General features: G+C 42.0%; 4 protein-coding genes and 2 long non-coding RNA genes across 10 annotated transcripts in view; 2 read left to right on the forward strand and 4 right to left on the reverse strand.

The window, feature by feature from the left end:
• Positions 1 to 36,125, reverse strand: part of LOC138963064 (glutamate receptor ionotropic, NMDA 1-like) — a 39,798-nt gene extending 3,673 nt beyond the window's left edge. The window contains exons 1-19 of one of the 3 annotated variants that reach the window (XM_070335068.1): positions 35,983 to 36,125; positions 32,699 to 33,291; positions 20,959 to 21,135; positions 20,053 to 20,153; positions 19,431 to 19,543; positions 18,720 to 18,894; positions 17,310 to 17,469; positions 15,735 to 15,857; positions 14,734 to 14,848; positions 14,224 to 14,342; positions 12,558 to 12,722; positions 11,085 to 11,319; positions 8,402 to 8,550; positions 7,806 to 7,963; positions 7,000 to 7,172; positions 6,267 to 6,374; positions 5,395 to 5,540; positions 3,386 to 3,469; positions 850 to 987 (exon numbers count right to left, since the gene is read on the reverse strand). In XM_070335068.1, coding sequence (XP_070191169.1) covers positions 3,389 to 3,469; positions 5,395 to 5,540; positions 6,267 to 6,374; positions 7,000 to 7,172; positions 7,806 to 7,963; positions 8,402 to 8,550; positions 11,085 to 11,319; positions 12,558 to 12,722; positions 14,224 to 14,342; positions 14,734 to 14,848; positions 15,735 to 15,857; positions 17,310 to 17,469; positions 18,720 to 18,894; positions 19,431 to 19,543; positions 20,053 to 20,153; positions 20,959 to 21,135; positions 32,699 to 33,106 — 2,706 coding nt within the window. In that variant the 5' untranslated portion in view covers positions 33,107 to 33,291; positions 35,983 to 36,125 and the 3' untranslated portion in view covers positions 850 to 987; positions 3,386 to 3,388. Of the gene's footprint in view, positions 988 to 3,385; positions 3,470 to 5,394; positions 5,541 to 6,266; positions 6,375 to 6,999; positions 7,173 to 7,805; positions 7,964 to 8,401; positions 8,551 to 11,084; positions 11,320 to 12,557; positions 12,723 to 14,223; positions 14,343 to 14,733; positions 14,849 to 15,734; positions 15,858 to 17,309; positions 17,470 to 18,719; positions 18,895 to 19,430; positions 19,544 to 20,052; positions 20,154 to 20,958; positions 21,136 to 32,698; positions 33,292 to 35,982 lie in introns of all 3 variants that reach the window. The other 2 variants (XM_070335067.1, XM_070335066.1) reach the window with 2 other exon arrangements.
• LOC138963067 (uncharacterized) lies at positions 23,182 to 25,630 on the reverse strand. Its single transcript, XR_011454701.1, has 2 exons — positions 25,146 to 25,630; positions 23,182 to 24,599 (listed from the first exon to the last, which is right to left on the reverse strand). It is a non-coding gene; the product is annotated as an uncharacterized lncRNA (long non-coding RNA).
• Positions 25,886 to 27,575, forward strand: LOC138963068 (uncharacterized). Its single transcript, XR_011454702.1, has 2 exons — positions 25,886 to 26,240; positions 26,890 to 27,575. It is a non-coding gene; the product is annotated as an uncharacterized lncRNA (long non-coding RNA).
• Positions 36,126 to 41,893: 5,768 nt separating the features above from the next.
• Positions 41,894 to 84,532, reverse strand: LOC138963069 (WD repeat-containing protein 3-like). Its single transcript, XM_070335071.1, has 26 exons — positions 84,389 to 84,532; positions 82,575 to 82,750; positions 81,441 to 81,650; positions 80,578 to 80,696; positions 78,926 to 79,004; positions 77,637 to 77,732; positions 76,458 to 76,544; positions 76,111 to 76,209; positions 75,173 to 75,264; positions 74,478 to 74,619; positions 73,941 to 74,134; positions 73,114 to 73,207; positions 71,483 to 71,587; positions 70,831 to 70,916; positions 70,505 to 70,573; positions 69,262 to 69,334; positions 66,348 to 66,505; positions 66,026 to 66,137; positions 64,882 to 65,016; positions 48,241 to 48,291; positions 47,251 to 47,313; positions 46,056 to 46,148; positions 44,261 to 44,355; positions 43,640 to 43,768; positions 42,800 to 42,893; positions 41,894 to 42,549 (listed from the first exon to the last, which is right to left on the reverse strand). Exons 2-26 carry the CDS (start codon positions 82,740 to 82,742, stop codon positions 42,403 to 42,405), a joined length of 2,790 nt encoding a protein of 929 aa, XP_070191172.1. The 5' UTR covers positions 82,743 to 82,750; positions 84,389 to 84,532; the 3' UTR covers positions 41,894 to 42,402.
• A 37-nt stretch (positions 84,533 to 84,569) lies between these two features.
• Positions 84,570 to 121,682, forward strand: LOC138963070 (protein C-mannosyl-transferase DPY19L3-like). The gene is made up of 18 exons (XM_070335072.1): positions 84,570 to 84,638; positions 86,248 to 86,491; positions 87,359 to 87,449; positions 90,350 to 90,477; positions 91,652 to 91,791; positions 94,110 to 94,233; positions 94,787 to 94,921; positions 95,220 to 95,351; positions 102,483 to 102,587; positions 105,383 to 105,456; positions 107,111 to 107,269; positions 110,189 to 110,334; positions 111,337 to 111,491; positions 112,020 to 112,076; positions 112,867 to 112,949; positions 113,966 to 114,098; positions 115,781 to 115,936; positions 117,075 to 121,682. Exons 2-18 carry the CDS (start codon positions 86,249 to 86,251, stop codon positions 117,222 to 117,224), a joined length of 2,211 nt encoding a protein of 736 aa, XP_070191173.1. The 5' UTR covers positions 84,570 to 84,638; position 86,248; the 3' UTR covers positions 117,225 to 121,682.
• An 18,056-nt stretch (positions 121,683 to 139,738) lies between these two features.
• Positions 139,739 to 143,910, reverse strand: part of LOC138963071 (uncharacterized) — a 29,620-nt gene continuing 25,448 nt past the window's right edge. For all 3 annotated transcript variants that reach the window (XM_070335075.1, XM_070335074.1, XM_070335073.1), the window contains one exon: positions 139,739 to 142,063. In XM_070335075.1, coding sequence (XP_070191176.1) covers positions 141,540 to 142,063 — 524 coding nt within the window. In that variant the 3' untranslated portion in view covers positions 139,739 to 141,539. The remainder of the gene's footprint in view (positions 142,064 to 143,910) is intronic.

The following is a 143,910-nucleotide window of genomic DNA, read 5'->3' on the forward strand; positions in this document are numbered from 1 at the left end:
TTAAAAGTCACACGGAACCGCATTGCAGTGCATACAATAAATGATAAATCTATGATTCTACTCTTCAAGGAGATTGCTTGGATTTTATCTTTTTCCGGAGTTGTAGTTTCCATGACAAAACAACTAAACTGAGCACACTGAACAATCTGTTCATCTTTGAATAGATCCTTTCATTTCAGTTTGAGCTTTCATCACATTTTATAAAACATTTTACACACAATAAACAAAACAAAAACAACAACAATGATAACAGAAACACTGACTGTCTGGTACATTTGTACATGTGCAATCACCATGAATTTTGTTGTTTTCTCCTTGAGCTTCACAATCACATGTACCAAAACAATCACAGTCGCATACGAGCTTCGTGTACTGTCAAACCTTGCTTCCGTTTCTCATTCTCATCAAAATGTCCATAACTTGTACTGACAAACCTTCCTTCGTTTCTCATTCACACCAAAATGTCCATAACTTGTACTGACAAACCTTCCTTCGTTTCTCATTCGCACCAAAATGTCCATAACTTGTACTGACAAACCTTCCTTCGTTTCTCATTCGCACCAAAATGTCCATAACTTGTACTGTCAAACCTTCCTTCCTTTCTCATTCGCACCAAAATGTCCATAACTTGAACGCTCAATATCCGACACATATCAATGCCGTCCATCACTTTTCAGCATCTCAGATGACGCTGAAGTCGGGGTTGTGGGCAGGGTTATGCCAGGTTACGGTGCGGCCAGAACGCACGCCCCCGTGGGTGGGAGTGTACTGGGTAGGGCTTGCTCTTTGCCCGATAGGAGGTGGAAAGTGGGCGGGGCCTAGAGCGTTACTGCCGGTGGCTTCGATAAGGGAGGGGCGTCGGTAGGGGGGAGTGGGCATGTTGTTGCCCTCGGTGACGGCCTCCTGGTGTTTGTTCTGCAAGGCGTTGGACGCGCGCATCTGTTCCTCGCGTTGCTTCTGCAGGGTCTGTCTCAAAGTGCGGCGTTTCTGAAAACCAAAGAAGTGAGTGTGTGTTTTTAACAGTGCAAAAAACTTCACACAGCATATACTCTCCTGTTGAATATTCAACAAAAAGAGGAAGGCAATTAACAAACACAATCACTCAAATATAAATAGTTAATTTCTCAATATTCATGATCTGGATTATAGAACAAATATGTGATCACTTTCAATAGTAGTACATAAGAAGAAAAAACCCAGCAGACAGCCACTCGCACATTAACATTTCAGTTCTGAACAGCCATAATCTGGATTTTAAGAAACAGATGCAAGTGTATAGTAGTGCTACGTACATCACAGCATTCTCCCTTGCTAAAAAATCTACTACAAGTAAAAGGGGGAAAAAGGTGTCAAGTATCACTGTTCATAAGAATGTTCAACATTAAAACAATAAAAGGAATGTAAGAAACAAAGTACATGTACCTCTTCACTGAAAAAATCTGTGTTAAGATCAACACCCTTCAAACCATATTATTTTACCTCGTCTTCTAAGACAATTTAGCTTTTATCTCATAAAAATGAATTTCTGACGCATATGACAGCGCTTTAACCTGAAAGCATGCAGCTGCAATTGTCTTCTCTTTTTTCATAGCACAGTGAACAGGAGTGATTATTTTCAGGTTTTCAAAACTAAGTTTAACAAAAACCAATAAATCATAGGGAAACAAATCAGTAACTTGTGATGAAAAGCAACCAAACTCTTCAACTGCTGATAGTTATGTTTTTCAACATGCGCTTGGAGCATGCATAGATGAACTGGATTCAATAACATATTAATTGTGACCTAAATGAAATATTTGATGAGACATGTCAAAATGTTGAACAAATGGAGTATAACTGTCATCTGCTAAACTTTAACCTTCACAGGATCACATTTTCACATCGATCTACACAGTTCGGATGATGTGGGTTGTGTACGACCCCTACTTTCTAAAGAAAGATTCAACGTCAAAAATATGGGTCGTACACTACCGACTGCCTCTGAATAAGTATAAACGTTTTACCATCTCTTTGCAGAATATGGGTTGTACTTAACCAATGTCCTACTAGTAATAAACACAGTAAAATTCCGAACAATTTCTTTTTAAAATCTCTATGGGTCATCCAAGACCCACATCATCCAGACTGTGTAGTTCAAATTATGTCATCATTTATTTGTTTGTTTGCAGAAATAATCCTTTTTAAAAAAAGGGGGGGGGGGGTTGCTGGGAAGGTCCTATGGCATTTGAGGATTGATTACATGAAATCTCAATCAAAAACTCCAAATAATTTCATAGATACAGGTGCTGGAAGCATGTTGAAAGTTAAAAATAAATGTTACGGTTCCGCAAAAGCTCTTATGATGGCGCGGGACAATTGTTATTTTTGCCTAGAGGGGGGATATGATAATTAAGAACCAATTAGAGACCCAGTTGTCTGATAAGGAAGAGCCAATTAGATTTCCAGTTCAGTCACATACAATTAGCTAAGCGTCTTTCGTAAGTCAACGCTTGACCAGGAAAGCGTTCCAAATTTCCTGCGCAAATGTTGTTGGTTATCTGGCATTAAAAGAGCTCTGTTTGAAATTCAGCCTGATTGTTACATAACCCGCACTCAAACACTAGAGACAGCAGCTGAATGCGTAGCAGTTAAAAGTCACAGGTCTGCATACACTAACAACTTCTGCTGAAAAAGACATTTTTTGTCATCATTTTCATAAACTGTGTACAACAACAACAAATTCCTCTCGCTTCTTTTGGCAGTTTCTATTTCACAACAGGACATACACAGTACAGTAGCAGGCTAATTGCACCCTGGAATTTGCCTCCCTGGAAAATTGCCTCCCAGTCAAACATGGATCATTTTAACGTAATTTTATATATATATATTCATGAGGTAATATCAACCGTTAAAGAGCTGAGACCCGATACTTATTACCTGTGTATATGTGTCTCCATCCATGTGTGTGTGTTGGGGGGGAGGGGGTAAACAGTCATTTACATATTTAATTGACCTATGGGGGCATGTTGTCCGAAGCAATTGTACGGAGGGGGGGGGGGGGTGGTCATTGGGAGCAATTAGCCTAGAACCATATCAAAAATGCTTTCTCATGTCAATCCTGATGCAGTCATCATTAATGTATCATGGTTAGAGTATGATGATGGATATTCCTGTTAGCTAAATGACAGAAAATGCAAGCCATGAGTTACTGCCGCGCAAAGCAAAGCAAAATAAAAGATGGTCAGCTTGGCCTACTTGTTAACAGGAGAGAATGACCGCCAGATAAAAAGCGTCAGGCAGTCAAAGCCTCTCGAGTGAGTTTATGAGCAGCAAGAGCAAGCAACAAGGCAGGCAGACAAGACTGTGCGAGCACACTAAGCACCCAGTTCTAATCTCAAATGATTACCCATCACTGCCTGACAGCAACCTCCTCCTCAGGTGCTCGTAACGTTTGCAGATATTGCCACGTTTCTCGCAGCTTTTTACGCTTCTGAAAACCCAGGGTGCAAAACAACACAGCATGACAAGTAAAGCTCAACAGTGCCTGAAAGAAACGCCATTGTCACAACACTCTTTGCAGGGGGAAAAGTTTGGAAAAATAATAAATCAGGAGAGAAAAACACAGAGGTAAAGGAGGCTGCCAAGTTAAGGGGCAGAGCCCCTGAAAATTAGAGCAGTTTAGTTATTTTTGTCATGAATTGGAACCAGTATAATTATGCAAATGTGACAGGGTGACACAGTATTAGGCTGATGGGGTCTAATGTCGATCAAAAGAGTGGGATTCCCTGTAGGTGGAGTTCCTGGAGGGGGATTCCCTGTATACAGCGAATCCCACAGGGTGGAGTTTTTCAATAAAACTTGCAAACCATACTCGAATTTCTAAGAAATATCAAAAAAGATTGAAAAACATCAAATTCTACCGATGTCGCCAAGCATCACGTGACTTTCAGCGATATCAGCGACACGCCACAGGAACTAAATCCTGTGGTATTCCCTGTATACAGGGAATCCCCCTCCAGGAACTCCACCTACAGGGAATCCCACTCTTTTGGTCGACATAGACCCCATCAGCCAGAGTAAGCCCCCTTTGTCATAGGCAGTTGCTCTGCATTATGGAGTTGTCTCCCTGCCAGAGTGCGAACTATTTATTGTAGCTCAACATTTTTGGTACGTTGGAAGATAGCACACCAGTGAAATATTGAGTAGCTGTTTGTGATAGGGTCTGGCAGCTGTTTGTGATAGGGTCTGGCAGCTGTTTGTGATAGGGTCTGGCAGCTGTTTGTGATAGGGTCTGGCAGCTGTTTGTGATAGGGTCTGGCAGCTGTTTGTGATAGGGTCTGGCAGCTGTTTGTGATAGGGTCTGGCAGCTGTTTGTGATAGGGTCTGGCAGCTGTTTGTGACAGGGTCTGGCAGCTGTTTGTGACAGGGTCTGGCAGCTGTTTGTGATAGGGTCTGGCAGCTGTTTGTGACAGGGTCTGGCAGCTGTTTGTGATAGGGTCTGGCAGCTGTTTGTGATAGGGTCTGGCAGCTGTTTGTGATAGGGTCTGGCAGCTGTTTGTGATAGGGTCTGGCAGCTGTTTGTGATACGGTCTGGCAGCTGTTGTCACCGTGTATGCTCTTGGGAACCTTAGAGTACCCATGCATTGCAGTTTTTACAGCTCTAAAATTCTCAATCCTGTTTGACTGGCCTTTGACTCCAAAGATGATTGATGTGCTTCGTGCACTCGGTTACAAAAGGAATGACAAAATTTGATTTATCTTTAAAAGTTTCAGCACACCTCATGTCAGTCAGGGAATAATCAAATAATAATTGAGTTGCTGACAGTGATATTTTTTGAAAACTTATCAGGAAACTGTTGTCAAAATCCTAAATTTTGGATGTCCAGATGACGACTTTTACCCCTGCACTTGCAAAAAATAAAGGAATGATAGTCCTATACATAAATACTTAACAGAAAAACATAACAGAAAGAGGAAAAACAAACAAAAAAGATAACGAGTACAGCATCTTAAACAAAAGCTTGAACAGGAACACAAAAAAGATAACAACACAAATAGATTACAGCATAAAACAACATCAAATGCAACTGTCCACTTCTAAATGAAAGCACACCTGACAACATCTATACACTTTAAAATCAATTACATTTTGTTTTTATAAATCTCTGTCCATGGCAAACTTTTAAAATTCTGAACAAATCAAAATATCTAATTGATCATCCAAAAAGATTACACACAAAATACAGAGTTACAAAGAAGAATTGTCCAAGAAAGTAACAAAAACATTAGCATTACACAGCAAGAAGCCTCGCTGACACATCACAACAAATACTAAGGGTAAAAAACATTTAGATTACACGTATAATTGAAAATGAAAGATATATAGGGGGGGAAAAAATCAAATGATTCCCAGACCTCAATGTTTCCACGCCAACGGTCGGCAGCATTTCTGGCCAGTTCCAGCTCCTTCTCTTTCAGACCGCGATGCCTCTTGTAGGCGATCTCCACGAAGATCAGCAACACCCCCGCCACAATGCCGCCAGCCACCATCATGAACACACCTGTAGCGCAACAAGCATCACACAGCTATTATCCCCCTTTTAATTGTAATTTTCTACCCCCCCCCCCCCCCCCCCCCATTTTTCACTCTCTAACTCCCCAACATCAACAACTTATGCATCCACTGCCAAAAATCTGAAACGTTTAGGCCTTTACAGAGAGGGATTCTTAAAAAGGAGGTAAATTTGCAGAAGTAAGAAATAGCAAATCTGAAAGAACAGGGTCTTAAAAATGTGGGAAGTCTTAAATCAGGAGGGTTGCAAAGGTGTGTGTGTGTGTGTGTGTGTGTGTGTGTGTGTGTGTGTGTGTGTGTGTGTGTGTGTGTGTGTGTGTGTGTGTGTGTGGTGTGTGTGTGTGTTTGTGTGTTTGTGTGCATGTGTGTTTGTGTGCATGTGTGTTTGTGTGCATGTGTGTTTGTGTGCATGTGTGTTTGTGTGCATGGGTGTCTGTGTGCATGTGTGTTTGTGTGCATGTGTGCATGTGTGTTTGTGTGCATGTGTGTTTGTGTGCATGTGTGTGTGTGTGCGTGTGCGTGTGTGTGTTTCTGTGCATTTGTGTGTGTGTGTGTATTTATGTGTGTGTGTGTGTGTCTGTGTGCTTGTACAGGCGAGTGTGTGTATATCATTCATGCCTGCATTCATGCTTGCGTGTTTGTGTTGTACCGTTTCTCTTTTCATCTTTCCCCTCAGTTGTTATTCCTATTCTACTTTCCCTGTTCCGTATCGTACCTGCCATGTTGGTGAGCCCTAGAGTGGCCGGCGCTGAGTTTCCCTCCGGACACTGAGACTTGCTGTCCACCAGAATCCACCGGTTGTCCAGCTCCTCCATAAAACCACCTGTCAACACGCGATGTCAGACGTCAACATATACAATGGAACTCCCCCCTCCCCCCCCCCCCCCTTCTAAAACCTCCAAAAATCTAAGAAAATCATGTCATACAGAGGAGAGAGTCTTAAAATGGGGGTACATTTACAGCTTATGAACAATAAGTCTCAAAAAGTTAGGTCTTTAAAGGGAGGGAGTCTTCTTCTTCTTCTTCTTCTTCTGCGTTCGTGGGCTGAAACTCCCACGTACACTCGTGTTTTTTGCACGAGTGGAATTTTACGTGTATGACCGTTTTTTACCCCGCCATTTAGGCAGCCATACGCCGTTTTCGGAGGAAGCATGCCGGGTATTTTCGTGTTTCTATAACCCACCGAACTCTGACGTGGATTACAGGTTCTTTTTCGTGCGCACTTGGTCTTGTGCTTGCGTGTACACACAGGGGGTGTTCGGACACCGAGGAGAGTCTGCACACAAAGTTGACTCTGAGAAATAAATCTCTCGCCGAACGTGGGGACGAACTCACACTGACAGCGGCCAACTGGATACAAATCCAGCGCGCTACCGACTGAGCTACATCCCCGCCCCGGAGGGAGTCTTAAATTGAGGGGTCTTAAAAGGGGGTTCCACTGTACTCACTTTCATGCAGCTCGAGGACGGCCAGCGACACAGGGTGGGTCCAGTGACTGTTTTTACGAAGTCCAATTCCCAGTCCCGAGCGTCCAAACAGGTCACCAGCAGTCGTCAGGTCACAGTCGTTGGCTGCTTCATACTCCAGGCGGGGAGAGTCCCAAATGAAGGCTTGTAGGTCTCTGTGTACATTACAAGCATTTTTAATATTGCCTCAGTGCCTGCATTCATTTGTTTACACCAATTGCAACAATAACAAAGTGGTGTTGCTCATAAAACATTACCGAACACGGTCAGGTTATCACAGAATAATTGTCTTTTTTGTTTCTTTGGGTTTTTTTTTAAACAAGATATTTGGTCCGCTGGTTCAAAAGATATAAGCAACTGAAGATTAAACCTAATATTTTGAGGGACTGGTAGTAGCACAAAAGCCGGCCAGAACTTTTTTTCATTTCATTTTCATTAATTTATTGTCCCATCGCTGGGAAATTTGGGTCGCTTCCTCCCAGTGGAAAGCTAGCAGCAACGGAGTCGCGCTACCCAGGTGTCTGCGTGTTTAGGTGTTTTCAGCCACCTGCACTTATGGCAGAATGACCAAGGTCTTTTACGTGCCCTTGTGGTGACACAGGTATGGGACATGGCTTCCGTCTCTGGGCCTGCACATAAAGTTGACCTGTGTCCGTCCCGGCCCGAATTCAAACCAGCGACCTTCCGATCACAATTCCAGTGCTCTACTAACTGAGCTACCGGGCGCCCCAGCATAGCAGTAGAATGGACGGGGCTAAAAGGGTTATACAAACCATAACAATTCTTACCCTTTTCGCACAGCTTCAATGGCACTGGCTGCGTTCATGTAATTCTTGTCCTCCATGTTGCGGTACATGGTAGACAACTCCACCTGGCGCTTGAAGTACATCTCCACAGCACTGTCCTTCACCGTCGCATAGCGGAAATTCTCATTGGGGTTACGCAGCTGGAAAGACACAGTGTTAACTCACACATAAGTATTAGCTATACATGAACGTGTATTTGATTATGTTAACTCACACATATAAACATTAGCTATACATGAACGTGTATTTGATTATGTTAACTCACACATAAACTTTAGCTATACATGAACGTGTATTTGATTATGTTAACTCACACATAAACATTAGCTATACATGAACGTGTATTTGATTATGTTAACTCACACATAAACATTAGCTATACATGAACGTGTATTTGATTATGTTAATTTTGTTTATTCCTTTTTCTGGTTCTGTGTTTTTAGCTTTTAATTTTGCTTTTTAATTCACTTTTTATTTGTGAAGCCACGCACACTCATAACCAAGTACGCACAAACACAAACACAGACATAAGCTACCATCAAGCCAGTGACAAACAACATAGATCCAAAGCGACTCACTCTAGGATCATCGATGCCAGATATGCGGGCCTCGGGTCGATCCAACACCAGGAAAGCGGCCAAGTTAGCAGTGTAGGAAGCGACGATGATCATGGCAAAGCCAGCCCACACCATCCCCAACACACGCGCACTGAAACTACGCGGGGTGCCTGAAGCAAGGAAAATAAACGCGTAAGAAAACATTTGTTGTGCATCATTCTTCACTTGCCAGATGCAAAAGTTTATCCATCGAAAAATAAACGCATACAAAAATATTCTGTTGTGCACCATTCTTCACTTGCAAAAGTTTATCAAACCCCTTATCCCCCTTGAGTACAGCAGTCCCTGCAATGTACGGCCCCCGGCATGAGCGACAAACCGACATTTTTAATGAGGTAATCAGTTTAGTACCGGAAATGTTTTGAAGTCAATCTGGTTTATAAAACAGAAAACATGAACAACAATACATTTTTTCTTTATAAATTGAATAAACTGAACAAAAACATTATTGCAACAAATTTTGCACTCAACCACCTGATATGTATGGACAGATTTATTCAGCATGAAGTGTTATTCAACAATAATTGCACCCTCTTCAGCGGCCAACTGCAAAACGAGGATGTGAACACTCATTTTCTTAACAAAGTGTAAATCAACAATGGGCGGACAGACGTCCGTAAAATTTCACTGCAAACAAGTTAATTACAGAGCTTGTGTCCATGTTAAGTTGGGTGCATGTGTACCCTTCGGGGGGAGGGGGGGTGTGTGTTCAGAAGTGAGGTACAGCACTCTGATTTACAGTCTTTTACTGATGTTTTATATTGAGTTAACACCAAATGACTTCCCAAAAATAAATTTGGTTCAAGTAAAACCAGCAACTTTGGGCCGTTCTATCAGAGAAATACTGCAGTGACACAAATTCTAGACAATCAAGGTCTCCAAGACGAAACCTTTGACAGGAAATGGTAACCAACTGAAGTAAAAAAATTAAATGACATAATCCCTCCTTTATTGAATTTGCCAAGTGGTTTATTCGAACTGGGTGTAGTGACTTGCGTAGATTCACTTAGTGTGTGTGTTTGTAGTGTGTGTGTGTGTGTGTGTACGTGACAGGGGGGGGGGGGGGGGGGGAGATGGTGCTCATCCTGTGTCTGGCCACCTGCAATGTACACTACATTGGGGTGTGCACGTTAAAGATCCCACGATTGACAAAAGGGTCTTTCCTGGTAAAATTGTATAGGCATTGATAAAAAATGTCCACCAAAATACCTGTGTGACTTGGAATAATAGGCCGTGATAGGGACTGCTGTACCCCATTACATCCATACTACCTGACTGACATGCAATCATTTATGATAGGGACTGCTGTACCCCATTACATCCATACTACCTGACTGAAATGCAATCATTTCGACCTGTTGTAATGACCAACATGACAGAATATAAAAACCACAAGAAATGTTAGTCAACAAAACGTTTAATTTTGACAAAACAAGACATTCACAAGAACATCGACCCATTGGTCTTTATAGTGAACAGCCAGACAAATAATCATGAGACAAATGAATGAAATGAACAAAATACAAGACTTAGCTGAGTGTACTCACGACGTCTTGCACATTTATTCAAAAAGTCCAGTTTTGCGACTGACCATCTTTGCCAGACGTCGAACGCACACCCAGCTCAGTGTTCTACTTTGATCATTTCTTTCATTTGCCGGTCTGTCTGTGTCTAGACCAACATGACAGCACAAGCTCTCAAGGTCATTGCTCTTCTGGCGAGTGTCGCTGAACAGTGGCATTGGAGGAACTGAGGGAAGGTTGCGTGGTTTTCGTTCCGGATGAGGGCCGGGTGCTGAGAGTACCCCATAAGTCATGTACCCCTCTTCATTCACACTACTGCCGACATTCAGGCACACCCACCTCCATGACCTCATCTTTGTGACCATCAAAAGGACAGCCAAATTAAAGCTCCTCCTAGCTCCTCCCACTCCAACCCACACTCTCACAGTTTCTCTCCACCCATCCATTCACGCTCTCCCCTTGTTCCAGGTAAAACAAATGTAATTACCTTCTGCAGTAATCCATCCCTTACTTCCTACAGGATCACATTCTCCCCCAAAACGTCCATCTGCCCCCCCCCCCCCCCCCCCCCCACACACACACACACACACATCCCTCATAACTCCCCATCCTTCTTTCCCGTGAAAATGACTAACTTTGCACAATGCCACAGTAAAAAGACCCAAACTACTCATCACTTGATACCCTATCCCTAACCCCCCCCCCTCCCCCCCCCCCCTCTCCCCTGAACTCCACCACCACTGCAACCAGAAGAAAAACCACACAACCTTCCCTCCTGTTCTCTAATGCCACATGCAACATGCACTCACCAGGAGAAAAAAAAAGAGCTAGAGCTAGAGTACACCCCCCCCCCCCCCCCCCCATCCCCACCCACTCCGAAAGCAACACAACCTTCCCTCCTGTTATCTAACACCACATGCAACATGCACTCACCAGGGGGAAAAAAATGCAACATGCACTCACCAGGGGGGAAAAAAAATGCAACATGCACTCACCAGCAGAAAAAAAAGAGACCTATAGTACACCCCCTCCATCCCCCCCATCCCCCCACCCCCCCCCCCCCCCCCCCTCCACACCCACTGGGATCCTCCGAAAGCCGAAAGCGGACAACCTTGCCTCACCTTCTCCAATCCCACTGTTGAGCAACACGCCCCAGGAGAACCACATGGCCGACGACAGGTTCAGAGCGTCCTCCTCCGTGTCCTCGGACTTGGCCAGCTTGAAGCGGCCAAAGGGAGAGAAGCGGTCCAGCAGGTACAGCACCAGGGCCACCACGTGGACCGACAGACCCACCAAGATCCACAGCGTGTCCTGGAAGGGTTGGAGGAAGGACGCCAGGCTTGAGTCTTTCTGGGTCTGTCAGATGAGTCACAAGTTTAAATGGTGTTTTTAAGAATATTAAACACATGAGGCAGAGCGCTCTTTAGAGATCGGATAAAAAAAAAGGGAAGTAAGCGCTCTAAATGCAAACGACGTGTGTAATAGAGAGAGTGAGAGTTCTTCAGTACCATTCTCCTGACATACAGTGGAACCTCCTTTTTCAGACCTAACAAAAAAAACATGAGAAAATCAGGTCTTAAAATCTGGTAAATTTACTGGGGTTATGAACAGAAGATCTGGTAAATTTACTGGGGTTATGAACAGAAAATCTGGTAAATTTACTGGGGTTATGAACAAAAAATCTGGTAAATTTACTGGGGTTATGAACAGAAAATCTGACAAATTTACTGGGGTTATGAACAGAAGATCTGGTAAATTTACTGGGGTTATGAACAGAAAATCTGGTAAATTTACTGGGGTTATGAACAAAAAATCTGGTAAATTTACTGGGGTTATGAACAGAAAATCTGACAAATTTACTGGGGTTATGAACAGAAAATCTGACAAAAACAGGACAGCAGCAGTAGTAAATTTACTGGGGTTATGAACAGAAAATCTGACAAAAACAGGACAGTAGCAGTAGTAAATTTACTGGGGTTATGAACAGAAAATCTGACAAAAACAGGACAGTAGCAGTAGTAAATTTACTGGGGTTATGAACAGAAAATCTGACAAAAACAGGACAGTAGCAGTAGTAAATTTACCTCTTCAGTTACACCCACTCCATTACAGGAACTTTTTTGTTGTTGTTTTGTTCATTTGTTTTAGGTCTTATTAGGAAAAGAGGAACTTGTAATGGTTAGCACAGTTGTTGCAGTTGTTTCCCTTTACCCACAGACTGTACCTATGTGCTCTTGAGGTTCCATGTATTTATTAGGCATGCGCAGTAGGATACTTCCTGGCAGAATAACTTCCCTGTGGTTCACGAATGAAACGGTTTTGCACTAGCCTTTTGTCTCAGTCAGTTCGTCTTCAAATAAAACAAAGAAATTACAGCTCTGTACAGTCAAACCTCCATCTTAGGACCCCCAAATTTAGATTCCCTGCCTTTTAAAACCGTTTTCTCCGATTTTCTGTTCATAACCTCTGTAAATGTACCCCCATTTAAGACTCCCTCCTTTCTGAAGTCTGATTTTGAGATTTGTTTAGGTCTAAAAAAGGGATTCCACTGTATTCAAAAGGCCAATTTCTCAAGCTGCTGCAAATTGTGTTACCTTTTTGACGAGAATGTTGAGCCCCTGATACTTGAAAGGCTTGGTGAAGTCGATGAAGGCGGCGCGCTCTGGGTTGATGGTGAGCGGGGCCACGATAAGGTCCGCCTTCCTCTCTATCAGCTCTCCGATCATGCCGTTCCATTGTTTTAGGTCCGAGTTGTTTCGCTGAAAGAATGTTTGAGGAAGTATAATATATTTTTGTAATTTAACACTTTGTACACTATGTTGACCAAGTCTTTTTTTTAGCCGAGACCAGCTGTGCTGCAGCAGGTCACTCAGAATTGTAGTAACTGTGTATCAACGCGCTGGAATGCAGGCGTTAGATGGACGTTACAGGAAGCGACTGAAGCTAACAGTCTGAACGGATATATCCGTACCTGGTCAGACAATGAGTTAATGTGTCAGATCTACATCCGATTCAAGAGATTGTGCGTGCATGCGTGTGTTCGTGTGTATGTGTGTGTGTGTGTGTGTGTGTGTGTGTGTGTGTGTGTGTGTGTGTGTGTGTGTGTGAATGTTTTTATATCAAATCTGAATATAAAAAACACAAATCATTATAGCATGTGGATCTTTGCAACTGAGAGATAGTTAATTGTATTCTTCGTACACATGTGAGTACAGTATTTTTGGTCTTTTTATTATATTTAGTCAAGTTTTGACTAAATATTTTAACATCGAGGGGGAATCAAAACGAGGGTCGTGGTGTATGTGCGTGTGTCTGTCTGTCTGTCTGTCTGTCTGTGTGTGTGTGTAGAGCGATTCAGACTAAACTACTGGACCGATCTTTATGAAATTTGACATGAGAGTTCCTGGGCATGAAATCCCCGAACGTTTTTTTCATTTTTTTGATAAATGTCTTTGATGACGTCATATCCGGCTTTTCGTGAAAGTTGAGGCGGCACTGTCACGCCCTCATTTTTCAACCAAATTGGTTGAAATTTTGGTCAAGTAATCTTCGACGAAGCCCGGACTTCGGTATTGCATTTCAGCTTGGTGGCTTAAAAATTAATTAATGACTTTGGTCATTAAAAATCGGAAAATTGTAAAAAAAAATAAAAATGTATAAAACGATCCAAATTTACGTTTATCTTATTCTCCATCATTTGCTGATTCCAAAAACATATAAATATGTTATATTCGGATTAAAAACAAGCTCTGAAAATTAAATATATAATAATTATTATCAAAATTAAATTGTCGAAATCAATTTAAAAACACTTTCATCTTATTCCTTGTCGGTTCCTGATTCCAAAAACATATAGATATGATATGTTTGGATTAAAAACACGCTCAGAAAGTTAAAACAAAGAGATGGTACAGAAACGCGTGTAATCCTTCTTAGCGCAACTACTACCCCGCTCTTCTTGTCAATTTCACTGCCTTTGCCATGAGCGGTGGACTGACGATGCTACGAGTATACGGTCTTGCTGAAAAATGGCATTGCGTTCAGTTTCATTCTGTAAGTTCGACAGCTACTTGACTAAATATTGTATTTTCGCCTTACGCGACTTGTTTATCGCTCTCATGCGCAGTCACCAGTGTTCATCTGCTTGAGACAGTTAGATCAAACAACAAGCTGGAAGTTGACAGATACACTATCATTCTTCATTTGTACAAAACAACACACACAAAACAACAAAACTTGAAATGCAACAAATGAAGCCACCTTTTCAAAAGATCCAAAGAGCCCATCACGGCTGAGGTGAATGGTAAAGTTGAAGTCGCGGATCTCTGCAATCTTCTGCAGCATGTCCATGCAGTATCCAGAGCAGCACTTCACTTCATCTGGCACAGTAAGTATGCATGCATCAAGTCAACACTCCATTTCCCTTCTTAGACGCTGACTAAAACTCATCTTAAGGCCGCTGGTCGAGACTACAAAAGAGTGGTCGCAATTTCAAATGCAAGCAATAACTGAAGCAGAATTAACTGTACAAAGTGAAGATTCAGAGAATGTTCATGAATTCTCAGACGCCGACTAAAACTCATATTGAGGCCGCTGGTCGAGACTACAAAAGAGTGGTCGCAATTTCAAAGACAAGCAATAACTGAAGCAGAATTACCTGTACAAAGTGAAGCTTCAGAAAATGTCCATGTAATCTTAATTACAGTACAAAATTCTTTAGCAGATAAACAATTAACTCATTAGGTAATTCCTCAGAGAAATGAAACCTACCACTGGAGTAGTTTGTGCAGGGAAAAGAGTGACTGTCTTTTTTCAAAGGCTTACAGACACCATCTGGCGGCATGTCGTTCACCTCCACAAAGGGAATTTCATGCAGCGTCACAACCTGCAACATAACAAAACAAGGCAAGGTACAAATCCGATAACAAAGGGAAGTAAGAGCTGAAGCAGTAGTCTCCCTTTCACAGCAGCTGCTCTGCACTGGAGCTGTTGGCTGGCCTTGAGGATGAGCTATTTATAGTAGCCCTATGTTTCTTATATGTTGGTAGACACCACACCCGTCACATTTATAGAGCTGTTTGTGTTAGGTCTGGCTTCCCCCAGTCCTTTATTCAATGACCATATGATGGGAAGAAGGAAAGGAAAAACTATGTACAAAACTATATCAGAAATTTGGCGGGGCAAAAACAGTCATACACGTAAAAGCCCACTAGTGCAAAAAAAAGACTGGACATGGAAGTTTCAGCCCATGAACTAGGAACAAGAAGAATATCAGAACATAGACAACACTAATCAATACCAAACTCAAGACAAGCCATGACAAACTTTGTGGGTGCTTTGTAAAGTCTTGGACTCAAGACAAGCCATGACAAACTTTGTGGGTGCTTTGTAAAGTCATGGACTCAAGACAAGCCATGACAAACTTTGTGGGTGCTTTGTAAAGTCTTGGACTCAAGACAAGCCATGACAAACTTTGTGGGTGCTTTGTAAAGTCTTGGACTCAAGACAAGCCATGACAAACTTTGTGGGTGCTTTGTAAAGTCTTGGACTCAAGACAAGCCATGACAAACTTTGTGGGTGCTTTGTAAAGTCATGGACTCAAGACAAGCCATGACAAACTTTGTGGGTGCTTTGTAAAGTCTTGGACTCAAGACAAGCCATGACAAACTTTGTGGGTGCTTTGTAAAGTCATGGACTCAAGACAAGCCATGACAAACTTTGTGGGTGCTTTGTCAAGTCTTGGACTCAAGATATGTTTTGACAAAACTTACAGTGATGTTGCGCTTGATACGAAGACCCTTCGGTTTGACGGTCACGCCTCCTGGCCACGTAATGTTCTGTGACATACGCAGTGGTTGTGGTTTTTCATCCATCTTAATTACCGTTGGTGGGGGCTGTGGAGATATAAATAACAATTATGATCAAACTGTGCACAGCATTTATTTCAGCTATCATTGTGGCCACAGCCTTGCTGTGAGAAACAATCACTCAAGTCTACACTAATAACAACCAATCCTGAAGTCAAAGTTCATTTTAAATGACAGGCAAGAAATTGCATTCTACCGCTACAAATATCACTACCATGATAAGATGACATTTTCTGTAAGAGAGCTATAAACAAGCCATGCCTATCAAACCATAGATTAATTAGACTCAGATCACGCCAAATATCCCTTTGCCATTTATTGCAATAACACTGGGAAAACGGTTGGAGTATTATTTTAGAGATCACACTGAACTTTAACCAGTCTTTTTAGCATGCACCCGCTGAAGTTTCAAGAAAAATCAACTACTAGTCTTCTCTACATGCATGCCTTCCTAGTAAGACAATCACTACTGAATGTTGGCTACGGTCCCACTATGTGCACACGTTCCACTATGTGCATACGTTCCACTATGTGCACACGTTCCACTATGTAAACACTACTTTTCTACCATGCACCTGGTCATACGATTTACCATGTCTCACCTAGCTATTAAAGTCAATGGACTTCTCCATACAGTAGAACCCCCCTTTTAAGATCTACAAAAATCTGAGAAAATCAGGTCTTAAAAAGGAGGGTGTCTTAAAATGGGGGTAAATTTACAGATTATGAAAGTCAGAAAACATGGTCTTAAAAGGGGGTTCCACTGTACTGTAACATGAATCGTTGTATCGGGACTGTTCTGCATATGAATATGAATTATATCCACAACGGCAGTTGTGCATGGATTGCTGTCTTTTAAGATACACAGGCCGCTGGTTTCCAGGTGGGATCCTTCTCGAGTTTCTGCCCGGACTTGGGTTTCAGTGAGGTTACTCCAGTCTATCACTGCCTATATCAGCCGTAATACCCAAGTGGCCTTGAAAATGCAGTAGAACTTGTTGACAGAGCAAACATCCACAGAGATTTACTTCACCTTCTGTCAGAATTCACCTATAAATATATCTATGCAACCGCAATGCCAAAAGACTGCTTTTCCAGCCTTCAAAAGATCAAAGTATCTCAATCCGACCTAGTATCTAGGGGTATCGTTTGGCGTCAGGTGAAAAGCTGAAATTGATTCCAAATTGCCTAAAAATCTGTCATCGTTTTAGTGGAATTGCCAAACCTTTTCACAGTGGGAAAAAGGTTAAGTATGTCAAAGATTGACAAAACCTTTCAAAAATTGTTGATTTTTTTCTTCAAATTTGCCAAAAGTAATATGAATCCTACCAACGCTCCTGTTAACACAAAGCTGACAGTCATAAACTACGCTGCACCTGACAAAGCAAACCTCTGTGACAAAAAATCCTGACGCAGGGTAGTGAAACGCATGCACAGGTTCTACTCCGCTAGCATGCTAAACAGCTCAAAGCATCTGACCTGGGTGGGGCTAACCTGCAAACCTCCATAGAATCCCACGGCCACGTGACGCCTGCTGGTGTTGATGTTGATGATCTCGTACATGGCATCCAGGCGGTCTCCCTGCTCCGTGAAGCGCAGCTGCCCCGTGCGTCCTTGCAGCTTGGTCTGCTTCAGCTCACTGGGTGGACACAGACACTCATTAACCCAAAAGTCAACCTCCGCAAATAACTCTTGTTGGCTTTGTATGGGTTATGAAAGAGTGAAGACACTTGCTTTTATTGGGGCAAACTTTCCCCACCTGCTCTTTGTCAAGTGTGGAACATTTTTTTTTTTTTTTTTGTTTTTCATTTTCATTACTTTATTGTCCCATCGCTGGGAAATTCGGGAAACTTCCTCCCAGTGGAAAGCTAGCAGCAACTGAGTCACGCTACCCAGGTGTCTGCGTGTTTAGGTGTATTCAGCCACCTGCACTTATGGCAGACGGACCAAGGTCTTTTACGTGCCATTGTGATGACACGGGGGTGGGACATGGCTTCCGTCTCTGGGTCTGCACATAAAGTTGACCCGTGTCCGTCCCGGCCCGAATTCGAACCTGCGACCTTCCGATCACAAGTCCAGTGCTCTACCAACTGAGCTACCGGGCCCCTTGTCAAGTGTGGAACATGCTCCTTGTCAAGTGTGGAACATGCTCCTTGTCAAGTGTGGAACATGCTCCTTGTCAAGTGTGGAACATGCTCCTTGTCAAGTGTGGAACATGCTCCTTGTCAAGTGTGGAACATGCTCCGCATGTTGTGTATAACAGAAGAACTCTGGAAATAACTCTGCCAGGTTTGTATGTGCTGTGAAAAAATGAATAATCTTGACAAATATTACTACGAGGCATGCTTTCCCGCTGTGACATTATAGGCCAATCACTAGCAAGTGGCCTAGCTGTCTCCACCCTTGGACAAGGAACTTGTGTGGAGACACTCCCCTCTCGAATGATTGTCCTCTGGCACGCATGCCTCATATTTTCCAAAAGTATTCACTCTTTCACAACCCATACAAAGCCAACAGAGTTATTTTCGGAATTTGTCAATTGACTGGATGGTTGTCCAGGCACATGCATGTGTCTGAAATGTGTGTGTTTGCATGTATGTTTCAGGTTCTCTTCACCCAATATAAGGCCAAAAAAAAATAGGTCTGTTTACGGTAACATAGGCCAAAAAAATAGGGTCGGTAGGTCGGGATTTTTTTTTCTTTTTTTTGTTTTCCCAAAAACCATATTTTTACGTTATTTTGCAAAAAAAACCAAAAGAATTTTTTTTTTTTTTTCCCCCCAAATGCCAAACAAAAGTCTAGGGTCGCGCGAAAAAAATAGGGTCGGTCGGGTTACCGTAAACAGACCTATTTTTGTTTTGGGCCTAAACACCCTTCTTCCTATCTTACCCGAGGATTTTGTTTCCACCCATCCAAGTCTTGCGGTCACTGCAAGAGGAAGGTGGTTCTTCTAAGGTCTGGACAGACGACGCCAGTCGAGAGAAGGCATCGTAGATCACATCCACAGCATCACTAATGTGTTTCACCTCATCCGATCCATTCACCAGTTGTAAGCCAAGCACGCCTGTTGTCATAAAGCAGAGAGAGAATGCACAGTCACTTCGTTGTTTAGATTTAGAGAGAGAATGCACAACATAACCTTAATCAAATAAGCCAGAGCGCTATTTCATTTACGCTATTTTATTTTATGCTATTCTTTTTATTTCACCCCTGTTGTTTGCCTGTTAGGCTGTTTCCCCTTCTTTTCAAAACGGACATATTTTCATCAAGTTTTTTTTAATGTACCCTCCAAGGTAACGTTATGACGTCATAGAAAAATGTATAAATCGCCTATGCATGCAAGATCAATGACGTATTACAAGGATTCTAGGTAAGAATCGTGGTGGAATAAAACCATGCCATCTCTCCATGCAGCCTGTTTCTGTTTTGTTTCTGCAAGTGTGTTTTCACCTGTGACCCTCCGATATGACAAGAACATGACATCCATCGCCTCACCTATACCATGCTCAGACTCCCCCTCCCTCAAGAGCTATCGAGCCAAACTCCTTTCCTCAACCCCCTGGCAATTTCAATAAATGTTATTAGCGAAATCTGGCTCACCAACAGGAGTGTTGACAGCAGCAAAGGCACGTTCAGAGACGATCCAGGCAAAATCCTGTGCCACCAGCCCCAGAGTCTCTGCGTCGCTGAATATCACCTCCGCATCATCAGTCCTACACACACACACACACACAAATACATTCAGGCTATGCACTATCAATGCAGCACCAACAAAAAATGCTCAATACACAGAAAATTGAACCATAAATGAGAAAACAAAGATGATTTTAAAAACAAACCTGCCTTCTTTAAATCGACTTACAGAGAGAAAAGAAAATGTTTGAAAATACTACCAGTAAAGGACACAATAGAGTGGTGTGATCAATGGCCTAAACTGTCACTGGAATTGGAAACCCTGTATAGAAATGCTATCAGCAAACCACATCTTCATTGGCCACAGGCCTTAACTGTCACTGGAATTGGAAACCCTGTATAGAAATGCTAGCAGCAAACCACCTCTTCATTGGCCACATTTAGTAAAAACCTACACACACACACACACAAACAGATACATACATCACACACACACACACACACACACACACACACACACACACACACACACACACACACACACACACACACACACACACACACAGATGAATATATCATTATCACTCACGCAGCAGACAGCAGGATAACTCTAGACTCCAAGCCGTGGATCTGCTGCAGGTCGTCAGTGTAATTGGCCTCCCCTGGCAGGTACTTGATGGTGCGATCGATCTATGAATACAAAACATCAGCAAGAATTCCGCTTTCAGAACATCTGTCAAATGTTATCATTTTATCTCTTTGGTGTCTTCCCCTCCCACCTCATCTCATATACTTTTTTTCCGTTATACATCAAGTACAGGGTCAACGTTTGCAAGGCCGTTAACACTGATGATTGGTACCTGAGCTCATATCAAACAATGTCATACAGTGTGTGTGTGTGTGTGCACGTGCAACACAATTGTGTGCAATTGTGTGTGTGTGTGTGTGTGTGTGTGTGTGTATGTGTGTGTGTGTGTGTGTGTGTGTGTGTGTGTGTGTGTGTGTGCGCATGTGTGTGTGTGTTTGTGTGTGTGCATATGCACACACAAAATGTCTGCGCGCTCAAAATAAAATAAACAGTTGAATAAGGCCAACAAAAAAAAAATTGTCTGTTTAGGGTAACATGACCAAAAAAAGTAGGGTCGGTAGGTAGGTAGGGGTTTGTTTTTTGTGTGTGTGTGTGTGTGTGTGTGTGTGTAAATGCTATGTTGGCTGCACATTCACTTCTTATATTTGATGAATACATGTTTCAAAACTAACGTATAAATAAAACAGAGAGAAAGGGAGAGAAAGAAACGCCAAATGTCTCTTTTTAGCATTTTTACCTCTTTTTTTTTCTTTTTTTTTTTTGAAATCCAAAAAAAGTTTTTGGGTAGGCGCCAAATCGATAGGGTCGGTCGGGTTACCCTAAACAGACAATTTTTTTTTTTGGCCTAAAGTATAATCTCAAAACAACTATAAATAACCAGAACATTGTAATCCCCAAATTTTGTACCTTGATTTCTTTGGGCTCAGCCAGGGTTTGGAAACGACTGAGGACAGTCCTGCCCTCCTCGTCAGCACTGTAGATGAAGACCACATGTTTCCACCCCAGATGCTCCAACATGGCCACCCACACATCCGCCTGGTGAGAGTAGGGTGGCACTGTCCGCAGGAACATCTTGTGCACATTCTGCGAGACAAAACAACACGTTATTGGAACTATTGACCAAACATGAAAATACAATACAGTTGAACCCCATTTTAAGACCCCCCATTTTAAGACTCCCTCACTTTCAAGACTTTATTTGCTCAGCTTTTTTGTTCATAACCTCTGTAAATGTACCCCCATTTTAGGTCTCCACCCTTTTTAAGACCTGATTTTCTCAGATTTTTGGAGGTCTTAAAATGTATGCGATTTGTATTTTTGACCAAAATAAAAAAATAAAATGTTTTCTTACATAGATCAAGATAGCTGGTGTTCCACGGAGACCGCCAGATCGGTCAAGATCTGTGTAAAATGTCATATTCCCCCCTCTGCTTCTTTACCTCTGTAAACTTGTAGAGCTAGTTATTTTTCGATAATGACCCAGCAACCAAACAAATAACGAGCCAGCAACAGCCTGAATCCTCGATAGTGCAATGGGTTGAGAAGCTGTTCTGTTTCGGTACTACTTTTGCGACTGAAAAGTTCCAAACGCTCTAATGTACGAAGTATACATTTCTGGAGCAAACAATACAAACATACCGCATTTAAATTAACAACTACAGGCCTGAACACATGAATCTCCATATAAAATCCATGAGTTCGGTTGTTTTCTGAATCTAGATCTGCCGTGCACAATCCGTTCATCACAAGCAAATTCCCAAGGCAAGTAACTCATACTCTAGCCGACAAGAGTAGTTCCCCTTCTTTTAACGCAGTTTCTTCGACAACACTGACTGCAATCCGACGGTCAGTTTTCAACAATATTTCATTTTATAAACAGATCACACGCAACCAAATGCACACATCTCATCAATTTAAACAACATAAAGCGGTTTCATACACTATTTTCCCCAGAAAACTGAACTTCATACAGTAATTAACGTTGGAACACGGGTGCAAAAGTTCGTCTGCTAGTCCCATTTGACGAAAGAACATTATCTTAAGCGATACTAAAACATAAACAGAACACACAATATCCCCAGCCAGCACCCCGATATCGGTCCGATATCGGACCGATATCGGATACGATATCGGGTCGATATCGGATTCCGATATCGGTCCGATATCGGATTGCAAATCGGGTCGATATCGGACCGATATCGGATTACGACATCGGACCGATATCGACCCGATATCGACCCGATATCGACCCGATATAGAGAATTGGTATCGGCCTCATATCAGATCCCGATATCGGCGCGATATCAAATCCCGATGTCAGATTGCAAATTGGGTTGATACCGGGTCAATATCGGATTACGACATTGGTCCGATATCGGTCCGATATTGGTCCGATATAGAGAATCGATATCAGATCCCGATAGCGGACCGATATCGGATTGCAAATCCGGTCGATATCGGACCGATATCGGATTACGACATCGGACCGATATCGGTCCGATATAGAGAATCGGTATCGGCCTCATATCAGATCCCGATATCGGCGCGATATTAAATCCCGATGTCAGATTGCAAATTGGGTGGATACCGGGTCGATATCGGATTACGACATTGGTCCGATATCGGTCCGATATCAGTACGATATAGAGAATCGATATCGGATCCCGATATCAGATCCCGATATCAGATTGCAAATCAGGTCGATATCAGTTTGATATCGGATCCCGATATCGGACCGATATCGGATCCCGATATCGGACCGATATCGGATTGCAAATCGGGACGATATCGGGTCGATATCGGATTCCGACATTGGACTAATATTGGTCCGATATCGGTACGATATAGAGAATTGATATCGGCCTAACATCGGGAACCAATAATGGACCGATATCGGGAACCGATAAGGGTGGTGCCCTTCTATGGTGCCCTGGTGGTGCCCTTCCGTCAATTCCTTTAAGTTTCAGCTTTGCAACCATACTTCCCCCGGAACCTGAAAACTTTGGTTTCCTGGAAGCTGCCCGCAGAGTCGATGAAGCAAAACCAGCGAATAGTTGGCATTAATTATCTGATCATCTTTGAACCTCTGACTTTACTTCTTGACTAATGAAAACATGCTTCATGCTTGGCAATTGCTTTCGCACTTGTTCGTCTTTGACCTGCACTAAAACTTGCTGTAATCCGTAAATATTAGATTTCTGGCCCAAGAACAGAAGAAAATTTAAAAGGAGACAGAAATGATAAGATGAAGTAGTTGATAAACATTGTCACACAAGTACAAATGAAAGTGAGTCAATAAACATTGTCACACAAGTACAAATGAAAGTGAGTCAAAGGCAGAATGAGAATAATTTAATAACCAACTGTATCATTGAAAACACATAAGTTACCAATGCAACATAAACAAATTACAACTATCAATTAAAATTCAACAGTTAATACAATTAATAACTGACCTTGTGACAAGATAACTCATCCACTGAAATGTCATCCACTCTGCTGCCAAAGGACGGGCTTGAACCCATGACTCACAGCATTGCAGAGCAGACCACTAACCAATGGGTCCCCACCGAATAATTATGGAGTGTCACGATTCATGTGACCCATCAAAGTCAAAGTATTTAATTCCATAAGGCGATAGCCCCCTTGGAATAAGGAAATAACAATAACTTCACAAAACGCATGAATCAAATTAACACAAAGGATACGGGAAAATCGTCGCAAATGGATAACCAGTTATGAAATCAATTATAACTAAATAAGTCTTTCGATTTGCAACAAACAACGGACTGGTCACGCAACGGTTCTGTCCAGTCATGATAATTAAAACAAATGATTGTTACGCTCCAATTCTTCACAAGGGTGGGGAACGGGAAATGTTCAGACCATCTCTTTTATCCTCACGGTGCTTTCCTCGCTCATCCTCTGAAACATATCAGCTAGGTTAGACCATTGATGTTCTTTGTCTCCGTCATATCTGGCATCGTCTGTCACCTTCCGCCTATCAGCGTCACTCGCAACAACATCACTCCGCACCATACAGCCTGAATCTGACACTGTCAGCTGCGATTGAAAGTTGGAGACACACAACGTAGCACCACCGACGCACTTTTTCATGGCCGCCTTTGTCGAACATCAAAAACGCAGTATCGCCATTGTTCAGTCGCCACAACAGTCGGTATTGAACGATGTCAGCCCATTCTCCGACATAATTGCACATAGCATTTGTTCCAAAACAGTAGGCCTAGGGAATCCTTGCAGAGGCATTATATCATATATATATCTATATGTAGAGGCATTATATCATGTAGAGGCAAAATAACACAAAATGAAGAGAGTGAATCCGAGAGGCGTGTTCCTTGCTGACTGTCAGCACATTAGCACTAATTTTATTTACCATCTTCATCTTAGTCCTCGTCCTCGTTTTCTGTGTTGATCTTCGACATCCTCCCACCATGTAGACGATCCGACAATCCTGTCAACCACTTCGCAAGCACCTGTTCGAATTGCTTGTTGTCGGTTTGAATATGGCGCTTCCTCACGGCCAGCTGCAGTAAAAAGATTAACCGTTATGAGTATGACGCAACAAGATGATCATATAAAATGTTGACATTGTATGAACATGTTTGTGCTTTCATAAGGAGACATGCTGTCTGCAAAACCTCCCTCACCTTTCATTTGTTCTTCACCATTTCTTCCATCACTGGCAGATTTATTTGTCTACATTCAATGTGTGTGTGTGTGTGTGTGTGTGTGTGTGTGTGTGTGTGTGTGTGTGTGTGTGTGTGTGTGTGTGTGTGTGTGTGTAGAGAGGTATTTTTATAAATCTGAAAGAATAAAAACTGTTTATTATGCACAACAGAACCATAAAAGGATTCTTAGTTAAAATCACCATTTTATTTTTACAACAACAATAAAGAAAATCAGCAACCACCTAAACACACACAGTGACACAAACACACACAGTGACACACACACACACCTAAGAAACAAACACACTTTTTAGTCTCATATATTCCAAGAGAAAAAAATACATCAAGTCTCAATAATTAGCAAAACTATCTTCCAAGTTCATAGGCATAGGCGATACTCACTCAACGTTTTACGTGATGCATGATGATCGACTGTTTGGAACACTCTTGAAACCAGTCCAGTTCTGTCTTCCTCCTTCTGTCTTAGTATTGGACTGTCCAGTCAGGATCGTTTTTGATGTTGTATAACATAGTGCTCTAGCAACTGCCTGTTTTCAATCTTCCCAACGCATTTCGCCATTTGTTTACTCAGTAACTGCCGGACAAGTAATTCTGAGTGACCTCCCGTGATCGCCAAGGGACATTACTCTCGGACTTTTCTCTGTCGAATCGAACTCAAGAAAGTTTGTACTGTATTTTTACCGTTTTTAACACTCCTGCAACTTCAAAGCCAGTGTGTCTGCTGATATAAGATAACATGCTGCACTTCAGCATATATCAGGACTACACAATACAGATCTTATGACGCTGAGCGAATGGCAAATGGAACTTTCAGGTAATGTTACTTCACTGTGTGACTTGTGTTGTAAATTCATAATCATTCATAAGTTCAGAATCCGTTGGCATTGTGATTGTTGACTTATTTTTGATACGAGTCACCAATATCAAAGCAATATCATGCATAACGATTGGAAAGGTGAATTTATCTCTCTTTCTCTTTCTTTCCTGCCTTCTGTCTTTCTAGTTTCTTGCTCTGTCTGTCTTTCTCAGTTTCAGTCTCTCTGTCTGTTTCTCTCTCCCTGTCTGTCTGTCTGTCTGTCTGTCTCTCTCTCTCTCTGTCTCTCTCTGTCTCTCTCTCTCTCTCTCTCTCTCTCTCTCTCTCTCTCTCTCTCTCTCTGATATTTTATTTCTCTCTGTCAATCTGATAATTGCCACACATTTTCACACATTTGTTCAATCTCACAGCTTCTGGTCTAATCCATTACTGTACAGTAACATTTATAAGAGATCTCAGAGAGTTATTTTCGAAAATCGTCTTTTCAAAGACACTTAAAACAAGTTTTGATTGACCACTGTTCTCTACTGTAATGCAACTCACACATCAATGCTTTCATTGCAGGGTGAGAGGAATTACCATGAGGATACCAGAAAGCATTCACAGGGATGTAAACTACAAGTTACAACCCTGACAAGTGACATTCTGGCTTTTGAGGCCAAGTAAGTGTGTGTGTGTGTGTGTGTGTGTGTGTGTTTGCAGGTAAAATCCACGTTAACGCTTGATGAATGTTCCAGCAGTCATATTATATTTATAACTGAAAATCATTTATGAGAGAAGGCAGTGTTGTTGTCAGGCTTCGGTCTGGGGTCATTAATACATGCTTATGACGCATTGTTCTAAATCTTGGCTGGTCAACCATCACATCAATTTCAACATAAAGAACTATAAGAGGTCTTCTGACAGAACAATTTGTTGTAGCAGGGACATCTGGACCTATACATATTTTTAGTCCAGGTCCAACTGACATATTATTGTCTTACTCTTACTCAGTCTTAGTCTTGGAAAAAAACTTCGGGAAGGTGTTCTGTGTGTGTTGGGGGGAGGGGGGTTGTTATCCATGCCAGGCAGCATTGACTAAGAGCATTTCATTCAAACACAGAAGAATGCTATCAAAGTTAGCATATATACACAAGTAAATTCAACAAATATTGGCATAATGCAAAGACAATGTAAACCTTATTTACCTTCAGTTCTATATTTAGCAAAGAGCATTAACAAAGAAGACATAATTATAGTGTTTACACTGAAGTTCTCAAATCACACTGAATTCTTTATGTTTTAAGATTGTTGCATTCTCTGTCTTTGCAGATGTCATAGCATTTGGAGCAGATCTTCAAAGTCTCCTATTGCAGACATGCCATCGTCTGCACTGGTTGTATCAACAACTTTTTCCAAGGCTGGTGCTGCAGATTTAACAAGTATATATCGTCTGCTGCAAACTCAACATTAACAACTTCTCTGTCTGCTCCTGCTTCGAATTCAACAATTCTTGTTGTCTGGTGCTGCTGCAAAGTGAATGACTTCTTCGTTTGCTGCTGCAGGTTTAACAAGTATATCGTCTGCTGCAAATTCAACAACTTCTTTGTCTGCAGATGACGCTACAAATTCAACAACTTCTGTGTCTGCTCCTGCTTCAAATTCAACAATTCTTTTTATCTGCTGCTGCAAAGTGAATGACTTCTTCCTCTGCTGGTGGTGTTGCAAATAACCTCATCTTTCCTTGTGCCTCTGGCATCATTCGGATACATGTACAAGATACCTAGCTGTGCGAAGACTATTTTTTCAAAACCCAAAAGATGGAATAGAATTGGTAAATTTCTAGGTACAAAACCTAAAAGTGGGATACATGTATCCAAACTCACTTCCAGAAACTTTAGAACTGATTCAACTTCCGACATTTTTATCATGGTTTTATGGTGTGTGTTTTTTTAAATGTACAGTATATATATCATGGAAATGATGAATAAATGTTTAGAACATATTCTCACAACATATTTCTAATGGTTTTATTTATTTGTCTTTTGTTTTGTTTCATGTTAGCATGCACACTTCCTTCTTCTTCTTCTTCTGGATTCGTGGGATGAAACTCCCACGTACACTCGTGTTTTTGCACGAGTGGAATTTTACGTGTATGACCGTTTTTATGTGTGGTTCTTTTTATGTTTGCACTCAACATAAAAAACACACGTTTGAATAACTTGAATCTAACCATTATATTGTGCTTTTTATTTGGTAAAATTGACATTAGCCGTAAACGAAAATTAACTTTAATTTAACTTTATATTATGGTTTTGTTTTAATGAACGTTAATTTAATGTTAATTTAACGTTAAATTAACGTAAAAACTAAACGTTTATCTCATGAGCAAACTTGGAATCCAATATCGGACCGATATCGGGCAGATATGGGATATCTTGGTGTGAGGGAGAAAAAAAATTCTAATAAAAAGTTTAATTATAGTTTTATTTTGGTTCTTTGTATCGGACCTATATCCAATATTGGCCCAATGTCGTAATCCTATATCGACCCGATTTGAAATCCGATATCGGGATCCGATATCGACCCGATATCGTATCCCGATATCGGTCCGATATCGGTCCGATATCGGGGTGCTGGCTGGATATCTCGGACCAAGATATCCGATATCTGCCTGATATCGGTCGGATATTGGATTCCAAGTTTGCTCATCAGATTAACGTTAAATTAACGTCAACTTTATTGGCCCAATGTCGGAATCCAATATCGGTCCGATATCGACCCGATATCGTATCCGATATTGGTCTGATATCGTGCCAATATTGGTGTGATGGATGGGATTGTATTGGCGATGATGTGAAAACTTGGAATCCAATATCGGACCGATATCAGAATATCTTGGTCCGAGGAAAAAAAATAAAAATCTCAATAAAAAATTTAATTATAGTTTTATTTTGGTTCTTTTTATTTTTGCACTCAACGTAAAAAAACACATGTTTAAATAACGTTAATCTAACCATTATATTATGCTTTTTATTTGGTAAAACTGACATTAGCCGTAAACAAAATTAACTTTAATTTAACGTTATATCCGATATCGGTCCGATATCGGTCCGATATCGGATTCCAAGTTTGCTCATCAGATTAACATTAAATTAATGTTAACTTAATTAAAGTAAAAAGTTAACATTAATTTAATGTTAATCTGATGAGCAAACTTGGAATCCGATATCGGTCCGATATCGGTCCGATATCGGATTCCAAGTTTGCTCATCAGATTAACATTGAATTAATGTTAACTTAATTAACGTAAAAAGTTAACATTAATTTAATGTTAATCTGATGAGCAAACTTGGAATCCGATATCGGTCCGATATTCCAAGTTTGCTCATCAGATTAACATTAAATTAATGTTAACTTAATTAACGTAAAAAGTTAACATTAATTTAACGTTAATCTGATGAGCAAACTTGGAATCCAATATCGGACCGATATCGGACCGATATCGGATATCTTGGTCCGAGATATCCGGTCAAATCCGATATCGGACCGATATCGACCCGATATCGTGTGCTGACTGGGTCTGCCTTTACCGCCACAGCAGAATAACAGCTTATCTGTGTACTTGATTTTAGTCTAAAACAGGGAAACTGACAAGAAGTGTTAACAGAATAGAATGATTTGCACGGAACTATACAACCGCGCATTAATCGATCGCCTGCGCAGGTTGACTGGTTGAGTGATTCAGATTCGATCAAACTTTCGCACAAAAACTCCTGTTTTCTTTGAATAACTGAAGAAAGGGGGAATAAAGAGGTTACACACCTCGTCTCAGTGATTATTAAAAATAATGGTCTCAGTTCGCGGTCATGAAAAAGCTCGCTGAAGCTCGCATTTTTCATGATCCGCTAACTTCGACCATTATTTTTAATAATCACTGAGACTCGGCATGTAACCTCTACATATTTTGGTCAACAATATTTAATAAAATGTATGTATCTGTCGAGTTTAGTTGGAAATCCTTTAATTTTTTATGATTGAACGCACACAACCATGCACTCTTTTGTAGTCTCGGCTAGCCGCCTAAATATGAATGTTGGTCATACTCTGACATCACATGGCTCAAAGAGGGAATATCCAATGTTCAATCGATTTGGTGGTTAACGAATGCCATCCTGAACTCAGGTCAAAATGAGTTCGGCTCATTCTCTCCCTGACAGGATGCCTTGAGTTTCCTTGTCTGGCAAGGAAACCGATATTTTTTACATATTTAGAGCTTTTTGTAATGTGTTATTGATATAAGCAGATTCGCGATCGTCGATAATGATTTTTCATGGTGTTTTGTAATTTTTAAATTACAGAGGAATTTTTATTTTAGACAGTTTCAAGCGAGCTATTTTTCGCGGATGTATTTACTGTGCAAACAACTCTAAATATGGCAACAGTGTCACGTGATAATCCACCGTTTGGTTTCGGCGGTCGCTGGAGCAGACGATTTTTTGACAGTGATGCAACCATACATTACGGTCTCCTTCCGGCAGCAGTCCCACAATTTCAACTTGTTTTGACCTTAGAACGATGTCTTTATCATAACTGTGAAGAACAGAACGGAGACAACTGTCGAAGTCGACCAATCTGCAATCATTTTCGTCTCGCGAACACTGCTAGCGAACAACATATGGGAGATAACTCTGTATTCTTCTTTTGATAGATTCGCGTAGGACTGTAGCGTCCGGTCAGAGGGACTTAAAGCGATAGCGTGGAGTGATGATGAATCAGAATGAACGAATGCATGAAGGTTAAAATGATAACCGTGAACTAATCTACATGTACAAGCAAAAGTGGACAAATGCAATCGGAGTAATCTTTCATGGAGGGTATTTCATTGAGTATATTTTCTCTTTTTCCTCATTTTCAGCAGAAGCCCGGTCCGGGTTGTACACAAACAAGGAGAGAAAACAACAAGTCGCGTAAGGCGAAAATACAACATTTAGTCAAGCTGTCGAACTCACAGAATGAAACTGAACGCAATGCAATTTTTCAGCAAGACCGTATACTCGTAGCATCGTCAGTCCACCGCTCATGACAAAGGCAGTGAAATTGACAAGAAGAGCGGGGTAGTAGTTGCGCTGAGAAGGATAGCACGCTTTTCTGTACCTCTCTTCGTTTTAACTTTCTGAGCGTGTTTTTAATCCAAACATATCATATCTATATGTTTTTGGAATCAGGAACCGACAAGGAATAAGATGAAAGTGTTTTTAAATCGATTTCGGAAATTTGATTTTGATAATAATTTTTATATTTTTAATTTTCAGACCTTGTTTTTAATCCGAATATAACATATTTATATGTTTTTGGAATCAGAAAATGATGAAGAATAAGATGAACGTAAATTTGGATCGTTTTATAAAAAAATAATTTTAATTACAATTTTCAGATTTTTAATGACCAAAGTCATTAATTAATTTTTAAGCCACCAAGCTGAAATGCAATACCGAAGTCCGGCCTTCGTCGAAGATTGCTTGGCCAAAATTTCAATCAATTTGATTGAAAAATGAGGGTGTGACAGTGCCGCCTCAACTTTTACAAAAAGCCGGATATGACGTCATCAAAGACATTTATCGTAAAAATGAAAAAAGTCCGGGGTTTTCATACCCAGGAACTCTCATGTCAAATTTCATAAAGATCGGTCCAGTAGTTTACTCTGAATCGGTCTACACACACACACGCACACACACACACATACACACATACACCACGACCCTCGTCTCGATTCCCCCTCTATGTTAAAACATTTAGTCAAAACTTGACTAAATATAAAAATACAGAAGTCTATTACAATGCCACTCTCACTTGGAGGAAGAAAAACAGGTCACAGCAGTCGGCTGACAGGCATTTAACATTATCATGATTCGGTTGCCCTTTAGCAGAAGCAACGACAGTGAACTGCTTTTTCCCCCCCCCCCCTTCCTTTTAAGACTTAATTTTCTTTTACATTTTCTGTTTATAACCTCTGTACATTTTACCCACATTTTAAGAGTAAGACTTAGTTGTTTATAAGACCTGCTTTTGTCAGATTTTAGGAGGTCTTAAAAGGGGGGTTCCACTGTACAAACATCAATCTTCTCTTAGTCTTACTGCCCTTAAGCCTCAAAATGATTTGGCAAAGTCTACTGCACAAAGCTTTGGCAATCTTCTTCTTTCTTCTTCTTCAGCATTCCAGAATTTTCTGGTTACATGCGAGCTCGTTTGCTCATTCGGGTTCCCCAAACTATACTCTGAGAACAGTCAGCTTCACTCCGCTTTCGTTGAGTAGGCCCGCATGCTGGCTATTTTCGTGTTTCTATAACCCACCGAACTCCGACATGGATTACAGGATCTTTTCCGTGAGCACTTGCTCTTGTGCTTGCGTGTACACAAGAAGGGGGTTAAGTCACTAGCAGGTCGACACATAAGTTGACCTGGGAGATCGGAAAAATCTCCACTCTTAACCCACCAGGCGGCAGCGACTGGGATTCGAACTCACGACCTCCCGATTAGGAGGCCGACGTCTTACCACCACGCTACTGCGCCCGTTGCTTTGGCAATGAATTTGTGGGCTTCGAGCTTCACTGAATAAGGACAGCCCTTAACTGCTCCAGGTCACAATCAAATAAATACTTCCCCGAAAGTGGCGTACGGCTACCTTAATGGCTGGGTAAAAACGGTCAGACACGTTATGGCCAAAAAGAAAAATATGTCTGTTTCCTGTAACATCGCCGAAAAAAATAGGGTCGGTCGGTCGGGTGTTTTTTTTATTTATTTTTTATTTATTTATTTTTTATACCTTTTTCTTACGTTTTGTTAACGTCTTTTTACGTTGTTTTTTTTCTTTAAACGCTTCCTTAGTTTACTTACAATTATTTAGCACATGTTTTTGACCTAGATATATTGAAACTAAATAAAGTATACTTGACTTCATTTTTGTTGGGTTTTTGTGTGTGTGGATCATGTGTGTGTGTGCGAAAAGCGAAAAAAAACTATAGGGTCGGCGCTTAAAAATAGGGTTGGTCGGGTTACCGGAAACAGACATATTTTTCTTTTTGGCCTAAACAAAAAGTGTGAACTTTCAGCCCATGAATGAAGAAATAAATAGACTCACCACATCAGAAAATGCACTGTCCCGCGCTGACACGCCGATGACAGGGATCTGGTAGTACCCACAGGTGTACGACACAGAGATGGGAGCGTGGTTGCTGGAGTTGGGATGTGAAGCCACGACCGTGTACACACGCTCCGTCAGAAGTCGGTCACACACGTCCAAGGCTGAGCGAATGGGGTTACCGTCCATCAATATGGACGTAGCATTGAACTGCACGTTGTCTTTGAGCACTGAGTTGTCCCTGATTAGCCGTTCGTTCAGTTTATCTACCGCGATTTTGAAGTGGAACTGGTGTCGTTCTGAGCTAAGCGAAGCTCCGAGCATGATTGTTTTAGGTTCGCTGCTCACAGTGATGAGCAGGATTGAGCACAGTGAGCCAACGGTTGTTATGAGCAGGAGAGACCCCATGGTGTTTGTGGCAAAGTTCACAGTACAAATATCACAGTGTTATTTAGTTGCTGTGTTGGTCCTGATGTGTAGCTGGTGTTTTTGTATGTACCTAGAAATCAACATCACATTTTAATTCAAGTTGCCTTTGCGTCTGTGCTCCTCTGTGTTTACATGCTGATATCAGTTCCTCTGAGGTATTCCATCTGAAAGCAAAGACAAAATACGAATAAATAAATGAATAAGTAAATAAATAAATAACACCCAAACAACATGTAAACTAGCAGGACATTTTCTTTTAATATAGACAACAACATTGGCTCCAGGCAGTGATATCTTCACCTGCCAAAACAGTTTTGGTGTACAGCAGTACCTGCGTTGTGTGGACCCTCCCATGAGAGGACACCTCCCTTAAAAGGACACCTGCTCATGTCCCTGTTTATATTATCTCTACCAACGTGTACCTGTCATGAAAGGCCACCTGCAATGTAGGGACACTTTTGGCTGGTCCCAAGGGTGTCCTTTCATCGCAGGTACCACTGTACATGTACATTGTAAAAATGTATGAACAAAATGTACCACCAGTTTCCAAAATGCCACTGTCATTTTCAAGAGCAGCAGCTGCAATCTGGTCTGTCACTATAACATTAACAAGCTGGAATGTATCCCTGATTCTGTAATGGACTAAATTACTCTGGCAATGACATTCAGTCTCAACGCAAGGCAATTAACATTTCTATGGTTCCGTGCAAGGGATGAACAGAGAAAGGAAACAAACTAGCATCCGTCCCGCACAGCCAACTAGGTTTGTTTGTTTGTTTGTTTGTTTGCTTAACGCCCAGCCGACCACGAAGAGCCAAATTATCAGGGTGGTGCTGCTTTGACATATAACGTGCGCCACACACAAGACAGAAGTCGCAGCACAGGCTTCGTGTCTCACCCAGTCACATTATTCTGACACCGGACCAACCAGTCCTAGCACTAACCCCATAATGCCAGATGCCAGGCGGAGCAGCCACTAGATTGCCAATTTTAAAGTCTTAGGTATGACCCGGCCGGGGTTCGAACCCACGACCTCCCGATCACGGGGCGGACGCCTTACCACTAGGCCAACCGTGCCGGTGCCAACTAGGTTGAAGGGGGACCAACAACCAACCGACCAACTGTCCCAGTGAGCTTCATGAGGCTAAATAAGAATATAACCCATTTTCTCCATACTAACAAAAACAGAAAAGATGGAGACAAATGATGCCACTTTGTTCATTTGTCTGAATTGCAGTGACAATATATTGCTTAGGCCAAGCAAAACATTTTCACTTTATTCAGTGTTTGCGATTCCCTCATGACACTAGAACTTTTTTGTTTTAAATGTGAACAAAACTTTAACAGACTTTACGACATTCATGAAACAAACACAGATCGCATGACATGTGGACAATAAAAAGCTACAGGTGCCACTACAAGTACAAATAACAAATCAACTTGAATTAAAAATTAAAAATTAAATAAAAAGGCAACCAACCTACCGACGCTAATTTTTGGAGCCTGATCATCGGAAACATACATATAACATGTTATTAGTTTTTGGCTTACCAGTGGTAAATGTGATAAATACACACTCAAAAGGAGAGGAATCAAAACTCGAAGGAGGAGCTTTGAAAAAGACAATGTTTTTTTGTCTGATTATCTGTCAGTAAGGCCACAAAAAAAAAGGTCTGTTTACGGTAACATAGGCCAAAAAAATAGGGTCGGTAGGTCGGGATTTTTTTTTTCTTTTTTTTCCAAAAAACCATATTTTTACGTTTGTTTCTTTTCTTTTTTTCTTTTTTTTCCCAAATGCCAAAAAGAAGTCTAGGGTCGCGCGAAAAAAATAGGGTCGGTCGGGTTACCGTAAACAGACTATTTTTTGGGGGGGGCCTAACAAAACCACCACAATCATGCAGACACAGTCTATCTTCATTCTGCATGGTCCTAAAATGCTTAGCCACCAAAATGCACACATATATATGTATTGATCGTTCAGGCTTAAAAAAAGATCGTCATTCAATCAATGCACCCACACATGAAGGTAAACAATGGACAATAGCATTAGGCCAACAAAAAAAAAGTCTGTTCACGGTAACATAGGCCAAAAAAATACGGTCGGTAGGTCGGGATTTTTTTTATATTTTTTTCCAAAAAACCATATTTTTAAGTTTTTTTGTTTTTTTTCCCGAAATGCCAAAAAAAAGTCTAGGGTCGCGCGAAAAAATAGGGTCCGGTCGGGATACCGTAAACAGACTTTTTTTTGTTTTGCCTTATCAGGCCTACAACCACAGTTGATCAAGTTTCATCCCAACAGCTGTCTCGGTCACTTGACTCCGGTTTTCAATGCATAGGAAACACAAAGAGAAAGAAGAGAGAGAGAGAGAGAGGAAAGAGAGAGGGAGGAAGAGAGACAGAGAGAGAAACAGAGAGAGAGAGAGAGAGACAGAGACAGAGAGGAAAGAAAAAGAGAGAGAGACAGAAAGAGAGAGAGAATCAACAAGTGGCCATTCACACACCGACCAAAACTGTCTGCATAAACAGTTCAACTGAGACGGAACAGCATTTCGATGTGTAATTTCTGTACTGACTCTCATTAAATATAATTATCTGTAAAGTCGAGAATGGCTCATACTAGAGACATCCTATCATGGTTTTGTCTACCAATATTTTTTGCATAAACAGTGCCTAATTGCTGTGAACAACAAAGCCACAGTTGCCTCTACGGCCTGCTGGCACAAACTCAATAATGATGTGATTAACATGCACTTGTTTGATCAGAACCAGCCTGAAAGTGGCCAATCAGTCAAGTCTCCATCGTGTGCCCTACAATGGTAGACTGCTTCATATAGTGTGGTGCAATAGTCGCTTACCTCCAAACTGAATCACAACGGCATCCCCTCTGGGCGCTAATGATATGCTTGCTTATACACAGCACCGACCCACTTATCATGGCAGCTGAGAGCTCGGTTGCAGACGACCGCATAAAAAATCGGCGAGCCTCTCTGTGGAGAAGTCGGAGATGCCGACACACTGTCGCACGCCGCTCTGCAAGCACACACACAGCGCGCCGCTCTGCGTCCTGCACGTGCCGATCGATCAACAGAGCTAATTGGTGTGAGGCCTTGTCAGGGATCTTGCGTCGAGTTCGCTTTTGCTTGGAGCTTGATGTGGTTGCGGCAGGCGCACGCTCGAGGGTGAATGGATAACTTCACCGCCGAGTTTTGTCCGGAATTGTTTGTTTCTTTGCTCGTTAGTTGTCTCTAGTTTTTTTTAAATTTTTTTTTTTTTACATTTTTTGACTAAATGTTTTAACATAGAAGGGGAATCGAGACGAGGGTCGTCGTGTATGTGTGTGTGTGTGTGTGTGTGTGTGTGTCCGAGGCTGTGCGTGTGTGTGTGTAGAGCGATTCAGAGTAAACTACTGGAGCGATCTTTATGAAATTTTACATGAGAGTTCCTGGGTATGATATCCCCCGACATTTTTTCATTTTTTCGATAAATGTCTTTGATGACGTCATATTCGGCTTTTTGTAAAAGTTGAGGCGGCACTGTCACACCCTCATTTTTCAATCAAATTGATTGACATTTTTGTAAAGCAATCTTCGACGAAGGCCGGACTTCGGTATTGCATTTCAGCTTGGTGGCTTAAACATTAATTAATGACTTTGGTCATTAAAAATCTGAAAATTGTATTTAAAATTATTTTTTTAATAAAACGATCCAAATTTACGTTCATCTTATTCTTCATCATTTTCTGATTCCAAAAACATATAAATATGTTATATTCAAATTAAAAACAAGCTCTGAAAAATAAAAATATTAAAATTATGATCAAAATTAAATTTCCGAAATCGATTTAAAAACAATTTCATCTTATGCGTTGTCGGTTGCTGATTCCAAAAACATATAGATATGATATGTTTGGATTAAAAACACGCCCAGAAAGTCAAGTTAAAACGAAGAGAGGTACAGCGGAAAAGCGTGTTTTGCAGCACAGCGAAACCACTACCGCGCTAAACAGGCTCGTCAGTTTCACTGCGTTTGGCACGAGCGGCGGACTACGGTCATTGTGAAAAAAATGCAGTGCGTTCAGTTTCATTCTGTGAGTTCCACAGCTTGACTAAATGTAGTAATTTCGCCTTACGCGACTTGTCTTTCCTTGTGGCTGAGAATCAAAAACAAGTCGCGTAAGGCGAAAATACAATATTTAGTCAAGTAGCTGTCGAACTCACAGAATGAAACTGAACGCAACGCAACGCAGCAAGACCGTATACTCGTAGCATCGTCACTCCACCGCCCGTGGCAAAGGCAGTGCCCGTGGAATTGACAAGAAGAGCGGGGTATTCGTTGCGCTGAGAAGGATAGCACGCTTTTCTGTACCTCTCTTCGTTTTAACTTTCTGAGCGTGTTTTTAATCCAAACAAATCATATCTATATATTTTTGGAATCAGGAACCGACAAGGAATAAGATGAAAGTGTTTTTAAATTGATTTCGAAAAACAAATTTTGATAATAATTTTTATATATTTAATTTTCAGAGCTTGTTTTTAATCCGAATATAACATATTTATATGTTTTTGGAATCAGCAAATGATGGAGAATAAGATAAACGTAAATTTGGATCGTTTTATAAATTTTTATTTTTTTTTACAATTTTCAGATTTTTAATGACCAAAGTCATTAATTAATTTTTAAGCCACCAAGCTGAAATGCAATACCGAAGTCCGGGCTTCGTCGAAGATTACTTGACCAAAATTTCAACCAATTTGGTTGAAAAATGAGGGCGTGACAGTGCCGCCTCAACTTTCACGAAAAGCCGGATATGACGTCATCAAAGACATTTATCAAAAAAATGAAAAAAACGTTCGGGGATTTCAAACCCAGAAACTCTCATGTGAAATTTTATAAAGATCGGTCCAGTAGTTTAGTCTGAATCGCTCTACACACACACACAGACACACACACACGCGCACACACGCACACACGCACACACGCACATACACCACGACCCTCGTTTCGATTCCCCCTCGATGTTAAAATATTTAGTCAAAACTTGACTAAATATAAAAACAACAACTAGTCGCGTAAGGCGAAATTACTACATTTAGTCAAGCTGTGGAACTCACAGAATGAAACTGAACGTAGTCCGCCGCTAGTGCAAAAGGCAGTGAAAGTGACGAGCCTGTTTGGCGCGGTAGCGGTTGCGCTGTGCTTCATAGCACACTCAGTTTACTGTACCTCTCTTCGTTTTAACTTTCTGAGCGTGTTTTTAATCCAAACATATCATATCTATATGTTTTTAGAATCAGGAACCGACAAGGAATAAGATGAAATTGTTTTTAAATCGATTTCGGAAAGTTAATTTTGATCATAATTTTTATATTTTTAATTTTCAGAGCTTGTTTTTAATCCAAATATAACATATTTAATGTTTTTGGAATCAGAACATGATAAAGAATAAGATGAACGTAAATTTGGATCGTTTTTACAATTTTCAGATTTTTAATGACCAAAGTCATTAATTAATTTTTAAGCCACCAAGCTGAAATGCAATACCGAAGTCCGGCCTTCGTCGAAGATTGCTTGGCCAAAATTTCAATCAATTTGATTGAAAAATGAGGGTGTGACAGTGCCGCCTTTTACAAAAAGCCGGATATGACGTCATCAAAGACATTTATCGAAAAAAAGAAAAAAACGTCCGGGGATATCATTCCCAGGAACTCTCATGTAAAATTTCATAAAGATTGGTCCAGTAGTTTAGTCTGAATCGCTCTACACACACACACACAGACACACAGACACAGACACAGACACACACACACACACCACACCCTCGTCTTGATTCCCCCCCTACGTTAAAACATTTAGTCAAAACTTGACTAAATGTAAAAAGAAAACATGAAACGTTTCATCAGTTTTAGACGAAAGGAAACACTTGAACAAATTTTGTTCAAGTTGTGGCTGAGAATGTCACCAGGGGCGGGTCCAGGTAGGGGGGGGGGGGGGGGGGGGGGAGGTTCCAGGGTTTCCGGACCCCAGACAATCAGAAAAACAATTTCAAGTTAAAAAATGAAAAACTGATGGCTCAGATTGCACCAGATTGCTCCATTTTTCTTGATTTACATATTTTTTTAATCGGGGGGGGGGGGGGGTGCCCCCGGATCCCCCTAGGAGCCGCCTTCTTCTAAGTGAAGGTTTTGGAAACGGTACTTGGGCAATTTGTTGGCTCAGGTTGCACCAAATCGGTCAATTGTCCTTGTTCAGATCCAAACTTGTCTTCTTAAATTTACTTTTTGGAAGGTGAAAGAATGTTTCTGAAACTTGGCACACATGTAAATAATGGCACCATTCTTTGCAAAGTGTACAAAGTTGAGTGCATGTCACATTTATTTCTTGGACGTTACAAACGTTTCCAAATTTTTAACGAAAAACCGTTACAACGTCCATTCTCGGGTTCTGTTTGCTCTAAGTACTGGAACATATACTGATGAGGATCTTTGTCATCGTTCTGTAACATTTGGAGAGGTTGCTATTTGTAGTTTTAGATTTATTGCATATCAACTGCGGCTACCCAGCAAAAACACCATAAAACCCCTGGATTTTTTGCCGTTTTTCAGGATTGTGATCGCTCTCTTTTACACGCTGGATCAGCCTGACTGCGCAGTGGATTTGAACGAAATTTGTATGACTTGTTAGGTAGAAGACCAAATAAACTTTTTGGTGTAAAAAGTGTAAAATATTATTTAGCCGGTTTAAGTTACCGTTTTGACGGTTGAAAACGAATCATGCTGTCAAAAAACGCCATTTTTGAGGGTAGGCGTGGTCATGGACCTCTGACGTCATACCCAAATATTGCTCAGATTCCATAAACACATTTTTGAGCAGAAGAAAGACTGATCTTCAAATACACGTATATTTCTGACCCAAAAAACTGCTGTTTAACATCTTGGGCAATGGCTATACCACTGAAAAAATATCCTTAGGCTGACTTTTTGTGCTCAGTGTAGGCCTATGCCGCGCCGGTTGGGGTGCGTGCGTGCGTGCGTGCGTGCGCGCATGTGTGTCTGTGTCAGTGTGTGTGCCACGTTGTGTGTGTGTGTGTGTGTGTGTGTGTGTGTGTGTGCGTGAGTCATTCAGTGTGTGTGTGTGTGTGAGTGATTCCATGAGTGCCGGCTGATAATCTTTTTCATTTGTAGAACTCCGAGGTAGCTGCATTTTTACACGAAATTTGCCTCAAACCTTTCTGTCGCTGAATCAATTATCCTCAAAGTTCATACTAGTTTTGATTTAGAACAAATTCTCCTGTCGCTGCCACTGAAAATTACTTTACCAAGGTGAAGAACTCAACCTTTGCAAGGCCTCAGCGCCTTTTAGCTTGTTTACCGTTCTGTGCTGCAAAGGCTGGGTGATCGGTGGCTTCTTGGTCAAAGATATGCGTGATACGGGGCGCTTGGTGGAATGGAGAATTACCATGAAATTAGGATCAGAGAACATTACACTAATGGTTCTTTGGGGGGGTCTCGAGTCAGTTTTGCCGAGCAAATTTGCGGGCTGCTGGCTGCAGCGGCCGACAGCCAATTATTTTAGTCTTGCATGATCCCTACGTATACCAGTTTTGATAGAAATATTGGTGCTTTCTGCTTGTCATTGTAAAGCTAACTGGGCACAGGCAGTAAATGACTTAAAATACTTGTAAATGAAACTGCCGAGCACATCAAAGAGAGTCAGTCAGTGAGAGAGAGTTTGTTTGTTTGCTTAACGCCCAGCCGACCACGAAGGGCCATATCAGGGCGGTGCTGCTATGACATATAACGTGCGCCACACCGGCACAAGACAGAAGTCGCAGCACAGGCTTCACTGTCTCACCCAGTCACATTATTCTGACACGGACCAACCAGTCCTAGCACTAACCCCATAATGCCAGACGCCAGGCGGAGCAGCCACTAGATTGCCAATGTTAAAGTCTTAGGTATGACCCGGCCGGGGTTCGAACTCACGACCTACCGATCATGGGGTGGACGCCTAATTACCACTTGGCCAACCGTGCCGGTAGAGAGAGAGAGAGAGAGAGAGAGAGAGAGAGAGAGAGAGAGAGAGAAAGGGGGAGAGGAGGAGGGGGGGGGGGTGACCGTGTGGGCGCATTAGTCTAGTGGATAAGCCGTTGGCCTCCCATGTGAAAGCTTTATTATTCGAATCCCGCCCGAGCCTGGTGGTTTCAAGGTGGATATTTGTCCGGTCTCCAAGGTCAACTTAAGTGCTAGTGCCTAATTCCTCTTTGTGTGAACGTGTATGCACACGACCAAGTGTGCACGAAAAAGATTATGTAATACATGTCAGAGTTTGGGAGGTTATAAAAACAAGAAAATACCATGCATGAATCCCCTGAAATGGGAGTTTGGCTGCTAAATGTCGATGCAAAAAAAAAGGTAATTAGAGTAAGAATTAACCCACTCTTGCAAACACGAGTGTATGCGAGAGTTTCAGCCCACGAACGCAGAAGAAAACGAATAAGTTGACCAATAAGTGACCCGACAGTGACAGGAACTGTGAAGAGACACATCTCAATGTCTTAAAATTAATTAGCTTGCCAAATTGAAGCAGGTATGGAAGTATTTAATTCTTTATCAGTAAAACAAAATTGTTGGCCCTGTGAATTGCTCAGTCCACGTGACTCCCCCCGACACTTACACAAATACACACAAACATAAGATAAAAACAACACATCCGCCGACACTTACACAAATACACACAAACATAAGATAAAATCAACACATCGGAAAATACAGTTAACATGAAAAAGATCAATCTTTATTCAGTCATCTCTGTACAATACAACTCATCAGACTTGTCACACATATCTCACACACAGCTTGAGTGGTTGTTAATCATCCAGATATAGATTGATCAACATATCGTCGTCGTTCTGGAATTTTGGCGTACGTAACTCGATTCTTGGCGATGTTGATGTTTTTCTGCTTTAGACCAAGTAAATCATTCTCCATGTAAAATATTCTTTAAAATACGATGGACAATACATGATTCAACATTCTTTTATCTTTGTACAAATATAAACACTATTTCATAACAAAATAAATCAGTTTAGGCCGTCTGCTGAAAATTTGTCTAAAATGAGTTACGCCAAAATTCCAGGATGACGTTGATATGTTTTGTGTGCCGACACTCTCTCTTGCATGAACGCACGTACACAGATGCACGCACACACACCCACACACCCAGTCTATCTTTACATCTACACATAATGTCAACACTCAACCTCCCTACCCCACCATTCAGCTCACTACAGGTGCATGGACTTTGCGTTTCTTTTTCTTCTGCTTGAACCTGGAGGTGGCGTCGGCGAACAGTTTATCCTCCTGTTTCTCTTCCACCTTAATCTTCAGCAGCTGCATAGCGTACAGGTTGTAGCCCACCATGTCCTGCAAATCCAAAGAAAAACAGAAAATCAAATGCCAGCCGAAAATGTCATAAAGAAAACCTTACAGATGTCTCTCAAAAACAAAATACATTCTAAAGTAAGGAAATTATTCAAGAAAATGCACTTTGACATTTTTTCCACACATGAAGCCATTTATCAATGATTAGTGTCAGACCATAATTGATACAGGGATTTTTGCAACCTTGGCACAAAACAGCTTTTCCGCAGTGCAATAAGGAGATGAATCTCACCTTGAACTCTTTGACCCTGTCCTTGGTGAGGTCACGCAGACTGTCCAGGGTGGGCAGCAGCACCTGATTGGAAGTGATCTGTCCTTGGTGAATTCTGAAACGACCACAATGCTCATGTAACAGCGGGCCCGAAGCCGCACAACAATCACTTTTGGAGACAAAGTCCAGTGAAACAGGGTTGAGAATTTTAGAGCTAAGTTGATAGCCCCATAAAAACTGTTATGAGTACGCAAACCATCCCAACAGCATACCAGGAGACAGCAGCAGCCAGACCCCATCACAAACACAACTCTACAATTAACAGGTGTCTTGCCAGCGACATAGAAGAAACATTAAGCTACCATAAATAGCTCGCGCCCTTCACCGGCAGACAACTCAGCAGAGTCTGCTGTGAAGCGTGACGCAGTAGTCTCCCTGTCACGTTCACATCAAAACTTCAAATGAAAACATTGTACAGTACATCCTGACTGCATAACAAGAGAGCGAAAATAAGTTCATGTATACTAACACTGAACGATGATTTTGGTTTTCTGATTCGCAACAGCCAGCACTATCATGAAGTTACGCACTGCCTGATGTGTGAAGCACCTCTCCAAATAACATACACTTACTATACTTATTTTACACTTGTACATATGTATTTTTGTTCATTCGTTTTACACTTAGTTATATTTTTTATTACTGCTTAAATCCCATTGTCAGAGGCTGTAGTGTTTTTTCCTAATAATGCAAGTGCCCCTGTTGTGGGACAATTTACGTTCATTCCAAGGGAATCCTCTCCAGTTGTATCACTGATCTTTAATACCAAAACAAAAGGCAACCTCAAAGCATAGAAATTACCTGAGCAAAAAGCACACACAGCGGACAGACAGCTCTGTCTGCCAGCCGTTTTTCAGGAACACTTCCAGAACCTTCAGCAGTTTTGTGGTATAGTCAAATGGTAGTACCAGCAGAGTCTCCTCGATTTCACTGGGGACACACACAAAACACAATAATAAGTACACAAGCAAAGTGTTTGTGGCATAGTCAAATGGTAGTACCAGCAGAGTCTCTTCAATTTCACTGGGGAAAAAACAACACAATAAAAAGTAAACAACCATAACGTTTGTGTAGCTCTTTTGAGGGACATTTTTGCTAAGTAATATTGTAACTTGCCTAAGGATAATTGTGTACTTCTACTAGCAGGACACACACACACACACCACACACACACACACACACATCAATGGACACACACACAAACATTCTTCATGCACAGAAAAGTAAGTCCCCAAAAAAATGAATCACCAAAGCCCATTTTAACCATAAAGAAGTTGGTTGGTACATGTAGGTTATTATTTTCTATCATCTCCTCGGCTGATACTGCCATTCGAGACCGATGCAAGTTTGATTCTTTCCATAACCATAAAGAAAGAAACGTATGCACATTCTAACAACAAAAGACAAACGTATCAGACTCACCTTGATCTTATCTTCTGAAGGAGAATCAGAACAAACTCTGCAGGTGAATCCGCTTTGTACGCTTGCATCAGGGGGTGAGGGGGTGGAGGGGGGACCTGCAGGCACATTGAAACATTGAACTGAACTGAACTGAACTTTACTGAACTTTATTTAACAAGAATAAAGACTTAAGGCTAGGCCTTTTCTTATAATCTGTCCTTGAACACACACACACACACACACACACACACACACACACACACACACACACACACACACACACACACACACACACAATCCAATTATACTAAAAGATTAGCTCTAAGGAAAGCAAAGTAACATTGAGCTTAGATAAAACTGTCACTCAACAACAATAACATCTTTTATGATCTGATAACTAAGTTTGTGATCTGTGCAAATCATACTCATTGTAATATTGAATCGGGAGTGTGGTATGGGTGGGTCAGGTTAAAGGAACAATGACAAGCGGGGGGGGGGAGAGACTATATTCAGACTTGACAAATGACAAACCTACATCCAAACCTTGTACTAAAGGGTTTAGAAATGCAAATGGGATGCATACCTTTCTGTCAAAGCCTGACTAAAGTTACACATGTGCAAATTCAAAGTAAACCAGCAGAAGAGAAACTGCCTTGTGTGCATGGAACAACAGCTTAAGCCCATGCCTGTCATAGCCTTTAATTGTGAACCTGAAAATTTGACTGAACAAAAGACTTTGTTCTTTTTTTGTTGTTGAACGTGAGGTGCTGTCTGTCTTCTTCTTGACTGATTTTGTTCTTTCTCTTGCTGTCATCTCTCATTTTACATTCTTTTTACATTTAGTCAAGTTTTTATGTTTGCTGACGAAGAACTGTTGTTCAAAACAGGTCCCCCATTTACATCGTTTATTGTTCATGTTTCTAGGGCGGGGATGTAGCTCAGTCGGTAGCGCGCTTGATTTGTGTCCAGTTGGCCGCTGTCAGCGTGAGTTCGTCCCCACGTTCGGCGAGAGATTTATTTTCTCAGAGTCAACTTTGTGTGCAGACTCTCCTCGGTGTCCGAACACCCCCGTGTGTACACGCAAGCACAAGACCAAGTGCGCACGAAAAAGATCCTGTAATCCATGTCAGAGTTCGGTGGGTTATAGAGACACGAACATACCCAGCATGCTTCCTCCGAAAACGGCGTATGGCTGCCTAAATGGCGGGGTAAAAAACGGTCATACACGTAAAATTCCACTCGTGCAAAAAACACGAGTGTACGTGGGAGTTTCAGCCCACGAACGCAGAAGAAGAAGAAGAAGAAGAAGTTCATGTTTCTGCCGAGTACATTTTCATTGTTATATTGTTCTTGTAATCTTCTCACCTGCAGTCTCTTGTTCCTCCTTCTTCTTCTTCTGCGTTTGTGGGCTGAAACTCCCACGTACACTCGTGTTTTTGCACGAGTGGAATTTTACGTGTATGACCGTTTTTACCCCGCCATTTAGGCAGCCATACGCCGCTTTCGGAGGAAGCATGCTGGGTATTTTCGTGTTTCTATAACCCACCGAACTCTGACATGGATTACAGGATCTTTTCCGTGCGCACTAGGTCTTGTGCTTGCGTGTACACACGAAGGGGGATAAGCCACTAGCAGGTCTGCACAGAAGTTGACCTGGGAGATCGGAAAAATCTCCACACTTAACCCACCAGGCGGCCGCGGCCGGGATTCGAACCCTCGACCTTCCGATTAAGAGGCCGACGTCTTACCACCACGCCACTGCGCCCGTCTCTTGTTCCTATTTTGACTAAATAACACAAAATAACTGCGAGTTCACCTGTTTTCCTTGACATCTGCACTGTGCAGCATGCTCAGCCAGTTTTCTGATTTCCTCTTCGTAGATGTCCATTGCCTCAATCAGACTCTCTGCCTGTTAAAGAAATACACACAAAGTATTAACACTGTGTACAAAGAATGAAAAGAATGAAAAGCAAATGGCGCGTGATATGTCAAGATGTGAATTCACAGAAAGTCGCAAGACAGAAACATAAATTTCTATTATTATGAAGTTCTTTATACGGTCAGATATGTGACTAACATTATCAGGTTAAGTATTCCACTATGTGATAATTGCGATTATCATTATGGAGAACCAAAAAAGTGATGTTGATGACAATTACCATTAAAACACACACAATAACCATGATTCTGATTCTCACATCATATAGCAATACTACCCCCCGCGGGTTAGGGGGAGTCCCATATTGGTTGGGACGAGAAAGAATTTACCCGATGCTCCCCAGCATGTCGTAAGAGGCGACTAACAGATTCTGTTTCTCCTTTTACCCTTGTTAAGTGTTTCTTGTATAGAATATAGTCAATTTTTGTAAAGATTTTAGTCAAGCAGTATGTAAGAAAATTAATGTTAAGTCCTTTGTACTGGAAACTTGCATTCTCCCAGTAAGGTCATACATTGTACTACGTTGCAAGCCCCTGGAGCAAATTTTTGATTAGTGCTTTTGTGAACAAGAAACAATTGACAAGTGGCTCTATCCCATCTTCCCCCTTCCCGATATAACCTTCGTGGTTGAAAACGACGTAAAACACCAAATAAAGAAATAAAGAAAGATATAGCAATACTGGATTATCTCATCGCAACGAAGCGACCCAATTATAATCCCATTGCTGGGATAAAAGTATGTATTGAATTTCCCTCTTTGAGCCATGTGATGTCGGAGGTAAACTAAAACCTGCGGCCGGCCGAGAGAACAAAAAAGTGCATGTTTCTGTGCATTCAATCTTAAGGAGTTCTAACTAAAATGGATTGATACACAAATGTTATTTGTATTTTTGACCAAAATATTATATTTAACACAGATCTCGATAATCATTGCTTACCTCGACTGCTCGTGTGGTCTCTCAGAACAGTGACTATCCCGATCTGTGTGAAATGTAATATTTTGGTCAAAGATACAAATAACGTATAATGAAATAGAACGAAATGAAAACAATCATCACCATGACGTACTCACCCCTTTCACTGCGTCCACAGTCTTCCTTCCTGCCATCACCTCAGTGGTTGCCTCGCCAGCAACCTGAAATAGTTGAAACAACATCTTGAATACTCCATAGTTTTTGTTATGAACATGTACAAACATGTCTGCAGAATCAAAACTTCATTATTTCTAACTTGTATTTGTTCTGTAATTAATTCATCAGTACGTGATCTCTTTGTAATATAATATTTATAAAATGCTGCACTTTAGGAGCAGCAGAAATAAGTGCACAAAGTTGAGTCACAGAGGCCATGGAAATAAGCATGTAGTACTGGGCGGGGATGTAGCTCAGTCGGTAGCGCGCTGGATTTGTATCCAATTGGCCGCTGTCAGCGTGAGTTCGTCCCCACGTTCGGCGAGAGATTTATTTCTCAGAGTCAACTTTGTGTGCAGACTCTCCTCGGTGTCCGAACACCCCCGTGTGTACACGCAAGCACAAGACCAAGTGCGCACGAAAAAGATCCTGTAATCCATGTCAGAGTTCGGTGGGTTATAGAAACACGAAAATACCCAGCATGCTTCCTCCGAAAACGGCGTATGGCTGCCTAAATGGCGGGGTAAAAAAACGGTCATACACGTGAAATTCCACTCGTGCAAAAAACACGAGTGTACGTGGGAGTTTCAGCCCACGAACGCAGAAGAAGAAGAGCATGTAGTACTGACTAAAAATAGTTATGCAGATGTTGAGGCTTGTTATGCCTGTGTAGGTTTGAGAAGCATGGCGGCTAAAGTATTTCTTGTTGCCAAAAGAATATCATATGACCTCCCAACAGTCAACTAAGGTGACTGGAAGCAGGACCCATTTAACAACAGGTTAATGTAGACGTTGAGGCCTGTTAAGCCTATTTGGCTTTGAGAAGCATAGCTGTTAAAGTAGTTCTTGCTGCCCAAAGAGCAGGTGGTTTAGCACAATATCCTATGACCTAACAACAGTTCACTGAGGTGGTTTAGTGCACTTGTACTTACCACAGGTTCGTCGCTCTGAATGATCTCCTGTTCCTCCTCTTTTTCTCTCTCCTGTTCAAAGAAAGCAAACAATGGTACATAACTACATGTGAAACTAGAACAAATCACTGATTATCTATCCCTGTAACTCTAGTAGACAGTAGCACTTCATTTTACTGTCTTGCACTTTGCAATCTGTCCAACCTTGTCATGACAACAACTTAGTTGACAACAAACCACCTGTATTAAAAAAAAACTTGAAAGAGAAAAAAATACTGAACACTTTCTCAAACTAAAGGACACACTATCCTTTAAAACAAGAAGAGCAAACGCTCGATCGAGTCACTTTCGCAGTTCTGAATATTATATGAGGCATCAGATGGACAGGAAGAAATTGCTATTCACAACACAATGAGTCACGTTCACATAAAATTTGAGCCCGGTCACTTTTATAGTTTCCGAGAAAAGCCCAACGTTAAGTTGTGTGTTGCCGAACAGAAAAGGCTAGTTATCTCCCTTGTTTTTCTGATAACGTTCGTAAAAGGCTACAGATGTAAATACTTTGATGTAAAGAATAATCCTACAAAGTTTCAATCACATCCGATGAACTTTGTCAAAGATATAAAATGTCTAATTTTTCCTTTGACGCTGACCTGTGACCTTGAAAAAGGTCAAAGGTCAACGAAACCATCGTTAAAGTGTAGAGGTCATTGGAGGTCACGACTAAACAAAATATGAGCCCGATCGCTTTGATAGTTTCCGAGAAAAGATATAAAATGTCTAATTTTTCCTTTGACGCTGACCTGTGACCTTGAAAAAGGTCAAAGGTCAACGAAACCATCGTTAAAGTGTAGAGGTCATTGGAGGTCACGACTAAACAAAATATGAGCCCGATCGCTTTGATAGTTTCCGAGAAAAGTCCAACGTTAAGGTGGTGTCTACGGACGGCCGGCCGGACAGACTAACACTGACCGATTACATAGAGTCACTTTTTCTCAAGTGACTCAATAAAATTGCAGCAAATTATTCATCAAGATTTATTCAAACAAGATGAAACTAAAGACAAAACACAGCGATATTATAACAGGATGAATCTAAAGACAGAACCCAGCGATATTATAACACGATGAATCTAAAGACAGAACCCAGCGATATTATAACACGATGAATCTAAAGACAGAACCCAGCGATATTATAACACGATGAATCTAAAGACAGAACCCAGCGATATTATAACACGATGAATCTAAAGACAGAACCCAGCGATATCATAACACGATGAATCTAAAGACAGAACCCAGCGATATTATAACACGATGAATCTAAAGACAGAACCCAGCGATATTATAACACGATGAAACTAAAGACAGAACCCAGCGATATTATAACACGATGAATCTAAAGACAGAACCCAGCGATATTATATCGAAAATTTTTAATTAAATTTTGATTTAATATAATATACTTACCCAATTCTTATGAATGCATTGACTTTAGTCCCACATGCTAGATGTCGAAAAACCTCTCAAATTACCTGCCCTTAGTAGGGTGGTAACCAAGCTAAAAGCGACGCCATAGCCGTTGCTATGGCCTGACCTTGCTCGGTTACCCATAACACCTTGCGCACCACGTGAGCGCCAGCATCCGTAATAATCATTCGAGACTATTTGTCAAACAAACCCCCAAGGACATAATCCAGCGGGGACGGATGGGAGGGTATTAACTATAAGAATTGGGTAAGTATATTATATTAAATCAAAATTTAATTAAAAATTTTCGATTTAATCACATATTCTTACTCCAATTCTTATGAATGCAGATTCCTCCTAAAGGTGGAGGGAACCTACTTATGTCCTTGTAAGAACCTGCCCTGCAGCAACTAAAACCAGCAATGAACTGGAGCCATCAAGCCGCGTGCAGGAGATATCCCGAAGATAGAAACCGATGAACACATCATCTGATCTCCAGTAAGCCGTTTGCAAAGCTTCGCCTAGGCGACCAGAACGCAACACGGCAATAAAAGAAGCACAAAATCTGTACCCGAGCTGTTGGCAAACCTCGCATATGCGAGAGGAACACCACCAGCCAGAGAAGAACACCAGGCTCCCGAACGCCTGAAAAGGAATAGAGGGAGGACTGAACGCCCCCCCCCCCTCCCCTGTTCGGAACGCACCACTCATAGGACTGTCCTATGAATGTAGCCGAGCCCCTAGAGAGAGACAAAAAAAAGACGTCTCTTTCGCTCCATTGTAAAGAAATAAGAACCTGAGCTAAAGCTCGTGGTTCCAAAAGACAGTAACGTCAAAAAAGGGATTAAAAAAGTCCAACCAGACAGTTAGAAAATCCGAATCTCCCGGAGCGATAATCCTCCCAAGAGGAGGGAATCAAACACCAGAGGATATTGACCAGGTTTCTGAAACCCCAAAACCTGGCCAAAAACCGTGAACAAACGGAACCAAAAGCCCTAAGGCTACATCCTCTGGCAAACCCCAAAAACGCATGTGCCTCACCGCCCCATAGGGCTGAGGCCCAGAGTAAGTAGAACAAAGTCCCACGCGCTAAACAAGGGGGAGCCTCTAAACCTCGTAAAACAAGGTCCCTTGATCATGCCGACAAGAGCGCCATGAGCAACAGAAGAGAGGCCTATTTGTTTCAAAACAGCTGAGATAGCCGATAAGCCGGAACCTCAAAGAAGAGGCCCAGCTGTCCAAAGCCAAAAACTGAAACAGAGGTGAAAAACCACCTGGCTTGAGAGAGGGGCGCTAAGGAGTTGCACCCCCGCTCTAAATCCCCAATTGGCCAAGGGGGCCAAAAAAGGAGCATACACAGATAAAGTGGAGGAAATATATGCTTCGTTCCCAAAGACCAGAGTCAGAACCCATGATCTAAAACACAAACAGCACGCCTCCAGACCCGTCAGCAGAAGGGCCAACCCCTGTGCAAGCCCTGAAAGGACCTGTTGAGCGAGTCGGCCAGATCGCAGAGCTGGCCGGGGAGAAATTCCCCTGAGAAAAATGATTTAGTGTGAAACCCAATCAGCATCCCCTATACTCTGTCTGACAGGGAGCGAGAACTTTCTCACCCCAGCTAGTTCACATAAGAAGCAACAGAAGAATTGCCCGAATGCAACAGGCCATGCCTGTAAATAGCAAAAAGGGAAAGGCTAGTAGACTAAGAGCCACTGCTCCTAACCTCAGGCAAAAGAGAAGCCCAAGGATTCACGTCTACATCCCAGCCTCAAGACTGCAATCACCATTGCAGGCCCCATCTAGACGAAAACGCATCCAAAAAGCGGTCTAAGTCCAGGGGGAAACAGAGCTAGGGAAAAAAGTCCCCTGAGCGATCCAAAAGGATTCCAGCCACCTTCCCGAGTGGAGGAACCCACTCTGGAGGAGGACCCTCATGTCCCAGACCTGAGAGGCCGAACCCCCGAAAAAACTTGAGGAAAGACTAGAGAGCCAGTATAGCTATCGATACCGTCCGACCGAAGATCGGGTCTAAAGACCCCGCAGAGGCCTGCTCTCGTGCCAGTCTGGCAGTGAAAAGAGCTTATAGCCTCCCTATTCTCTCTTGTGTGAAGAATAAACCTTCCAAGAGACAAAGTCGAACAGCATGCCCAGGTAAAAAACCTGGGATAAGGACAGCTCGGAATTTAGCCTGGTTACTGAGAGCACCAGGCAAAAAACCTGGTTCAACACCAAAAGAAAGTGCAGCTGACAAGCTGATTGACCTTGAAAAAGCTCAACCAGCCCCCGAGAAAGTCCAGAGACCAACACCCCCAGAAACCGAGCCCTTTCCTGTGTGCAGAAACACAGAAGGAAAGCTCATGTGAGAGCACCGAGGAAAATCTCAGCCAAAGCTGAAAGCTCTAGCCCATGCCGACCCACCTCCCGCAGAGAGGGAGGCGACACTGAACCAAAACACCCCTTTGCAACTGGGAGCGCCTAAATGCGCTGCCAGAGGTCCAAGAAGGAAGGGAAAGATTCCAGCTATTGAGTAGGTTTCAACAACCCCCGAAAAAGCCTGACCCTTGCTTCCTGCAACCAGCATGAAATCAAACCCCTTGTAAAGGAAGGAGATCACACCAAGCCAAAACAGTGTGGGCCTAAAACGTCACAGAGAAACCACTCCGCTCCGTGACGACCCTAGCCCAAGCTGCCAGCAGCCTGGCTAAAGCCTTATCCAAGGCATCCTCCCTAACTCAAAAGAGCGTTCCGGGAGGATAAGATTGCCTATAAGAAAGCACAGAAGAGAGTCTCAGCCAAAGCAGAAAACTCCAAACCATGCCATCCTATCTCCTCCAGAGAGGAGAGGGAGGAGTAATATCATGAAAACTCCATGTTCCCTGTGGTCTGTAAGAGAAGCCAGAAACTAACCTCTGGCCATAAAAAAGTCCGGATCAGACCCTGAGCCTGAAAAATTCCCTGCTATCTTCTTCCGCACTAAAAGTGAGGACGAAGCAGCCTGAAACCCCGAAGCCAGCAGTCCCCTGCGTAAAAAGCAGCGGGAAAGGTGTAGGCTGAAGACCACTATCCTAAGGTGCGGATCAAGCCAAAAAGTGTGGCATGTGGCAGGCAATCACCGCAGACTCAGCAAATGAAACAAATTGCGAGAAAGCCTGTGAAAACCCAAAGGCATCCCAGAAGAGGAAGGAAGAGAGACACCCCCAACCTATCCGGGCCAAAGTAAACTGCAACAGCAGCCGCTCTATGTATGGGAAGCCTACAATCAGTAGGCAACCCTATACACTCCCCCTCCTTAAACAAGAAGTCCGAACCTAACCACCAGTTGTGTAAAACACAAAAGGAGGGGAGGCAGGGGAGGTCGCGCACTAAATCTCCTGCCAATAACCCGCCAAGAGTGTGGATGAAAAGCGTGATCAGTCTCTGACTGCCAACCCAAAACCGCCCACCTGAACAAGAGGTGGGGGGAAGAGGGGTTGGTAACTGGCACAGATCTCTGCCAAGAAGAAGAGAGAGTGGAGAAGCAAGACAAAGCCGGGCCCGGCGCGTCTTACCCCACCCGCTGTGCGAGAGAAGCATCTCAGTGCTAAGAACCAGACTACCTGGTATGACCACAACCCACCCCAAGCGGGGAGGGGGGCGGTCCAGCACAGCCGTAACCCCAAGACGGGGTAAGGACTGAAACAGAGAAACGGCCGTAAACGGCCGATCCTCGCTCGTCCACCTGCCGAAGTCAAGTAGCCCTATCACTCCCCCACCCCTAGGAGGGGGGGGGGGGGGTGACCTACGCTGGCTACGGACAATGACCACCGGCCAGGCGATACTAAAGCCGAGTCCCTGCAGATCATTGTGAACACAAAGAATGGGAGACTGGAGAGAAAGGGTACGTTCTGTCTCCGCCTGACCATGTAGCCAGCCGGCACAGCCCGTGCAGAGAACAAAACGGAGCAAAGCTCATTGTTCCCTGACCACTGTGCGAGACACCCTGCCGAGAACAAAAGAGAGTCAAGCTCATTGTTCCGCGACCGCTACCCGCGACAAGCGCGGGCAGCTAACACAGCCACCTGCCCCAAACGGAGCAGAGAAGGAGTATGTAAGGTAGCCTGGAAAGCCGTACATAGCACCCCCACTGTGTAGCAAGGCCTGAGCCAAGCCACCCCCAGATGAGGAGGGGGGTGGCTCGTCGCAGCAGTAAGAGCGACGGAGAGAGACGAACCGAAAAACGGCCGACCCCCCACCGTCCACCTGCCGTAATCCTATAGCCCACCGACCACACAACCCGATAGGGGAGGAGGACGACTGTCGGGCCAGGACAATAGAGGCACAGACTGTGAAGACAGTCCAACAGCGCCCACCCCGTCCGACCCAGAGGGAGGGACAGGGTGGAACGCTGCTCCAGCCCCCACCCGATCCTGCCCAGCGGGCGGGAAAGAGTGAGCCACTGATACCCCCCCACCCTGCCCCAAATGGAGCAGAGAAGGGGTATGTAACGTAGCCTGGAAAGCCGCCACCCCAACGCGCCCGGGGGGCGGGAAAGGGTGGGAAGCTAACACAGCCCCCTGCCCCCAGTGGGACAAGGTGGGACCAAACCCAGGCTGTGACTTACCATGCCCCCTCTCTCCCTCTCCCGCAAGGGGAGAGAGCTGACTTCCCACTGCAGTGTTGCTAAAAGCAAGCTGAGCGGGAAGAGAAAGAGAGGAAGCAGACCCCCTCTCCTTACGGAGAGAGTGCTCGCGAACAACCCAGCCTACCAGTGGCAGAAAGGACTGAACCGAGCTGGCCGTTTGCACCAGGCGACGGTGCGACGCAGGAGCGCCCCCCTATCCCCCCCCAAAGGCGGGGGGCTGCGTAACACACTGTGAAGTACCGGCGGTAATCAGAGTGGTTAGACGCAGGCAGGGAGCAGGCCCCCCCTCCTAAAAGGAAGGGGTGCTCGAGAACAGCCCAGAGCCACCAGAGGCAAAAAACGGGCTGAACCGAACAGGCCATTTGCACTAGGCCACAGTGCGAAGCTGACGAAACGGGAGGGCGGGAACCGCCGATCGCGCCTGAAACAGCCGAGAATATAGACACAAAACATCGTTAAGTCCCCCCAAAAGGAGGACATTGACTGATTCCTCTTACACAGAGAAAGGGGAAAGAATAGCCACACGGCCACTCCCCCCCCCATCAGTCGCACCGACGACGATCCAACAAAAAGTCTATAAGGAGCCTAAAGGCTGATTAACCCCAACAGGGGAAGCGAGCTGTGAAAGAACTGAACCCACCCTCGGAGGGATAGGAACATAAAAAGAAGTGCTGTTTGACGGATCTACGACCCGCATAATAGGCAAATCAAAGTTCTTAGGCTACCCTTAGGAATAGTTACTAAACCAGGCTAAGAGCTTTGCCACCTTCCAGTCTCGCGCCGAGTTTAGCTTTGTTGTCGGCCATTTTAAGACCGGCGAAAAACAGTCACCCAGAACAAAAAACGTCTGCGTGCATGTTCAACACAAAGCTAACACCATTCAACCAAACATAAACAGGAAAGATCTCACCAAAAGGTAGACGGACAGGTAGACCCACAGGAAACCGGCTAGTCTCACGGACAAGCAGGCATGTGAAGGCCAAAAGTGAGAGCGAAATTCGGACACGTCCACCGTGTGTTGTCGAAAGTCGAGAATGATTATTACGGATGCTGGCGCTCACGTGGTGCGCAAGGTGTTATGGGTAACCGAGCAAGGTCAGGCCATAGCAACGGCTATGGCGTCGCTTTTAGCTTGGTTACCACCCTACTAAGGGCAGGTAATTTGAGAGGTTTTTCGACATCTAGCATGTGGGACTAAAGTCAATGCATTCATAAGAATTGGAGTAAGAATATGTGATTAAAACAAGATGAAACTAAAGACAGAACCCAGCGATATTATAACACGATGAATCTAAAGACAGAACACAGCGATATTATAACACGATGAATCTAAAGACAGAACCCAGCGATATTATAACACGATGAATCTAAAGACAGAACCCAGCGATATTATAACACGATGAATCTAAAGACAGAACCCAGCGATATTATAACACGATGAATCTAAAGACAGAACCCAGCGATATTATAACACGATGAATCTAAAGACAGAACCCAGCGATATCATAACAGTTAACCCCTTGACTGCCTTAAGACGGGTATACCCGTCATGTGCCAGTGCAGCCGCAGCGCCTACTTGACGGGTAAACCCGTCATCTCAGTTCCGGGATTTTCCAGAAATGCTACGTCACTGCTGACACACAAATACCAGCCAATGGCTTGGTAGGATACCTCACTCTCATGAATAAACATAAGTGGTGACGCGGTTTTGCGTCTGAAGGCTATTTTTGGCCTTGGCGGCAGAGAAGGGGAGAGAAAGCTCGACTCGTCAAAATGGCTAACGGTGACAGTCGACCGGGCCCTAGTAGGGAAAAACAAAGACGGACTGACGCTACAGGCGGTGCAAATGATTATGGATACTGACAGGGGAAGGGGGAGATCTTCTTTCGGACGATTCGTTGGAAACAGGTAGATGACAGTGATTATGATCCTTTCTTCGAGCAAGCAAAACAGCCACCTGTATTTGATCCACAGGCACCGGAAGATACGCCGGACCGATTTTTCAAAAGTTCATATTTGAACATCATTATAAGCCAAACTAATCATTATTTCCATGTTTAGACACTAAAAACAGATTCTTGGTTCAATTTCCTTTAAAAATAATATAGGTTTCACTTACCTACCTACTGCCAGTTTGGAGCTAGAGTTTTGTGTGAATTATTACACCCCGAACTCAAAAATTCCCTGGCAATCAGGAATGCACATAAGTAAGTTTTGATTGGCAGCGAAAGGGTTAACAGGATGAAACTAAAGACAAAACCCAGCGACAGCTAGCAAAACTGCTCTCCATGTCATCAGTTAACATTTTAATATGAGAGTAGACTGGTGCTATGTACTAAAACTTCAAACCTGTTAACTGTATTGCAAACCACCAAAACATTCTCAGCCTATCTACTTTCTCAAAGACACCCGAAACAGTCAATTAGCTACTGACTGAAAGGGACAAACCTAGCCTCATGATGCAAGGCTATACAGTGGAACCCCCCTTTAAAGACCTTCAAAATTCTTAGAAATTAAGGTCATAACAAGTCGCGTAAGGCGAAATTACTACATTTAGTCAAGCTGTGGAACTCACAGAATAAAACTGAACGTAGTCCGCCGCTAGTGCAAAAGGCAGTGAAAGTGACGAGCCTGTTTGGCGCGGTAGCGGTTGCGCTGTGCTTCATAGCACGCTTTACTGTACCTCTCTTCGTTTTAACTTTCTGAGCGTGTTTTTAATCCAAACATATCATATCTATATGTTTTTGGAATCAGAAACCGACAAGGAATAAGATGAAAGTGTTTTTAAATTGATTTCGAAAATTTAATTTTGATCATAATTTTTATATTTTTAATTTTCAGAGCTTGTTTTTAATCCAAATATAACATATTTATATGTTTTTGGAATCAGGAAATGATGAAGAATAAGATGAACGTAAATTTGGATCGTTTTATAAAATTTGTAGTTTTTTTACAATTTTCAGATTTTTAATGACCAAAGTCATTAATTAATTTTTAAGCCACCAAGCTGAAATGCAATACCGAAGTCCGGCCTTTGTCAAAGATTGCTTGGCCAAAATTTCAATCAATTTGATTGAAAAATGAGGGTGTGACAGTGCCGCCTCAACTTTTACAAAAAGCCGAATATGACGTCATCAAAGACATTTATCCAAAAAATGAAAAAAACGTTCGGGGATTTCATACCCAGGAACTCTCATGTCAAATTTCATAAAGATCGGTCCAGTAGTTTACTCTGAATCGCTCTACACACACGTACACACACACACACATACACCACGACCCTTGTCTCGATTCCCCCTCTATATATGTTAACACATTTAGTGAAAACTTGACTAAATGTAACAAGTCGCGTAAGGCGAAAATACAATATTTAGTCAAGTAGCTGTCGAACTCACAGAATGAAACTGAACGCAACGCAACGCAGCAAGACCGTATACTCGTAGCATCGTCACTCCACCGCCCGTGGCAAAGGCAGTGCCCGTGGAATTGACAAGAAGAGCGGGGTATTCGTTGCGCTGAGAAGGATAGCACGCTTTTCTGTACCTCTCTTCGTTTTAACTTTCTGAGCGTGTTTTTAATCCAAACATATCATATCTATATATTTTTTTAATCAGGAACCGACAAGGAATAAGATGAAAGTGTTTTTAAATTGATTTCGAAAAAAAAATTTTGATAATAATTTTTATATATTTCATTTTCAGAGCTTGTTTTTAATCCGAATATAACATATTTATATGTTTTTGGAATCAGCAAATGATGGAGAATAAGATAAACGTAAATTTGGATCGTTTTATAAATTTTTATTTTTTTTTTACAATTTTCAGATTTTTAATGACCAAAGTCATCAATTAATTTTTAAGCCACCAAGCTGAAATGCAATACCGAAGTCCGGGCTTCGTCGAAGATTACTTGACCAAAATTTCAACCAATTTGGTTGAAAAATGAGGGCGTGACAGTGCCGCCTCAACTTTCACGAAAAGCCGGATATGACGTCATCAAAGACATTTATCAAAAAAATGAAAAAAACGTTCGGGGATTTCATACCCAGGAACTCTCATGTCAAATTTCATAAAGATCGGTCCAGTAGTTTAGTCTGAATCGCTCTACACACACACACACACACACACACGCACACACGCACGCACATACACCACGACCCTCGTTTCGATTCCCCCTCGATGTTAAAATATTTAGTCAAAACTTGACTAAATATAACAAGAAGAGCAAACGCTCGATCGAGTCACTTTCGCAGTTCTGAATATTATATGAGGCATCAGATGGACAGGAAGAAATTGCTATTCACAACACAATACAGATGTAAATAATTTGATGTAAAGAATAATCCTATAAAGTTTGAATCAAATCCGATGAATAGTTTCAGAGATATGATATTTCAATTTTTTTCCTTCAAGACATACCTGTGACCTTGAAAAAGGTCAAAGGTCACCAAAGCAGACGTCAAAGTGTAGAGGTCACTGGGAGTCACGTTCACATAAAATTTGAGCCCGGTCACTTTTATAGTTTCCGAGAAAAGCCCAACGTTAAGTTGTGTGTTGCCGAACAGAAAAGGCTAGTTATCTCCCTTGTTTTTCTGATAACGTTCGTAAAAGGCTACAGATGTAAATACTTTGATGTAAAGAATAATCCTACAAAGTTTCAATCACATCCGATGAACTTTGTCAAAGATATAAAATGTCTAATTTTTCCTTTGACACTGACCTGTGACCTTGAAAAAGGTCAAAGGTCAACGAAACCATCGTTAAAGTGTAGAGGTCATTGGAGGTCACGACTAAACAAAATATGAGCCGGATCGCTTTGATAGTTTCCGAGAAAAGTCCAACGTTAAGGTGGTGTCTACGGACGGCCGGCCGGCCGGCCGGACAGCCGGCCGGCCGGACAGACTAACACTGACCGATTACATAGAGTCACTTTTTCTCAAGTGACTCAAAAAGGAGGGAGTCTTAATATGGGAGAAAATAATTAAAAATTTTAGTAATAAATTTTCATTTGATTAATATACTTACCCAACTCACATATAGCAATTAACTCTAGTTCAGTGCTGGTAACGCTGTACGCATCCCCTTGGTAACAAGGGAAGCCCCTCTAAAAAAAGAGTGACCAATACCCATAAGGCCATATTAATACATACTTCCGACTTCCGTATGCGCGCGCATACGCCGCCATATGCATCATTCCAAACGAAGCCCAACTCACTCCCCTTTTTTTAGAAATCCACCCCCCACAGCGGGGAGGCGGGAGGGAATAAACGATGTGAGTTGGGTAAGTATATTAATCAAATGAAAATTTATTACTAAAATTTTTAATTAAATTACATATCTTACCCAACTCACATATAGCAGATTGCTACTATAGGTGGAGGGCACTTAACCCAATCAGGAATTGAGAATCTGTCCTGCCGCTAACAGAGCAGGTAACCCAGAAACACATCCTATCTCAATGCATAGGCATCTCTGAGATAAACACCAATGAAAACCCTTTCAATAAAGCCAGCAAGCCGACTCAAGAACACAGTTCCGCCAGGAGACCAAAACGAAGAACAGCTAGAGTGGAAGCCCCATCTCTTGCCCCGTGAGGCCTAGCTGTAGTAAAGGGCAAAACTGCCCTGACATCCCCTGCCTGACTCTGCCACCATACATAAACTTGTCTAACTATGGTGGAGACCCAATTGGCTAACACTACTCTCGAGAAGTCTTTAAAGCGCACCATAACGAGTGAGATAAAAAGAAGTTCCTGAGATTCCGATCTAGTGTGCAGAGTCCTTAACGGAAAACTGTGGAGGGCTATAACCGTACAAAAATGTACATCAGAATCTCCAAGAGCCATAAAAATGCTCAAGAAAGGAAAATAGAGTCCGTGCCGTTCGAAGGGGGAGGACTGACTGACTGCCCCCCCCCCCCCCTGTCTACTGCCACCACTTGAAGGCATACCTGAACACTGTGGCAGTCCATCTAGGCAAGGTTGACCTCAAGTCATTACCCCTACCAAAGTTGAAAGACATTCTTTCTTCCTTTATATAAATTAATCAGTGTTTAACATCGTATATAACCGTTCAAGGTTAAAGGGCGACGAAGCAGAAAGATAAGAACAAGAGCCCTTAGATTTAAAGATCTCGAGCAATCCGTGCAAGTCAGAAAAAATCTTCAAAACTCGAACAGACCAAAAGGCTAAATATGGCTCTAGGGGAGCCAAAATAGTGATTAAGATTTGAACGGTGAATCAAAGTTGGTAACTCCAGATTCCGCTTATATGCCAGAAAACCCAAAAGAAACCTAAGTGCCATAGATCAGTCTTTCTCCGAAAATCTGTCTATAGCAAAATCAGCAGAAAAAACACTTACTCCCACTTCTCACAGAAGCTACCCGAGTAAGCATGGCCGATTTCCGTGTTGATCAGCAAGGCTAGTTAAGTAAAAGAGTCAAAGAATCCAATCACAAAACCCTAAAACTAGGAGCAAAGTCCAAGAAAGGACTGCAGATCAGCTTTCAGCAAGCCTAAAGTAGGCCCTCTTAAACTTGCTGGCTAAAAAGCCACCAAGAGAAAAATTAGCACCGAGCTGTCTCAGTAAAACTGATATCACATAATGTCTTAAACAAAGACGTGGGAGAAAAAGAACGGAAAGCCAAAATAGGTGGCTCGCCACCTTCATTGTACCGAGAGAAGAGGAGTTCTATCCGTTAAAACATAAGCCATCTGTTCCAAGCCAGACAACAAGACAAGTACCAGTCCAGAGTTGACGGGCAGAAGAGCCCGAGCAACTCAAAAATATCCTACAGTAGACACCCGTGAGAAACGAGTGTGAGCAAAACCGGAGCCCTCTTGCCAGCCTAACGAGGTCTGGCAACCCAAAAAGAACGGGCCCAAACTGTGCGACCGGCAGGCCACTCAAAGTAAAACAAGAGTAAAAATTTCCATGCCCGGCAGTCGGGCGACGAGGATAAGCAAAAGGCGAAAGTACCAAAAGGCAAAAACTCATTATTAGAAATTACTCCCATTCCCCTGAAGGAACAAAAACACGTGGTCAAAGAGAGTCTGCTCCAAGTGGCCATCAGACTTAGAGAGTCCACCCAGTCATAGAGACTCTCATGAAGGTACTTCGCTGCTAAAAAGATCTCGTGATGGTAAAACCACCAAAACCTCTCATGTTCCGTGAGGAAGCGATAGGGAGTGAGAGACCCCCTTATCTTGATGAGAAAAGCCCCCTGTGGAGTTGTCTGCTTGAAACAACACATGTTCCAACCCTTTGTTCTATTGCTTAACACCCAACAGACCACAAAGGGTCCTATAAAAGCTGAGAAGCCTTAGACATCTAATGTGCTCCAGCCCTGCACTCCCAGTTACACCTGGAGTAAAGGACTTCTATCAAGGGCCGCTTGCACAATCTCCAAGAGATCCAAAAACGGCTCAACAAACGTATGACTTAGAAAAAAGATCAGAACCCTGAAGCTCTGAAATACCAAACGAACCATGAAAGAGAACCAAAAGGGAGGCACCCGTGTCTCCCCCCACAAAGAGGGAAACCTAATCCCCCCCAGCCGCTGTGTTAAACACAAAGGCGAAAGAAGAGTGATGCCGAGAACTAACTTCCAGTTGACATAACTGCCACAAGTGTGAAAGAAAGCGTGCTTTTGTGTGCCTACCAACACCCACCGCTAACTTGCCTCAGGGGGAAGAAAGGTGGATATTAGACACAGAACCCTGCCACGAACGCGAGGGTAAGGAGACAAAAGATAAAGTCGAGAACGGCGAGCCTGAAGCCTTTATTTGAAAACAATAAAAAGCCAAGGCCTGCCGTGCGCTTTCCTTCTGCAGTGAGCTTTTAAGATAGAGAAGAATCCCTGTGCATAGAAGCGAACTCACAAAAAGGAACCTTCAAGAAAAGAAGAGATTAAAGTCTCGCCAAAAGAACAAACCTTTTTGAAAGAGACCTACACCCAGGCTAAAAGCAAAGCTACATCCTTCGTATCCGCGTCCTGACGGAAAACAAAAATATCCAGATAGGACGTAACCGCGCACGAACAAGATTTGTTAAAAAGCGGTAAATGTAAAGGAGTGCGGCCATAATGAAACATAGCCAGGAGATCCTTGTTCTGACAGAGAGACAGTCACTCCTAGCTATTAACAACCAGACGGATGTTCGCCAATTCCGGGGAACCCGGTGGCGGTTCCGTAGAAAAAGCAAACGAATCAACTACGTTCTTAAGCTTGGAGTAAACCGAAGCCTACGGATAGCGATCAGCGCGTGACGCGCTGCTTGAGCAGATGACGCAAGCTAAAGCCCCGCCACCGCAGGGGCTAAGCCGAGCGTTGCCCACAAAGGAAGTGGTAACAAAGGAGCCTCAATTGTGAAAAAACAAATTTCACAAGCTCAAACGACCCCAACAGAGAATCCAAGAACACAACGTTCTAAGATTCCCTTAAAAGGCTCAGGTCAGCTGAAAATGCGCAAAACGCGGCAAAGCTGAAGTATGAGCTTCCCACTGAGATGCCAACAAAGGCAGAGATGGGGGAAAAGCATCGATTGAGTTCGCAAATTGATCCTAAGAAGGAGCAAGACGCGCCAAAAAAGATGGAGGAGAAAAGGCAGATGACAATGCTACCGCTAACCCTACAGGGAAAAAGCGCGTAGTAACCTCTGCCATCCATGTAAACAAAGATGGCAGCTTCGCTGAAAGTCAACAAAGAGGCGTCTCCATCTGCCCCAGAAGCTAAGTCTTCCAAATCCTCATCAACCTGTACAGTGGTATTCCAACCATCTACAAAAGGATGAGAGCCGGAACCAATCCCGAAAAAGCAACACTTGCCAAAAGGGAAAGGTTCGAAACAAATTTCCCAAAAGCCGGAACTCCGAAAGGATATTCCATCCACCTGCCTCATACCAGCTGAAAGCCTGGAAAAGGAAGTGGATTTAGCCTGAGTAACAGCAGAGGAACCGCAACAACGGAACCGAAAGCCGAAGACTGATGAGCGCCAACTACCAACACCACAGTGTTAACGGCAGAAGGCTAAACCATCCTTTAACCGGAAGCCACAGCCGCAAAAGCGTTAGCAAAATCGGCCAAGGATCGGCAGAAATCAGAACCAACCGGGTGCCTAAACATGCACCAGAAGATCCTATTGTACCTTGAAGCCGCTTAAGCCACCAGTGCCACTGCACTTGACAGCCTAAACGGCAATTTGAATTCAGTGCAACCACCTCCGCGGAAGCACCGTCTTCTGAACAGCCGTCAGGCACTCCCGTGCCATCCGGAAGCTGACCCCCTGCTTGACTCCCATAGTCAAACAAAGAGCCAGCTATACTGTTCTCTTCCTGCCCCCCGGGCGGAAGCGAAAGACGCACACCCGTACCACAATCTAAAGAAGCGGTTGGTTGCGCAAATCTTCCGTTCGCTCTCCAAGGTTCCTAACCGCCACCGACCTGCTGCCAATGCAGTCAGAGCCAGCCTCAGCTTCGGAACTTTCACCCACAAAGCCAGAGCCCGGAGTTACTTTCTCTTGGAGACGCTCTACCCTTTCCCCGGAGAACCCGGGTACTTGGGTAGAAAACATACCTTTAAACTGGTGTGAACCACCGGGAACCGGAACACAGGCCACAAGCGAAGGCGTGGTCCCATCATCCCATTCCGCATGAACATCAGCCTGAGACACAGTAGCAGACGGCGCAGGCGAACGTTGGCAAGAGACGAAACCCCCGTCACACCGGAAGCGAACGCATCTCCGCCCGCGTGGAAGCGAACTCCCCCGCCAAGGAAGAAACCTGTGAACTTAAAGAGAGCAACAATGTCGCCACGTCCGCAGACGCACGACCGGGAAACACATAAACTAAGGCAGCCTAAGCGGGCTTATCCACAGGAGAAACCTTGTCTAAAGGTTTAGCCGTCAAAAACGGAGAAGGAGGCATGACGACCAAAACATCGATATTTTTAGCAAAGACAGTACATGAACCGAAACACAAGCCTGTCCGGAAGCCTTTGCTTTCCCAGGTGTTTACTTTGTCGGTGGAGAACCAGCAGTTACTCGTTTAGACAACTGCCGCTTCTTGGCGTTAACCGCCATGACCAAAAACAACTCACGAAAAATTTTGTAAACAAGAAAATTTCACAAGTTCAATTTAAGGTCAACAACGCCCACAAACACAAGCAAAAAACAGAAAGATCTCACCTCAACATGAAGAGACGATAAGACAAGCAAGAAGATACCAAGAGGTAAGTGACCAAGTCCGTAGACGAAGTGACAGATGGCTGAACACAGCCAGAGCGTACAAAAACACGACCAGTCCCACTGCTCGCTGAGTATGGAATGATGCATATGGCGGCGTATGCGCGCGCATACGGAAGTCGGAAGTATGTATTAATATGGCCTTATGGGTATTGGTCACTCTTTTTTTAGAGGGGCTTCCCTTGTTACCAAGGGGATGCGTACAGCGTTACCAGCACTGAACTAGAGTTAATTGCTATATGTGAGTTGGGTAAGATATGTAATTTAATCACATGGTTTGAACAGGGGGGGGAGGAGGGTGTCTTAAAAGGGGGGTTCCACTGTACATGCACAAACCTGTTCTCTCTCTTCGTCGAGCACGAGAATGCCGTCGGTCTTCTCCCACAGTCGCAGGGACATGTCATGGCTGGAACTGACCAGGAAGCTTCCATCAGGGCTAACTGCCAGGGCTCTGACCTCCGCGTGGTGGCCCTGTCAACATGCAAATGTGACCTTATACATGAGACCCTTGAACAATAGACAATTTTCGGAAATTCTTTCTTTCTTTCTTTCTTTGGTGTTTAACGTCGTTTTCAACCATTCAAGGTTATATCGCGACGGGGAAAGGGGGGAGATGGGATAGGGGAAAGGGGGGAGATGGGATAGAGCCACTTGTTAATTGTTTCTTGTTCACAAAAGCACTAATCAAAAAATTGCTCCAGGGGCTTGCAACGTAGTACAATATATGACCTTACTGGGAGAATGCAAGTTTCCAGTACAAAGGACTTAACATTTCTTACATACTGCTTGACTAAAATCTTTACAAACATTGACTATATTCTATACAAGAAACACTTAACAAGGGTAAAACGAGAAACAGAACCGTTAGTCGCCTCTTACGACATGCTGGGTAGTATCGGGTAAATTATTTCTCGTCCCAACCAATATGGGACTCCCCCTAACCCGCGGGTTTTTTTCCGGAAATAACTCTGTCGGGTTTGTATGGGTTGTGGGAGAGTGAATACCCTTGCCAAAACCTGTGACAAACTTTGGAGGGGCCAACCACTAGCGAAGGGTGTATCAGAAACACGCGGACAGGAGCACATGTTTCGGACACATCCCTCACTAGTGATTGGCCCTTCCAATGTTTGTCAGAGGTTTTGGCAATGGTATGACCCTATAAACACCTAAATGTGACCACAGGAGCTTGTATCAAAGCGCAAAAATGAGACCCTATGAACAAGTACCCCTGTCTTCACATCTCTAAATATCATTGAAAAGTAGCTATGCTACCCCCTATTCTACCTCACCACTTCTCCTTCTAATCCTACCTTTAATTCTATTCAGGAAGAACTTTTTCCATGTTATAACTGGCGTCAAATGCAGCATCTTACACTTTAAATCAACATGTGGTTGCATTAATCCTACAAACACAAACCATTCAATCTGCGGTGAATTACAAGTGTTAAGATTGGAAGGAAGGCAACTCTAATGACCAGACCTTGAGAGTGATGATGTGCTGATAGCTGTCGGCGTCCCACTGTTTCACCAGACGGTCCTTGCCACCGGAGAAGAACAGGTGAGTTCTGGGTATAAACTTCACACAGCTCACACTGCAAAGAAAAAATAAAATAAATGTAGTACAGTATTTTGCACAAGCAAGTTTTCACATGTATGACTGTATTTACCACACCATTTGGGCAGCCATACGCTGATTTTGGGGGAGACTCACAACCAAATTCAACGTAAGAAAGAAAACAAAAAATGCAGGAAAAGGTAATGGAGAAAGTATTCAACAGTAAAAAGAATAAACATCTTCCTACCTGTCATCATGTGCGTACAGGGACTTTTTCAGGTCACCAAAGTCCAGGCCCCAGAGTTTAACATTTTTGTCGGCGGCTCCTGTTGCAATGACGGTCGAGTCTGTCGATATGTCCATACACAGAACCGGAGCACTTCCCCCGTACAGCGTGTGGAATAACTGGAAAAGCATGAAACACCAGTTAGAAAGGCTGATATCTGTCATGTTTGTAATCATAGTTTATGTTCGAGAATGTAGAAGAAGAAGAATAGTTCAACTGATGAAGAAAACCACAACGTTGCAAAAAGATCAGGTTTCATGAAGGTAATGTAATGAAAGGTAAGGTACGGTTAGGGTAACGGTAAGGGGGTAAGGTAAGGTAAGGGTCAGCAAAGCAAAGGCAAGCTCAGGTAGGATAAGGTAAAGGTGAGGAAGGTAAGGTAAGGTAAGGTAAGGTAAGGTAAGGTAAGTATTAAACAATGGTGACTGCACGTGAGAGGGAACAATAAAGAGACCAAAAAGCAATAAAGAGACCAAAAAGCAATGTACTCAAAGAGCTTCCCTTGCTTCTCTGTCTTTGTCATTTGTTGGTTTGTGCAGTGCAGTTGTTTTGTCAGTTATTCTCCTCTTTATCTGTTCTATCGTCTTTCTTCTTCTTTTTTGTGTGTGTACTTTTGTGTGTTTGTGCCTGAAGAAGACCCTTAGGTCGAAACTTCGCTGTTATTCGTTCCGTGTTCGTCATTTCAACATGAGTACATTGCTTTTTGGTCTCTTTAAGGTAAGGTAAGGTAAGGTAATTCCAGATAGTCCTGTGGGGTTTCGGATTGCTTTTTCCCTTGGGAAAGTAAGCTGCCATACAATACAGCACTACTACCCATTTTTTTCTTGCATACATATGTTCATGTTTTCCAAACCCTGATATTTTTGCTGTCTGATCTTTATGAGTGCACACTGAGGTGTTGAGACAGTGAGGAAAGTCTGCACAAAGTTGACTCTGGGAAATAACTCCTTTGTCGAACCCAGGTTTCAATCAACCCTGATGGGCGGGGATGGAGCTCAGTCGGTAGCGCGCTGGATTTGTATCCAGCTGGCCGCTGTCAGCGTGAGTTCGTCCCCACGTTCGGCGAGAGATTTATTTCTCAGAGTCAACTTTGTGTGCAGACTCTCCTCGGTGTCCGAACACCCCCGTGTGTACACGCAAGCACAAGACCAAGTGCGCACGAAAAAGATCCAGTAATCCATGTCAGAGTTTGGTGGGTTATAGAAACATGAAAATACCCAGCATGCTTCCTCCGAAAGCGGCGTATGGCTGCCTAAATGGCGGGGTAAAAACGGTCATACACGTAAAAGCCGTGGGAGTTTCAGCCCACGAACAAACAAACAAAATCAACCCTGATAGCGACGGCCGGGTTTTAAAGACAGCACTCCACCAACCTGGCTACACTACCAAATGAGCTATCTCTCTATCCAGAGAAGTACACCAGCACAGAGAAAGGTAGTTTCATACAACCTGGCTACACTACCAAATGAGCTATCTCTCTACCCAGAGAAGTACACCAGCACAGAGAAAGGTAGTTTCATACAACCTGGCTACACTACCAAATGAGCTATCTCTCTACCCAGAGAAGTACACAAGCACACAGAAAGGTAGTTTCATACAACCTGGCTACACTACCAAATGAGCTATCTCTCTATCCAGAGAAGTACACAAGCACACAGAAAGGTAGTTTCATACAACCTGGCTACACTACCAAATGAGCTATCTCTCTATCCAGAGAAGTACACAAGCACACAGAAAGGTAGTTTCATACAACCTGGCTACACTACCAAATGAGCTATCTCTCTATCCAGAGAAGTACACAAGCACACAGAAAGGTAGTTTCATACAACCTGGCTACACTACCAAATGAGCTATCTCTCTATCCAGAGAAGTACACAAGCACACAGAAAGGTAGTTTCATACAACCTGGCTACACTACCAAATGAGCTATCTCTCTATCCAGAGAAGTACACAAGCACACAGAAAGGTAGTTTCATACAACCTTGCTACACTACCAAATGAGCTATCTCTCTACCCAGAGAAGTACACCAGCACAGAGAAAGGTAGTTTCATACAACCTGGCTACACTACCAAATGAGCTATCTCTCTATCCAGAGTACACAGAAAGGTAGTTTCATACAACCTGGCTACACTACCAAATGAGCTATCTCTCTATCCAGAGAAGTACACAAGCACACAGAAAGGTAGTTTCATACAACCTGGCTACACTACCAAATGAGCTATCTCTCTACCCAGAGAAGTACACAAGCACAGAGAAAGGTAGTTTCATACAACCTGGCTACACTACCAAATGAGCTATCTCTCTATCCAGAGAAGTACACAAGCACACAGAAAGGTAGTTTCATACAACCTGGCTACACTACCAAATGAGCTATCTCTCTATCCAGAGAAGAACACAAGCACACAGAAAGGTAGTTTCATACAACCTGGCTACACTACCAAATGAGCTATCTCTCTATCCAGAGAAGTACACAAGCACACAGAAAGGTAGTTTCATACAACCTGGCTACACTACCAAATGAGCTATCTCTCTATCCAGAGAAGTACACAAGCACACAGAAAGGTAGTTTCATACAACCACACAGCCCTACAGTCCTACAATCATACCAACTGAATACAGTGGAACCCCCCTTTAAGAACCACCCCCACCCCCCCACCCCTTTTTTAAGACCTTATTTTGTACAGATTTTCTGTTCATAATCTGTTGGGGGATCGATTATGATGACAAAGAAGAAGACGGATCCGTCAAGAGAGTTTTTGGACTAACATCTTTTTAAGACCTGATTATCTCTGATTTTTGAAGGTCTTAAAAGCGGGGTTCCACCGTACACGCCTGCCTGTGAAAGTAATTTGCTGTTCGTTAAGAGCTACTGACCTTCAAGGTGTCCACAAAGAAGACTTTGACCGTGTTGTCCAGCAGGGCAACTGCCAAAAGTCGCTGGTCAGGGCTGATCAAATAATGAAACAAACAAAATCATAAATGTAGAGGACAGTATTATGACATCCAATAATCGAAAATATCTTAATAAATTTTCATTTAATTAATATACTTACCAACTCACATAAATAGCATTCTTTCTCCTCTGCGTTGTCTAGAATTCATGGGGCCTGAGCTTGGACCCTTTATTCGGTGGTTCTGCTGCCAGACAATTCCCGTATGGCACCTCAGTGGTGTTTGGACGTCTTTTTTAAGACGTCTTTCTTTAACTACTTTTTGTGCGTTTTTTAGTACCCACTGCAAAGGTAGTAGTTGCTTACCGGAAATGGTTGAATGAGACACTGTTTCACTGTGTGGTTAAAGATGAGCTGTAAAACCTACATTGCAGGCAGTTTGCAAGCAGAATGTAATGAATGAAAGAAATACATGTCCACCATGAAAAAATGTAAGGAGAACCGAGGAAGTAAATGACAGGAGAAATAAATGTTTTCTTTAGTTTCATCTCTCTGTGCACAGATTTCACCTTCTTCTTCTTCTGCGTTTGTGGGCTGAAACTCCCACGTACACTCGTGGTATTTTTTGCACGAGTGGAATTTTACGTGTATGACCGTTTTTTACCCCGCCATTTAGGCAGCCATACGCCGTTTTCGGAGGAAGCATGCTGGGTATTTTCGTGTTTCTATAACACACCCAACTCTGACATGGATAACAGGATCTTTTTCATGCGCACTTGGTCTTGTGCTTGCGTGTACACACGGGGGGTGTTCGGACACCGGGGAGAGTCTGCACACAAAGTTGACTCTGAGAAATAAATCTCTCGCCGAACGTGGGGACGAACTCACGCTGACAGCGGCCAACTGGATACAAATCCAGCGCGCTACCGACTGAGCTACATCCCCGCCCGCACAGATTTCACCAATGCAGCACTCGGTCAATAGAAGTATCAGTACAACCCTTTTCCCCCCAGAGTGCCCATTATCGCCCACTGGAGCTCCCACATGCACATCACTAAAACACCTGCTGTACACAACGCTATCTATGACGCATAGCTGTTTCCATTTCCACTGGCTCCCTGCAAGGTTTGAGCATTAACAAAATTTTGAAAAACTTGCAGTAGTTACTTTGTTTAGAATTGACAGAGTTGCTTTCCATGTCATGGGGAGAAAAGGGATAATCTCACCTGTATGTGACACAGGTGACTTGGTCGTCCATCTTCAAGGTGCGTGTATGTACCAGTGTCAGGTGTTTCCTGTAACAACGATTCTTTATCAAACTTATCCTGCTTCAACATAGCGATACTGATGATTTCAAACAAATAACCTAACAAAGAAACATCTTTCCAATATTCTAGGCATGAACTCAAAACAACTGATCGATCCACCCCATCTACAAGACTCGAATGACAACCAGGCATTAAATTCAGAACAATCCACAAAAAAGGACTAATTTAAGGAAAACTACCACGTCAAACAACGGTGGTAAAATATTTAAAGCGATGATCTTTACCTTCCAGATTCATCATCAGGGGAAGCAACCAGCTCAAACTTCCAGAACTTTACTGTCTGGTCTTTACTGCCTGTTATGATTCCATTCTGAAACAAAATCCAACTTGAAATATAAACAGCAGAAGCAGATTTTCATCTGCTTTAATTCATTTAATATTTGAAGCCAGACAGTCACCGAACACTTAAAGACATCGTTATTATCACTAAACACATTTTAATAATCCCACTCACGACGATTAAGAGCAACATAATCACACACACACACTCTCTCTCTCACTTTACATGCAGGATGCTGTAGCAAAATCATTCGCATGTACAATACATTTTTGTATCTACAGTAGTACCTTCCATGTAAGGCCCCTCTGATGAGAGGACACCTCCTATGTAAGGACACTTTCTGTTGTCCCTTTGTCCATTATCTTAACCAAAATATACCTGTCATAACAGACCACCTGCGATGTAGGGACACTTTGAACTGGCCCAAAGGGTGTCCTTTTATCACAGGTACCACTGTGCAACTCGGACCCAAAACCATCAAATACACGGACGTGACACATTGTTTTCTAAAAAAATAGAGATGTTCTGAAATATCACACACGAACATGCTTTCACACTGCAACACACAAAGTGACGGGAATCTCAAAAAGCCTTACCTTGTCTTTTGGTGCCATGCTGAGCGACCACACAGTGTCTTCATGAGCATCGATGCATGACGTCATGGTTCTCGAACTCACGTCAAAGATCTGAAGCTTCCCGCTCTGTTTGGGGTCAAATTAAGAATGCGTATCAAGACAAAGTCTGGACAAAACTTGGGTTTGTATGGGTTGAGGAAGAGTTGTTTTCCCTTGTTTCCATAGAAACACTGAGACAAGCTACATGTGACCATAGACCAAATAGCCTGGACCGCCAACTTGTCACGTGACCCTTCGAGGTTACGACGCTCGACTTTCAGGGGCGCTTAGCGTCCGGTTTGAAAGGCCAGCGATTCGAAGACAGTGAAAAGAAAGCACGCTCCAGTTATTTGTGACAATGGGAGGTGACAATGAACTGGATTTTCCAAAACTCCAAACTAAACTAAACAAAACTCATCAAAAAACATGTTCCATATGCACTTTAGCTGAGTTTATTTTAGCATTTTCAGAACTTACCTCGGCAACTTCGTCCATGTTTACAATCGACACCGGATATGACGTATCCCTGATTTCTGAAAGGCCATGTAAGCGTAGGTTCCTAAATGCGAGAGGCCGCTACCTCGTAATAGAGAGAAAGAGCGGAGAGAGAGCTAGTTGGCGGTCCAGGATAAATGGTCTATGATGTGACATTGCAGACTTGGCTCCGAGTTTCTATGGAAACAAGGGAAAGCAACTCTTCCACAACTCATACACATTTCCGAACATTGTTATTACAATGAAGGCAAACACGCACTAGCATTTTCTTCTAGAACCAAAACCTGTCGTCATGTCCAAATTTTGAAATCCCACAAATAACTTGAATAAGTACTAAGTCAAACTCAAACATACAGCTCTGATACTGCCCAATCAAAAGCAGTGGTCAAGTTAAGGAGACATTTCCAGTAAAACTGTTGTTGATTTTTAATAAAAATACTAGAAAAGAAATCGTCAAGTTAGTCCCACCAAGTTTGATTGCATTTAACAGGTCTCTGTATAAAAATGAAGCTATCTATTTGTCATAACAACTTCAGTCTATCAAACAGAAAGACTGCTAATGTTCTAAAATTCAGAATAAAAAACCAAGAATGGGAGGTTATTTGAACGTATGAATAACCTACAACTCTTCTGTTCTTTTTATTCATGACAACTTAGTTTGACTGGTTGCCAAGATCAAGCGACCGTTGTTTGTTCAATGGATTCTTCTAGCCTTTCAGTTAATAACGGTCAACAAAACACTTAGTATTGTTTGTTTGTTTGTTTGTTTGCTTAACGCCCAGCCGACCACGAAGGGCCATATCAGGGCGGTGCTGCTTTGACATTTAACGTGTGCCACACACAAGACAGAAGTCGCAGCACAGGCTTCATGTCTCACCCAGTCACATTATTCTGACACCGGACCAACCAGTCCTAGCACTAACCCCATAATGCCAGACGCCAGGCGGAGCAGCCACTAGATTGCCAATTTTAAAGTCTTAGGTATGACCCGGCCGGGGTTCGAACCCACGACCTCCCAATCACGGGGCGGACGCCTTACCACTAGGCCAACCGTGCCGGTGCAACACTTAGAGTGATCACTGATTAAAGGTTGCCATGCAGATAGTGCCTGCCCTGACCTTGGTGCCGATGATGACGTGTTTGTCGCCAGGAGCAAACGAGGAACACAGGGCGTAGTCACAGTCAAAGGTGCTGATGCACTGAAGGGAGGACCTGTAGGCACACACACATCATTTGTCAAAAGTAAGTTTTTGTCTTCAGAACAGAACTTCTTCTTCTTCTTCTGCGTTCGTGGGCTGAAACTCCCACGTACACTCGTGTTTTTTGCACGAGTGGAATTTTACGTGTATGACCGTTTTTTACCCCGCCATTTAGGCAGCCATACGCCGTTTTCGGAGGAAGCATATTTTCGTGTTTCTATAACCCACCGAACTCTGACATGGATTACAGGATCTTTTTCGTGCGCACTTGGTCTTGTGCTTGCGTGTACACACGGGGGTGTTCGGACACCGAGGAGAGTCTGCACACAAAGTTGACTCTGAGAAATAAATCTCTCGCCGAACGTGGGGACGAACTCACGCTGACAGCGGCCAACTGGATACAAATCCAGCGCACTACCGACTGAGCTACATCCCCGCCCGTAGAACAGAACTGAAGATGTGCGAGGACAAGGGCAAACAAACTGCTGCCCAACATAATCGATGGACGGCGTCAAAGAGTGAGGAAAGAATGGGTCTCCTCAATTCTTTTCCCCCAGTGGTGGTTTTATTTCAACCTTCTTTTACGGACTTTATGATTGTACTAGTACCCTTTTAAAGCTCTACTTCTATGCATCAATGGAGAAGGAACTAATGTTAGCCAGTCCTAGATGTGCAAACATAGCATGACCACACACAAGCACAAACACACTGACACACACATGAAAGCACACAGACACAACACACACCTGTTCCAGAGTTTGACTTGTTCACCGCTGGCAGACAGGAACAAATTGCCGTCAGAGCTGAAAGCTAGAGTGCGCACTTCACTGCGGTGACCGCTCCTGTTGATGCCAGATGTCTCCTGGCAACTGACGTTGTGAGCGTCAACAATCTGCACCTGAGTTGTTTCTACACAGTTGTTGCTGAGGAGGGTAGCTACCTGAAATGATCACAATTACAAATCATATCTTGACTCAGTGTTTCTACGGAAACAAGGGAAAAAAAAATCTTCCACAAGACTATAACCATAATTTTGCTGCCTTATAGATTTAAATAAATTACAGGGCTCCCACTCAAAAATCACTGAAATTCAAGAGGGGGTGCAGAACGTTTTTTTAAATTTACAATAAAATGGTGTACAAATCTGAGCACATTTATAGGTTTCTGATTTTTACATATACAGAAAGGAGGGAGTCTTAAATTGTTTTTGTTTTTTAAAAGGGGGGTTCCACTGTATTCCAAATGACCATCCCAGCATGTGGATAGATTTCACTTCAACCAACCTGGAGCAGTCCATCCTTGGCAACCACGTCCACCCCTTTGACTTTAGCCGACAGTTTGAAGGTGTCTACCCTGCGCACCTCGTCTTCCACGGTCAGGGTGGGTTCTGCAACCTCTTCCTCCTCCATGCCAGAGGCTGCAGCCCTGTGGTATCAAGTATGTAAAATCCAGTGAATTGGGATCTCTGCTTTGTTTTCGTCAGGTTCTCCAGCCACTGTCGTGCTGGCTGTGTGAACACGATTTCCTTCAGAGTGTGTATATGTGTAAATGTTACTGCTTCCAAGCCTTATGGGCTTAAACACACACAAAAATAAAAACTTCAAACCTTGGGAAACAGACATTGCCTGCGCTGCCTCCAATCTGATCAACCTGGAAGTTAGAGTTTCTAGAGACGTGCAACTTCCCTCAGCTCTTGGATTCCAGAAATAACTATGTCAGGTTTGAAAAGTAGTGAAAGAGTGAATACTCTTGCTTTTATCCAGGCAAACTTTCTCACATGACATTACAGGCCAGTCACGAGTCAGGGGTGTGTGTGAAACTCATAGACAAGGAGAATGTGTGAAAAGTTTGCCTCAATAAAACCAAGAGTTTTCGCTCTTTCACAACCCATACAAACGTGACAGAGTTATTTTCGTGACATAGTTATTTCCGGAGTTTGTCCATTCCGCCCATACGTTCCCACACGCTCACACCCTACCTGAGCCGTGCTTTCTTGCGCCTTTTCTTCAGCTTCTTCTGCAGCTCCTCCTCAGAGGCCAAGACAAACACCTCACACTTTCTCCCTGGGCCCTGCAATCAATATATAAAATGTAGCTGTTGTGTTGAGCGATGCTTGACAGAAGAAACCCTCTTTTCAGACATCAAACAACCTCAGAAAATCATGTCTTAAAAGGAAGGGAGTCTTAAAATGGGGGGAAGTTTACACAGGTTATGAACAGAAAGTCTGATAAAGCAAGGTCTTAAAATGGGGTGAAGTTTACACAGGTTATGAGCAGAAAGTCTGATAAAGCAAGGTCTTAAAATGGGGGGAAATGTACAGATCAAAAGATTAAGCAGCTGCTGCATCAGGTGATCAGTGCAAAATATTGCCAATTGGTATCTTTCTTTCTTTCTTTCTTTCTTTGGTGTTTAACGTCGCTTTCAACCGTTCAAGGTTATATCGCGACGGGGAAAGGGGGGAGATGGGATAGAGCCACTTGTTAATTGTTTCTTGTTCACAAAAGCACAAATCAAAAAATTGCTCCAGGGGCTTGCAACGTAGTACAATATATGACCTTACTGGGAGAATGCAAGTTTCCGCCAATTGGTATAGAACATATGACCCATCGGTACCTGATGGCACAAAATGACCATCAAAGTAACTGGAAGCTAAATAAATCATTTCAAGTACAGTTATCTAAAGTTCCTCTACTGCACATCAACCCCCCCCCCCCCCCCCCCCCCCCTTCCCAGCAATACCTCCCTAACTGAAAATGAAAGGTTTCGTTTTTCCCTTTTTTTCTGTCTCAAATAAATGTTTGCATTTTCGATGTTGATACTTGTAAAGACCATACGTATACTTGGTGAAATCGTAATTTGACTAGGTGCCAAGAGCCGATTTCACCAACGATATACCAAGTTTACTTGCATACTCACATGACAGAGCAGATGTTGTTCAGATGCATCGACCACAAGACCACGGACTGGATCTCTAGCTTCGCGCATGACAGAGCCCTTGCTTACACACACCAAGGGCTGAAAAGAAAGAATGAAACAAGTCGCGTCAATAAGCGATATGAACAAATTGAGTCAATTTGTTGACCTGAAACTAAAAGATCGACACCAGCAATCTGGGATCAGTCATCGTCGAGATAACTAAAATCTGGCTAGCTGAAACCCGCAAACCAAGACAGGTCAAGCTGGTCACACACACAGATACACACACACTCTTCACTCTTCAAGGTCTCAATAAAATTACCTGCAACCTCAAATCATCTACTTACCGAGCTTTCATCATCCTCAGCATCTTCATCATCGCTGTCATCTTTCTTCGCCTTCTTGCTTGGTTCTACTGTTTCGCTCTCATCCATCTGTTGACAATAAATAATGCAAAACATGTACCTGTGAACTTACTTATTGTTAGCTCCATCAGTTTTCAGCTTGCAAAAAATATAATTTTCAAGCCGCAAAAAATGACATTTATTTAACTTATGAGTAAGACAAAAATATTCTGGGAATTAATGTGTTTTTGCTCATTTTCAAAAAGGTAATTCCTCAACCAAAAAGAACATCTAATTTCTTAACCCAATGCCCCCTGAACCGCCCGGCATGGCCCGCTGGAAGTGCCCTATGAAATCCCTGAAACGCCCGGCATGGCCCGCTAAACACTAGGTCACCTACTTTCACTTTCGCTTTGAGCCTTACCCATAAGGCCTTGCGACCGGATGTGATTAATGCACTTCATTCTGGCGTTTGCAGAGTTTGAATCGATGCGATAGTGTGTTTGCTGTGAATTTTCAAAGTTTGAGATTTTTTTGGCTGACATAATGGCGTTGAACGAAGGTTTGGAAGTATGGTGTTCGATCATGGGGAACTCAGATGACGATTCTGACACGCCTTTTGAAGGTTTTCTACTTGAACAGGTGAAAGGGGATGAGTCTTGACATCGATCTGGGTGTTGTTATTCGACAACAGGACTTTCGGGAGGATTTTTCTGGGAGTTTCAACATATATTGGTGTAAATGAGGACTGAAGGCTGATACGTTGGACATTTTTGAAGAACATTTGCTGGATTGTTTTTTTTAAACAACATTTATTACATCGGAAGTGGACAGAACATACTTGCATATGAAACTATAGTCTATTCTCGAGTTATTCTGCCATCTTTTATATAAATGTGAGTACTCTATGATTTTACATGAATTGTTTTGTTTTGTATGTGTGCATGTTGTGCGGAGTAGTTTCCCTTTGCTCAGGATTAAGAAGGCTGCCTGCCATTTTTTTGTCAGGGGGCATTGGGTTAACTGAAAATAAAATCTAAAAAACCCAAAAAGGCACAACATATACCATCTGTATCTAAAAGTTAATTTAACTTGCAAGAGGAAGACCGGTTTGATCTGACTCTTTCCAAGTGATCAATTTCTCCTTACTTCTTGAGAGTATCATGTAAATCTTGCACATACCTCATCTCGGAATGTTATGTCCCACACCCTCAGTTCACTGTCAGCCGAGCCAGTGATGATGCGATGCCCCTTGTTCACCAAGACAAAACTGTACACCTGCAATTGTCAGGAAAAAATGTCTTTCATGCTACCTTCTGTAATATCCTAAATCCAAATCCTATCCTGTCCAAGTCCTTTTTAATAGATAAAAGTTTTGCATATTGGCCCATAAATAGTGTCTTAACAATGTCTATGGCAGTAAAAATGTATACATACGTTGCTTAAAGGCATATGTACGCGCTCCCGTGTTTACAAAGTGTAGTTTGCCCATAATCGATGTCAAACGCACCATAAGACCATATAATGACGATATGTCACCATGCGCGGACCATAATACATGCATTACAGCTTGTTCTAGCCTCTGAAAAAGTGAGGATGTCAACAAAGCCGCGGTGTTAGCTCCCTTGCATCAACGTTACATGTGTTGCCAAATCTATAAATAGGACGATCCAGATCAAAATGAAAATTAACATATCTCAACATTGAAGGGGTCCTAGACCACAATATTTTGCAGGGAACTTAATTTAGCATGTCTCCAGCTGTTGGTAAAGCAATTAGCGTGTATAGTCATCGAGTACATATGCCTTTAAGACAGGGTGGACGTGAGATAGTACAGACCACCTGCCCACAACGACCACTCCAAAGGATCCCAGACCAGTGTTTCTTGTATGATTCACCTTTCCACAGCGACCAACTGTCTTAAACGACCACTTTAGGGAGGTCCCTAGGGTAGTCGTTATGGACAGGTTCGCGACTGTACCACACTGTACCCTCCACATGGAAAATAGTGTTCCTTAGTTTTAATAAACATCCTCCTGGACATATATAGTTTTCATTCAATGTGGCTACTCTTCATAATACAACTTTTTCAAAAAAAGAGAGGCTAAAATCTGTGTGAGACACAAGGCTACAAATAAGCAATGCGAGAGAGAAAAAAGAGAGAGAGAACTGGAAAACTAATACAGAAGGACTATAGCGTTAGGTCCATATGATCCTTACTTACGGCTAGTCCTAGAGAGAGACAGACAGAGACTGACTTGACTTTTGGATGGTTTATTGTACTTGTGGCCATTGGCCCATACAAACCAGGGTTGTGGGGATGTGGGTTTGGGGAAGTAATCAGAAAAAAGAGAAAGAGAAAGAGAGAGAGAGAGAGAGAGAGAGAGACTCAGACTCAGAGAGAGAGAGAGAGAGAGAGAGAGAGAGAGAGAGAGAGAGAGAGAGAGAGAGAGAGAGGAGGATGCACATACCTCTGTCCTGTGTCCAACCAGCGTTTTGAAGCAATGTTGAATGTCCAGGTCCCAAAATTTGACCAGCTTGTCTTTGGAGCTGAAGCGAGATGGACAAAAAGTTACTTGGACTCATTTGTTGTCTTTTGCATGCTTAAAACCAATATCCCAAAGATGATCATTTCACCTGTTTCACAAATGTCACTCTGAGCTCTCAGTGTCCAGACACCAAGTACAGGGTTCATACAGACACCTGACAGTGAAATTCAAGGAGTATTCAAGGAGTTTTCAAGGAGTATTTCCGGTATCCCAGCTCCACCATGGCAGGCTCCAGAGAATCAATCAGAGTGGTTGCATAAGCATGTCCAAGAAATTTGGAAGCGTAGTATTCCGTTTGGACTTGCTGCCCGTTCCAGCGACGAACAAAAATGTCAAGTTGCTTCATTTTGCTGAAAAACTTTAATATTAACATTTTTTTTTTTGCCTGCACTTCTGAATTCAAGGAGGTTAAACACAAGAATGACCATTTTCTCCAAATTCAAGGAGATTCAAGGTCCTTGAAAAGGGGGGTTGAAAATTCAAGGGGATTCAAGGAGATTCAAGGAGCGTACGAACCCTGCAAGTATCATACACATTTTTAAACTGGTCTGATTATCAGTCATATTCAACATAGTTTAGGTGCATGGTTTTGATTCTGCACAAAACAATGGTGCACTGTAAGCCTTCATTGAAAATTAAATTCAACTGCACACACAGACACACACACAGTGACAAACACCCACAACTTATGGTTGAATATGCTGCATTTGTTCCTCAATTACTTTCAGAACACACACTGCATCAAAAGTCTTCATCTATAATTAAATTCAACTGCACACTTCACAATGCAATTTACAAACACAAACGCTCAACTTTTGGTTGAATGCACTGCCGTCTTCCTCAGTGAGATACTTCTCACGTACAGAATGCACTGCCGTCTTCCTCAGTGAGATACTTCTCACGTACAGAATGCACTGCCGTCTTCCTCAGTGAGATACTTCTCACGTACAGAATGCACTGCCGTCTTCCTCAGTGAGATACTTCTCACGTACAGAATGCACACTACTGTGGAACCACCCTTTTAAGACCTTCACAAATCTGAGAAAACTAGGTCTTAAAAAGGAGGTGGTCTTAAAATGGGGGTAAATTAAGTTTTATTAACAGAGGTTATGAACAGGGTTTCTGCTTCTTCTGCGTTCGTGGGCTGAAACTCCCACGTACACTCGTGTTTTTTGCACGAGTGAAATTTTACGTGTATGACCGTTTTTTACCCCGCCATTTAGGCAGCCATACACCGTTTTCGGAGGAAGCATGCTGGGTATTTTCGTGTTTCTATAACCCACCGAACTCTGACATGGATTACAGGATCTTTTTCGTGCGCACTTGGTCTTCTGCTTGCGGGTACACACTGGGGTGTTCGGACACCGAGGAGAGTCTGCACACAAAGTTGACTCTGACAAATAAATCTCTCGCCGAACGTGGGGACGAACTCACGCTGACAGCGGCCAACTGGATACAAATCCAGCGCGCTACCGACTGAGCTACATCCCTGCCCCAAAAAACAGGGTTTTAAAATGGAGGTAGTCGAGTCTTAAATCGGTTGTTCCACTGTGTACATCCATAACAGTTCTTACCTGGAGACAAGAATGTTGTGTTCCTTCATGAACACTGCCTTGGTAATTTCTCCAGTGTGTCCCTTCAGGCGGAAGAGGCCTGACTCGCTCACCAAATCCCACACTGTCAAGTCTGTGTCCTGCAAGACAGTTTATAAAGTTATCGCCATAAAGAGTGATGCAGAAGTGACTAACCGAGAGAAAAAAAGAGCAGCTTATCTGTCATGAATTCTTCATCTCTGATGATTCCTCTCTCTTGTTCAACTGCATACACACACACACACATCCTATGTCGTGAACCCTTGTTTTTCCCCAAAATACTTTGTTTCTTCTCTCTCTTTTTATCTTTACTAAGGCCCCCCCCAAAAAATAGTGTGTTTACGGTAACCCGACCGACCCTATTTTTTTCGCGTGACCCTAGACTTTTTTGGGGCATTTGGGGAAAAAACAAAACAAAAAAACACTTGGTTTTTTTTGCAAAATACCGTAAAAATATGTTTTTGGGGGGAAAAAAAAGAAAAAAAAATCCTGACCTACCGACCCTATTTTTTTGGCCTATGTTACCGTAAACAGACCTTTTTTTTTTTGGCCTAACTTAGTATTACACACACACAATCACAGGGGCAATACACAGCCATATATACACACTCTCTCTCCCTTGCCCACACACACTCACACATTTTGCATAATAAATTCCTTTTTTTTCTTCCTTTCTACATTGTTTCTTCGCTGTACCACACACACACTATCCACCACCACCACCACAGTTTGTGTTATGAACTCATTTTCTCACTAGTAGACTTTGTTTCTTCTCTCTTTTAGCCATTATCCCTCATTAACAGTCACACGCTCTCTCTCTTTCCCTCCACCTCTCTCTCTCTCACCTGTGATCCCGAGACAAGCCTCATGCCTGCAGCGTCAAAGGCCAAGGCTGTTACTGCTCGCTTGTGGCCTTGAAAGGTGATCTCACACTCCCCACTACTGACGTCAAAGATGTGCACTGAGCCGTCCCTGTAACCCACAGCCATGGTCTTTTGGTCTGGGGACCTTGCCATAGACGTCACGGTTGAAGCCGGACCAAGCAGCTGCCGCACCTGAAAATTGTTGTTGTATTGTTTGATTAACCTGTTTGCTGCCAGGGAATATTTGTATACAAAGCATTTCCAGTGTTTACCTGAGTTGACAACTTACAGTGTGTCCTTGATGTATAACACACTGTGACACACACATACATTGGTTGTTTGTTGTTTGTCTTCCTCTTGAAGTTCTTCTATTGTTTATTGAATGGTTCGTTGCCCGTTAAAGCAAGTTACTAAGGACGTCAGCTGATGTCCTACAGGCTGTGAAAGGGTTAAAATGTTATTGGTTAACAGATTTTTAGTAGAAGAAAACTCAGTTCAGTCTGACTTGTCAAACTCAAGAATAAACATGAACTAACCAGTTTGCATACTCCTAACCTTGCCATTCATATAAAATGCAACAAGTTGTTTTTCTGCTGAAACTCAAAGTGTGTGTGTCCATGTGTGTGATCAACTGTAGTTCAGTTTAGAGTTGCTTTGGAGTAAAGGAAGTGCCAACCCACTGGAACAATACTAAACATTTAGCAAGCATAATTAAACAAGAAATTCCTCCGAGGTAGGAAAAACACCCCCGTCCTTACCATTCTCACTGCCACCAACTGAGAAGGTTATTTCCCTTTGACCATTAATATGTCCCTCTATAAGTCCTTGTAGAATCTTAATCCACCAATAACTCCCTAACCGTGTGTTTGACTGGTCCCAATTTTTGTAAGGACCGTCTCAGGAATGTATAGAACCTGTTCACCAAGTTTGGTGACGATCGGTCTGTTCATTCTTGAGATCTATATGCGAACACAAACACACACACAAACAAACAAACAAACAAACACATCGACCGAATCCTATACACACCCTATACCGGGGGTGTAAACAGCCAAAGAAAATTCTTCTTTCACTTTCACACACACTTGTATTTTAAACATAATCCCAGCAAATTACCAATTCCTTTGTGCGGAGGTCCCAAATGATCACCCGTTCGTTGGCACCCACGGCAACAAGACCAGCATCCTTGCCACCAGCCTTCAGATACAAGATGTTTGGACCAGTACCAACCAGACCCAACACTGCGCTGAGTTCCACACGCTTGTAGTCTTTGGTAATACCCATTGTGGCACCTGACACAAACATGCAAAGCCAACATATAAAGCACCAATGACATAATGCTACCAGGGTATTAATTGAAAAATAATACGTTCTACTAGCAAAACACTGAAGTGACAACAATTATAGTACATCAAGAGAAGATTCGTTTTTGTTTGATGAAGTACTTCTTGGGGCTGAATTCTAGAGTTTAACAGTTCTCAATATATTTCAATCATATCCCACTGAAAATGTTCATAATCATTCCGTATTACTTTTTCATTAAACCCTCCACCCCCTCCCCCCCCCCCCCCCCCAATAAGATTAATATGTCCCTAAATCATGCTATTTTAACATGTTTGTTTGAAATCATAACTCATAGTGAACTTATACTGTATCTTTTTCACCTTTGTTTTTGTGTTTGAGTCAGGATTTCTGATGGAGCTTAACTCATAAAACTAGAAGGGAGTGAACTCAAATGCACAATGTGTATTAGTATAATAACACTATTATAACAACACTGATTGATACAATTACATTTGTGAGTGCATGCAAGTAATGACTGAATGCACACAGCAACAATTCATGACATCAATACCTGTGCATTGGATGACTACAGTTCTCTCCCTTGAGTCGATGTTTCGATCGTAAATCCAGTTCCCTGTTTCTCAGGGGCGAGAGTTTACAAGAGTGGGGCGAGGAAGTAACGTGTTTTTCCTTTTCGTTTTGTTGTTGGGGGGGGGGGGGGGGGGGGTATTATCACCCGAAGCCGAAGAAATGCTAGGATTTAGCGAGAGTAGGCGAGCATGCCTTGGAGGTGCTCGCTACGCGAGAGAAAATGTCGGCTGCACAGCTGCCAATCCGATTGGCTGTTCATGGCTGTTTGCCGGCGAGCGCTCACAACCTTCCTTTTCGGTATCAACCAGTTGAATTCTTGCCTAGATAGTCCTCAAATGGTTTCATGAACACTCTCGCTGTCTTGCTTGCATAGCGTGAAGCTAGCCGCAAGCCCTAGTAATTCTTGCCTATAGATATGAAACAGGTGTCGGATACAAACACAAAAATAATGGTGGAAATGGAATAAATCAAGCTTGATTTCAAACAATATGTCAAATGACATCTGTTTACAATAAATTCACTTTCAGGTGGGGTTTTCAGAGAAAAGAAATACGTACCCTAATCACACTGTGGCGCTAAATGTCACGGTGATACTGAGTCGAATGCAAAACGAAAGGCTTCTCTAGTGGAGAGTCCATGATGCCATCACTTTAATCTTAGGCCAAAAAAAAAAATTAGGTGTGGTTACGGTAACATAGCCAAAAAAAATAGGGTAGGAAGGTAGGCAATCACTTTTTTTTTTAAAACTTTTTTTCTAATGTGTACAAATTAAACCTACTTGACAGGAAAATAAGTGTGCGACTCGAGCGCTTTCGCTTTCATTGCGTTTTCTGCACTCGTTTTTTGTGTGTGTTTTTTGACAAATGTAATAAAAAGTTATAGGGTCGGCCCCTAAAAATAGGGTAGGTCGGGTTACCGTAACCACACCTATTTTTTTTTAGGCCTTATTCTTATTCTGGTTTTTTTTCTGATCTGTCCACAAATAAGCCAGAATGGATAACCCCAAATCTTAGAAAAAACACATCGTCTTCATAATTAACGGAGTACAGACTTACCTTCACTAAACGTCTATCCCAGATCTTGCCAGATGTACTTATGTTATGACAGACACCGACAGGAAAGGGGTGAAACTGACGTTCGAGCTATGTGATCTGCACACACCACACTATCTGGTCGGCCATGTGTTTTCTACACACAGGAAGTGTTGCTTTTTTTCCGGAAATTACCTTGACGCATGCGCATGGTCTAATGCATAGCAGACGACAATTAGTTGTCAACGGTGGTCTTTTCTGCACATTGAAGTTGGTAAGCATGTTATATCAGACATTACTTCTATAAAATACTTTGCTTCTGACTTTCTTTCTTTACTTATTATTTCGGTGTGATGATTTCTCTATGAATCCACCGCAGAAAACCAATTTCCAAGGGAGATGACTTAGACAGAAGATGATGGCGCGGTGTGTAAAGTTCTGCTACTGCTAGTGATGTACTTCAACTCCTTGATGACGTGTAGAACATGTATTTGAAATTCTGCAATTGTAACCGTGAGCAACGAGAGCTTTTTTTTCGGCTCGAACAAATGAAAATTGTCTGGATGGGTTTTAATTGCGCATTTTTCTGTGTCAGTGACAGACTAGCAGACTTTGCAGACTAGCAGAACTCAAACAGAAGAGACTATCACATCAATATTTTCAACATTTCTAGCGTTGGGGCTTTGTTAAGGGTTTAACGATTTAATCACATTAATGTCCAACCACCCCCTTCCTCCTTTTCCCCCCTTAGAGAGAATTTGGGTTGTTCTGCACGATCTGTGTGTGCAACTGCTTGCATGTTTACATGCAGAGCAAAAAAAAATGAACCAGCCTGGTCCATATATAGGCTATACACAGCCTTCCCCATTCAGCATTCTTCGATCTTCCCCTTTTCTTTCACTGAGCAAAACCCTCTTTTTTCAGCCTTGAATGTGTGTGTCGAAAATAAAAAAAGTGCATGTATAAAGTTTGATATAATATATATGTCATGCACAGTGTGCAGTGGACAGGTAGTCTAAAATCAATATCTCAGGCTTTTCTGAATATATATATATATAATAGCTATATTCTGTATTCGTTTAGGTATGTATATAGCTTTTTATATTAAGGCGTAGGACACATAAATTACATTTGTATAAAATGAACATATAGTGCAACAGGTTCAGGCTTATATAGTTAATTACCTGTGACACTCACTGGAATCTGAAGCACATACGTATACACTGCATGGCTGTCAGTCCAATCAGAGACATGTATACATCTATCTATATTGTCTCTGGTCCAATGTATATCATGAGAACCTACAGCAGAAACATAATGGAACTTTTTTTATTTGCAGAGTTCCTATAAGTATGCAATGTTGCATTTCTTCATTGTGTGGGTTTTGTGTGTGCATGGTTTGTTTATTTTTGTAATGTTTAAGTTGCCATCTTTAGTCCACAGGAACTGCACGTAGTACATATAATGAATGCAACTTGAAATCACAACAATGCTGAGAGGACGTCCTTTGCAGGTGCAAATCCTTTCGTAACCCACAGATCTATATTGTTGTTAAATTAATGGATAAAAAAACAGCAGGTGCTGGGATACGTCCTCGTATCAGCTGGGCCTCATATTGCTGATACATTGTAACATGGTTTTAGACTTGGAACATCACAGATGTGCAATTAATTGTTTGTTGACTAGTTATTTGTCTGCATTGAAATAATGATTCTCAAAAACGCATCATTATATTTTTGTGCAGCGACTACACTACATTTTGTTTGACTATTTTATTTGTGTTTAAAGCAAGTGTAAGTACAATGTACATGTATACATCTACTGTCTTTTTGTCACAGTTCTTGACTTATTTTTCTGTATTTAAGTGGTTTTTTTGTTTAAAGCATGATGAGTTCTGTGCGAAAACGGAAGAACTTGACAACCTCAAGCAGAGGCAAGAGCGTCACCCACTCAGGGAAGGAAGATGGACCAAATGGTGCTGAGGTGTCAGATTCAAACCCTTACCCTCTGTGGCTGGGAGCGGCAAGTACGGTGGCCGGCCTCGCTGTCATGGCGTACTGTGGTTACTACCACTCCTGGCTGATGTACACATTTCATGAGAACAACCTGTGGTTTAGCAACATCAAGGTATGTTACTGTGGAACCCCCCTTTTAAGACCTCCAAAAATTTGAGAAAATTGGGTCTTAAATAGGAGGGAGTCTTATAATGGGTGGCCGAGTGGTAACGCACTTGCGCTCGGAAGCGAGAGGTTGCGAGTTCGACCCTGGGTCAGGGCGTTAGTAATTTTCTCCCCCCTTTCCTAACCTAGTTGGTGGGTTCAAGTGCTAGTCTTTCGGATGAGACGAAAAACCGAGGTCCCTTCGTGTACACTACATTGGGGTGTGCACGTTAAAGATCCCACGATTGACAAAAGGGTCTTTCCTGGCAAAATTGTATAGGCATAGATAAAAATGTCCACCAAAATACCCGTGTGACTTGGAATAATGTGCCGTGAAAAGTAGGATATGCGCCGAAATGGCTGCGATCTGCTGGCCGATGTGAATGCATGATGTATTGTGTACAAAAAATCCATCTCACACGGCATAAATAAATCCCTGCGCCTTGAATATGTGCGCGATATAAATTGCATAAATATTTTTAAAAAAAATAAAATAAAATCCCTGCACTTAGAACTGTACCCACGGAATACGCGCGATATAAGCCTCATATTGATTGATTGATAATGGGGCTATATTTACAGAGGTTACAAACAAAAGTCTGAGCAAACAGTGTCTTAAAAGGGAAGAAGTCTGAAATTTAGGAGTCTTTAAAGGGGGGTTCCTCTGTATCTGAAGAAAGAAGAGTGTGATTGGATGTGTGTGCATTTTTGTCTGTCTGCCTAACTGTGTTTTTGCAAAAATATAGGGTTCCATTTTTTTCTGATCAACAAATGAATGTAATTTTAACCAAGGTTTATTTTTTGTTTGAACATTTTTCTGTTCTTGTATTTGCAGGAGGTAGAGCGAGAAATATCTTTTCGCACTGAAGCTGGTCTCTACTACTCATACTACAAACAAGTAGTTCATGCTCCGTCTTTGTCACAAGGTTTGTTTGAAGCAATGAAATCCTACTGACATACGTTTTTGGGTAATGGGTATATATGTTCTGCGCGAACTTAGAATCCGGTTTCATTCTAGAATGGACCGGGTCCAGGTTGGAATTCTAACCCTGCGCAAGTACAGTGGTGCCATTCTAGAATGAAACCCTTGAATAAAGGGGGCCGTAATGTTTGTAGGTAAGACAGAGTTGTCTTCCCTTGAATTATCTCCACCTGCACCTTCCCTTTGATAAAATGGGGCTGATTTGTCTACCCCTGAAAAAAATCCTTTGGCGATCTTGTCAAGAAAGTTGACACTCCTGAGTACGCAATAAACAAAGGCAGACCATAGCAAGGGGGACTATCAGGGCGGTATTGTTTGCAGGGCAGTTGTTTTTGTGATGAGAGCCGGTTGCGGCCGCTTGCAATGTCAGCGCTGTCTCCCTCTCGGAAATGTCCGGTTTTTTGACTCACATGCGAAGCAAAAGTGAGTCTATGTACTCACCCGAGTCGTCCGTCCGTCCGTCCGTCCGGAAAACTTTAACGTTGAATATTTCTTGGACACTATTCAGTCTATCAGTACCAAATTTGGCAAGATGGTGTATGACGACAAGGCCCCAAAAAACATACATAGCATCTTGACCTTGCTTCAAGGTCAAGGTCGCAGGGGCCATAAATGTTGTCTAAAAAACAGCTATTTTTCACATTTTTCCCATTTTCTCTGAAGTTTTTGAGATTGAATACCTCACCTATATATGATATATAGGGCAAAGTAAGCCCCATCTTTTGATACCAGTTTGGTTTACCTTGCTTCAAGGTCAAGGTCACAGGAGCTCTTCAAAGTTGGATTGTATACATATTTTGAAGTGACCTTGACCCTGAACTATGGAAGATAACTGTTTCAAACTTAAAAATTATGTGGGGCACATGTTATGCTTTCATCATGAGACAATTTGGTCACATATGATCAAGGTCAAGGTCACTTTGACCCTTATGAAATGTGACCAAAATAAGGTAGTGAACCACTAAAAGTGACCATATCTCATGGTAGAAAGAGCCAATAAGCACCATTGTACTTCCTATGTCTTGAATTAACAGCTTTGTGTTGCATGACCTTGGATGACCTTGACCTTGGGTCAAGGTCACATGTATTTTGGTAGGAAAAATGTGTAAAGCAGAAGGTCGAGCATGTGAGTCGTATGGGCTTTGCCCTTCTTGTTGACAATTTTGTTGACAGACAGACAGACAGACGGTCAGACCGACTAACCGACAGACAGACCAACAGAAGGACAGAGTGAGTTATAGAGCTGTTGTCACAGGTTTAAAAAAAAGTTGACATTATATCTTCACAATTCAGAAGACCAACTTCATGTATATGAATAAGATTAAAAGTTACAAGCGAGATCGGCAAAACACTGTCAGTCCGGAAATTTCCGTTCGTAGCGATCAGTGCTGAGTGTCTCTCAAAATCGTAATCACTTTCAGAACATCACAATCCCAATTCACGATGTCTTTGAGTAAAGTGTAAAAAACCCGAGAAAAAAACCCAACCAAACACACAAAAAACAAAAACAAACAGAAAATCCACATTTGTGGCTTTGGCTGTGTGATAGTCTAACTGAAATGACTATTCCAACTTGGACCCAAATTCCAACCTTGCGCACGGCCGATTCTAGAATGGACCAGCAACAAGGGTTTCATTCTAGAATGGCACCCCTGTACTTGCGCAGGGTTAGAATTCCAACCTGGACCCGGTCCATTCTAGAATGAAACCGGATTCTAAGTTCGCGCAGAACATATACATTTCAATTCACGTTTGATAGTTTGGGTTTAAAAAATGTTTCTATAATAAATTCATTATTTTTTTCATTTGTTTCTTTTTGCCAGGGTGATGTATATAACTAGTAAGGTTTGAGGTTGTCTGTTTATTTGCTTATGCTTAGGCAAAAAAAAAAAAAGGTCTGTTTACGGTAACATAGGCCCAAAAAATAGGGTCGGTAGGTTGGGATTTTTCTATATTTTTACCCCCAAAAACATATTTTTAAGTTATTTTGCAAAAAAACCAAGATTTATTTTTTTTTTTTTTACCCCCAAATGCCAAAAAAAAGTCTAGGGTCGCGCAAAAAAAATAGGGTCAGTCGGGTTACCGTTTTTTTTTTTGCCTTATGGTTATTGTTATGCATTTTCTTCACTCTAAGTCTGTCTGCCTGTCTCTCTTTTCTCTCACGCTTTCTCTGTCTCAGTTGATACTATATTTCTGTTATTCACATCCTGTGCATGTGTCGGTCATACATGTATTAATTTTCTTGCTTCCAGTTTCCAGCCAACCAACACAAATTTGTGAACTCATATGAACATGCTATTGTTGTGTTTTCATGCTTTTTTGCTGCGCATTTTTTTTTATTCATGCCAATAGACGATGTTGTGAAAACTGAAATATTACTCTGTCAAGTTTTCATGGGCTGTGGAAAAATTGCTTTTCATTGGAAACACTGAGGGAAGCTACATGTGACATTGTAGGTCAATCACTAGTGAGCAGCGTGTCTCCACATGTGGTTAGTGATCTGTGCCATTTGAATCATACGAATGACTGACATCCCAGTGCTTTCGGCACTGTCTGGTAAATATAACGCTCTTTTCGATTGAAAGTACGCGCATCAGAGCTGACTGTCGGCATTGATGATGTGATCACATCCCTCAAGTGCACAGATCCCCAACAAGTGTGGAGACATGCAGCTCGCTATAGTAATTGCCCTACAATGTCAGGTGTAGCTTGCCTCAGTGTTTCCAAGGAAAAGCAACTCTTCCACAACCCATACAAACCTGACAGAGTTATTTCTGGAATTTGTCCATTTCAGTGTGAGGGAGGGAGTTATGTTACATAACTGTTCTGATCTAAATCATGCAGGTATTCATGATCTGATGAATGATCAGCTGACAGAGTATCCAGACACCATCAACATTCTAGAAAGAATGAACGTCTACCAGGAGGTGATATTAGCTGCGCTGTATAAAATTCTACCCGCTCAACTGCTGGTGAGCTTTCTGCCAAACTGCTGTCTCTACAGTATTGATATCATGGTTTAATGAGAATATGCATTACTGAAAATGATTTGATATAAGCAGCTGCTGGAAAGAAATAAGATTATACATGCAATACCAGCTGCGTAAATGAACTTTTTTCTTTGCTGCTTTGAAAGTATAAGTGGTACCTGTTATGTGAGGCCTGACTCTAATGAGAGGACATGTCATGTGTCGTTAATTCAACTAAAATATACCTGGCTTAAAAAGATGCCTGCAATGTAGGAACAAGTTTTGCTGGTCCCAAGAGCGTCCTCTCATCATAGGTACCACTGGAATTTAAATCTTGTCAAACTTGCAGTGACGTACATGTAGCTTCAAAACAGAACACAGGAACCTTTCATACATACAGCTTTTGTGTGTTATTTCTTGTCTGAATTTCTCTTGATCTGGCAATAGATGCTAAGTGTATTTCATGCTTCAGTGCAAAGGTTTCATAAATTGATTCTTGTACACATTTGTGTCCACTGAACAAAGTCCAGTGGGTTTTTACATCTCTTTATGTGCATTCAGTAGAGACGAGGCAGATAAAACGCATACCACACAATTAACACACAAGCCCAAAACAATTAACAGTCAAAGTGAAGTGTTGCTGCAGTATGTCACCGAAGTGACTATTTTATTAAAAACTCTAAACCTCCTTGTTACTCGCAAGACTTTTTGTGTTGCAATAGCCCAATTTGATTCTTGTGCCTATTTGTGCCCGTTGATCATTGTGGGGTTTACATCCAAGTGGCCCATTTCAGAAAAACATCTCTGTTTATTTAATAATAATAATAATAATAAGGGTATTTATATGGCGCAAATCCTAAAATAGTTCGAAGCGCCTTACGATCAATCTTCAATGTAATAATCTTCATTGCAGCAACAAATACACATTTAAAAAAATCTTCAAATAAATAGCAACACAATCACATACACAATGCACAATTCAAATAAATCTAACGTTATCAACTACAATCACAAATCATCGCTACACATAATGATGGGACGCCATCGCACGCACACACACACATGCACGCACACGCAAACACACTTACACACACACACAGGCACGTGGGGGCACATACAAACGCTCACTAGAGCAAAATACTGTTTACTTATTTATTTGCTGTGTGTCTGTGTCCAGGGGATTCCCATGTTCTTCTACATCAAGTCGGTGTTCGCGCTGCATGGCGTGCTGGTGGCTTCTCTCTTCGTCATGACCTGGCTGCTCTCCCACAGCTGGATGGCCGGTGCGCTCGCGGCTCTTTTCTACTCATTCAACAGGTAATGTACAGTGGAAGCCCCCTTTAAGACCTCCTCCCTTTTCTTCTTCTTCTTCTGCGTTCGTGGGCTGAAACTCCCACGTACACTCGTGTTTTTTGCACGAGTGGAATTTTACGTGTATGACCGTTTTTTACCCCGCCATTTAGGCAGCCATACGCCGTTTTCGGAGGAAGCCTGCTGGGTATTTTCGTGTTTCTATAACCCACCGAACTCTGACATGGATTACAGGATCTTTTTCGTGCGCACTTGGTCTTGTGCTTGCGTGTACACACGGGGGTGTTCGGACACCGAGGAGAGTCTGCACACAAAGTTGACTCTGAGAAATAAATCTCTCGCCGAACGTGGGGACGAACTCACGCTGACAGCGGCCAACTGGATACAAATCCAGCGCGCTACCGACTGAGCTACATCCCCGCCCTATCCTCCCTTTTAAGACCTTGCTTTTTCAGATTATTTTTCCATGTCTGTAAAAGTTTTTGGGGGGGGAGGGCTGAAGGGGTAACCAAGGGACAGACAAAGGAGGGGGGGGGGCTGAAGGGGTAACCAAGGGACAGACAAAGGGGGGGGGGGGCTGAAGGGGTAACCAAGGGACAGACAAAGGGGGGGGGAGGGCTGAAGGGGTAACCAAGGGACAGACAAAGGAGGGGGGGGGCTGAAGGGGTAACCAAGGGACAGACAAAGGGGGGGGGGGGGGCTGAAGGGGTAACCAAGGGACAGACAAAGGGGGGGGGGGGGAGGGCTGAAGGGGTAACCAAGGGACAGACAAAGGGGGGGGGGGGGGCTGAAGGGGTAACCAAGGGACAGACAAAGGGGGGGGGGAGGGCTGAAGGGGTAATCAAGGGACAGACAAAGGGGGGGGGGGGCTGAAGGGGTAATCAAGGGACAGACAAAGGGGGGGGGGGGAGGGCTGAAGGGGTAACCAAGGGACAGACAAAGGGGGGGGGGGGCTGAAGGGGTAACCAAGGGACAGACAAAGGAGGGGGGGTTTCCACTGTATTTTGTTTTGCATAGATCTGTTTTGTTTTTGTTTGCAAACATCTGAAAAAGCTACAGTAGGGTTGATGTTTTTGTTGGTTTTTGACTCACCAGTGGGTAATTAATGAGTCGTAATATTTGATAGTGTTTATACATATATATATGAGTGGCTGGCCTTGTTTTTCTTCTTCTTCTTCGTCGTTCGCTCTTTCTTTTGTGAGCGTAGATGCGTTGTGCTGCCGTTACGCGCCTGACAAGTCAGGCCCAGCACATCCGACTTCAGCTTGTTTTTATATCAGAGTGTTCGCTCTCCTAGATTGATTGCTTTACCGGGCTGCCGAGTTCAATCTACCCGTTTTCTGGATGGCCGTCGCATCTTCCGCATCCATGCTGACGCCCTGAGCTGTCCAGTCTGCTGTTGTATTCGCCTTCGGTGCCAGGTTGTGGGCATATCTGTCCTGTTGCCACCTCTGCCGGATGTGTTCCCCTAGCAAGTTGGATGTGACATGGGGGTGACATGGGGGTTTCAGCTAATGGGTCCAACCCCCCAGGTTTGTCTTCAGAGTTTTCCTTCTCCTAGGAATGCTGCCTACCTTGGCTAACGAGTCGTTCCTACCCAGCGCTTGTGGAAGCAGCAGTAACATGGGGTATCCTCGTCCGCCCAGCCAGCCGTTGGGAGCAAGCTCCTCGTCCGCCTGTCTGACCGTTGGGATGGGTGACTAGACGTCCTCTTCCGCCTTCGCTGCCGTTGGGAGTTCACTCTCCTCTTCCGCCAGTTCCGCCGTTGGGATGTCTAGTCTTGGTATTTCACCCATACCTGGGGATTTGTTTCATGGGCACCAGGGCGTATCCACACATGGGTGGGCCTGCGTACCACACGTACGGAGAAAATCTCCTCCGCGCCCTTGCATTTTAGCCTGGGAGCATAGGGCTCCCAGTTTCCACCCAACGCCACGTGGAGGCAATGCATAGGACTTGTTGGTGAGAGGCTAACCGGCAGAAGAGACCTACGCGGATGGCTGCTCTCTTTTCGACCGGTGCTGCATGCAGCTTTGGCTAGCCAGCGATGAAGGCTGAAAGCGGATGCGACACTTAAGCACATGTATGTCAACGCCAACACGCTTGAGACGCATCACACAACCATTTGGGCTGGGTGGCCTTGTTTTTGAAGACCAGAATCTAATTGTGTATTTCTATTGTTACGCCAAAATTCCATGACGACGTCGTTGATAGACAGATCTAAACAATTTCACGTCAAAGTTTTCTTTAATTGTATTTTTTTAAAATTTATTTTGTTTTTTTCTTATACGATTTTTGTTGATTGAATTTTGGTTTTGTTGCAGACTGGACACTACTAGGGTATCCTACACCATTCCTCTGAGGGAGAGCTTTGCCCTGCCGTTTGTCTGGATCCAATTAGCCGCTCTCACATACTATTTCAGACCTTCTGCTCATGGTTGGAGAAAGGTACTGACACTTTTGCTGTTCAAGTTTGTTTTGCCATAAAGGCAGAGTAAGAGACGGGGAGAAAGAGTGTGGGTGTGTTTGTTCAAATGTCTCCCTACATAGATGCCTGTTCTTACTTGTGTGTTATGTAGAAGTCGGTGTGAACATCAGTACTTATATGTTCAAAATAACCACTTTCTCTGTCTGGCACTGTCTCTGTCAATCTGTCTGTCTCTCTATGTCTCTCTCTCTCTCTCTCTCTGTCTGTCTCTCTCTGTCTGTCTCTCTCTCGATCACTCTCCCTCTCTCTCTGAAAGCGTCTCTTTCTGTTGATCTCTCTCTCTTGGTTACTCACTCACAAATTTTACTTTTATGTTATCTTATGATTTACATGTGTATATACGATTAGAGTAGTCCCTCTCTGGGCGAGGGCTGGTTGAAAAGAAGCTAAATTGTATTGCTTATGCCACAACCCTCGTAAAATAACATTTGATTTGATTTGACGGTTTGGTGATTTTGCACACATTGTTTTATTTTAGCACGATTCCATCAGTTTTCTTTGTGTTGCTTTCAGAACCTGAGCGTAGCGGTGATAGGCCTCGCCACATTCGTGTTCTGCCTGTTCTGGCAGTTCAACCAGTTCATCATGCTGCTTCAGGCCTTCGCTCTCTTTGGGCTCTGGATTCTGGATGTGCTGCCTGAGACCAAGGTATTGGCATTTCAGGGCGGTACATGTGTTGTTGTTGATGGTGTTGGTGTTGGTGTTGTTGTTGTTGTATATCCAATTGTCCTTTGGTAATTCCTTCAAGGAAATTCGGGATAGCATGCAGTAACAGAATGGCGCCACCTAATTTAATGTATTTTGATAGCCGGAAGCATATTTGTGATTAGGAGGGTTTTGATCTCTTCTCTTTTCGAAAACGGCACTCATTGCAATGTTGCAGATCAGCACAAGCACTGGCTTGAAAAAGTTGCGAAACTTTATTATTACATTTCCTGTGCTTCAGATTCAGACAGTGTTCGCGTCCCAGGTGGGGTCGTTGCTGGGGGTGTGCATCCTGCAGTTTTGCAACAAGATGATCTTGGGCTCCTTGGTGCTGTCCTTCATCCCTGCCACTCTGCTTCTCATGGTTTACAGGGTTCGTACGTCTGACATGACATTCCTCCCCCCCCCCCCCCCCCTTTGAATGGAGATGTATATGTTTCACTCTGCGTGTTTGTTTGTCTGGCTGTCTGTCTAGTTGTCCTTCTGTCTGCACTTAGATTTCTGGTGTTATTGGGTCAATGTTCCAACCGACTCACCGACGATTCAAACGATAGCCGCATTGTTTCTCATGATTTACAGGGTCTGTACGTTGGCCGTTACATTTTTTTTTGCCGTGCCGGCCGGTTAAGCAATCGTAGAATAGGTAACTGCTACAGCTTGGTGCCATCCAGTCAAGAGTTATGCTGGATCATGCAAGAAATTCTGATACTTTCATAGACAAATTCAAAAAATAACTGTCTGGTTTGTATGTGTATGTGTTGTGGGAGAGGGACCTTTTCTTGCATAACCTCTGGCAAACATTGGAGGGGCCACCACTAGCAAAGGGTGTGTGTGAAACACGTACCAGTTTTTGTTCAGCAGTCAGGGTGCTTATAAATGACACAGCTATCATGAACACTTTCTATAATCATTCACGTAACCGTCATTCACATAAGCATTGTTTGTATAATTCACATAAAAAATGTATTTTTTACAAGTAAAATGACTATTTCTAAGAATACTCACCTCAATTTAACTAATAGGAGTTACCTTACTTACGAGTGCTAGACTGAGAAGCGTCCTATGTTACCAGTACTAGACTGTAAACAAGGTCGCTAACTCTAGATTTCCGTCGGTATACCATTTAGGGGAGTAGTCTCCCTTTGTCGGTAGTACCTCTCTGCGCATGTGCCAATGCCCATAATCCCCAGTTTCAATTCGAAGCTATTAAGTCAATAGCGGGGTTGGCGGGAGGGTCTCTGGTTAAATTGAGGTGAGTATTCTTAGAAATAGTCATTTTACTTGTAAAAAATACATATTTCTTTCGAATACATCACCTCAATTTAACTAATAGGAGAATAGATAACAGGCTGGAGGGTTGACTTTCGATCGGTAATCTAGTGTCACCTCACCCGACTCAGCCCATTTGTCCGGAATCCCCCCTGTAAAATCGGGGGAAGAAAAGGATAGATCATCGGACTGAGAAGCAAGAAATCCTGAGTCGGGCGAGTGGCAAGTTGCATTGTTGCCACTGTGTCAACTTGCTCCAGAAAGGGACAATCGAAAGAAAGTCCCACCTGTCAATGTAGAGCTGGTTTCTACTCGATGGTCGTTACTATTCCTCTGATCACTTGTCTTTATCAATGTTGGGTTATGGTTATGACTTGCCATTATGCGCCTTGAGCGACCCAACTCCCCAGCAACGTAAAGTTCTGCAGGCGGATCAGGTAAACGACCTAAAAGATGAGGAATGGTCAGAGATAACAATTCCTCTAATACCTTGAACTTATCACCAAGGTGCGTCTCTGCGACTGATCCTCCATTTAAGGGAGATTGACAGAGTTTCCAGAGATCCTGTAGAATTCTGGTCTGAGGCACCACTTTCCATGGCAAACAATTGTGCCAGTCGCATGAATGAATATATATATCCTCTCTGAATTTACCTCTCTAATGAGGATGGTAGGCACAGATACCAGTGTAAATTCAGGCTGACTTAGCTGTTCCTCCTGCGTGACAGGAAGTAAGCGCAAGTGCGCTCAGCAGTACGGTCACTGTCTGCACCTTTCCTGTGCCTGTCTCAACGCATGTGGGGGCTATAAGCCTACCCTTAATGGTTATAGGTACCATTTGTCCTAGAATAGCCAGTGAAAGACAGCCAGCTGTATTGCCTTTACCCAAGGGGAAAACCTGATTCTTACTTTGAAATTCCACACTTATAGCGTGAGGGGGTCCCCAGTGACCATGGGCATCTCTGAGCCCTTATTGGCTGAATGACCGCTCTTGTCTTACTCAAGAGGGTGCCATGCCTGGCATGCAACTCACTGAGAGGTCCCATTTGTGATTTCAGCAGGACCGTTTACTGGCTTGATCAGCCAGGTCCTTGATCTAGGTTTTCTGTAAACATGGTTGTAGGTGGCATCTGCTGGGTTGTCTGCCCAGCATAGGTTTTGTGGGTTCTGGGACACTCCAGATTTCTGTAGTGCTCACAAGTTCTTAGATGACTATGCAGTGATGTTCTCCGGCCTATGGCCGAAGGTGCACTATCTTGGGCTGATGCAAAGTTCTGCCCCCTGGTAGTTGAACTCATCAAGATGTCTTATGTTGTGATCTCAGTAGTACTTCTGCCTAGATCACCCAAGTCCATATCTGGATTATCAGTAGGCGTGGCTGCAGGCAGCAAGTGTTGCATTGTCTGACCAGCATAGCTTTGTGAGCTCTGGGGCACTTCAGCTGTTTGTGGAGCTGAGCTCTAGGGTGACTATGCAGAGTTGTTTTCAGGCCCCTGCCTGAGGCAGGAGGTGTACTCTCTTGGTCTGATGCATAGTTCTGACTTGACAAAGGTCTTAGTCAGCACCCGAGTTGCCACGTTTCTCGCCCAAAAACGACGCGTAGCCGTAGACTGGGAGTGAGTGAGATAGGCTGGTGTGGTATTCCTGGCTCCAGCTAGGATCTCACTGTGTCTCTACCTCAGGCTCTTCGAGCGAGGGAGAAAAGGCTGGTGTGGTATTCCTGGCTCCAGCTAGGATCTCACTGTGTCTCTACCTCAAGCTCTTAGAGTGACACAACTTATACTCACCCAATAACCTTGTGTCACCGTAGACTGGGAGCGAGGGAGATAGCCTTGTGTGGTATTCCTAGCTCCTGCTAGGATCTCACTGTGTCTCTTTCCTCCAGCTCCTTTAGCTTTTGAGTCCAGGCATCTGAGAGTCTACATATGGATGGGATGGACACATTCACCCACTGTCAAAGGTATTGCCGCACTCATTATGCCTTTCGGGGGAGGAATACCTCTAGGTCTTATCTCTGTGGTCCAGGGATCTTAGAGCGCCAGTTGTAAGAGGCAAACGAAGCTTGTCCAATTCAAGGTTCGGTTGGAAGGGGTGGCTGAGAGTTCCCAAATCCAAGTGTGTCTGTGGCCGTACCCAATACCCCTAAAGGTAGAGGAAGCTCTTCTTGTTCCAGGAAAATTTGACTCAATGATGGAGGGACGTATGGTTTACCCAGTCCAAGATGTCTGGCAGCACTAATCAATCCGCATGGGCTGAGAGGTCCTCCTTGATCTATGAAATCTGGCCCATGGATCTCATAGTGCGGATGGCTGGCCAGACCTCAGACTATCTCTCAGTGTCCTTCCTGGAAAGTCCATGGAAAAACGGGCGGAGTCACCTCGGGAGACATTCCCTCTTTAGTCAAGTCTGTCCGTCTCTGAAGCATGACGTAGGTTGAGTGCTGTCCCTGTTGAAGGGTTTTGCCTTGACTTGGTTTGTTTGTTTGCTTAACGCCCAGCCGACCACGAAGCGCCATATCAGGGCGGATCTTGACTTGGTCCAAGGATGATAACCATGAGGTTTTGTAGCCTAAGGACTGCCTGACCCTGGGGTAGGTTGTCTTCCAAAAGCTGCTGATCATCTCAGGGGCACCTGCCCAGTGATCTTAAACGGCCCATCCCTTCTCTAGGTGTCGGACATCCTCTGTTGAGTGTCGACTGTACAATCTGACATTTCTATCATCATCCCCTGGCTGATGCAGGTGTCAGATGACATTCAGGAAGAAGGGGCAACTCTTACAAGTTGTTACGCTGAGTCCGTCCACAGGTCATGAAAGCATTCTGTACTTGACGATCTCAGAGCACTTCTTCCCCCGTCTCTGCGTTATCTCCAACAGCTCCCCGCCTTGTGATGTAGCCTGAACATGCTCACCCGTGTTGCCCGACGCTTGTATGGCAAGATTCTTGGGCCTGTTACCCTGTTGAACAAGCTCCACTCCAAGTGTGAGTGATCTTCAGAGTCGTTTCCTCAGGCAAATGTCTTGAGACACTTTGATTTCTCTTATCTTGGTACGCAGTGTCTGTCTTGTAGCTGTGTATCCGAAGGAGACATCTAGAGACCTCAAGAGCTTGCAGTATGCATGGAAACTGATGTGACTACTATACCCTGTTCAGTTGTCCACCGCTGTTTGACTGGTGATCTGTATGCAGATTGCAGGTGCCATCTTGTTACTGGTAGGGCGGCTCCCCGGTGTGAAGGTTGTAGCCTCTAACCATTAGCTCTCCATTCCAGGTGATGAAGATAACTAGGAGGCTCTAGGCCTTCTCCTCACACTCCCAGACTTCTGTGTAGCCGGGCACTGCTGAATATGGTCAGGCGTGAAGTGTTGGTCTAGTTCCAAGAGCGTAAACATTAGGTCTTCCTCAGTCCGTCAGGAGGTGGTAGACAGGCAAAGGGGGGGCGGGAGCTGTCCTTCCGGTGCTGAAGCATCGCTACAGGCAGTTTGCAGCACTGAATACTGGTAGTCAAAATGCATGAAGCCACCATCATGATGGGGAACCCTGGCAAAGATAGTGGTGGGAGGGGCCCAGTCCTGTCAACAGCCGTGTTTCGGGGTCACCTCAAGGGAGAGGTTGCAGACGAGGCTGTGGCTACCTCAGGGAGATTCTACTCATGTTATGCCCAGTGGACGTCTTGCCTGACAGCTGGAGGGTCTGTCATAAGCTGTCGCAACGATCCTGGGAGTTATCAGGGCGAAAAGGAAGCCTGTCTCTTCCTGTGCTTACTGGAGGTATTCCCCCAGAGCGCCCGACATTGTCTGTTTGGTAATGTCTACGTATATATAAATACATGTCAATATGACTTAATTCCCCCTCGTACTGATAACGGCATGGATGTGCCAAGAGTTTATCCAGTACCTTTCTCATGAGAGTAGCCGCTCTGTCTAGGAGGCATAGTTAATTGTGTGTTGTAACAACATCCGTTTAGCAAATATGTTATATTTTCCATAATATGAAATGATAAACATTGTATCCCTTGTATAAACCTGACTAGAGCCAGTGTTATTTAAGGGCGGCCTCTTATTGTTAGGTCCTGTTGTCTACTTCTGAGAACCTAGTCGTAGGATTAGGTGACAACAGTAGAGATGTGGCCTTGTTAAAGGTCAAAGGCTTAGGTTTTGCCTACGAACCAGGAATAAGTAGAGGCATGACAACATTATAGGAAGCTCCCCTGTGAGTATTATTCAGAGCCTTGCTCGATCTTGCATGTTGTGAAAACTCAGCTGAGTGTAATACTCATGTGTTAACAACCAAGTTTATTCATGCCCCTAAGGCATGGTTTCAACTGTATATTATTCATAACATGTCATTCAAGTGTAATGTACATCAATTGTGCACTGGAACAGAACATAAGTATATATGTGTGCCTGTTCTAATTGAATTTGAAGAGCTGTCTCCTGGCACTGTGGTATCAACAGATTTTAGCTGAGTGTAAATCTCAAAGTGTAAACACTTGAGTTTATCCATAAGTTAAATCTTTTACCACTCAGATAGCTGATTTAAACACTCCATGAAAATGGAATTTGTAACATCAACTGACTTCTTTGATACCCTTTGCCAAGAAAAAAGGATTATATCCCAATAAAGATGTCCCATCTGTGTTTGCATACACTTTAATTCTTCCTTGTCAATTTAAAAAATTAATTTTTTTTTAATATTTTTTTTTATTATTTTTTATTTTTTTATTTTTTATTTATATATATATAATGTGTATGTATGCACGCATACAAGTTTACAAGTTAATCAAGTTAAGTTGGCAAGGAAAGTATTCTTTATCCAATTTGAAGAAGTACCACCACGTGGTCTCTGTGAGTCCACCATGATCATCTGATAAAAATACCAAAACCATAATCTGCCAACCGCAGAAAACATCGTTTCCCAGAAACATAGGAGAGAGAATTACTTGCCTTTCTCTGAGAGTAAAGGAAGTTCCCTCCGTAATATTCCCGGAGGCGCATATCTCAATCTCAGTGTTTGGTTTTCTTTCCAAGCGGGCGAGGTTTGTTGTTGTTATTCTTCGATACAACCCGCTTTCAGTTCTATCAGCGTTCAAGCGTACTGCGGTCCGTATCTACGCTGCCCGCAAAAGTCATCGCAGTTTGTAATGACCGAAGTATTCATACGCCATATGTAACATTCGCGGGCGCTCTGTGCCTTCAGTTCAATCAGCGTTCAAGCGTACTGCGTTCCGTATCTACGCTGCCCGCAAGAGTCATCGCAGTTTGTAATGACAGAAGTATTCATACGCCGTATGTAACCTTCGCGGGCGCTCGGTACTTTGTACGCCTAAAAATTCGGATCAGAAATGCGCTTCCGGTCGGGATAACGCGCATGGTAAACCTCGCTGTAGTTGATAAAAAGCTGTTAAAACGCAAAAAACTTCCGGGTAATTTCGAAGTTGAAGGTCTTGTTCGTATTCCTACATTGATGTGTAGGGTGACCTGCCGTTGCTTTCCATTGAAAGCGGCAAGGTAAGTTATCGTTCGCGGAGTTCTATTGCGCCAATGAAACCGGTCCAACCGCTGTAAATATCTGTTCGACATTCGTAACGACTGAGTAAAGAATAGTTGTCGTTCAATTGCATGTTCACTAGTTAAAAAAGACAAGTAACGGAGCCTGTTAGGCTCTGTGTGTCAACAAGGTATCATTGATGATTGAAGTACCTTCTACTTATGACCAAGTAACTTTGTTACATTTTTAAGCCGTTTCACTTTCATTTTCACGGTTCGTTACGTTGTTCAACGTGATGAATCATTGAATGTATACGGGCGTAGTAATCGCCCTTAAAAAGGAAAGCCCAAACCGTGATTGAAGGTGAATGTTGTAGTTCCTGTGAAGGAAGTCTTCTTAGACGGGAAAGGTCTAAATACACGTCTAGCTCCCCGTAGCAAGAAATTGAAACTGGGGATTATGGGCATTGGCACATGCGCAGAGAGGTACTACCGACAAAGGGAGACTACTCCCCTAAATGGTATACCGACGGAAATCTAGAGTTAGCGACCTTGTTTACAGTCTAGTACTGGTAACATAGGACGCTTCTCAGTCTAGCACTCGTAAGTAAGGTAACTCCTATTAGTTAAATTGAGGTGATGTATTCGAAAGAAATAGATATGTCCACTGAACAAAGTCCAGTGGGTTTTTACATCTCTTTATATAGATATGGTTGTGCATTATTGATGGCATTTGGTGTGTGTGCAGGGAAGAAGTCGGCAAAGTTCCCACTGGCTGCAGGAAGGTTGCAAGGTTGTGATGTACTCTGTCCTCGCTCTGGCACTGATGGTGGTCATCAACACTGTTATCAAGGTATTTCACATGCACAGACATACACACGCACACATAATGCCATTTGTCTTGAATATATATTTGCTGACAGTGAAACACCCCTTTTAAGAACCCTGATTTTATTAGACTCCCCCCTCCCCCCTTTTTTTTTTTACATTTAGTCAAGTTTTGACTAAATGTTTTACCATAGAGGGGGAATCGAGACGAGGGTCGTGGTGTATGTGTGTCTGTGTGTGTGTGTGTGTGTGTCTGTGCGTGTGTGTGTGTAGAGCGATTCAGACCAAACTACTGGACCGATCTTTATGAAATTTGACATGAGAGTTCCTGGGAATGATATCCCCGGACTTTTTTTCGATAAATACCTTTGATGACGTCATATCCGGCTTTTTGTAAAAGTTGAGGCGGCACTGTCACACCCTCATTTTTCAATCAAATTGATTGAAATTTTGGCCAAGCAATCTTCGACGAAGGCCGGACTTCGGTATTGCATTTCAGCTTGGTGGCTTAAAAATTAATTGATGACTTTGGTCATTAAAAATCTGAAAATTGTAAAAAGAAATTTTTTTTATAAAACGATCCAAATTTACGTTCATCTTATTCTTCATCATTTTCTGATTCCAAAAAACATATAAATATGTTATATTTGGATTAAAAACAAGCTCTGAAAATTAAAAATATAAAAATTATTATCAAAATTAAATTTTCCAAATCAATTTAAAAACACTTTCATCTTATTCCTTGTCGGTTCCTGATTCCAAAAACATATAGATATGATATGTTTGGATTAAAAACATGCTCAGAAAGTTAAAACGAAGAGAGGTACAGAAAAGCGTGCTATCCTTCCCAGCGCAACTACTACCCCGCTCTTCTTGTCAATTTCACTGCCTATGCCGTGAGCGGTGGACTACGAGTATACGGTCTTGCTGCATTGCATTGCGTTCAGTTTCATTCTGTGAGTTCGACAGCTACTTGACTAAATATTGTATTTTCGCCTTACGCTTTCTTTCTTTCTTCGTTCATGGGCTTAGACTCCCACATTCACTCATGTTTTTAGCACGAGTGGATTTTTACGTGTATGACCGTTTTTACCCCGCCATTTAGGCAGCATACGCCGATTTCGGGGGATTCGCCTTACGCGACTTGTTTACATTTAGTCAAGTTTTGACTAAATGTTTTACCATAGAGGGGGAATCGAGACGAGGGTCGTGGTGTATGTGTGTGTGTGTGTGTGTCTGTGCGTGTGTGTGTGTAGAGCGATTCAGACCAAACTACTGGACCGATCTTTATGAAATTTGACATGAGAGTTCCTGGGAATGATATCCCCGGACTTTTTTTCGATAAATACCTTTGATGACGTCATATCCGGCTTTTTGTAAAAGTTGAGGCGGCACTGTCACACCCTCATTTTTCAATCAAATTGATTGAAATTTTGGCCAAGCAATCTTCGACGAAGGCCGGACTTCGGTATTGCATTTCAGCTTGGTGGCTTAAAAATTAATTAATGACTTTGGTCATTAAAAATCTGAAAATTGTAAAAAAATTAATTTTTTTATAAAACGATCCAAATTTACGTTCATCTTAGTCTTCATCATTTTCTGATTCCAAAAACATATAAATATGTTATATTTGGATTAAAAACAAGCTCTGAAAATTAAAAATATAAAAATTATGATCAAAATTAAATTTTCGAAATCAACTTAAAAACACTTTCATCTTATTCCTTGTCGGTTCCTGATTCCAAAAACATATAGATATGATATGTTTGGATTAAAAACACGCTCAGAAAGTTAAAACGAAGAGAGGTACAGAAAAGCGTGCTGTCCTTCTCAGCGCAACTACTACCCTGCTCTTCTTGTCAATTTCACTGCCTTTGCCACGAGCGGTGGACTGACGATGCTGACGAAACGGTCTTGCTGAAAAATTGCATTGCGTTCAGTTTCATTCTGTGAGTTCGACAGCTTGACTAAATGTTGTATTTTCGCCTTACGCGACTTGTTTAAGATTCGATTTTTGGCAAGCTTTTAAGTTTTTGTTTGAAGGTTTTTAATACCAATTCTCAGAAAAGTGTTTTTTGCCAGATTACAGTGCTGCCTGAACTCCCCCCGCCCCCTCCGCACGGCATTCAGACAACCACAGGCTGACTGACTATCACTGTTGGACCATCAATGTGTATAGCTGTCTTGAATCAATCAAGATGAGGCTTATATCGCGCATATTCCGTGGGTACAGTTCTAGGCGCTCTGCAGTGATGCCGTGTGAGATGGAAGTTTATATAAGGCCAGTAGATTGCAGCCATCTCGGCGCATATTTACCTTTCACGGCCTATTATTCCAAGCCACACGGGTATAGGTAGACAATTATTAACTGTGCCTAAGCAATTTTGCCAGGAAAGACCCTTTTGTCAATCGTGGGATCTTTAACGTGCACACCCAATGTAGTGTACACGGGGGGAGGGTTCGGACACCGAAGAGAGTCTGCACACAAAGTTGACTCTGTGAAATAAATTTCCGCCGAGCCTGGGATCGAACTCACGCTGACACGCGGCCAACTGAATACAAATCCAGCGCACTACCAACTGAGCTATATCCCCGCCCATGGTTATAAAGGCTTGACATCTTTGCTGGTAATTCAAACATCTTAAGTTTCATGGTCAGTAGTACAGTGGATACCCTACAAGACCTCCAGAACAAAACAAAAAATCAGGTGAATTGTAAGTCTGGGTTTTTTAAAAGGGGGGTTCCATCATATAATCAAAACCATTCCCTAAACTCTAACATGAACGATAAATTTGTATTTTTATGTGTGTGTGTGAGTAGCTGGTCCTACAAGTTGAATCTGATGAGCACATCTTCAAGTTTTTGCAGAACAAGTTCAGCGGAGAAGAAGTCAGGTAAATATGTTCTTGCTTCATTTTGAAAACATAGACATAATGCATAGGAATTAATTTATTATGACCATATTATGACACACAGGGTAAATATTGTAGCTTTGAGTGAGCTTGCATCCATTAGGCAAAAAAAAAAATAGTCTGTTTACGGTAACATAGGCAAAAAAAATAGGGTCGGTAGGTCGGGATTTTTTTTATTTAAATATTTTTTTTCTTCCCCAAAACCATATCCTTTGTCTACATTTTTATACCGAAATCGCCATTTGACCATTAAAATGCAGAGTCTATTATCTACAATTATCAACAATACACCCTCTTTCGATCAGGAAAGACGAAGCCAGTGTAGCCGTTTGAAAATTCATTGTAGTATTCCAGCGTAGTACTCATAGTAGGATATCCTTATTTGGAAAATGCGAAGCGCAAAACTCCTCTCAAATCCCGTGCATTTCATGCGTTTAAAAAAAGCGTGGACAGCGCTCCAGTGTCAAACTGTTGCTGCACTTGTTTGGGCGTGGCTATAAGCATAGTGACATGAATTTGATTGGTCAGTATTTTTAGGCAAACGGAAACCAAATCTTGAAGCGTGAGTCACGCTACCCAAAAATAAAATCTTTTTTTACATATATTTTTTTTTTTATAACTTTTTTCCCCATGGTTCATTCATCATCTGACATAACTTTTTAGCGAAATCTAACCATAAGATTATTGAAAAAAAACAAAAATGTAGACGACCACCTTTAAGTTATTTTGCCAAAAAACAAAGAATTTTTGTTTAAATTTGATTTTATTTATTTTTCTCCCCAAATGCCAAAAAAAAGTCTAGGGTCGCGCAAAAAAATAGGGTCGGTCGGGATACCGTAAACAGACTTTTTTAAAATTTTTTGGCCTTACATTCAAACAAAGTAAAAATGAAAATGAACAAAAAATAATCAAGCATAGGACAAAATAGAACTAAACTATACAACACAAGTTTTGATGGAACTAAATCAATTGTGTATAATTTACCTATGTGTATTAGCAGAATTAAGGTCCTGTTTGATAAATTATTGACACAGTGAAACATCTGATGTTTATCATTGTGAAGTACGATACCAAGGCTGCTTTTGCACCATGAGATATAGCATTCCCAGTGCACCTTGAAAAAGAATCAATGAGAACATCAATATGCAGTGAAACAGGTGTTAGTCAAGTGCATTGTAATAACATGTACGTGCTTTTAAAGCAACATTTTTTTCTGTGCAGCATGCATGAAGATCAATGAACATTTTGAAGGTCCCATGTTTGTTTGAGTCGCGTGCAAGAGCAGGCCTGGTGTACACAAAGCTCGTCTGCTAGTGCTATCAGACACTGATACAACCCATGCACATTTCCCAAGATGGCAGATGGCTTCCACTCTGGCAGATTTTTTTTTTTTAAATAACACACATATGCACTCACACTGACATGGCAAATGCAAAAAGAAGAAGATCGAGGGAGTGTGGTTAGTTTTTGAGACTGCATGTATCTGAAGAACTTCTGAGAAACCAAATCTTAAATGAGAGAAACTCTGACCTATGATCAAGAGAGGTTTCACTATATATTTTGTAATCTGTGCTTGATTCTTTGCCATTGCAGTGTCATTTCCTATCTTACCTGATTGTGTTTTTTTGTCCCCTAGGGATTTTGACTCTCTGCTGTACCTTTGCCTGGCCATATTTGGCTTTCTGACGATGGACGTGTATGAGCGCTTGACCAAAGGCTTTGTCCTTCCCTTCTACGCTATCGCACATCTCAGTCTGCTGGTTGTTCTGCTTGTCGACGTCATCACGCAGTGGAGGTTAGGATCAATCATTACATGGTTTGAATCGATTGATTGATTCATTCTTTCATTCTTTCATTTATTCTTTCATACATTCATTATTTCGATTGATTGATTGATTGATTGATTGATTGGTTGATTGATTGATAGATTGATTGATTGATTGATTGATTGATTGATTGATTGATTGATTGGTTCATTCATTAGTTCGTCCATTTATTAGTTTGGTCGTTTGATTTGTTTGTGCGTTTGTTCCTTCGTTCGTTCATTCATTTTCATTTAAAAGAATGCTGAATTGAATGAAAGTAAAATAATGGAGGCATCAGCTACAAAAGATTTACTGTTAGAAGTAGCTCCATACAGTGGTACCTGTGATGAAAGGCCCCTTTGATCAGCTAGAGGACACCTCCCAAGAAAGGATCTTTGATGTTGTCCCTGAGTATTATTTTGACCAAAGTATATACCTGCCATGAAAGGCCACCTGCAATTTAGGGACTCTTTTGCTTGGTCCCAAGGGTGTCCTTTCATCACAGGTACTAATGTACCTTTCTGTGATTCAGGTTCTGATATTTAGCCTTTCTGGTGTTTTTTTCAGTCTCACTTCTTGAGTTGATTTTTTTTATAAAAAGAGCAAATATAGATTAGCAACATTTCCCTGTCTTAACACTTTCTACCCCACCTATGTTGACCAAGTGGTTTTTATTTAGCCGAGACCAGCTGTGCTGCAGCAGGTCACTCAGAATTGTAGTAACTGCAGGGATGGGATTTCTTCCGTCCCTGACGGATTTCCGTCCCAGGAAGAATTTTGGATTTTTTTTTTATATACTTTTTTTGTTAATCCCTGGCAGCTGTTGTTTACACTCGTTCTGTGAACAGAAGGTCAACTACCTTTCACCAATACCAAATTGACCAAATTGATTGACATGTAGGGATGTCATGTCATCCTGGCGAATGTGGCATCTTAGTTGCTATCTATTTGAAAACTCTGCTCACCCACAACTTGATATACCCCTCTTGCAGGGATTCAGAGACCTTCAGTGGTGTGGTAGAAAAAAATTTGCATTCCTAATCTGTGAACCAGTGGTATTTACCTTCTGATACATTGAGTCCTTTAGAAAGTTTGCAAGTGAAACACACTTAATTTAAACATATTTCTCTTTTAATTCAAGCTATGATTCACAGACCTGTTTACCAGTACGATTTGGGCGTATTATCGGTACGCAAATACGCGACGCACGCACAAAATACGCCTAAGAAAAAGTCTAGAATACGTTTTCCGGTTTTGGTGTGCTGCATACGGGATGGTACAACTGATACCGGTTTCGGTCGAAGGGAGTGAAACCTTGTTCAGTTGTTGGCACGTGCGATCGTCTGGACAATCGTGGCAAAATGAAGCGTAAAAATGTGTCAGTTTCGGATGACTGTACCAAGTCTAAACAGCAGAAGCAGCAGATTTTCTTGGAGAAATATAAGAAGGAGCCAGTCTACTATGGGAAAAAGTCATGCACACTGCAAGTATTGTTAATTAGATTTCTCCATTGCCCATGCTGGGAAATATGACATCGAACGACACTGCAGTTCTAAAACTCACCTGGACAAGGTTGCTGCAAAGAAATCCGCTGAAAGCTGCCAAGGAATTATGAAGTTCATTCCCGCAAAGCAAATCCTGCCAGAAGAAAAGGCTGTAATCCGCGCTGAAGCAATGTTTTCTGAGATGATTGTAAAAATGAACTTGCCACTGTCAACCGCAGATGTTATTTCACGAACTTCATCTTTTCATTAGGAAAAGAAAAAAAAGTCTGTTTACGGTAACATAGGCCAAATAAATAGAGTCGGTAGATGGGTTTTTTTTTTTTTCCAAAAAACATATTTTTAAGTTATTTTGCCCCAAAAAACCCATATTTCTTTTATTTTTTTTTCTTAATTTCAAAAAAAAAATTTTTTTTTCCCCAAATGCCAAAAAAAAAGTCTAGGGTCGCGCGAAAAAATAGGGTCGGTCGGGATTACCGTAAACAGACTTTTTTTGTGTGTGTGGCCTTATCAATCTGTTTGGAAGACACTGGTTATAATGCTATAAACTGACAGGTAAATAAAATTGTTTTATTACTGTTGTATTGGAAAGAGTTAAATTCTGAAGGTGTTCACAAGACATGCTATTCTTACACAAACACGTTTGCACCCACGCGTACATTTTCCCTACCCCATATGGCTTTGCTTGCAAAGTACACCAACTTTTTGAAAAATACACTTAACTTTTTGTGAAAGTATTCTTGCCTCAGGTTTAGGATAAACAGATCTGGATTCAACAATAATTTTAGAATATAACTCCTGATATGATGAATTGAAAAGCAGCATCAGAAGACTGTGTATAGTATTAGCAAGGGATATAACTCTGGCGGTTTCTGTTTTTGTCTCAACCTTCTTCTTTTATAACCTGAGCAGTTAGCCCTTTTGAAGGTGTTTAATTGAAACAAACTGACTTGAAACTTGTTTCTCATTTGGTTCAAGCTATGGTTCAACAATTATTTGAGAATATACCACCTGCAGTTATAAAATCATAAGCTACAAGTAAAATGTGTAGTACAAGGGAGGTGACTGTTATTTTCTGTGTTTGCTTTGTTTGCATGGCGATTTTCCTTTAATGCAGTAAACATTTGTTTTAAACAAAGACAAAAGTAGGTGATGAAATCAAATACCTTCAAGTTTACAAGATATTTTAATTATGTGCATCTCCAATTTTAAGTTTTTGTTTAAGCCGCTTCTAAAACCCTTCTTGAAATTTGTTTACCACTTGTTTGTGTAGACCCCCTAGCAAGAGTGATGCAACCAAACACCTTCAAGTATAGAGGTTTTTGATTTTGTGTATTCATCCCTCCCCCCTCCTCCCCCCCCCCCCCCCCCCAGATCGTGTGGTGAAGTTACTTTTTGCCTTTGCAGAAGCTACACAAGCTCAGTCAAGGTGGAGACAACGGAGAAGGAATCAGACAATGAGAATTCAACACAGACAGCAAAGAAAGAGGCCCCTGTGAAGAAAAGCTATTTGATTATGCTGAAGACCAGACCTGAGCTGCTTTTTCACACCGGTACGTTGCTTAATTAAATTACATATTCTTACCCAACTCACATAGATAGCAATAACTTCATTTTGTTGCTAAGGTATTGAAGCACTCATCCGTGGTAACACGGGGAGGCAAATCTTAAAAACAGAACTCTGTGCCATATAAGGCATGGTCCATGGTAGTTACCTCCCCTACCGGTGTCATGCGCATGTTACCGATGTATGTCCGGCACATGCGCAGGACACCGGTAGGGGAGGTAACTACCATGGACCATGCCTTATATGGCATAGAGTTTTGTTATTAAGAGTTACCTCCCCGTGTTACCACGGATGAGTGCTTCAATACCTCAGCAACAAAATGAAGTTATTGCTATCTATGTGAGTTGGTAAGTATATTAATTAAATCAAAGTTTACTTTTGAAACTTTATATTTGCTTTCATGTGCATGATGTGTGCCTACACTTAATTGAGCAGGCACTAATATACTCACATGTGCATGATGTGTGCCTACACTTAATTGAGCAGGCACTAATATACTCACATGTGCATGATGTGTGCCTACACTTAATTGAGCAGGCACTAATATACTCACATGTGCATATTGGCGTTCTGACATTCGCTAACACATGTGCACATGCATGCGCTTCTCAGATTAAACACTGTCTCCGGCAAGCTTTTCAAGATTCACTCAGACACACGCACGCACGTACAAACAAACACACACACACACACACACACACACACACACACACACACACACACACACACACACAGGCACACAAATATGCACAAATGAAATTCTCTTTAAAGTTAAAGGGATTGTCAAATCCTTGAATATGTCTAGCGGTTTGAGAATGCAAATGTTTTATTTAATTCCCAGTCTTGATTCTATTGATAGCTGATTTCTGGACTCTTTTTTTTTTCGTGCATTTGATTTCAAGTCTTCCATTGATTGCAGATTTATGGACTTTGGAGCTTTTTCATGCATAAGTTACAAAATGCTCTGGGCTTTTTTTGTGTCATCCAGTGCAGTGTGTGTTCTTTGGCGCTCTGGCAATGACGACATTGAGAATGAAGTATCTGTGGACACCCTACATGTGTGTGTTTGGAGCGGTCATAGTGGGAGACCCTCAGCTTTGGAACTGGATTCTTTTTCTTGTTAAGTCCAACAAACGTAGCATGGTGAGAAAATTGGACAGAGAGAGAGAGTTTGTGTGTGTGTGTGTGTGTGTGTGTGTGTGTGTGTGTGTGTGTGTGTGTGTGTGTGTGTGTGTGTGTGTGTGTGTGTGTGTGTGAGTAAGAAAGAGAGAGAGTGTGTGTGCAGACTTTGGCTTGTGATCCCCCCCTTCCCCTCCCCAATTTTATTTATTTTTGAATCGCAAAGTTAAACTTTAAACACACCATCTGTGTACCCACCAGAATTCCTATTTGCGTGGGGACCTGACTCAGTTTTCCTCCATACTGCTTAATGTCCTCACTCTCTCCCCCCCCCCCCCCCCCCCCTCTTTAAAAACAATACTGCAAAACCACTTTAGGGATAGAAAAGTCTGGTGTGTTTGTTTGTGTATCTGTCTGTCTATCTGTGTATCTGTCTGTACCTGCTTGTCTGTATGTCTGCTTTGCCTGTTTTTCTCTGTGTTGTAGCTAGTTCATGACCAATATTTTTTGGAGGTTATTTCAGCACTTTCTGTGTGTGTATTTGTCTCCAAGGTGACTGCCTGCAGACATGCATCTCTGGCAGTTGTTCTTGCCGCCTTGGTGGTTACAGTAAGTGACGTTTACTACTTTATAATTTTGTTTTATTTCAAAATGATTTTCATGGTAAAGTGGAGCAGATAATTACCTTGATACTTTTGGGTAATTTGTTGTTTGTACCACCTGTGCTAATGGCATTTTGTTCCCCTTGCAAAATAATAGATATGTTGTAATCATAATCCAATCAGTGTATTTATTTATGTACTGTAGGTTTTGTGCACAGTGAGTGAGTAACATTGAAAAAAATCTGCTGTGTTTAGTTATTTCAAATGGGTTTGAGTGCTTATCGACAATGCAACTGTGGATCGTAGCGCTGCGATTTGGTCGAAAACGGCTGGTGGTGCTAAAGTGGTCAATCGCACTTTCTTTGGGTTTAGTCGATATTTTTCAGCTCATGCCAAATTTGAGGCGAATCAGTCAAGAAACAAACACCCGAGCTATAAGCAAAGGAAAGTATGCATGAGCGCTTAATCGCATATAACTCTGGTGTTTGCAAAACGATTAGCTAGAATGTTTTCCCCAGAAAATATACCATCAGAATGTCATGTCATGCCAAATTTCAGGCAAATTGGACGATAAACACGTGAGTTATAAGCGGTCAAAAATGTGACAGAAAAACAGATTCACGTATGGACAGAACCCATTGTGTTTATACGTGAGTCCTAATCTATGCTTATTGGTATTATCGTATAATATATCATGTCCCATATAGGTCCTGGTTACCTCAGAGGACGTTAAACCCCAATAGTCAGTCATGCTTATTGGCCTTTTGCTTTCCACTCTTTCTCTTTTTCTCTCTCAGGCATTGCCACAGATATCTAAAGACTTGGAGGATTTGAGAGAATTCTGGGACCCTGATACTGTGGATCTCATGGAATGGATCAAGTAGGTTGCACTGGTTCTTCATTCATCTTCATTTCAGTGCCATTGACTTGTGTGCTTGCATTTTGCATGTGTGAGTGTGTGTGTGTGTGTGTGTGTCTGTGTGTGTGTGTGTCTGTGTGTGTGTGTGTGTCAGTGTGTGTGTGTGTGTGTGTGTGTATGTGTGTCAGTGTGTGTGTGTGTATGTGTGTGTGTGTGTGTGTGTGTGTGTGTGTGTGTGTGTGTGTGTATGTGTGTGTGTGTGTGTGTGTGTGTGTGTGTGTTTTATGGATTCTGTAGATAGGGTTGATGTTATAGACACTATAAAAAGTAAATTGTCAAAATGATCATTTTGCAAGCACCTTTGAAGGGGTCTTGCCAGTAATAACCTACATGAGTTTGGTGAAAATGCATTAGATTTTGCGCACTTAACAATATGTATACGCTCTTGAGCATGGTGTTCGTACTTTTGCGTATGTGTGACAACACAAAGAGAATGCAGAAAGTGTTATTAGCTGATTAGATTCAGACTTAGCGACTCCCGTGTCTGAAGACGCATGAGGCTGTCAGAGTGCTCCAGTTTATAGTGTATCCTGTACATTGGAACCCCCGACCTTTCAAAAACCTGGGAATGTCACATCCTGAAATGGAGGGAGTCTTAAAATGTGGTAATATTTACAGAGGTTATGAACAGAAAATTACATTTGAGAAAACAGGATCTTAAAAGGGAGGGAGTCTTCAAATGTGGTAAAATTCACAGAGGTTATGAACAGAAAATTACATTTGAGAAAACAGGATTTTAAAAGGGAGGGAGTCTTCAAATGGGAGTAAAATTCACAGAGGTTATGAACAGAAAATCTGAGAAAAAAAGATCTTAAAAGGGAGGGAGTCTTCAAATGGGAGTAAAATTCACAGAGGTTATGAACAGAAAATCTGAGAAAACAAGATCTTAAAAGGGAGGGAGTCTTATATTTGGGGGCCTTAACAGGGGGTCCACTAATTAACCCAAATTACAGCTTGTGTCCTTCTCTCCCTCGCAGAAGGAACACAGCCCCCATGGCCTCCTTCACGGGCAGTATGCAGCTGATGGCGGCCATCAAACTTTGCACTGGACGTCCGGTCAACAACCATCCACACTACGAAGACAAGGACCTTCGCCGCAAAACTAAACAGGTTGGTTATGGAATGACATAGTTCTAGGTTTCTTTTAACAAAAAAACAGGTTGGTTATGGAATGACATTGTTCTAGGTTTCTTTTAACAAAAATCCAGGTCGGTTATGGAATGACATTGTTCTAGGTTTCTTTTAACAAAACGACAGGTAGGTTATGGAATGACATTGTTCTAGGTTTCTTTTAACAAAAAGACAGGTCGGTTATGGAATGACATTGTTCTAGGTTTCTTTTAACAAAACGACAGGTTGGTTATGGAATGACATAGTTCTAGGTTTCTTTTAACAAAACCCCCAGGTTGGTTATGGAATGACATAGTTCTAAGTTTCTTTTAACAAAACGACAGGTTGGTTATGGAATGACATTGTTCTTGGTTTCTTTTAACAAAAAGACAGGTTGCAGGTTACGGAATGACATTGTTTAAGCTAGGTTTCTTTTACAGCTTCAGTACTGTTTTTGAGTCACTTGAGAAAAAGTGACTCTATGTAATCGGTCAGTGTTAGTCTGTCCGGCCGGCCGTCCGTCCGGCCGGCCGTCCGTAGACACCACCTTAACGTTGGACTTTTCTCGGAAACTATCAAAGCGATCGGGCTCATATTTTGTTTAGTCGTGACCTCCAATGACCTCTACACTTTAACGATGGTTTCGTTGACCTTTGACCTTTTTCAAGGTCACAGGTCAGCGTCAAAGGAAAAATTAGACATTTTATATCTTTGACAAAGTTCATCGGATGTGATTGAAACTTTGTAGGATTATTCTTTACATCAAAGTATTTACATCTGTAGCCTTTTACGAACGTTATCAGAAAAACAAGGGAGATAACTAGCCTTTTCTGTTCGGCAACACACAACTTAACGTTGGGCTTTTCTCGGAAACTATAAAAGTGACCGGGCTCAAATTTTATGTGAACGTGACTCATTGTGTTGTGAATAGCAATTTCTTCCTGTCCATCTGATGCCTCATGTAATATTCAGAACTGCGAAAGTGACTCGATCGAGCGTTTGCTCTTCTTGTTTCACATTTTTTGTCACGAGAAACTGTCACATGCCACTTGATCACTCAGCAGGCAGTATTTCTATCAGACGCAGATACTTCAAAAGACTTTCTGAAATCTGTGTGTATGTGTGGAGGGGGGTTGTTTGTATACTCTCAAAATTGTTATGGTTGCTATTGGTTAAATATAACAAAGCTAAAAGGAAAACTGAAACTACACCAAATTTACTGGCTTGATTAGGCTTTTGATAGACTGGTTGTTCCGAGGGGTTGCAGTTCAGAAAAAACAAGCTGGCTGTGTGTGCTCTAATGTCTGTATGGCTGTGTTTTATACCTGCATGTATGTAACATCAGAAGTTGTGAAAGAAACAATTAAAAGTCAGCAGAGACTTTCTTCTGAGATTTGTTAAAATCTCTTAGCAGAGCGAAAGAGAGAGAAGAAAGTATCCCTTCACAGACAGCCTATTGGGAGCATCAGACCCTCCTCAGGGGGGACCGAGATTTACAAAGCAAAGTCCCTTTGTGGGGGACGTATCACAATGAAATCTAGTCCTGAGGAGGACCATTGTTTTAGTACCTAGACCAGACACGTGTTTCGACACTATTATGTCTCATCAGTGGTCAGGTGGTACAGATGACGAGAGCTGTCAACCCATGGTATCCAACTAAGTAACTGCATGTATGTGTACAGCTGTACCAGGTTTACGGGCGGCGCACCCCACAAGACGTGCATGCCATCCTGATGGCACTCAGCGCTAACTACATCATCCTGGAAGACTCCATCTGTCTGGCCCCGCCCAGAAACAACTGTCGCACACCCGACATCATTGATCTCGATAATGGAGTGGTCTGTATACTTTGTTTGGATTGCTGTTTTGAGAATGTGTATATGTGTGGGTGTCAGTGTGTGTGTGTGTGTGTGGGTGGGTGTCAGTGTGTGTGTGGGTGGGTGTCAGTGTGTGTGTGGGTGGGTGTCAGTGTGTGTGTGGGTGGATGTCAGTGTGTGTGTGTGCGTGTCAGTGTGTGTGTGTGTGTGTGGGTGGGTGTCAGTGTGTGTGGGTGGGTGTCAGTGTGTGTGTGTGTGTGGGTGGGTGTCAGTGTGTGTGTGGGTGGGTGTCAGTGTGTGTGTGGGTGGGTGTCAGTGTGTGTGTGGGTGGGTGTCAGTGTGTGTGTGGGTGGGTGTCAGTGTGTGTGTGGGTGGGTGTCAGTGTGGGTGTGGGTGGGTGTCAGTGTGTGTGTGGGTGGGTGTCAGTGTGTGTGTGGGTGGGTGTCAGTGTGTGTGTGGGTGGGTGTCAGTGTGTGTGTGGGTGGGTGTCAGTGTGTGTGTGGGTGGGTGTCAGTGTGTGTGTGGGTGGGTGTCAGTGTGTGTGTGGGTGGGTGTCAGTGTGTGTGTGGGTGGGTGTCAGTGTGTGGGTGGGTGGGTGTCAGTGTGTGGGTGGGTGTCAGTGTGTGGGTGTGTGTGGGTGGGTGTCAGTGTGTGTGTGTGTGTGGGTGGGTGTCAGTGTGTGGGTGGGTGGGTGTCAGTGTGTGTGTGGGTGGGTGTCAGTGTGTGTGTGGGTGGGTGTCAGTGTGTGTGTGTGTGGGTGTCAGTGTGTGTGTGGGTGTCAGTGTGTGTGTGTGTGGGTGTCAGTGTGTGTGTGTGTGGGTGTCAGTGTGTGTGTGTGTGGGTGTCAGTGTGTGTGTGTGTGGGTGTCAGTGTGTGTGTGTGTGGGTGTCAGTGTGTGTGTGTGTGGGTGTCAGTGTGTGTGTGTGTGTGTGGGTGTCAGTGTGTGTGTGTGTCAGTGTGTGTGTGGGTGGGTGTCAGTGTGTGTGTGTGTGGGTGGGTGTCAGTGTGTGTGTTTTGTAAGTGTGTCTGTTGTGTCTCTTGTTTGACGACCGACTTTAAAGGCTGTTAGGTTGAGGTTCTTGTGAATGATATGTTTTGTCAAAAATGAAACGTTCCATGACCAACCTATTCTTGTTTTTTCATTGTCCGTGTTGTTCAGATTCCCGACGGAAGCGAACCGAAACCTGGCCTACAGCGCAGCACAGTTCCACGCTTCTGTGACGAGGTGCGACACCAGAAGAATAATTACGCCAAGTACTTCAAGGAAGTCTTTATCAACAAAACCTTCAGAATCTATCAAGTCTTGTAGCCTCCTCCGATCGATGTACTTATTTTTGTTTCCTTTCTTTTTCTCTCCATTGCACTGACATTTTTAAAGTGAACCTGGAAAGCTGTGTAGGTTTTCTGAATAGTTTTAACCTTTTACTTTTGACATTTTTCTTTTATCTCCTTCTTCTTGTTCTTCTTGTTCTTCTAGTCAGTCATTGTCTGCAGATCTATGAAGTCTCGTACCTTTCTTCTAGTTTTGTCCATTGTTTGCTAAGTCTTTTTTTTTATTTTATTTTTTAGATGTCGTTTCTGGCTTGTGTTATTGTTAATATATATGTCTGTTATTCGGTTGTGAGGGATTTGTCTTTTGGAAGTGTTATTCTCTCCTGGAGGTTTTTTCCCCCATCTGTGTGAACAAGATCAGGGGAGGTAAGGGCCCGGAGGGTTAAATGGTGTCGGTGGGTCTGCATCAGGGGAGTTTAAGGGCCCGAGGTAAATCCAAGATTGAAGTATGTGTAGTCTCATTTCCCTGCCAAGTTATTTCATTTTCATTTTCATTTTTCATTTTCATTACTTTATTGTCCCATCGCTGGGAAATTCGGGTCGCTTCCTCCCAGTGGAAAGCTAGCAGCAACGGAGTCGCGCTACCCAGGTGTCTGCGTGTTTAGGTGTATTCAGCCACCTGCACTTATGGCAGAATGACCAAGGTCTTTTACGTGCCATTGTGATGACACGGGGGTGGGACATGGCTTCCGTCTCTGGGTCGGCACATAAAGTTGACCCGTGTCCGTCCCGGCCCGAATTCGATCCTGCGACCTTCCGATCACAAGTCCAGTGCTCTACCAACTGAGCTACCGGGCGATAATAAAGAAATTATGGAATTTACTTTGCCATCTGCAGTCAGTGAAATACCAAAACTTATTTCAAATAGCCAAAACTTTGCCGACATTTTGAAAGAGCCACCAAAAAAAATACCTTAAACTTCCAAAAAATTGCCAAAACTTTGAATTCTATATTTGCAAATTTGCAGAGGAAAATAAATCCTGGCAACTTGCCTTGTGTGAATATTTCAAGATGCATTTTTATATATTCGTCAAATCTTGCCACTGCGTGTGCTTCCAGGTGTTATGCTTTTCAATGATATAATGAGGCTAAGGATGATGGGTATATGTATTTGACACTTTTCAATTCAAAGTTATCTTAGGCAGCCAATGTCCATGATCATATTTGTAAAGCCAGCATTTTTCGGCACTTCCAAACTGACTGCATGCACCTCTGTACAGAGGTTGTTAGCTGATTTTAAATACAGTACATGAACTTACAAATTTTATGACACATGTAGGATATCTACTAATCATATATGAGAGATCATAAAAATATTTGCACTTTTACATGTTTCAGTGTTAATGTACATTTTGGATCGTGGAATTTTTGTATGTCTGCTTTTGCCCAGCATTCATTGGATGTGTACATGTACTTATAAGGACCAGTACATTTCCTTTTTGAAAAACAATCATTAGCTGAGATCTAGTGTTTGCTTCACCAATTTCTGTTCACCTATATAAAGAACGAAAATGATTGGAAGCACATTGGAAGAGTTTGTGAGAGAGAGAGCGAATAAGATCTAATTTATTGTTATAAAAACAGCAGAGTGAAGAAATCTGTGTGTGATATATTTTGAGACGGAGAAAATAACATCTTTTTAAACTGGTTGCTGATGATCTCTGGAAGAGCAAGGTTTTGAATTTATATTATATGTTTGCCTAATTTTTCTGTTTAAAAAGTGTTCCTATTAAGGGAAGAATCCCAAGTATGGTGTTTTCATTTGACGTTTATTGTGGATCCAAACATCTCGATCTATAGCTTTGTGATACATGTAGTATGATGTTTGTTTGGTGATATTTTTTAAAGAGAAATAGGCTGGAAAAACCACACAATTTTGTGACAAATACTTGTTACTGTTTAGTTATCATTTTTGGTTTTGTTTGTTTGTTTTGTTTGTTTGATTTTTCTCCACAGAATTGATGAGACTTGCAGGTGTGGAGATTTAATCTCAGTTAATTACTTTATAGCTTTCTTTTATTTATGTTTGCCAGTACACAAACTTTTAGACCGTTATTTGATATTGTGATCTTGTTCTGTTCTTTCAATGGAGTTTTTATGATTGCTGTACTAATGAGCTTCATTGTTTTATGAACGTGTGAACTCATGTGGTTTGCGTGTATGATTGTGTAATTGTAAGGAAATCTGAACATGAAGAAGTGAGAAGACTACTATACCTTTGAAAATTATGGTATTTTTTCCAAGCGTTTGTTAGAAAGTCTTCTTGGTCAGAAATAGCAATAACTGTTTTAGATTTAGTATAGAAGTATTGCAATCACTGTCAGTAGACTCAACACTTGGCGATCAAAATATTGAGGTTTTATATTCACTGTTACATGCTATGCTATTGCACATAGCAAGTCATCTGTTAGCATTAGTATTTGCGGCTTCCCATAAAGTCTTTGCCAAGAGTCACAAAAGTATTAGCTCTATTTTTCTACCGAAAGGAAACCTATTATTACCAAAGAAAGAAAGATATTTTATAATGATGCTGTATTGCATTGCATATTTATGATCTCAGTAGGTAGACATGTCATTAACTGCAAAGACCTGCTTACGCTTGAGACAACCTTGTCTAAGTTTTAGTCCATTTTAGTGAAGAGTCATCCATTGAGTAGAATTTTGCGCTTGTGTAGATCCTGCTTTGTTGAAGTGTGCACAGGATCGATACATGCAGTTGTTTGTTGCTGCAGGCTAGCATCAATGACTACTCTACCAATCATACAGTAAAGTTCATATGCACCATTTTCTGCCAACTTTCAGCAGACTTCTTAACGACTTTTGTTGGTATAAAATTGATGGAAAATTATTGCTACCCCCCGCGCGACTAACGGATTCTGTTTCTCCTTTTACCCTTGTTAAGTGTTTCTTGTATAGAATATAGTCAATTTTTGTAAAGATTTTAGTCAAGCAGTATGTAAGAAATGTTAAGTCCTTTGTACTGGAAACTTGCATTCTCCCAGTAAGGTAATACATTGTACTACGTTGCAAGCCCCTGGAGCAAGTTTTTGATTAGTGCTTTTGTGAACAAGAAACAATTGACAAGTGGCTCTATCCCATCTCCCCCTTTCCCCGTCGCGATATAACTTTCGTGGTTGAAAACGACGTTAAACACCAAATAAAGAAAGAAAAAAGTTATTGCTGTGTGACCAGTTTGAAGTAGCTGGCTGATTTTCAACCTTGAGAAATGTGCAGACAGCTAAATATAGCCTCAACCAGACAGCTAAATATAGCCTCAACCAGACAGATCAATCATCAGGGAAAATTCCCTCCAAAATAGAAATCCAAAGATAGATAGACAGCTAACATTCCAAAATTCAGAATCACAAAACAAGAAAGGTTGGTTATTGGAACATTTAATTATTGACAAAACATAACGTTACATTCACAGTACAAAGACCCAGTGGTCTTTAGTGTGGACAGACAGGCAAACACTTAATAATAAACTTATCTAAAAAAAACCACGTGACTTGCTGGCAAGATGCCGGTGAGGGAAGCGAGTTGCATTTTGGCGACAATTTTGAGATAAGTTCATAATGTAATTGTATCATAGGCGGCGGGGATGTAGCTCAGTCGGTAGCGCGCTGGATTTGTATCCAGTTGGCCGCTGTCAGCGTGAGTTCGTCCCCACGTTCGGCGAGAGATTTATTTCTCAGAGTCAACTTTGTGTGCAGACTCTCCTCGGTGTCCGAACACCCCCGTGTGTACACGCAAGCACAAGACCAAGTGCGCACGAAAAAGATCCTGTAATCCATGTCAGAGTTCGGTGGGTTATAGAAACACAAAAATACCCAGCATGCTTCCTCCGAAAAACGGCGTATGGCTGCCTAAATGGCGGGGTAAAAAACGGTCATACACGTAAAATTCCACTCGTGCAAAAAACACGAGTGTACGTGAGAGTTTCAGCCCACGAACGCAGAAGAAGAAGAAGAAGAAGTATCATAAGTGTGTGTTTGTCTGTTCACTTAAAAGACCACTGGGTCGACATACAGTCATTAATGTAACGTTTTGTTTTGTTAATAATTAAACGTTCAAATAACCTACTTTTCTTGTTTTGTGATTCCCTCCAAAATGGGTCCTACATTCGACAGTGCTCAGCTTGCTTTTTGAGTCAGTTAAAAATCGTGTGCCCAACTTGTCGTTTGTTTTGTCAAAGACCAATATCAGAATGAATATAGGTCCCTGCATGGTTTTGTCATTCCAAGTTTTGACCGACTTCTTATTCACAAAAATGTTATTGTATTTATTTTTTTGTTTGAACACTTGGTAAAACATCAACCTGCTTATGCTTTCTTGTGCTTTGTAGTTTAATATATGCTGCATCACTTGCTTACATTTACTCCATTCTTTGTGCCTGAAAGAGATTCTGTTTGTATGCGCATATAATGTATGTTATAGGTGGCAGGGGCGGATCAGTTGCTTTGTAAGGGGGGGGGGGGGGCACTTTGAATCGAAAGTGAATGTGATGGCTGCAAAGCGCCCGAATTTGCTAGGGGGGTCCGGGGGCATGCCCCCCCGGAATTGTTTTTGCCCAAAGAAGCAAAATGGTGCCATCTGGTGCCATTTGAACTTAGAAATGGTCAGAGAATCAGCATAGAAATTTTTTTTTTTTTTCTTCTTCTTTTTTTTTCTTTTTCGGGGAGGGGGGGGCACGTGCCCCCTGTGCCCCCCCCCCCCCCCTCGTCCGCCCCTGGGTGGGGTACACTGTGCATGTACATGCATTCTTGAGTGCATTCATGTGCACTTTGGTTCTGTTTGCTTTCATTGTTTTCTCTTTTTCGTGTAACATTGGTATCGCTGTTGATTGTTATTTGCTTGTAAATTTTCTTAAACATAAATATAGCTCATATATTTATATGTTAGGAAATACATTTCTTCTGTTCAATATATTCCTCTTGGACGATACCCCAAAATAACTCAGTTTTTATTATACCTTAATTGTAACTTTGACTAAGGTATGACTTTTTCCCGTAGTGGGGCACTGCGGTTATGAAATTAAAGGCCCCTCCTGTTTTTGGAACCGCAGGAGCTTTCTAGTTTGCTGTTAGGTAGATTTTTGGTTCCTCTTTCCTGTCATGCTCTCTTTTTCTTCATGAATTCTTTTCTTTTTTCTGCCTTCTTGCTCATTCACCTGTATTTTTTCCAAAAATCTCTTCTCTTGCCGCTTGTCTCGCGATTCATGTATAGTTTAATCTGTTAGTGTTCTGATGTAAGTCCAGCAGTAGATAGGTTAAGCCTATTTTAACATACTGGAAACTGGTAATCTTCCAGTAGGTATTAATTTAGTTTTACTAAAGCCTGCTGGGACACAAGTAATGGGTTAGTGCATTTGTAAACAGGAATCGCTTGACAAGTGGCCCCCTTCATCCCCCCCTTCCTCGTCCTGATATGGCTCTGCGTAGTCAGCTGGACGTTAAGCAACAAACAAACAAACAAACAAAGTATGACTTTTGACTGTCAGATACCCCCTGCGGGTTAGGGGGAAGAATTTACCCGATGCTCCCCCGTAAGAGGCGACTAACGGATTCTGTTTCTCCTTTTACCCTTGTTAAGTGTTTCTTGTATAGAATATAGTCAATTTTTGTAAAGATTTTAGTCAAGCAGTATGTAAGAAATGTTAAGTCCTTTGTACTGGAAACTTGCATTCTCCCAGTAAGGTAATATATTGTACTACGTTGCAAGCCCCTGGAGCAAATTTTTGATAAGTGCTTTTGTGAACAAGAAACAATTGACAAGTGGCTCTATCCCATCTCCCCCCTTTCCCCGTCGCGATATTACCTTCGTGGTTAAAAACGACGTTAAACACCAAATAAAGAAAGAAAGAAATGACTGTCAGATCGAGACAGTCATTAGAAGCGTTTGAGTTGAACAATGACTGCCTCGATCTGTGTCACATGTCATATTTTAGTCAAAAATACAAATATCATGTATGTATCCATCCATTTTACTTAGAATTCCTTTATTTTTTTATGATTGAACACACAAACATGAACTCTTTTTGTTGTCTTGGCTAGCCGCCTAAATATGAGGTTCAGTTTACCTCTGACATCACATGGCTCAAAGAAGGGAAATCCAGTGTTCAATCGATACATTTTTTCTGAAAATTGTCCATGATATAGTAGGCCTGTCCTTACTGTAGCATAATGCCCTACACAATCTGGCACAGGATAAAGTGCACGGCAACTGTGGCATAATCTTTGTCCATGAATATTGCTTTTTTTCTGGGCGAGATTGTATTTACACATATATAGTTGCTTATAAGGGCAATATCCTGTTGTATGTTATGTGTGCGTGTTGCTGTAGCTATACACAAGGGCCATTAATATTTAAACAATGAATTTCCCCCAGCCTCAGAACAAATATCACTGTACTGGTTCAACCAGCCTTGTGACAAATCATTATCCATGTATTTGGTCAGCTTGATCTCTTAGGAAACACCCCTGAAGCTGACATGTACAGAAAATGAGAAACAGTGGAACCCCCCCTTTTAAAACCTCAAAAAAAGCCAAGAAAACAAGGTCTTAAGGGGGGACAGGGTAGGCAAGCACTTTTTTTTTTAATTTTGGAAACAGCTTGCTGCTTGTTTGATTTTTGCAAGCAGAATAACCTAATTAAGGGAAACCATTTTAAATTTTGAGTGAAAAGCAATTTTTGGGGGTTTTATTCACCAAAATGTGAGAAAAACGTTATAAAATGTGCTTTTTTTAAAATGTTGCAGTTTGTGAACCAGTTTATGCTTTGATCCAATTTTTCTTCTTTGCAGCAATATGTGTGTGTTTAATAATTCTGTGTATCGAAAAGCATTTCTAAGCAATATATTGTTTTAATTTAGCATTTTCAGTTACCGGTTCAGTTCTGATAAGAAAAATACATGAAATCCTAACTGTCAGACTCATAAAAACCCAACCAATGCACTGAACTCTTATTCCATACACAGAACTGATGCTGTACAACTCATAAACAACATATACAAAAACTGAACAAATCCATCTAGCCTTTCAAAAGTTGCAACATTTTAATTGTAGCATTTTGTCTGAAAATTACATTCAGAGAAAACAGCATTTTAAAGATTTGAACCAGTACATAAAAAAACCAGTAGCACAGTGCACCCTGAATTCATATGTTTTTATCAGAATGACCACTTTACTATGTAGGGAAAAGGATTTGACAATCAAATTATCAGGATTTTTTTTATATATATCATATGAAAACAACCATCTTTGTTTGTACCGATATGAAAACATGAATCAGAACCAAACTGTCAGACTCATAAAAACCCAACCAATGCACTTAACTCTTATTCCATACACAAAACTGACGCTTTACAAATCATAAACAACATAAACAAAAATGAAACAAATCCATCAAGCCATTCAAAAGTTGCAACATTTTAATTACAGATGTTTGTCTGAAAATTACATTCAGAGAAAACAGCATTTGAAAGATTCCAACCAGTACCTCAAACTAGTTGCACAGTGCAGCCTGAATTGATATGTTTTTATAAGAATAACCACTTTACTATGATGGGGAAATGATTTGACGATCAAATTATCCAGACTTTTTTTAAAAAATCATTTGAAAACTCATCTATGTTAGTGCAGATATGAATCAAAACGAAACTGTCGGACTCATAAAAACACAAGGAATCCACTGTATTCTTATTCCATGCACAGAAATGGTGCTTCACAAATCATAAACAACATATACAAAATTGGAACAAATCCATCTTGCCATTCAAAAGTTACAACATTTTAATTACCACATTTTGTCTCAAATTACATGTAGAGAAAACAGCATGTAAAAGAGTCTCACTAGTACCCCGGTAAACTAGTACCACAGTAGAGCTTGAATTAATGGGGTGTTTTTTTTTAACCAGAATAACACTTTAACTATGAAGGGGAAATGATTTGATAATCAAATTATCAGATTTTTTTGATTTAAAAAAAAATCATATGAAAACATTAAAAAAAGTCAATTATTTGTGTTTGTGCTGATATGAAAATATTGATCAGAACCAAACTGTCAGACTCATAAAAACCCAACGGATGCACTGATTTCTTATTCCATTGCATAGAAATGATGCTTCACAAATCATCAACAACATTACATAATTATATATACACAAATGGAACAAAGCTATCAAGCCATTCAAAAGTTGCAACATTTTAATTACAGTATTTCTGTGCTCAATCCTAACACTGCAGCAAATTTCTGTAAAGCTGAATGTCCCTTTCCATGTACCAACATGGTCATACGCGGATTATTTAAAATGCAACTTTACCACCCGAAGCGTTGCAAACACCGGGAGAAGAGTAAACAACTGCAGACTTGAATGCAGAATGGACACTCATATGCACTCCAGATGCAGGGCCTGTGCAAATCCTTGGGCTGATGCATCACCTTCTTTCATAATCAGACTGCTATCAGACAAGCATTCAGTACAGGATATAAACCTTTCAGCAATAGATTGAGCTGATCAATGTTGACAAAAGCCCAACACATGTCAGCGGAGTGACGTTGCACAGTACCAGTATCCATATCTGCTTGTGATGGGTCAGAAGATGGCAAAGTATCTGTATCTTCTTATGGTTGGTCAGAAGATGGCAAAGCTGATGTTTCTGCTGTGGAAGAGGGTAGTTCCGGTTTAGCAAACTTTTCCATCAGGTCAATCTTTCTCCTCGCTGCCACCACAGGAGGACTGGCTCTCCCCTTGCTCCAACCTAATAAATACACAAACACTGATTTAATATTTGATACAACTGTCCATGGTTTTTGTTTGTAATAAGCTGCAAATTTTAAGACTCAATATAAACGTCAACAAGTGCTTGTACTTTATTTTGCAAATGACCATGTTACATGGGGTGTACCTCAACTTTTTGGCTAGGCTGGTAAATCAGAAATCCCAATCAGCCCCCAACCACTGAACCAGGCGGGTTTTCTTACAACCACCTCAGCGGCTCGTACCCACATATGTCGGTTGACGAACACACACACACACACACACACACACAAAAGACATTCATTAATTAATTGGCCCCTATCACAAAATGTACATGTCAAGTTTACTATGGGATTAGAGTAACCACACAATCACATACACACAGGAACTAATACTGAAACTAGCTGAATTATTTTCTTTCTTTCTTTCTTTCTTTTCATATTTTTCCTTTAAAATTAATTTATTTCATCACACTTGCTATGTATTTGCTTGTTTCTTGTCTGTTGTCTGTTTTGTGTGTGTGTGTGTGTGTGTTCTGTGTGTGTGTATACATTTTCAGATTTTCTAAACCTAGCACTGTTTGCAGGTGATCTTTATGCTTTTGATTCATGAGTTGCATCCCCAGTCCTTTAGTTTAACTCTTTTTTTTTTCTTTGGTGAAGTAAATTGGATCTATTTTTTTTATTCCTTAGTTAATGGAAAAGATTTGACAACAATATTGCTGTCAATGATAGGTTGGTCAGCCATGCTGGTGTAAACCAATCCTTTAGAATTAGAGAACGCTCTATAGTAGGGTACTTATTTTCCTACGGTCAATGACCAGAAACAGAAACTGTGTCAGTCGTACATCGCTCAGATGCTGCTTCTCAGTTTGACCCCAGACAAAGAATACTGATGACATGTTACACCATAGTAAGCTCTCAAGGACTGGCCAGCGAAGAACAATAAAATAGGGGTTGTGAAGACGATATCACAGAGATGATCGAGGGAGGGGGGGGGGGGGGGGTGCGGCGGCAGCATGGTCAGTAAATTGGATCAAGAAACCCGCAAAATACTTCAGACACAAACAGTTTATCATTTACCTGCAAAACCTAACACATTCTTACAACAACAACAACATAACGATGTGCAATAAATCACGTTGTCAAACAAACAAGATCGAAAAGAGAAAGAAGCAAAACCCACCTCGTCTAGTCAAGAATCTTAGAATGTCGTCTGCTTTAATACGATCATGTTGGTTCATTTCGGAGTGTTGTTACTTCCTTCTACTGTTCGCTGCTGCTGGTTCATCTTTTTCTGATATTTCTTGCCACTATGCCGAACATTTCCAATGTTAGGGTTGTTCTCCGCAGCTCTAAACTTTGAAAAATGCTGCTGAATCGGTGAAAACGTCATGGATTTGTTGACACCGGGGGACTGATAAGTTATCTACTGCGCTTGCGCGAAATGCCTTTGACCTACATATATTTGCATATATTAATTCCGGGGTTTCGGTTGGAACGGATTCTCTCTCTTTGTGCCTATGTCAACGGAAATTCCCCAACGGTGATGACGTCATCTTGAAGAACGGAAATTTCCACACAGTTTGAACAGCGAAGGGTCATGTCATGTGCGCACATTTACCAGCACGGAGTATCCAAAGTTGACCATTTTTTCGTTTTTTTGGATAAAACACAGACAAAAACAACAAAACATCGGTTTGAAAATGGTTTTATTTACATGAATACATGTCTAAAATGACAAAAGCAGATTATTGAATGCATTCCAGGATGTTCAAAGGTGTGAAAAATGCAACAACCCCAAAAAGGTGTATGAGACCAAAAATAACTCATTTTGCCTACCCGGTCTGCCCTTAAAAAGGAGGGAGTCTTAAAATGGGGGTAATTTTACAGAGGTTATGAACAGAAAGTCTGAGAAAACAGGGTCTTAAAAAGGAGGGAGTCTTAAAATGGGGGATCTTACAAGGAGGGTTCCACTGTATTGTAGTTGCATCACATCAGTCAGTCATGATGATTGTAGTTGCATCACATCAGTCAGTCATGATGATTGTAGTTGCATCACATCAGTCAGTCATGATGATTGTAGTTGCATCACATCAGTCAGTCATGATGATTGTAGTTGCATCACATCAGTCAGTCATGATGATTTAGTTGGTTGTATGACAAATTTGAAAGGGCTTCCCATGTTTTTGAGGCTTGTTTATCTTTGGGTTAGAAAGGAGTGAAATGATATAAAACTGGCACAGGACAGCTAGGGTCTTTAGGGGATATGTTTTTTGATGCAATACATATACCTCACAGTGTAATGCAACACAAACATTTTCAAGCACTTTAAAATTCAAGTCTTGCAGCAGAATTTTATCAATACTTATTGCCAATGAAACTGACTCAAAACTGTCTCACAGCTGGAACATTCTCTGTCTCTCAAAATCGCAGGAGCTTTTTTTATGGTAATTTCATAGACTATTTTCTGGCACCTGCATGTGTACCTCACACAAATTGTCATTTGTGCCACTCCTCTGCTACATTGCACTTAACGAATCCGCATGGGGGAAAAGGTTGGCATTATTTTTTCATTAAATATTTAACCTGAACTTCATCAGATTTATAAATTCAATTCTTCTTCGTTCATGGGCTTAGACTCCCACGTTCACTCATGTTTTTAGCACGAGTGGATTTTTACGTGTATGACCATTCAGGCAGCATAAGCCGATTTCGGAGGAATTCAATTTGTATTTGTAAGAAAATGTTCCTGCCACTATTTTGTTTTGTTTTGGTTATATTGATTTAAATGGTTCTTTCATTGCTGTGGTTGGTTTATTGTATGGTTGGTCTTTATTATGGTGGATTTTATGACCCCCCTTGAACATATGGATGAGGTCGATGCACGCTCTTTTTACGTTGCACCATTTTTAATTTGTACTTCTTCACACAAATTCTTGGTATTGACATTTTTTTAACTTGAACTCTGCATTTTTGTCAGTGTGTAAATCTATACACACTTTATTTCTCTCCCTTTACTCTGCATTTTCAGTGTGTACTTCTTCACACAAATTCTTGGCATTATTTGTTCACACTTTATACTCTAACTTGGCATTTTTTTCAGTGTGTAATTCTTTACACACATATTTTCCTTTCACTCTGCATTTTCAGTGTGTACTTCCTCACACTAGTTCTTGGCATCGCCACTCTTTTTCCTTTCACTCTGCCTTGTTTTCAGTGTGTAATTCTTTACACAAATTCATGGCATTAATATCACATGTGCTTCCTGTTGTAAACACCCATGTGGCATTGCTGTGCTAAGTTCCCCAAAAGACCTTTGGAAGGATCTGCAAGGACCATAATCTCATTGTACAACTTTAAATCTCTTATTGCACGTTCTTGTACCCTTTTGTACCCAGTTGGTTGTGATTCAAATGTTGCCTTTTTTATACTGTTTCACTGTGCTGTATTTAAGATGTTTATGAAAAAAGTTGAAACATACGACTGCTGTGTTGTTTCTATGAGGACTGACAGTGTGTGTATGCTGGAGTCAGACAGACACGAGACAAAATTCGAAGAATACAAAATATTAATAGGCGAGGCACTTCTATGGTGAGAGACTGTTCGTGTGTGAGACTGTGTGCTGCATGCCCAAAATCAACCAACCAATCCATCAGCCAATCAACTAGTACCTGCATACACTCATAGGAACTTGGAGCTATGCCTGAAGCCCGAATTGTCATGATCTGATAAGCAGTGAGCCAAAAGAAAATGCAAAATTCTCCTCCAAGAAAGATCAGAGTACAGTGGAACCCCCTTTTAAGACCTTACTTTTTACACCCCCGGTATAGGGGTGTGTATAGGTTTCACTCGATGTGTTTGTGGCGGTGTTTGTGTTCGCAAGTAGATCTCAAGATTGAACAGACCGATCGTCACCAAACTTGGTGAACAGGTTCTATACATTCCTGAGACGGTCCTTACAAAAATTGGGACCAGTCAAACACACGGTTAGGGAGTTATTGGTGGATTAAAATTATACAATGACTTATAGACGGACACCCCCGTTGGTCAAAGGGAAATAACCATTCTCACTGCCACCAACTGAGAAGGTTATTTCCCTTGACGGGGGTGTTTTTCCTATCAGAGGAATTTCTTGTTTCTTTAGATTTTTTGTTCATATAACAAATTAACATCCATTTTAAGACCTGATAAATTTCAGATTTTTGTAGGGGTTCCACCGAAATGATCATTTTACGATGCTGCAGCTCCAAAACTGCATCGGGCAATCTTTTCACACTTCACGTCACATGCACGCATTCACGTCACTCTCCACACACACACACACAAACCAAACAAGCCACAGCCTATTTTGTGGAAAGGACAATAAAAGATCCAAATTTATTGTACACGGTGGGGAGCTCGGGTGCGCAGCACAGCAAATGGAGAGCAGCGCAGCAAGAGCCCCAGATGCAGGCAGCACACATCGAGCCCTGCATGTGCTCACACGATAATAACGTAGAGAAGTCATACGAGGAATAATAATAATAATAAAAACCAGCAAACATGGAATCAAACACAGATTGCGATGCGAAAAAGAACCAAAAAAAGTCTGTCACATTTCATTATCGGATGTTATTAGAAAAGACAACCTTACATGGATTGTGATGTAAACAGAAAAAAATGTGTCATATTTCATTATTGGATATTATCTGAAATGACAAGAGGAAGAAATGGGGTTGACAGGGTAGGATTTGTCTTGTTTGTAAGGGGTAATAATTAAGTAAAGCTAACAAAACCCATGTTCTTCACCGACTGAGCACAACAAGGTTATCCAGGTGGATCTCTTCAGAGTTGTGGATGAGAAAAAATGGAAAATATGCCCTGCTTGTTTCTAATGACTAATAAATGTTGGTACACTTATATAAAAAGGTTGATTAGGGTTTAAAATACTAGGACAAGCAGAATAAAAAGTGCTGCCAAAAATAACCAACGCAAAGGCAAGATTATTACTGCAAAGCCTGGTGTGTTTTATGCCTTTCTTCTCAGATTACAGATGGCAATGACACACCACCGCAAACGATTTAAGACTGGGTGGTTTACAAAAAGGTCTTAAACTAAAACAATTATCGTATTCTCAGCATTTAAAAATAACTGTGGTAATAAAACATATGTCTAGTTTTGCCGCAAAAAAACACAGTTTTGGGCTCAACAACAAAACTTGAGTTAAACTGTCTTCATTACCTCAAAGGTAATATTGACTTAATCATTGATAACACATTAGCACAGCAAACATGATTGCCAAATATTTCAGTGGGTTAAGAGATACAGGTCGCAACATAAAAAGAAATGAATACAACACAAACAGAAGAAAGAAACCCCAAAAGATGGACACAGAAACAACAGAGTTCAAAGTACTCTCTAATAATTTCAGAGTGGGAGGAATAACAGAAACAAAACTCGATAATACTAACCAATACTGTCAAACACAATAACATAAAGCCTAAATGCCATAAAATAATACAAAAGAATTAAAAAAATGGGTCATCTTGACTTGGGCTTTCTGGTGTGCACTGCATGTCAGTGCGTGGACAAATACCGGGCTTAGATCCCCCGAAGTCGCAAATGAAGAGAGAAACAAGAAGGGCAAAGCCCATACGACTCACATGCTTTACACATTTTTCCTACCAAAATACATGTGACCTTGACCCAAGGTCAAGGTCATCCAAGGTCATGCAACACAAAGCTGTTAATTCAAGACATAGGAAGTACAATGGTGCTTATTGGCTCTTTCTACCATGAGATATGGTCACTTTTAGTGGTTCACTACCTTATTTTGGTCACATTTCATAAGGGTCAAAGTGACCTTGACCTTGATCATATGTGACCGAATGTGTCTCATGATGAAAGCATAACATGTGCCCCACATAATTTTTAAGTTTGAAACAGTTATCTTCCATAGTTCAGGGTCAAGGTCACTTCAAAATATGTATACAATCCAACTTTGAAGAGCTCCTGTGACCTTGACCTTGAAGCAAGGTAAACCAAACTGGTATCAAAAGATGGGTCTTACTTTGCCCTATATATCATATATAGGTGAGGTATTGAATCTCAAAAACTTCAGAGAAAATGGGAAAAATATGAAAAATAGCTGTTTTTTAGGCAACATTTATGGCCCCTGCGACCTTGACCTTGAAGCAAGGTCAAGATGCTATGTATGTTTTTTGGGGCCTTGTCATCATACACCATCTTGCCAAATTTGGTACTGATAGACTGAATAGTGTCCAAGAAATATCCAACGTTAAAGTTTTCCGGACGGACGACTCGGGTGAGTACATAGACTCACTTTTGCTTCGCATGTGAGTCAAAAAGGATTTTACAGTGCATGTCAAAATACCGGGTGTGAATATACCCTCAAAAATATCAAAGGGAGGGGGAAAAAAGTTTATGGCAACTTATCATTAACGTCATGGCTGCAACTGTCATAGTTCCTTAGTAGAAACAAAACAGAATCTCCAAGATGTAAAATTTCACATGATTCTATCTCAAAGCAACTGGATAGGCTTTCTTGTTCTTCGTTAATCCTGGCTATATGGCAGTGGGGCGTGTGTCTGTTCTGATCTGACATAATCACCTGCAATTAGTGCTGTATTACTGCATCATCAACTGCAGACGAATTCCAGAACTGCTTACAAATATATTCTCAGCAATGTCATTGTGATCTCAAGTTTGAGCTGGCACAAATAAGCTAATGACTTCAATTCAATATGACTGTGTTGGTCACATTTAAAGCACCTTTTCTTTCAGGTTAACGCCTTGATGAGTCCATTAATTACAGGCTAAAACCAAAACCGGTCAACTGCTCCACTCGCACACAATGATTGACCCTAAACTGTTAGGTCTGTTCATCATTCATCCTGAGTCACAACTGTTATGTTTCTACACTCACTACCTACAACACAGCCAAGTCATCCTAATTCATTGATATTAAACAGAAAAAAAGAGAAAGAGGAAGGGTATAGGGTGCCGTGAATGCACAGAGATTGTGTACAGAACTCCAATATTCCATCATAAGCCAATGTAAACAAAACTTGTTTCTGCAAATGGTCACAATGGCGTTCAAAACGTGAACAATAAACACCAAAGACGCTTAAAAATAGTATTGAAAAAGCAAGAACCTGAGACAGCAAAGCGTCCAAAGCAACAACAATCAACTTGTCTACAATCAAAACTCAGTTTGACCAACAGCGCTAACGTCAAAAACACAGTGGTAAGCGCAGTGCTTCAACAGCTACTGAATTTTAAAATACAATTTGCACCACTTTCAAAGCAAACAGCAACAAACGGAAGGAAGTAAGGTACGTCAACAAAACAGGTTTGGGTAGAAGTGAGATGGGGGTGGGGGTAGAAGTGAGATGGGGGTGGGGGGTAGAAGTGAGATGGGGGTGGGGGTAGAAGTGAGATGGGGGTGGGGGGTAGAAGTGAGATGGGGGTGGGGGGTAGAAGTGAGATGGGGGTGGGGGGTAGAAGTGAGATGGGGGTGGGGGGGGTAGAAGTGAGATGGGGGTGGGGGGTAGAAGTGAGATGGGGGTGGGGGGTAGAAGTGAGATGGGGGTGGGGGGTAGAAGTGAGATGGGGGTGGGGGGTAGAAGTGAGATGGGGGTGGGGGGGTAGAAGTGAGATGGGGGTGGGGGGTAGAAGTGAGATGGGGGTGGGGGGTAGAAGTGAGATGGGGGTGGGGGCAGGTGGGAAGAAAACCTTCAAGTGCTATTTTAATCACTTGCACATTTCTACATAACAAACTTAAAAGAAAAGAGAAATACTGCATACATACACACACAAACAGAAGAAAGGTATGTTGGTATCATTACACGACAATGGTAGGCTATATTCGACATACTTCCACAAGCCAAACTGACAGCAAAGCATTTCAAAAGAGTGAGTGTTTGAGCGGACACTCACATGCGCATACATAATGTTGAAATTCACAGGCAGTTTGTCACAATAACAACCATAGGCAGTGCATAAATAGCTTGCTAGACAATGAAAACAATCACACTGACTCATCTCTTCACAAGATCTGTGTAAAAAGAGACTAGCTTGCCCTTTTCACAGCAGACAAAAATCCCATTTAGTTCAAACAATAAACCCCACAAGCTTCACAGACAAGTGCTAGTTACTTCAATAAATAAGCAAATTGCAAAAGAAAACAAAATTGAGAAGATATTTAGAAAACAACACCAGTTCTGACACTGACAGTATGTATCACTTGCACACAACTTGAAGCAGGCGAGCCCTCACATAGTCTTGAAATTGTATCCCACGACAACAATAATGATGCTCACATGTGCCCACACATTTCTTCTTGACACAAAAGACATGCAGAGACGTACATTTCACCAAGAACTTTACAGCATTTCTTGACCATCCAGTACACATGGCCTTTCCACAATTGACACGGAAAGCGAAAATATCGAAAATGGGTCAATGACATCACTTGAGTGAAAGGCGCAAATGGAACCAACACAGCACAGATGTAGCCCGTCTAGTGAATGAGCCAAGTGACATTTCTCATCAAAGCTAAGTAAAACGTCTAAATACTTCTACGCTGTTAAAATGGGAAAAAAGTCTACAATCTATCTAATTTAAAAATGTTTCTTTCTTTATTTGGTGTTTAACGTCGTTTTCAACCGTTCAATTAAAAATGTTTCTGTTGTACCAAAAAGTACAACTTTTCTGAGGCTTCCATGCGACAAGAAACTATCTCAGACACTGGAATAACTGTCCCTTAAGCTTCTATTCCTAAAACTTTTCTCAGCTGTAAACAAGTCAAATAAACAATTTCTTTCTTATCTGTCCAGTTTCCTGGGGGTTGTTTCACCTTTAGTTCAAGTCCTTTCAGTTTCGACCTCCACTCTTTCTTTGTCTCTTTGGCGCTCCACTTCGGAAAACAACACATACAAACCTTTTCTGAACTCTAAACTTAGGGAAACAACATGAAATCTACATGACAATTAGCTAACACAAATCATCTTCAAGACTACATTTGCGCTGGTCGGAGGGTGTCTGAATGGCGACATAAATTCTCACTGGAAACAAATACGCTGCACAAGGTCACGGTTCATAAGATGACCTGGCTGCTCAGAGCACAACCCCATCAATCACAATACATGTAATACAAAGTACGTAAAAAGGAGAAGATTTAACACAGACCATGACTGCGGATTCTGCCTCTCGAGAAAGATAGAGAGAGGGGGCAGACAGAAAGGACAGTCATGGTGCTTTGTGAGCTGCCAGAAGAAATTCTTCATGACGTTGATTGAGATGACGATGCATAATCACAAATAGCCTTTTGACGAAGTAGGCCTTAATTAACCAAGCTTTCGCTCACTGATGCACACACTCACAACCAATTAAAGCACATCACACACATCCCCCGCGATCACACAGACAGGGGAGTTCACATCAGAACGAAATAGCTAGGCATGAGCAACCACTCACACATTAAGTTACAACCGAAACAAGCACCCATGCTTCAAGTCTTGGCCACCCCTTCGCATAATACGAGAAAAGTGTCTCTGTTCTCCGGCCTTGGAGGATGAAGACCAGATAATTACTGCACAAGACAACCCCTTTCCTAACCAACTGATAATCTTTGAAAATATCATAAATTCCGGACACATCTTTTCTTTATTTGGTGTTTAACGTCGTTTTCAACCACGAAGGTTATATCGCGACGGGGAAAGGGGGGAGATGGGATAGAGCCACTTGTCAATTGTTTCTTGTTCACAAAAGCACTAATCAAAAATTTGCTCCAGGGGCTTGCAACGTAGTACAATGTATTACCTTACTGGGAGAATGCAAGTTTCCAGTACAAAGGACTTAACATTTCTTACATACTGCTTGACTAAAATCTTTACAAAAATTGACTATTCTATACAAGAAACACTTAACAAGAGTAAAAAGAGAAACAGAATCCGTTAGTCGCCTCTTACGACATGCTGGGGAGCATCGGGTAAATTCTTCCCCCTAACCCGCGGGGGGTTTCCGGACACATGCATACACAGACAAACCTACAATAGACATAATAATAATTTTCGTTCAAATAACACTCAAGATCATGAATCTCAATACAGCTGACAAACACTAACATACAATTTCACCCGCGATCACAGAAAACAAACCTCACTGCAAAATGTATACAAACAAATCGGTTATCCACACACAACACAAGGCATAAGAATAGAAGTATCTGCATCTGGGAGGCAGGGAAACTCGATAGAGGGGAAGGGCGTCATGAGAAATGTATGGTATGAGCAAAATAGATATCTGGACAACTGATGCTCAGCTCTACACATGTCTACTGATACCTTGGAAAAAGTATCAAAGCGTTCATAGAGTGATCAATCCCAAGTGAAGATTCAATATCAAAAAGAAATATGAACTATCTGTACAGAAGAGTGAAGGAACGAAGAGAAATTCAGTGTAAACCCTGTCATAATTACAATGCGCATGGCTAACCACTCATTTAGAAACAGCATGGTGTATATGGCAGAAGCCATTGGACACTACAGGGATGCATGATCAAACAAGTTCCGGGCAAACCAGGGATGCTAAGCAAAGGTCATAATTACTTTCAACCCTGTTGAAGTCAGTCTTGTTCTACTACCATCAACGTCCCAAACTAAAAAAAATTCAAACTGGATTTCATTTTCAAGTTTTACAGCTCAAGTTACTGCCCAATGGCTTTCGTTAAAATCACAGAAACTTGAAATTTACAGAAACATAATTATAATCGATGCACACAATTCGTTATTGTATAATGTAAACCGACCAGTTCTGGTCCTACATTTTGATTGATTTGTTACTTTGCTTATTTTGTCTCCCCCCCCCCCCCTATTTTCTACAGATAACATGCCACTTTGAAAAAGTTTTTGATTTACTTTTGTGTTCCTAACTTTGCATATCACTTCCTTCTGTATCACACAAATCAGAAATTTGAAAGTACCCATGCATCACTCACAGCATAATGCAAATTTGATTAACATTAAATGACCAGGTACTAGTCTGGAAAAGGACCAATGGCTGTGAAGAAAGGGGGGGGGGGGAAAGCTACACACAACATCAACCCTTTCCATTACCACCTTCCTCCACCCTCTAAATTATTTACATACCACATCACATCCACGATTCACAGCACAGAGCTTCATAGAGTCGATTCACCACAAATGTAATGGTGAAAAAAAAACTACAACAAACCAAACCACACTCTAAAATCTGTTCATTAACCAACTCATTACATCAACAAGAAAAGCAAATGCTGATACGACTCACCTTTCGTGGTACACTGAGCCCAAAAAGTTAAGGATATTTTTTCAGTGGTATACCCCAGATGTTTAACAGCAGTTTTTGGGTCAGAAATTAACGTGTATTTTAAGATCTGTCTTTCTTCTGCTCAAAAATGCCTTTCAGGAATCTGAGCAATATTTGGGCATGACGTCACATGTTCGTGACCATGCCTACCCTAAAAAATGGCGTTTTTTGATGGCATGATTCACCATCAACTGTCAAAACGACGACTTAAACTGAACGATATTTTGCATTTTTTACACCAAAATGTTTATTTGGTGTCTTACCTAACAAGTCATACAAAGTTCGTTCAAATCCGTCGCACAGTCAGGCTAATCTAGCGTGTAAAGGAAAGCGACCACTATCCTGAAAAACAGCAAAAAATCCAGGGTTTTTGTGGTGCTTTTCAATCAATCAATCAATATCAATCAATCAATCAATAGGACGCTTATATCGCGCATATTCCGTGGGTACAGTTCTAGGCGCTCTGCAATGATGCCGTGTGAGATGAAATTTTATACGGCCAGTAGATTGCAGCCATTTCGGCGCATATTTACCTTTCACGGCCTATTATTCCAAGTCACACGGGTATAGGTAGACAATTATTAACTGTGCCTAAGCAATTTTGCCAGGAAAGACCCTTTTGTCAATCGTGGGATCTTTAACGTGCACACCCCAATGTAGTGTACACGGGGGGTGTTCAGACACCGAAGAGAGTCTGCACACAAAGTTGACCCTGAGAAATAAATTTCCGCCGAACGTGGGTTTGAACTCACGCTGACAGCGGCCAACTGAATACAAATCCAGCGCGCTACCAACTGAGCTATGTCCCCGCTTTTGCTGGGTAGCTGCAGTTGATATGCAATACATATAAAACTACAAATAGCAGCCTCTCCAAATTACACAGAACGATGACAAAGACCCTCATCTGAATTCGCGCTAGTACTTGGAGCAAACAGAACCCGAGAATGGACGTTGTAACGGTTTTCCGTTAAAAATTTGCAAACGTTCATAACGTCCTAGAAACAAATGTGACATGCACGCAATTCTGTGTACTTTGCAAAGAATGGTGCCATTACATGTGTGCCAAGTTTCAGAAACATTCTTTCGTGGGCTCAAAAGATATAGCCTCATGACTTTGAAGAAATAAAAAGTAAAATCTCACTCCGCTCTGCTGTTCTATTTTTAGACGATGACGTCTGCAAAACTCATATCAAGGTGGCTGAGTGATCAGGACACACACTTTCCACTATCGAGACAATGCTCTTGCAGACTCTTAAAAACCTGGCGATGTCCATCTTCACAGCTCCATTTCGTAGCATTCAAACTGTCTGATTCGTCACAGCAAATGCCAGATTGTGTCTCGCCGCTATCAAGACGACGATGAGAAAAACCCAGTGTTGCCTCCATCTGACGTCATATTTTTTTAATTATATGACGTAAGAGGGTTAGACGTCACGCAAAGGAATTACTGAAAGTCTCGGTCATTGTTATTGTGAGCGGGCCGAGACTACTTGGCAGATCCAGGGTCTCGCTTTCTTGCACAGTTTCACCTATGCTTACTGTGTGTGTGTGTGTGTGTGTGTGTGTGTGTGTGTGTGTGTTTTTTAAATTATATGACGTCATGTCTGCATTCTTCTGTTATTTGATTCTTTGTCCTAAATAGTAAAAAAAAGTTGCGCGAGACACCAGGGGCAGTATTTTTCACCTCTTTTCAAACGATCATACCTTTTGAGCCCGTGAAAGAATGTTTTTGAAACTTGGCACACATGTAATGGCACCATTCTTTGCAAAGTATACAAAGTTGCGTGCATCATTGCATGTTACATTTGTTTCTTAGACGTTACAAACGTTTCCAAATTTTTAACGGAAAACCGTTACAACGTCCATTTTTGGGTTCTGTTTGACCTAAGTACTGGAACATATCCAGATGAGGGTTTTTGTCATCGCTCTGTGAAATTTGGAGAGGCTGCTATTTGTAGTTTTAGATTTATTGCATATCAACTGCGGCTACCCAGCAAAAACACAATAAAAACCCTGGATTTTTTTGCTGTTTTTCAGGATTGTTGTCGCTTTCCTTCACACGTTGGATCAGCCTAAATGCGCGGCGGATTTGAAAGAAATTTGTATGACTTGTTAGGTAAGACACCAAATAAACCTTTTGGTGCAAAGAATGCAAAATATTATTCAGTTTAAGTCACCGTTTCGACGGTTGAAGGTGAATCATGCTGTCAAAAAACGCCATTTTTTAGGGTAGGCGTGGTCACGGACATGTGACGTCATACCCAAATATTGCTCAGGTTCAAGAAACACATTTTTAAGCAGATGAAAGACTGATCTTCAAATACACATATATTTCTGACCCAAAAATTGTTGTTTAACATCTGGGGTATACCACTGAAAAATATCCTTAACTTTTTGGGCTCAGTGTATGTACTATATAAATCAAAACTAAAATATTTTGTCGTCGTCTTGGAATTTTGGCGTAACTCAATTATAAACACTAAAAACGTGCAAAGTTTACAAGCTCTAGCTTTAAAAAAAAACATCTGAGATAACTTCAACGTTAATTTTTGTTGTTCACAGACGCACTGCTGGACAGCTGGTCGCCCATACGGACAGACACTGCTCACTTATTACACAGGTGAGTCAAGAACCAAGCAACAGTTTCCGCATGCACACACACTCACTCACCACCCCCCCTCCCCTTCCCTAGCCTTTATCTTTATTGTGGTGACAAAGTAGAGGTAAGACAATCAGAGGTTTGATTTGCAGAGTGGTCTGAACCTAAACTTTCCTCAGAATACAAAACCTTTGCATGTGTAAAACACCTGATGAGTGTCATCGCACAAAAGTGGTAATACCGTGAGCAAAAATGTGGAGATTTTGGTGGGCCTTTTTTTTCTGTAGTCAATTTGTAGAAAAACAACAAGTTCAAAACAACGTTCAATGTCAAATCAAATGCACAAAGCTAGCTGAGTGTCCCGTTAAAGCAAAGAAACATAAATGCGACAGTTTTTAAACAAATTAGACCCTGTTTCCTAAAAAGACTCCTTTGGATTTCTTGAGTTTTAGTAAAAAGCAAAAATAACAGAACAGGTAACAAGAATTAAAAATGGATTTGCTGGTTTTCTACTCAATCAATCATTATCGGCAACAAAGCATTTGAAGCAAAGCTAAAATAACAGAATCCTCTATGCTACAAGCAAAGTAAGAAAAGCAAGCATAAAAAGACAAATACATTGTTTAAATAAATGTAAAAATCTAGGTCGTTTTTCAATACTGCAGTGACGGAAATAATTGTTTCGCAGCTAAAATCAACATTGATTTTTGTTAAGTATCTTCTTCAGTGGGTGCAATAAGAACTGCATCCACTATTTGCAATGAAACGCATGTACAAATGGTCAGTACTAGCTCAACACACAACACTTTCTTCTTAAAACCCTGTAAAGAAGTTGCAAACATTCATACATAAAAGTTTACCATTCGTTTTGCACCAAGCACCACTCCACATAAAACTTCACCACAACTCTTCTAGACAAGCGGTGCCATCATGGCAGGGGTAATGGGGGTGGGTGTAAGGGAGAGGGGTAAAAGAACACAGCACAGTGGGCCAATGCCCAACAAATCACAGTAAATCATACAAAACCCCAAAAGAAAACTCAAAGAGATTCTGTCCATTTCACACAAACTGCAAAAAATTGATCCACACAAAAAACAGTCACAGCACAAATCACCAAGAGCCATCCCTTTCTACAGTTCATCTGATGATTGCAGAGATGGGATATTTTTGGTTTCGCATTGTCTGTTACGGAGACAGTACAAGGGTACAGCGATCCCTTCATACAACTCCAAAGCAGACCTTGGGAGAGTGGGAGCAAGCAGGCAGGAAAAGCCCCGCCAATACAGTTCATGAAGCGTACTACACAAAGACCAAGTCCGTCAAGTCTCTTGTCCATAATGTTAGCAGGGCAGTCAAAATGAAGCACACCAGATCCCAGACCAAATTGTCACTTGCTTGTCTCTACGGCAACACAAGCAATGACCCTGACAACGAAGACCAAGAAGAAGATGACGAAGAAGAAGAAGAAGAAGAAGAAGAAGAAGAAGACGAAGAAGAAGACGAAGCAGATGGTGTTGTGTGGCTAAGTGAAGGGCTAAGGTGGGATGGTGAGGGGTGTGAAAAAGAGGGCTGGGGAGTTGGGCGCTAGGAGCAGTCCTCCATGGGGCCGTACTGGTGCTCTAGCATGTAACATTGCACTTCAGTCTCCGACTCGTCTGTGGCTTGGCCCACTCGCTGCTCCTCATCCTCTTCCTCCTCTGTATTCCTCTTCCTTCTGTATTCCTCTTCTTCTTCCTCCTCGTCCTCTCCATCCGCCTCCTCCCCCTGCTCGATCTCTCTGGGCGTGCGGCCACTACCGCCCCCCTCCCCCTGGTCCCCAACAGCATCCATGCTCCCTGGGTCTGACATCTGGCGCTGATGATGATGTTGGTGCTGCTGATGACGATTTGACCGATGACGTTGGGAGGGCTGGAGGATGTGGGGGGAGGCCACCTCAGCCAGTGTGTCGCTGTGAATGATGTCGCGTGACTGCGTCTTCAAGGAGTGGGTCCACACCGGTTCGGACGCCGGAGACTCGGACCGAGAGCTGTGGTCGGTGAAGACGGAGTCTGCGTCGGAGTAGGCCTCCAGCACGGTGCCTTCGGACGACGCTTTTGTCACTGAGTTACCTGTTGCAACATTGGAAAAGGGGAGACTCATTGGCAACCAGAAGCGAGATCGCTCAGACGACTCACCTTTCCCCGTGACCTTGAATTAGTCAAGACCAAACGCATTTACATTAACAAGCAAAGTACAAGGCAGGCTACATGATTACAAACTTTGATTTTTGCTATGTACAAAGCGTTAAAAATTGAGAGAGAAAAAAGAGACAAAGAGAGAGACAGAGAGTGAAAGAAAAAAATCCGGCTGGATTCATTATTAACACTCTTCACTGTCAAACAGACTGCCGTATCTTACAAAGCAAAAGCAGGCATGATAAGCATCCTCCTGAGTTTTCTACAAATATGAAACTGTACTTGAGGATAAGCCCTTGAGACTAGATACCAGAGAATTCATTCACTCTGTTCCAAGTTACAAGAAATAAAGACCACTACCACCCAAGCATCTTGAGTTTTAGGCTACACTCCTGCTTTCTTTTGGGGATGATTCTGATCAAATCTTGAATTTTGCCCAAGCCAAACAAACACCATTCAAAAAAAAGAAGAAAACAAGTCGCGTAAGGCGAAATTACTACATTTAGTCAAGCTGTGGAACTCACAGAATGAAACTGAACGTAGTCCGCCGCTAGTGCAAAAGGCAGTGAAAGAGACGAGCCTGTTTGGCGCGGTAGCGGTTGCGCTGTGCTTCATAGCACGCTTTACTGTACCTCTCTTCGTTTTAACTTTCTGAGCGTGTTTTTAATCCAAACATATCATATATATATGTTTTTGGAATCAGGAACCGACAAGGAATAAGATAAAAGTGTTTTTAAGTTGATTTTGAAAATTTAATTTTGATAATAATTTTTATATATTTAATTTTCAGAGCTTGTTTTTAATCCGAATATAACATACTTATATGTTTTTGGAATCAGCAAATGATGGAGAATAAGATAAACGTAAATTTGGATCGTTTTATAAAAAACATATTGTTTTTACAATTTTCAGATTTTTAATGACCAAAGTCATGAATTAATTTTTAAGTCACCAAGCTGAAATGCAATACCGAAGTCCGGGCTTCGTCGAACATTACCTGACCAAAATTTCAACCAATTTGGTTGAAAAATGAGGGCGTGACAGTGCCGCCTCAACTTTCACGAAAAGCCGGATATGACGTCATCAAAGACATTTATCAAAAAAATGAAAAAAACGTCTGAGGATATCATACCCAGGAACTCTCATGTCAAATTTCATAAAGATCGGTCCAGTAGTTTGGTCTGAATCGCTCTACATGCACGCACGCACGCACACACACACACACACACACCACGACCCTCGTCTCAATTCCCCCCTCTATGTTAAAACATTTAGTCATAACTTGACTAAATGTAAAAAGAGCTTGAGAAAATCTCCAGTGCTAACCTTTCTAATCCCTGGCTAAACAGCTTAATACATGACTACTGAGTTTACTCCAGAATACTAGAATCATTCACAAAATACTGTGAGCCTCTAGATTATTTAGGTGGTTCGTACATTACTGAAAGTCTCCAACTTATGCACGTGGTGCATACATTTCGTACACTCTCCAGATTACTCTGGTGGTTCATAAATTACTTAGATTCTCCACATTACTCGGGTGGTTCATACATTACTGACACTTTCCAAATCATGCATGTGGTGCATACATTTCTGACGCACTCCAGATTACTCAGGTGGTTCCTTAATTACTTAGCTTCTCATCCTTACTGAGGTGGTTCATAACCAACAGACACTCTCCAATGAAGCTACTCAGATGGTTAATACATTTCGGAGATCCCAGATTTGTCAAGTGGTTCATAAATAACTGTCAATCTCCATACTACTCAGGTGGTTCATAG

This window comes from Littorina saxatilis, linkage group LG3, assembly GCF_037325665.1.
Source record: "Littorina saxatilis isolate snail1 linkage group LG3, US_GU_Lsax_2.0, whole genome shotgun sequence".
NCBI classification, from domain to species: Eukaryota; Metazoa; Mollusca; class Gastropoda; order Littorinimorpha; family Littorinidae; genus Littorina; species Littorina saxatilis.

Excerpts from the sequence above, each read along its gene's own strand:
- LOC138963069 (XM_070335071.1), bottom strand. The coding sequence starts at position 82,742 with ATGGGTATTACCAAAGACTACAAGCGTGTGGAACTCAGCGCAGTGTTG. Across the intron at positions 81,651-82,574 it reads ACCTCCGCACAAAGGAATTG|GTGCGGCAGCTGCTTGGTCC; the intron begins GTAATTTGCTGG and ends AACAATTTTCAG. Across the intron at positions 70,917-71,482 it reads GCATGGCACCAAAAGACAAG|AATGGAATCATAACAGGCAG; the intron begins GTAAGGCTTTTT and ends ATTTTGTTTCAG.
- LOC138963070 (XM_070335072.1), top strand. The coding sequence starts at position 86,249 with ATGATGAGTTCTGTGCGAAAACGGAAGAACTTGACAACCTCAAGCAGA. Across the intron at positions 90,478-91,651 it reads TTCTACCCGCTCAACTGCTG|GGGATTCCCATGTTCTTCTA; the intron begins GTGAGCTTTCTG and ends GTCTGTGTCCAG. Across the intron at positions 111,492-112,019 it reads AGTCCAACAAACGTAGCATG|GTGACTGCCTGCAGACATGC; the intron begins GTGAGAAAATTG and ends TTTGTCTCCAAG.